Here is a 117,714-nt window from a genome sequence, read left to right as displayed (position 1 = left end):
AACTGATAATCTCCTGCAGTTATCATTATAGTTGAAACCTGCATCTATTGCTCTGGGGCAAGTAGCTATTTGCAGAAGCTTATTAGGTTTATTACTAAACAGTAGCTCAGTGGAAAAAACACCATGGCTTTGAAAGAAGAACTGGCATGCAGATAACATTTATGACTGAGTAAATTCCACTAATACTTCCATAAGCAATGTTTTTGTTTTCTGCCATGTTTTTGTGACTTTTACTGTGCTTTTCACTTCACTTTAGGCATTCAAAATGTGCTGGTTAGCTTCTTGACTGATGATGAATTTTAATTTCCAGATGTTGCACATGCAGCTGGTATTCTCACCACTGCTTTATTTGCCACGGGAACCCAGCTATGGCTGAGGGTACAGCTGGAGTGCACAGAACTTCAGCCATTGCCCAGGAGACACAAACTGCTTCAGTCACTGAGTTACATTCCGAATATGCTGGATAAGAACTGACAAGATGTAAGGGTAAGCAGCAACAGCAGTTAAACTGTCTGCAATACCACACTGGCATAATCATAACATTTCGTGTTATGTGCTACCTTGTTCAGCGCCACCCGAAGACATTGCCTCTCACTGAACTGTGGCACACTGACCTCCTCAAAAACCCCAACAGATGATGAGAATGCCCTAAAACACAGCTGGATTGCTCGCAGGCAGAGTAATACATTCAGAAAGCATTGCAAGAACTCTAGCTTACACAGCTTTACTGTGGGAGGGCTTTAGTTGAAGCTTTTATATATTAGCTAAGGAAAAGGGCTGTTTATATCATTTCAGCACAGCTCCCCATTCATTCCATTTGGATTTTTAACAGTTCCTTTGCTCTTGTTCAGTTAGAGGATCATCAGAAATTTGCAGTATTCTGGACGTTTTCAAACATTTCACATATTTTTGTGTCAGAACTGCAGTGGATCACATGACATGCAGCTGTGTTAACATATTTAGGGTTTGGATACTTACAAGCTCCTCCACTCTGAAGTATTATTTTTCTACTTGTTTACATTTGAGAATTACTGGATTTTGTTGGGTTTTCTAACCACAAGGTTGGAATTTATGGGGAAAAATTAAGCAGTAAATAGATACAGTGTCTTACCTTAGTTTTTAATGTCCTCCCTGCCAGCAGAAGGATTAGAGAGATAAAGCTGGTTTTCTTCTGTGAAACTGCAACTAGTCCAGTCACAGGCTCACAAACACTCCTTTCCGTTTCAGCTATACTTTGGCCACACAAGTGTGGTTTACAGATTATGGAAGTTACAAAAACACATGGCAAAGAGCTCTCAACAGCCCGACTTATGTATCAGCGGGAAGAGCTTCCCAGGGACCTCTCCATCCCTGCAGTGCTGAAAAACTTCCAGGGAAAATCTTCCTGGATACTGATGATCTCGTTTAACTCAGGCAAAACTGTACTCTCAGCCAGCTGCTTCATTATGGGAAAGTACCAGTTCACAGAAAAAGGACTCAGAAACACAAAACTTTATCTTTGAAACACAGATCTTTACCTGCAAAAATTCTGATAACAACAGCAAGTTTCTACCAACAGATCACAGACACACTTCACCATTTAATTTCATAGACAGAAGAACAGACCCCATAATTCTTTCTAAAGATGCATGATGCCACCATTAATAAACTAAACGTGCAGTACCTTAATTGAGATCATTTTTTTCTTTCTTAACTCTGCAACTTTTTTTAAATACCAACAGCCGCAATTGTGGAATCCAAGGCATGCCTGATACTGATACTGGATGCAAGTAACATGACTTTTTTTACAGATAAATTTGCAATTAGGCATATAAAGAAGAAAGTAATTACACTACTTTTGAGGGAAATATCTGAAATTACATAGACAACACTTCCTAAATGGAAAGTTTACAATGGAATTTGTCAGTAAGGATTTTTGAAAGTGATCTGATTAAAACAAGATGAGTCAGTCAACTGACTGCACAATGTTTAATGGACAGTTCTTCAAAATCTGTGCTGTGAAATTTGGAGAAACAATAGCAAATTCTATGTTTGTAGAACTCAGAAAAGTATGTTACCTGCAGTCTTAAAGCAAAAGTGCACAGACTCAGTAAAGGAGTATATTCCACTTGTCCTTTAGCTGCTGCTGCAGGTGGCTCATAAGTGTTAGCTTATACCTAGCAGTCTCGACCTCAAACATGCTTCAGCATACAAAGTTTGCATTTGATTGCAATCCTCAATACAATTTCAAAGAATACAAATATAAGAGGTTTTTAGTGCCCAAACCATCCAGATTACTACCTCAAACCTTCTCTGAGCTTAAGGGAATGATACAGATGATTGTTCTTAAAATTGTCGTAATTGAGAATAAGAAGCAAACTTCTATTATAGAATGAAGGGCTCAAATTAGTTAATCTATTACTCAACACTTAGAACTAAATTAGAGGAGATCAACACAATATTAGGGTGTAATTCTGACTTCACCTACTTGCAGATATTTCAGCCATCTTTTTTCACCTTGAGATACCATGGCAAGATAATTACTGTATGCTCATTAACTTGCTTTAGGAAAGGAAAAAATACAATCATTTGTCAAGGAAGAACAAGCCTACAGGAGAAACTGTCAGATGGTCTGCTTAAGGGACTTGATGCCATCTCTCTCTTGCCCTTGAGATATTGATCTGGCATATGGTCTCCATTGCCAAAGACTGCCATGGTTCTGCAGCAACATTCTACTCTGTGGGAAGGAACCTACCATGTTTCCAAACAAGTCTTCATCTGAAACAGGAGTCAAAACATGGCATCTCTAAGTTTCCTGCAAGAAGGAAATTTCAACACATATAGTCTTAGAAAAAAAGTTCATTTTGTTGTTTAGCAACAAGCTGCTCCAATTCTGAGGTTGCCCCAACACCTAGAATTGCTTGAGGAACACCCCTTGGGAGGAGGCTGTGCTCAGTCAGGGCAGATTTTCAACATCCTGAGAAGTAGAACTGTTTCAGATACAAACCCATCTGGTTTCACACACAGCCAGCTTTTATGCACTACACATTCTCTATATTGGTTGAGGTTTGCTCGTATATATGAAACGGAATCTACATCTAGGCTCTATTCTTACCCAATCACAAAATATGTTGAATGGGAAGGTACCCACAAGGATCATGGAGTCCAACTCCTGGCCCAGCACCCATTCCCAAGAGTCTCCCCATATGCCCGAGAGTATCTCCCAAACGCTTCCTGAACTCTGTCAGTCTTGGTGCTGTAATCACTTCCCTGGGGAGCCTCTTCCAGTGTCCAACCACCCTATGGGGTAAGAACCTTTTTCTCAAATCCAACCTAAACCTCCCCGTGTCACAACTTCAGGCCATTCCCTCAAGTCCTGTCACTGGTCACCACAGAGAAGAGGTCAGTGCTTGGCCCTCCTCTTTACCCTCACAAGGAAGTTGTAACTGTGATGAGATCTCAGTCTCCTCCAGGCTGAACAGATTAAGTGATCTCAGCCACTCCTAATATGGCTTCCCCTCAAGGCCATTCACCATCTTCATTGCCCCCCTTTGGACACTCTCTAACAGCTGAATATCTTTTCTGTATTGTGGTGAACAAAACTGCCACAATATTCAAGGTGAGGCCGCCCCAGTGCAGAGCAGAGCGGGACAATCCCCTCTCTCGACCAGCTGGCGATGCTTTGCCTGATGCCCTCAGGACACAGTTGGCCCTCCTGGCTGCCAGGGCACTGCTGCCTCATGTTCAACTTGTCATCAATCAGGACCCCTAGGTCCCTTTCTGCAACACTACTTTCCAGCATCTCATTCCAATATACAGCCTTGCTTGCCCTTTTGTTTCTCCTACACAGCACTGTCTATCTGCACAAAGAACTGCATGTTAGCAGACATAATCAATACAATTATTTTTTTCTGAGCCAATTCAGAGGTTAATCTAGTCTTCCCTTCAGTGTCAGTGACAACTGATGACTTTATTGAAAAAAAACCAGTCTGGTATGTTCTCGAGAACCTAGACAGAACTGGTTTCCTGCCAAATATGAAGTCACCATCAGGATCAAAGCTTTACCATCTGTCTCCTTCTACTCCTGGTTAAACCCCTATTTAAGTGTGAGGAAAAATTAAAAAAAAAAAAAATAAGAAGCCTATCCAGTCCAAGCTATAATGCCTCAAGACCATTTAGTTGAAACTTGTAGTGTTACATACACTGCACACACTTCAACCCAATCCAAGAAGATGGTAAGCAAGGCAACAACAAGACAAAACCCTTCATTTCCTATTTTCTGATCCTCTACCTAGTAGTATATCCTTATTATTACTACAACTATCACCCAAGGATCAGGTTCTAACAGAATTCCCATTATACCTCAGCTGTCCTGTTACATTGACTTTGCTTCTACTTTGCGCTTCTCCTTATCATGGCTAGGCTTTGCAAATGAAGATTTGGGAAGGACTCTATCTGCGTTTGTTACAGGCACACTGGTGGCTAAAAAGGCCAGTACGAGATAGACAAGTCCGGTTGCAAAAGGCACAGCAGAAAGACTCCTTAGGTGGTATATTCTGCAAGACACGATTCTTTCTGTGTTGTCTTTTCTCTTCAAGAGTGATCCTGCGTGCGTTCTCAAAGGAAGTGATCCTGCGTGCGTTCTCAAAGGAAGCAGCAGCGTTATAGATGGTGTGTCTCCAGGCCTCCCAATTGGAGGCCAGAGTAGACCAGTTATGTTAATCAATATGGCCAAGCCTGAGATGTTGTTTCAAGGAGTCCTTGTATCTCCTCTTCGGGGCTCCTCTCATGCAGCAGTCGGTGGCAAGTTCACAATAAAGTAAGATCTTAGGGAGGCGGTGGTCCTTCATCCTTGAGACGTGCCCTGCCCAGCGCAGCCGTGTTCTCAGCAACATGGCCTCAATACTCGTAACTGCTGCCTGTTCTAGAACAGACATGTTGGTCACATAATCTGACCAGTGGATGTTTAGGATTGTACGGAGACAGCGTTGATGGAACCGTTCTAAGAGTCGCAGGTGGTGGTGGTAGATGACCCATGATTTGGATCCATATAAAAGAGTAGACAGCACAATGGCTCTGTAAACACTGATCTTTGTACTTTTCTTCAAGTGTTTATTACGCCATACTCTTTTATGGAGTTTTTGGAAGGCACTGTATGCCTTTGTTAACCTGTTGTCTATCTCTCCGTCAATCTTACCATCCGAGGAGATGAGGCTGCCTAGGTAATTAAACTGCTGGAGTGATTTGAGCTCTGATTAGTTAATGGTGATATGGGGATGATGGAAGACTTCCTGAAGTGCAAGTTGATAGAGAACTGTCTTCTTTAAGCTGACTTCCAGCCCAAAAAGCTCAGTAGCCTCTGCGAAGCAGGATGTTAAACGCTGCAGAGCTACTTCTGTGTGGGCAACAAGGGCAGCGTCATCAGCATAAAGCAGCTCCCAGACAAGATGGTTTAAGGTCTTGGTGTGGGCCTTCAGTTGCCTTAGGTTGAAAAGGCTTCCATCAGTACGGTATCGAATGAAGATACCGTCCTGATCATCGAGGTCTGCCGTGACCCTTTGGAGCATCATGCTGAAAAAGATTGTGAATAGGGTTGGTGCAAGGACGCAGCCTTGTTTCACACCATTGGTAATTAGAAAGGGCTCAGAAAGTGCATTGCCATATCTGACTTGGCCGTGCTGATCCTCATTAAGTGAGATGATCATTTTAAGGAACTTGGGGGGACATCCTAGACATTCTAAAATCTGCCACAGACCTTTTCTGTTCACAGTATCAAAAGCCTTGGTGAGATCAACAAAGGTTACATAGAGATCTTTGTTCTGTTCCCTACACTTCTCTTGCAGTTGTCTGAGAACAAATACCATGTCTGTGGTACTCCTGTTGGCTCTGAAACCACATTGGCTTTCAGGTAGAATTCCTTCTGCTATAGTGGGTATTAGTGTGTTCAAGAGTATTCTTGCCAGGATTTTGCCAGCAATGGAGAGCAGAGTAATACCATGGTAATTTGAACAGTCTGATCTAACTCCTTTCTTCTTATACAAAATGATGATGACTGCATCACAAAGGACTGATGATAGTTCGCCTAGTTCCCAACAGACACTTCTCCTTAATTGCCTGATAAAGATCCAGATGCCTCTTCTGATTCTGGACAGACAAGAAAACAACACCTTATCCTAATAACAAGACCCGATATCCTAATAACAGGACCTGATATTCTAATAACAGGACCCTAATCAACAACTGAAAAAGAGACAAGATGCCATAGGTACTAGAATCACCAGCAGGAGCAAGGAGCCAAGATATACAGGAAGAAAGGAGCAGAAAAGCATGAGCAGATCATGAAGAAATTAGAAGGCAGCCAAATTAATTGTAGCATTGTCCATCATGACTAGCTTCTCTTCAGAAAGAACAAAACACTTGTGACAGTAAAGACTGTTGGAAGACACATTAAATATTTTTGGTTCTCTAGTAGTCCTATCCTGCATTTCCCATTGAACAGGGAAACAATGTGACTGCAAATGGACAACAGGACCACAGATGGAAAGCAATGGTGTAAGCAGCTGTGAACAGAAGGGATGTGTCCAACAGGAAGCTTTTCTGTTCAGAAATGGGTCATTCTCTGAAAGCGTTTGAAAACCTTGCAACATACTGAAATAATTTAACCCATCTCAGAATTGTTTAATGGTCTGTACAAAACAGTGTCACATAATATCGGTCCCAATCCCTTTGAATGAGGCAAGTTACAAAAAAAAAAAAAAAAAAGACTGGACAATGCAAGTGCCAGAAATGTAGCCTCTGGATTCCAAGGGCCAAAATAAGGGACAGGTTGAGTATCCAAAGTCATCCTTTTCCATCCTATATTACATCCGTATTCCACATTATTTTCTATACTGCCCACTAACCAAATGGAAGTAACTCAGTGTCAATATAGGTGAAAAGGCTTTGAAGAACCATCTGTGTAGAGATTGCAAGAATAGCCATGGCTTGCATAGTCAGTGTCCAGCTCGCTTTGTTTTCAGGAGTACAGTCTATTGGAATCAGTTACAAGAAACAAATTAATCTGGGTTTTGCAATTAACTTGAATGAAAATTAAAAGTGTTTACAATGTAGTAAAGTCTGCCAATCAAAATGCTGCTCTGTGATTGATTCTCACAGAAGTGCATGCTTCTCACCTAGATTCACCATCTTCTGGAAAGCAAGGATTCCCTTTTTCACCTGGAAGGCATAGGTATTAGTGTAGCATCCACAATAGGGGAATAAAGGAAAGCCAGAAACCATAAAGAGCTATCACACTTTAATACTACAGTGGTTCAGAGGCCAAGTACTGAACATTTCTATTGCATTAAATGAATCAAATATTCGCAAGTCACAACAGCTGTGGAGGAAATCAGCCAACATGCTGGTAAATACACAATTGGCATTGTGTGCTGTCTCAACATATCAGCTATAGTGCAGCTCCCTGCGTTCCTGACTATAGTCAGTGCCTCTAGGAGGCACTATGGAACTGCAGTCCAGGGCACTGAAGGCATTTAGAAAAGCAGCCACAACCATAAATCCTCTTTTCACATGTTGTTGTTCATCTGCTCTCTATGAGGAGATGATTTATTTCTGTGGTAGGGAGCTACTCAAAGGAAAGCCTCAAAACATCCTAACAAGGATAAGTGTGACATATGTGTTATGTCAGCCACTACCCATTAGAAGGCCTGTTTCCTAGAACTGACATAGATGCAAGTATTTTCTGTAAAACAGTCAGAGTGCTGACACCTTCTCTGATATTATGGAGGTCATTGTGAACTAGGAAATGCAACTTCCACTGATCTTTTTGTTTAGTCTAATTTTTCAGAACATTCTTAATGAAACATGTCATGTCATGTCAGGATACATCATGTTGTGTACATGATATACATATCACATGATGTAGATCCTCCATCCCAGTATTCTGGGACAAGCTTTTCTTCATACTCTTGATCCACAAGGATAATAATTCTTTCTCCACAATTAATGACCAGTGGTCATTCTCTGCAAACCAGCATTCTGACCAGGGGCAGAACGGGACCCCTTCCCCTCAGATAGCATGAGTAGTAAAGCTCCATCTTTGTTCAGTTGAGATGATCTTGTGCAGAACTGGAGTAACATAGTGGTGAGTCAAGCTCACTATGCTTGCCCATGGAGTATTTTATTGTGTTCTTTTGTCTGTGGTTCATGTACATAATCGAAAAGGTCATTTTACACTGAAAGCAGTTGTTTTGCCTTTGCTAATGGAAAAACAATTCCTCATCTCACAATCCATAACAATAAAAATAAGAACAACAAAACTCCACCCACATGAAAGAACCAGCCAGCAAGAACATCGCATTGCACAACATCTCCCCAACTCATAGAGGCCAACGCATCCCAGTTCTCCCTAGATATCTGTTCAAGAAGCTGGGCTATAAAGTGTGCCCTGAAGGTGAACAGCTCCAAGAGTTTTTGGTCCTCTGCTTGGTCCAAGCCATTACTGTGACTCATTTTTCTTATTTCATGAGTGATTTTAATTTAAGGTCAATATGACAATGAGGTTGTCATGCTTGGGCAGAAAATTATGCATAGAGAACAGATTTTAACAGGTGTTCACATATTACTACCAGTTGGCACTGTACTTATATGTTTGCTGCACATTACATGTTTGCTATACAGACAAAATTTGGATTCTGAGCTAGTTAACTTGTCTTTAATGTTCTTCAGAATTGTTTTTCTGGAACTCCACTTTTATTGCAACTCGTGGCAGACAATAAAGTGCTATGGGTTTTTTTGTAAAAAGGTCAAATGTGCATAAAGCATATAATTTAATTGAAAAATAGAAATCTCTCAACTGAAAAATACCCAACAATGTTTCTCAGTAGCTTTTAAAAGACATTTGTTTTTGATCTCTTCTGATTTTATTTCTGTTTTACTTTGGATTTTAAACAGAAGTTAGTTCACAATCTTTCAAAAGGGAAAAGACATTATCTGTAGAGAAGATGGTAAGTAAAAAAAGTCCAATTTTTTATCAACTTGGGAAGAAAAAATTTCAGTATGTTTTCACTTTCTTCCCCCAAACCCTTCCATTTATGACACTAAGAGAGTTGACAGACATCACTAGCAGTAGATCTTCAGTCTCTTTGGCGAAACTCTTCAGGTCTTTACGAAAACACTGTCTAAGTCAGCACTACCTCCTGTGAGCAAGAGTCCAGGGTGAAGTCCAAACACAGCATGTACCAGAGGTCTAATTTACTCGTTGTTCACACAGAATTCTACAGCTCTTTCATGGCATGTCTCTCCCTTTCCTCCATCAGAAAATGTTTTGCCAGGCACAAATCAAGCTCCTGAACTTTCATTGCAAATCAAAAATTAGGACAGCTTAAGGCATATAATTTGGGTTATGATTTGCAATATTCATTAAAAGAGCAGCCAATTCTGGCAAAGAAAAAAATGTCCTGAGCTACAATAGTGAATACAGAGTTTGTTACAACACCAAGACTGATGGTCTCATCTGTAATGATCTAACAGTGGCTGCCTTTATATGGTACCTTGTTTTGATTCTCATATCAATAATTACATTATATGTCTCAAAACATCTAGGTGTTTGGGTTCATGTTAAAACCTGTCTGTGGATATGCACTGGGATAGGAGCTATTATAGAATCACAGAACAGATTTCAAGAGGACTAATGATTCTTCAAAACGTTGATGAACATGACCAGGGACCACTCACTATGATCCCTTCTGTCCTTAGAACTTACAATTTGAATGCGTGAACTGAGCTTCCTGATGCCAAATGAACTCACCAGCACAAAACTTCATCTTTGTGCTCTTCTCCAACAGCTTCCCCAAGGCACAAATTCAACACCTGAGTTAGCATTCATTGCATGGTGCCACCTTGTCACCTAACAGAAAGTAGTACAAGAATTTCTGCTGCACATTTTCCTGACAATTCCTGGTTAGCATGGCCATGCTAAGTTATAACTTTCAAATAAATTGTACTTTTCTTTTGGCTATAAGGGTGCACATTGCTGCCCATTGACAGGAATGTTGCATTTACTACTTCATGTGTGACCTCAAGTATGTATCAGGTAGTCTTCAACTAGGTTAGCCAGTCTAAAACACCGGCACAGATTTGTGTGGCTTTTACACTTCTCGGTATTAAATGGATTCAAACAGCTTGAGAGACTAATGGATATTTCTCTAATTTAATTTGAAATTATGATATACTCTTTCTTCATATGCAGAGCTACAGAATCTCACTGTGAGCTAACACCCAAAGTAACTTTAAAGCAATCATTATGAAAAGTCTGTCCTTCCATCTCCCCTTTCCTGACTTCCTAGAGTCCAACCTATACTCTCAGAACAGCTTCTTCTGCTAGTTCTAGGACCAAAGCGTGGGTTTTTGCAGCACCAGCTTTTAAATATTTCCTGACCCAAGTGCAAAATATAAATTTTCAAAATAGGGACAAGTAAATGATTACGTCATTTACTCCTCTCTTGCAAGAATTATTTTTTCTTAAAACAGTCAAATTTGCCAGAGCAACAATTCTAATTCTCTTCACACTTCTTAAGGGAGCTATAAAGTGAATGGGGAAGAAGAAAAAATTATCTCTACCTACTTTATAAGTTGTCTTTTAAGATGTTTTCAAAATTGTCTTCCATATTTGCAACAGAAGTACTTTGGAGCCACATGCTGCCTATTTTGGCATCTCCATTAAAATAAGTAATTACAAAGCTCAGCATAGTGTATAGAGTCACTTGTATCTGCCCAAGGTTGTCATAAAGAAGACTTACAGGTGTTTGGCATTCTACAGCATCTGAGTTTCCTTGTGCAAGTCAATACCTCGGAGCAGGTAATGGTTGACAGGCTTCCAAGGGATGCTCTTTGTGCATGGGCCACTTCACAAGACATGGCCCAGGGACCACACTTTAGGATCACAGGGGTAGCTTATAGTCAGTTGAGCAACTGCAGCACTGAGTTGATATGTTGGGAGAAGAGATCATTTGACTGGAATTTGCTTCGTTCCTCTCTAAAGCAACAGGAGAACCAGGGAGGAAACCACAATTTTCAGGATCACCTCTAGATCTCTGTTCTGGCACCAGTGGCATCAAGTACTTGGGGCACAGTGCAAAGACACACATTAGCCCTAAAGGGAAGCATTTTATTTTTTGCTGGACTTGTCTGGATACATAATTCATCCAGTGAACCAACAATCAGGTATCTTTTAATATAAACTCATTGCTAGTTCCAAAGTTAACTCTTTCCCTGAGTTCTGATTTCCAAGAGCAACTTTACAATGTGAGGTTCAAAGAGTTTGGATTTTCTTAAAGGACAGATTGTAAGTCTAAGATTAAGAAATGGTTCTTTTTGTTTTAAAAAGACATACAGCTTATTGCAAATTCAGAAGCTTCTGACGTAGTCTCTCTGATCCAAACCTCTACTATTCCTCCAGTATATTTTCCACTGCCTATCCCCCACTCCTCCCTGCACCCTAAGGCCAAATTATAAAAATGAATGTCTTGGTTTTTATGACAAGGACACTGTTGAGAAATGTTAACCCAAAGTCACATTAAGTTTTTCTTGCTTCAACTTTCCTTACAAACTTGACACACAGAGTAAGTTTTTCAAAAGCCTCACTAAGATGCAAGTATCTTCCAAATAAACTCCGATGCCTAATAAGGCAAAACAATTGTATGATTTTGTACAGAGAATTGTGCAAGTCATGTTTTTTTAATGATTTTTTTTCATTATCTTTAATTTTGGAAGGTTCTGGTTGAACATGTAGACACAATAAAACTTTTCATTTAAAATCCGTAACATATGAAAATTGTCAATTATCATGGATGAAGTCTTGGGAACCTGATTCACTAGACCTTAATGTTCAAAGGAAAAGGAAGGTCCTAAGTCCAGATAGATTAAAAGCAAAGAAAATCCTAAGCCAGCACCCTCCTGTGAAACTACAGAAGACCAAGGGACATATCATCTTGTCAATATTTGCAGGGCTATATGTACCTACCTGACTTTGTTGTGCAAATCACTGATTTAAATTCACAACCCCTATCAGACATATGCATGAAAATATGTGCTTGCACACAAACTATATATACAGTTGCTCAGAAAAAAAATCAGGCTAACAGAGCTAACAGAGATTTATGCAGTTAGAAAGAAACTAGGACAAAAGTTATAATTTAGCTTTAACTTGTTCAGAGATACAATGATTCTGAATCGAGCACTTTTGCTGCCTTATGTAGTCCTCATATTACCATGTTTTTAAATATGATTTTCTTTAAAAAGTAGTTTAATTTCCTGGGAGGACTTCCCATTTCAACCCTTATTCAGTGAGTATCCCCACTGAGATCAACTTCATCTGTATTTGCAAAACTATATTTCAGTATTGAAATTAAGAAATACCTGCACAAGGAATCTGATCTGTCTTGCCTCCTGCATGTAAACAGCTTAGTTGGGGACAATGAAACTACTAACACAGCAGAGGCAAAAAGTTCTCACCTGAGAAGGATTAGTAGGAAATCAGAGGAAAAAAGTTTTGAAAATCCATTCCTAATGCTCAAGGTATGCCACTATTGTATAATGTAATCAAGACCTTTAAAAGTATCAACCAAAGACACTTGATATACTCTGATTCAATTGCAGATTACTGATTGCAATTGGCAGTCTGTTATATAAGTCAGGACAGAATGCCATAAAAGTTACCTCTGACTTTAAGTATAGCTAATCCTAATGAATTATTGTGGGCCACTGATTTTCTCTCAATATCTATTAGTAATGGAAAATACATTTCAGGTTATTTCTATTTCTCTTGAGTAATTTGTTTCAATTCCTTCTCCTTCCATTCATCAGACTTCAGAAGATATCTTCCAGGATGCAGAAGGACTGCCACAGGGCTGCAGTGGAAGATAATACTGAAATAAATTCAAGTTGCATGTTTCATTCTTGATGGTCATTGTTACTTTAATAGTGCATTCCGGACTTAATCAGTTAATATTCTGTTTGGCCACAGTCAGCTGGAGATGAATATCTACTATAACAATAAGGATCTTATGATAAAAAGATTTATCGTTCTTCCAGGATGAAGGTCATGAGGTTTTGGGTTGGGGGATTTTGTTGGGTTTTTTGAATTTTTTGAGAAAAACCAATTTGTCCCACCATATAAACAAAATAAGTCAATAATAAGTAATAACAATTCTTTGTCCTCATTAGTTCTTCACTAACAACATCATCGTGATGTTTTCCGGGATACTCCACTTACATTAAGGCAATTTTGTTGTTTTTCCAGTTCCAAAGCAGAATGATAATGACAGTAGCATCCAAAACAGTTTCTTGTAATTGCCTAAATTGTACAACACCTTACCAGGATGTCAGTAAAACAGCCAAAGAATTTCACATTATAAAACTGGGCATATCATCTGATATAGCAATTTTGAGCATATTTTCAGACTAGTCAGAGTTTATAAGCTTTCCCAACTCTAGTTTAGCCAAAAGTCTTTCATAGACCATCTGGTTCTAATGATACAAAACTAGAATTTTTGGTGTCTTTTTCACTATGCTACATTAAATTAAATCTTAAAACATCAGTAAAGTAAAATCCATTCTTTTTATATTATGTCTTTTAAATTAAACGTTAAGTATTCTGGCTAAGTAAATGTGTTTATTTTAGTAAAACTATACAGCATATACTATATGATACAGTCAGCAGAATCCTTAGTTCAGTTACTCTTGCATATTCCTGGTCCACAGCCCACTGAGGAAAAGGGAAGTGTTTCCATTGACAACAGTGGTCTCTAAATGAGGCTCCTACTGTGTGTGACACCACATCCTTACTCATCCTAAAACGTGTATGAGATTTCAATACTTTTCCCGAGAGAAAAGGTTCAAATTATGCTTACAGCAGCTCTTCCTAAGTCAAGTGATAAAAGGACCCAACCGTGTATCTCATACACACTTGGTAACCCAACTGAAATTCAGTGAAATCAAAATATTAAGGATGTGATAAGAGGTTTTATAGTGGAAAGGCATTGTGAATTATATAATCTTTGTATTCACTGTAGCTAGCTATAAATTGGCTCTTCAAGTTCAACTGTCACAAGTGCCTGCAAGACATTTTCTTACAGCAGCTGTTGAACAGCAAGGGAGTTTTGAAAACCCCACCCCAAATGTAGCCCATCATTTCTGAGCTCAGCTACAACAGGTTACAATTTCCTGCAATTCACCACCAGTCTTAGAAGCTTGTTCTGCAGGTGAAAACAAAGATCAAGATTTCTAAAGATGTGTAGGAGAAAAGTCCATTTTTAATAACAAAAGTGCCTAGCTACTGTAGTTTCAGAGAGGCCAAACCAATCTGGAGGTCTAATCAACCATGAAGATCAACTAGCCACTGCCTCAAGAAGCTGGTACCTTCCATGCATCAGCTAAGGTCAACCAACAGCAAATATGATTTCTTACTTATGAAACCAGTTTATGTTTTATTGTAGCAAGTGGCCATCATCTTTTTCTGTATGTTTTATATTTCTTTGCAGTTCCTTTCACTATAACTCTCATTACAAAGTATCATCCCTCTTGTAGCAAACCCAAAAGCAAATATCCCACATATTTCGCTGAGGTAAACAAAGACACAGGTACTATCCAAAGGGGACATCACAAACTGTTCTATTGTATTCACTTCCCTAAATCCAAATATGTTAGGAGCGCAGACCTCATTTTGTTTCTTTCTGCTTTTTTCTCCTCTCTCCATGGTAGTTTCTGTGTTATTATTACAAAATAGTTAGAAGAGAGAGTTCCAGCCCTAAATTCCTTACAAAGTCCCCTGAACGGGAGGTTTTCTGCAGTAAGAAAGGACTGAGAGAGAACTGCATGAATTGGCCCATACGGAGTTACATGCTAAGTGTTGTTATTGTTCTCAGAGAGTGCATTTAAGGTTTTGGGAACAAACAATAAAACGAACAGCTGAACAATTTTAATCATGGCCCAGTTCCTAGTTACAATTATTTTTAAGCTGTCTCACCATTAGCTAGACTCTGATTTTTTTTTCCCAATGAAAAAATACATTATGTAAAACTTAAAGAAATACTGTATTTAAATGACAGAAAAAGTAAAAAATAGATTCTGAAATGTAGCCTGCTATGACTTCTGCTCTTAGCCCAGCATTTGTATATGTGTTACACATAATTTTCAAAATGTTCCATTCTCTATATACTTTATGTATAAGCCAGTTCTCTAGGAAAATATTCTTTCCTAGATAAGTTGAAAGAGTGGTCTCTGAACTCTGTGACTAGACAGAGAATATCAGATTTTGACCACAGACATGTCTGAAAAAAACTAGAACTCATGCATGTATGAAAAGCATATTTCATGCATTCTGTGTTTCAAAATGCTACAGCAGGGACACATCAAATCAAAGTAAGATGACAGCTCACACAAGCAAATGAGAACAAGAGAATAAGATGACACAAGGACGTGAAGACATTTGGAGAGACTACTGACCAAGAATATTCTTTTAAGATCCCTTCTTCATTCATTCAAGGCCTGATTCAATTACTTCCACTGGAGTCAACAGGAAGACTTGTGGTCTTCAGTGTCTGTTATTGTGGCTCATTACTTGTGTTACAGTAGCACACTGAATATTCAATTAAGCCCAAGCACTATAATACCAGGTGCTATACAAACACTCACAGTGGCATAATCCCTTCTTACCAAAGCTTGCATCAAGCAAGACCCTGAATCACGTACAGCAAAAAAAAAATACAGCAACAAAACATGGGAAAGAGTCCAAGGGATTTAGTCTGGCTTACAAAAACAATCAGTGGCAACACAAGGAAGACTGGTTGCCTGACTGTATATAGTGCCCTTTCTATTAACCCATTCTGCCTGTTGGTGAACTTCAGGTCAAACCCACACCACAGAGCATCAATGATAATTGAGTGAATGAAGTAAAAATTTACCTGCTAAATACGGTAAACAACTGCCACAGTGCTTCTACACATGGAGATTCCATGCACTGCAGTAAAAATACATTATGTGCAGAAGGCAGGAATCACAAGTACTCTGCTTGCAACTCTGTTTTTTAATAAGAGTTCTGCAGGAAAATGTCATAAACAGAAATACAGAATCACTCCAGAGGTTACCCATTTCCACACCTCCCACATTACAGCATCTCAGTTATAACCATGTCATTCCTAACAGATGTTTGTCTCATCTGTTGATGGATGCCCCAAGGCAATCCCTTCCAGCACTTCACCTCCCTTGCCATCAGAACTGTGTTCCTTGCTTCTAATCAGAACCTTTCTTGTTATAGTCTGTGCTATCAGTTCTTCTCCCACTGTATCACCTTTTCTGTCTTCTCTTTTTTAGGTTAATCAACCCAAACACATTAAAATCTCTCCTTTTAAATCTTCTTGTGGACTAATATTCAGCTTGAGATCCACTGTTACCTTAGTGTTTTTTCAACAGTTTCTACTGTTAGAAACTGTTAGGTTATCCATCCTGCATTTACACAGTTGATTATTCCTGTCTAAGTGCAATAACTTCCACTTGTCTGTCAAAAAATTCTTGAACTTCATTTCTAAAGGTAATTTTGAATTCCAGTTATTTTCTTTAGTGTATACAGAGTCAGTGTCAACTGCAAATTTTACAAACCTGTTCAATATAATCATACAGGGCACTACTAAAAATCTTGAAAGCCTCAACAGATCAATACATTAAAGAACTACTGAAGAGTACTATTTAGACACAGTAAGTCCATTTTGCACCGACCCCATGGTAGTTTAATTGGGAATATTTGCCTTGATTTCTCATTAGAATGCCATATAAAAAAGAAATCAAGGTCTTATTAAATTGACATAGGCTTTTTAATTCTTTTGTATCCAGAGTCTGCTGCTCTGTTGTAGATTGCCTTGACACAGTTTGAACAAGTGATACAATTTGTTTCTGACTTATTCATACATAGGTTGTTGTTCAACTCTTTATTTTCTACATGCTTAAAATTAGGCTGCTTGTAATTTGTTCCAGAATTTTGGGTGGAATTGCATTTATATTGATCAGTCTATTCTTTCCAACAGTTCTTTTCCCTCCCTTCTAAAGGTCATCACCAACTTTTTCCCTTTTCTCACCTATCTTCAGTGAGTTATCAATTAGGAATTATTCTGAACCTCATTTTCTTTAAATATGTCTAAATGAGTTATGTAAAATCCAGACAATCTGAAATCATTATCTTAGTTAAATACCATGAAGTTAAAACCTGTAACTTAATGAAAGTACACAGAAAAGCATGAATGTTCATTTTGCAGTCTCCTGAGTTCTTTAAGTGTTTTATTTTGCAATTTTAATTGCCCCTTCAATAAAACCTTTCTCCCCTTTTTAAACAATTTGGGGAATTGGCTGGTTATTTTTAGCAGCATGTGTTATTGCCTAGGAACAAAGCTGGATCATTCACATACAGATTTGGTCTTATGGTTATGAGGAATAAATGTCCTGTTTGGATTCTCCAGTTCAAAAAGAGGGATGAGTTCACATCTTCACTTTCTGAACAGTATAGCACTGTGCAGAAATAGCATCCGAATTTTGGAAGCAGTGTAGATGCATCGGTGAAATGCTGCATCTAAACTAAGTAAACCTATTCTGCAGAACTAGTTATCCCAGACACAAAACAATATCATGAGCATCAGTTCTTTCAGATGGTGAATAAAGATCTTCCAAGGCAGTTCAAGGGAGTTTTTTGCCACATCATTGACTTCAACCAGAGTCAGGTCAGATTCAAAAATGGCAATGTCTTCCCTCTGCTGCCTTTCCTCACCAAGATAAGAAAATACAAAGCCAAGGTTCATATAAGTATATTCTTAAACAAATGGAAACGTTGCTTACACCATTGTATGTGGCATTGACACCAGATTAATACTAAATTCCATGACTGTGTAATTATAATAGTCAAAAAATTCCTACCTACCCTGTTAAAAAAACCCATACATAGAAAGTGGAAAAAGAATCAGCAGAAATAGTTATAGTCATCTTCATCTGGTACTCAGCTAGTCACTTTTCCATTTAATGTGGAGAGAGTAATTTACTTACTTCACTTACTTCTCAGCAAATTTATGTTTCCAAGAATTTTAAGAAACTAAAGAGAGTTTGTTGTGAAAACTTAAATTACTGTCATACTGCATAATAAGAATGGTACATGGGAATATTTAGGTGGAATTACCCCATTTATTTTATTCTTTTTTAACTGTTGATAAACATGTGTCTTATGATTCTAAGTTCTGTGAATCTTCTGACCACTAACCACAACCTTTCAATGCAAGGCACAAACTACTTAATAGCATCCCTGTAAGTACAGTTGTTTTCAAAATAAGTGATCATGGGATAAACTCTGGGCAGTAGGACAAACCTATAAACAACTCAAACATTTTTTTATGCAAAGATTGGTTGGAATATCAAACAAACTGCCAGAAGTTATGCAGCCAGAAGTTAAAGTGACTTGTGCACATTAATTCAAGAAAAAGTTGGATTATGCTTTGGAAAAGAAGGAAATACTACAGTGCAGTGCAGTAGACACTAACTTTCTTTTTCCCCTTTTTTTTTTTTTTAAGAAGTTGGGATTAAGGTTAGACTGTTTCACACAATTAACAAATATACTACAATTAGCAAACTTTCTTCCTTCATTTTTTGTAATCTGAAAGATAGTTTCCCATGGTTTTATAGGACTGACCAGTTGGTTCCCTTTGCAAGACTACTTTTATATCTGTAACTGCTGAAGTAAACATGTCTCTTTTTTTTTTGGGCTTGAGAATGCATAGCAGCACTTTAAAAAGAAATTTAAGCCTGAAAAAACAGATGAGAAAGACAAGATAAAGTAAGACATCTTAACGATTAGATAATTCAGTAGATACCTGAAGAACAGAAAAACTGAAACAAAGAGCATCTTCATCTGTTACATGTTTCTGTCATGTTCCACCCTTTTGTGGTCGTCAGGACTTATAACACAGCAGGAAAAACAATCAGATACAGGATAAATAGCTCAGGGAACAGGATAAATAGCTCAGGGAAAAGGAAAACAAAATGAAAAGTCAAATGCAAATTCATTTTTCACCAAACTTTTGTGTCATAATAAAACTGATAAAGATTGTTTTCGTTGGAGAAGTGATTGCTAAGTTTGCCAGAAAGCTAAACCACTAAGATAATCAGGAAAGAAGAAAAAGAGGAAAAAAAAAAAAGGTTTCATGAAGCTTCAAACTTTTCATTGGAAAAGACAAAAATATAAAGGCTCAAAGGTTGCTGGTAAGAGTAAAGTCCCTTCATTCACTTAAGCTGTCATCCAAGCCTGGTGCCACAAACAGAAGCAATAACAATGATAAGCACAGTTGCTCCAACTGGATAAAAAAAAAAAAGGATACCATCCAGTCCCTTTCCTTTACAATATATGCTTGTTTCCTGTGGCACATCTCCTAATAGTTCATACAGCATATTTTTAAAATTCTCAAAGGGTCAAGTTTCTACTGTCCTCCTTCAAAGACACCCTTGTGACTTAGGAACAACTAGAAATTATATAGCTGTGACTTAACATGTAAAGTAACAGGGCTTATCAACACAGGCAACAGAAGCAACTTCTGCTGACGACCTGATCGGGAAGAAGCAGACGAGACCTTCTTCAGATAACTTGGCCTTTGTCCTCACTGGAGACTTTAACCACCTCCAATATCTACTGGGGCAAAAGTCAGCATGGCAGAGTGATTCAGGAGGTTTCTGGAATGCACTGATTGTAAATTCCTGACCTAGGAGTTTAAGAAGCCAGTGAGGGTAGATACTCAGCTGGGTCTCACACTTGTAAATACAGAAGAACTTGTCAGAGACATGAAGGTTGAGTGGAGTCTTGATTGTAGTAACCATGAGATGGTGGAATTCAGGATCCTGAGGGAAGAGAATCAGACAAAATGCAGGATCATAACACTGGACTTCAGGAGAGCAGATTTTGGCCTGTTAAGGAACCTGTTCAGGAAGACCCCTGTGGGATACAGTCCTAGAGAATAGGCGTCCAGGATAGAGGGTAACTTTCCAAAGATCATCTCATCTATGCTCAAGAACTGTCCATCCCCACATTGAGGAACTCAAGCAAAGGTGGCAAGAGGCCTGAATGGATGAACAGGGTGCTCCTGACAATACTCAAACATAAACAGAAATTATACAAGAGAAGGAAACAGAGATAGGTGGAATGAGGAAGAATACAGAGACACTGTTTAATGCTGCAGAGATGGGTTTAGGAAAACCAAAGCCCCCCAGCAGTTGGATCTGGAGAAGGATGGGAAGGGCAACAAGAACAGCCTCTACAAGTACAGCAGCAGCAAAAGGAAATCTATGGATAATGTGGGCCAGCTGCTGAAAGATACAGAGTACATCAGAAAGCCCAAGTCACTCCTCTTGATATAGGAAAGACATTTTTCACAGTAAGAACAATCAATTACAGGAAAAACCTCCTAAGGGATGTGGTGGAGTTCCCAGCACTGGCGGTTTTCAAAACACAAATGAACAGGGTGCTAGATAATCTCCTCTAGACTCCCTTTTCCACAAAAAGTTGGATCATATATGTTCTTTCAACATCCTTCTCAACATGTGCTGTTCTATGATTCTCTGATTCTGCGATTCTGTGATTTTATACTCAATATCCTCTTCACATCAGTCTTTACTAGTAAAGAGGTTTACCTTCAGGAATCCCAGATCCTGACACCAGTGGGAAAGTCTGGACCAAAGAATAATTACTCTTTGTAGAGGAGTAACATTAGAAAACATTAAACCAAATTGGACACCTCTGAGTCCACGAGGCCTCATAAGATGCACAGATGTGTGCTGACCAACGTCATTGTGATATAATTCTCAATTATCTTTGAAAGCTTATGGTTGTCAGGAGAGGCTTGTGAGTGGGAAAAAAATCCAACTTCTGTCTTCAAGAAGTGCAAGAATGAGGTTTTAGAGAACTACAGGCCAATTCACCTTCACCTTGGTCCATGAGAAAGTGATGAAGCAAATAATCCTGGAAGCTATCCAAACATATTAAGGGTGAGAAAGTGATAGGCAGTAGTCAGTATGGATACAGGAAGAAGAAATCATCCTTTCTATGATAAGATTACTCTGGTGGATGAGCAGTGAATATAATTTATTTTAACTGTAGAAGAGCTTTTGCCACTGTCTCCTATACCATTCTTATTGAAAAACGATGAATACAAGATAAATAAACAGAGAGGGGAGTGGACCAACAACTGGCTGAGTGTCTCAAAGGGTTGTAATCAATGGTATAGAAAGTCCAGATGGAGGAGATCAATCACCAAATACCCCAGGATCCAGTGCTGTTTAACATCTTCATACATGACCTGAATAATAGAACAGAGTGAACTCTTAGCATACAAAATTAGGAGGAGCTGCTTGTGCTGCCTTTGAAAGGATTTCAGTTGAGAAAATGACAGCAATCCCATGAGGTACAACAAAAGGGAATGTGAAGTCCTGTACCTGGGCAAGAATAAGCCCATGCACCAGTACAGACTGGGGGATGACTGGCTGGTAAGCAATTTTGCAGAGAAGGACCTGCAATTCATGGGGGAAAAGGAGTGGAACATGAGTCAGCATTGTGCCCCTGTGTCAAAAAAATAATAGCCTGCTAGTCTACATTAGGAACAGTGTTACCAGAAGGTCAAGGTAAGGGGTATTTCCCCTCTACTCAGCACTAGAGAGACACATCTGTAGTTCTGGTCTCAAGACAAGAAGCACAGGGACATACTGAAGCAACTCAGCAAAATGCCCCAAAAATGTTTAAGGGATCAGCTGGGACTGCTTAGTCCACATAGCCAAAAGCTAGGGAATCTTGCCCATATGCATAGATACCTGCTGGGAGGTTGTAAAGAAAACTTCCTACTGTGATAGGGGTAGACCACTGGAACAGGTTGCCCAGTGAGGATCAAGAGCCTTTGCAGATATTCAAAATGCAACTGGACACTACCCTAAAAACATGCTGTACTTGACTAAGCTTTGAACAAGGAGTTTGGACTGCATGATGTCCAGTAGTTCCTTTTATCCTCAACCATTCCATGATTATGTGCTCCAGGTAAAACTCTCATGAAAATTAAAATATCTTGTATCTTTAAAAAATGTTTTGCATTCCTCAAAATCCAGTAAAAAGAAAAAATAAGGTGAAGAAAGCAGAACCATTGTTACTACACCCACACTAATTAGTGAATAAGCCAGAATCAGAGTATGACAAAGTCTGTCAGGTAGTAGTAGTGCTATATCATCAGATGACATTCCACATGATGGAGGTAAAATCTATATGGTTTAAATTAAGACACAGAGTAGATTTACTAGCAAGCTTTTGTTTTCTTGATTCAAGCATTTATCATAATTTTAGACTAACAGCTAGAGTTCTTCTTTGGTAATGATAAAATATGGGTGGATGAAACTTGTTGGGGCCTGCCCTTTATTTCCTTCTTAGTTGCATTCCCTTGGTCTTTGAGGAACAGATAGTCAAATTAGGAAGTCCTCTTACAAAATGGTTTACAAGAAAGCAGGATTATTTCTGTAAACAATGGAAAAGTCCAGTTGTTGAATGTCTATTCATGAGAGATGAAAATAATATGAGGTTATTTGACTCAAGAAAAAATCAAAAATCATAGCAAAAGGTGTTCACAGTGATGGACATGCCACAGTGACAGTTGTGATCTACCTCAGCACGAGGTGGAAAATTATACATCAAAGTTTCAGAAAGTAAAAGATTCACAGTTGCTTGTTCAGGATCCTACTTGAAACAAATTTTTAGAAGAAAGTAAAGATCAAATACGAAACTGTGGACAAAGGTCATGGAGAAAGGCAGCATTTCTAAAAGAGAAAGCCTGAGATAATATCTGTAAGCAATGTTAGTGACAAGGGAGAAAGGAAGGAGAATTGTGCCTGTACATACTTATTATTGCCAAATAGGCTGAAAAAACCTCAACATCACTGCTGTGGTATTTTTTTCCAATAGACCTAAAGGACAGCAGCAGCGGAATCTGCTGTTTGTGTTAAAGTGTCAGGAGGGGAAAGATCAAAGACACGGAAACATCTGCTTTTAGAAGCCACTTGAAAAATAATTATGCAATAGCCTGTGAAAAACATCTGTTAAAAATGCTGCTGTCCACCCATCACATAGAAGGAAGACACTTAAGGAAAATATAAAGCAAGACCAGGAGAAGATCAGCGCTCATTTTCCTCTTGAAACACTCATTATGTCAAATCCAAACTGAAACCCAAGGGTAAGTTTAGCAAGAGAAATATGATAGAAGCAAGCAGCATGATACACCACTGCCAAACAGATGGTACAACCTGTTGTTACATAATCAATACAAATTGAACCAGAAACTATGCTTAGCGTGTGTACAATTTCTGAACACAAACAAATTGCTTCCTGGGAATTTTCAGCCCTCCCATTCACAGAATCTAAGGCCTTGCAGCTCTCTGTTTTACAACATCAAGGCTATTCCAGCGCAGAGCATCCCTCCCAATCACTCAAAGGAACTTGAGCTTTCTGTAAATCTGATCACACTGCATCTCCACTCATTATACGATTGATTTAACATCCAGATCTTTCAGGAGGACTAGTGAATCCAATGCACCGTTGTATTGATATGATGCTACCTGAATCATAGAGAATGCTTTCTCCTTATCACTTTGATGTGCTGTACACACTCAATAGCTCATTCAGTACTGGAATACATGTCCTGACATAGGTGATTTTATCCAAAACATTTTAATCCGCAATCAAGACAGTGTGTATGTGCTATTCCCATGGTCCTGCTGATTAGCAGAAACTGGTTGAATTACAATATTTAACACTGTTCTACACTGTGCCTACAACTTTAGCCAAATTAAAGGAAGAGTTCACGTTTTAGTTCTTAAAAAGGCAAAAGACAGCACCTGACACTTTCCAACTTCTGCATTGAATACTCAATATAGCTAACTTCATCTACATATCAAATGTCATATTATAGATAAGATTCTACATTGCATGTAACAGAAAGAGGTTGGATATGAGACACCTTCCTCTCCTGCATCCTCAAGTTCATGCTCAAATTCAGTTGCATGAGAAATTCTGCCCTTCCTACCAAAAGAAATTTTTCTTGGGCCTCAGAACAGACCCTCTAAAGTCATTGCCATATATTGCTGTGTTTGCCTCAGAAGTGGATATTTGTCAGTAGGAAGCAAACCACTTGCTAGAAATACAATATGGTATGTAAAATTCTTTGAGATCCTAGGGTAAGGAACACGATAAAGTAATATAAAAGAATATTAATTTTATATCAATAAAACAACGAATTCAGTATAAAGTCACCTTGATGCTTAGGCTATCACAAGAAAATAGAACAAAGGAGGGACAGTGTAGTTTTAAACATGCCCAAAATAACTGTAAACCAGGTTTTCAATTCATAGAAATTCACAGGAACTGTATTCTCAAAACAGCGGTTTGTAAGAAACACCATTGCAGTATTTCCTCTGCTTATTTTTGTAATTAAAGAATTTTTATTAAAAGTTTTAGGCTCTGTTAGTACCAGTTCTTTCCTGAACTTTCAACAGTGATTAATGCAGATGGTTTAATAATTTTTTTTCTTTTCTCTAAATTTTTTAAAGGAACATTAAATGAACCCAATATCTCATCCCCAGTCTTCACAGTTTGATAAAGGCCATCCATGTTTTGCTGCCTAAAAGCATTTACAGATGAGGAGTAAAACACACTGAGTATGACAGATTTAGGTATTTGTCAAGGAGTGGGAGTGCAGGTGGGAGAAATCTATGAGTATGTGCTGCTGTCCTCAAGTGTTTCCTTGAAATCCAGAGACTGCCAGTAGTGTTTCAAAACAAAATCAGTGTCAATCTTAAATATTCTCTTGCACATAGAGGATGTCTCTTCTAATTCTCATAGAATTAAAAATATATTATAAATATATTTTAAAAAATACATGTTTTGGAGATTCTGGGAAGGGAATTTCTGAAAATACAGCTACACAGCAAGAGCTTTGTTATATTCCCCGGGTTAAAATGACAAAGGAAGAGGTCTGCCTATCACTGCACTTCAAATTCACTGGCAAAGAGAGAAGATATTGAATTATATTGCTCTCTGAATATTTTGCCAATTAAACACTTTAAAATTTGGCTCAAGTAAACCATCTTCAAATTCCTCTCTCCTGTAGCTGGAATGCAGTAAAGCCACCAAATGAAGACCAAGCTAAATATTTTAACTGAGCAAGATACATTCTGGTTTTCTGCTCCAAACTACATGGAAGTCTCTATTATGGAATGGGATTACAGGATTAGAGCAGGTTTGCCTGTGGCATTTGGAGAGTGTGGCAATTGGCTTCATTGGAGAATTTCCACAGCTAACATAGTTCACATGTGTCAGACCAATTTCCATGTCCATGCAGGACCAGTATCAGCACGTAAATGCTATATGGTTGCTCCCTGACTGTAAACGATCTAGTAATAGTTCAATACAATGCTGCCACTGACTTCCAGTGCCAGTTAATTTAACCATCAGTGTTTAATCAAAACCTTGGGTACCATGTAATCTCTATTAAAAATAGAAATTGCCCTCTCTAGTGACTATTTCAAATTGCCTTGGATGGGGGGAGGGAATAACTATGTTTACTAATGCCTTTCTTTTTTTTAAGGGAAAATAAACTAGAAAAGGAAATTCAAGGGCTTGAAAGATATGCAGACTCACCTACACAGAGAAGCTAATTTGCATTATAGTGGAATATGAATTTAAATGTAAATCTTTCTGATTAACCCCTGATGAGATAGCAACTTCTGGTATCATTTTTTTTGCACAGCCTTTTTGCAGAAGAACTTGTGCGGAAAATTAATTTGAGGCAATCTATCAGGAGGAGCCACTCTGGAGTAATTTCCTATGGCAGAATCCCTGGGACTGCTTGTTCAAATGCTTTCAGTCTGTACATTGAAGTTCTCTTCTACGCCTGACTGGGCTGTCACCTGCATCAGTTGCTCAGTTCCACTGGACTCTGCTCCCCAAATCTACTAGTGAAGAATCAAAAGTGTGATGGATGTTAGTTACCCCGTGCAGAGGGTCACACTAAGGCTTTTGCCAAATAGTGTTGTCTTTACAGTTCACATGCACATGTGTTAACACAATTCCTAGAAGACACTCAAGTAAAAGAATAAATCACTCTCTCACATGTGAATGAGATGCAAACACATCAGTGAGACAAACTGTGCAATTCCTAACATACTGAGCAGGGATTGCTCCTGTCCAGCAAATGGACTTTGGCCCATGCCATAAATCAGTGCAAGCGGTAAAAACCCTGGAAAATCTTGGTCTCTCTGGAAGAAACCAATTTAATCTGGTCTTCAGACATTTGTGTGAGGAAAATACAACATATAAAGCTGTTCAGGGAAGGCAATAAATCACTTGTATTATGTCATGTACTTAAAGCAACACCTGATAGTCAGTTAAATGTACATAGAACAAGTGAAATCAGGCAGGTTTGATTCCTGTCAGCTGCCTTATAAGTCCTCAAGTCCTACCACTTGCTCATCTTACGGGTCTCAAAAAATAATTTTAAGTTAATCAGTTTTCAATTAATATTATGCCCATTTCCACTCAGAAATCTTGTAGGATTTTCCAACTTGTTCAGGTATGCTCCAAACCATACACTATACAGCACAAGAAAATAGCTCATCTGCTAAAGAAAAATGACATAACCAATTTTTTATATTACATTTTCGCTGCTACCAAAGATATAGATTAATTTAGATTTTTTTACTATAAATCTATCTACAATAAACAAAAATATGTAGTTCTGTGTCAGGGACACTAAAAACGTGAACATAAATGTTCCATAACACATGGAATTTTGTGGAAACTATTACAGGAATAAAAATCTATGCATAAGTGGAGCCTTTCCAAGGCACTTTAGCTCCCAGGTAGACAGGTAAAATTTAAACTAACAGCATTTAGAATTCAAAGACAAAACTTAAATCTCATTTAAAAAGCACAAGCCTCTGTAAATTGAAATAAAGCTGTAACTGCATTCAGGTGTAGCACTACCAAATTCTTGTCCTCTGTGGACTGTGCATGTTTTCTGTGCACAAGGTGGACCAGCCACAATACATTTCTGTGCCACACAGCAGCTCTTCTTGCTTCTTCGTGGTTAAAGACAATTGTCATAGCCAATCTGATTATCAAGTATGTGCCTGGGCTGCAGTGGACTCTGTTAGTGGATTAAGTTTGTGCTCTTTGCTGACATAGAATCACAGAATGGGTCAGGTTGGAAGGGTCTACAATGGGTCATGTAGGCCAACCTCCCTGCTCAGGCAAGGTCGCCCTAGAACACATGGCACAGGATTGTATCCAGATGGTTCTTGAACATCTCCAGTGAGGGAGATTCCACACCCTCTCTGGTCAATCTGTTACAATGCCTGGTCACCCACGCAATAAAGAAGTTGTTCCTCCTGTTCAGGTGCAACTTCCTGTGCACCACTTTCTGCCCGCTGCCTCTTGTCCTATTGCTCAGCACCACCGAGCAGAGCCTGGCTGCAACTCTCTTTGACACCCCCTCTTTAGCTATTTTTACATATTAATGGGGTCCCCTATCAGTTGCCTCTTCTCAAGGCTGAACAGGCCCAGCTCTCTCAGCCTTTTTTCATAAGGGAGATTCTCCAGACCCTTGACCAATTTAGTATCTCTCCATTGGACCTGCTCCAGGAGCTCCATGCCTCTCTTGTACTGTGGAGCCAAGAACTGGACACAGTACTCCACACTGTGGCTGTATCCACAGTGCTGGACACAGTCTCATCAGGAATGACTAGAGGGGCAGGATCACTTCCCTCGACCTGCTGGCAATGCTCTTCCTAATGTATTCCAGGATTCTTTTGCCACTCTTGGCCACCATGGCACACTGTTGGCTCATGGAGAGCTTGTTGTCTACCAGCAGATCAGTCCCCAGCCTGTTGTTCCTTTCCAGGTACAGGACCCTGCATTTGCCTTTGCTGAATTTCAGAAGGTAAGGACATGGCCACTTTTAGGTCTCTGTGCCTGGTGAGCACTGTGTACTAGGAGGAGAGGCAACCTGCCTCATGGTATTACATTTTTCTAATAAGCTGAAGAAAGGTTCCATTATATCTTCAGGATATGTTGAAAAAAATTTCCTATTAATTTACTAAATACAAGCACTGTTGTTACCTTCCTAGTACTACTCATTAAATCTTAGCTTTACCAGTGCTATCTCAGTATTATCCTGCCTCTGCCCTGACTGCCTTGGTTTTGGATTTGTACTGACTAAAACCTCAGTAAACTCATGAATTGCATAATAATGCTTGCTAATGATTATTTCCAACATACATAAAAATACATATATAGGCTTGAAACCCCATGGTGTTACCTTTTAAGCTTTGTAGTATCTCTCCACCTTCCTGTCTACTGTCTATGAGAGAAAGGCAGGCACAGGAGCAGATATTTTTATGAAGAATTAATTTCCCAGACATACTTTTGCCAGCTTCCCTCCTAAACATCTGAAAATGTATTCAGTTTCTATAAAATACCAGCTTTCCCAACAGTGAAAATACATTAGGCTGATGCTGCCCACAACACTGCAGAGCAGACTCAGCAGGCACTTCATCACATGAGACACATTAGTAAAGCTCTGATTTTAAAAATCAGTTAAAGCCTGATGGCAATCTGCATCTCCCAATTTGTGCTAAAAAGACGTCTTATACTACAGAACTACTTGATCCATCCCTGCAAAATTATGCATGCTGAGCAGTACAGATTGCATTTAAACCCTTTTTTTAAAGGGCAGGAGCTGGGAACACTGCATATTCAATGATGTGGACACAGCAATTGTTTCATACCATTACCCCTCCAAGAATGGATTGGAAGAGTCAAGGATCATTTTATTTCTTTTCAAAAGATCAGAAGATATGGCCAAAGAGAAGGGATTCTTTTCCTTTTTTTTAATCTGTTGAATACCCCAAGGTAAATATAATCCTTAATGTAAGTGTATTAATAGGAGATCCCCTAGCTTTGATCAGGGAATAAATTTGTTGCTTCATCCACCTGGTGAAGCAAAATATTTCACCAAAACTACATTTATCCTCAAGCATCTCACATCTACACCAGAAAGAAGCCATAAAAAGAAGAGGCCTCTTTGCAGAGACTTGTAAGTTAAATCAGAATAACAGAAGATGGAAATGGAAGTAAGAGGTAATGGGTTTGTAAGGTTTTTGCCAATACCAAAAGCAGCAAATCTGGTGGGATCTTTCATCGAGACAGACAAGTTCCAGTTTGATATTATTGTTAAGTTAGCATTAATAAAAAGTAATGTAACCACTTCCAATAAAAACACATGAATATAATCAACAGGATCAAGACCAATTCAGAGACAGACAGCACGCTAAAAAATCTCTTACAACTGCTTTTAATTGGTTAAATTAATCAACTCTGATATAGAAAGACAATGTGTTTATTATCAGTACAAAGATACAACACGTATCTCTAATCAGTAATAAATCAAGTTGGAAAACCTATTATGTTATAGCAACAAATGAGAGGACGCCGTTTTGAATGAAAATTGAGATGGTTTTATGAATTCCCTACTACTAGTACATAGGTTACAAGTTGATGTGTAGCAACTAGATTTAAATTCCAAAAAGGGAAGTGTAGGTAGCAGGACAATTGGTTTGCGAATACATTAACTTAGAAAGGGAAAAGGTAGCTCAGTGTTCAGCTCCACAGGGACAACACTGTCGAGCACATGCATTAGCAGAATGTTGGGTTCTCAGCAGCATAAGAAGCCTCAGCAGTCCAGAGTCTCTTGGTCTCTGCACAGAGCATTTGAATCACTCCCTTGGATTTGGGTATCTAGATTCTGCCTAAGTTTTACTTTAGGCATCTAAGTGCTTTTTTGGATCTCACTCTAAATTCTTACATATCATAGAACCTTTTCCAAAAACCCCATTAATTTCCCCAGCAATTACCAGAAAACTATGAGATTATTTCACTAAACAACAAAGAAAGAATTAAATTGTTTTTCTGGTTTTAAATGAACTATGAAAAAAAGCACATCTGCAAAGTAAACTTAAAATACTGGTTCAAGCGCTTAAACCACTTTATAATAAAATATACATGTAGTGACTTCTGAGATCCTACTGCTGCAGGTCATAGAATCTATTGCTTAACTACTATCAACAAATGTATAAATACACCTAATTAACTAGTTATTATGCACATAGCTTGCTTGTCCACCCCAAGAAACTGCACAAAACTCTTTGCAATGTCCTCCACACTACTGGGAGATTACTCAGCATCCGCATGAAAACACACTCCTTCTAGAAGAGAACACAGGATTAAATAAATACTGCATGATCTAGAAACAGCAGGACATCTAATCCAGGCAAGTATAACAACTTTGCTGTGTTTTCTTGGGAAAGACAAATACTCTCTTACTTCCTTCCAGAACCCTAAGGTGGAGATACCCAGTATCATTTCACAGGGCTGGTGTCATAAAATGAACTGAAAATAGTGAGGACAGCTTGTTAATTTTAAATAAACTTGCATGTTGGAATGAGAAAGAATACATACCCATAGGGTTTAGTCAGGCCATTTTCCCCTTCTCTTTACCATGTAAAATAAAAAAACTCTAAAGGTTTTCAACTCATCACCCTTACAGGAAGTATCTTTTATTCCTCCTGGCAGACTTTTAGTATTCAAGCTGAAAGATGTGGGTTCTACTTTCATCTTCTTTTGATTTATATAATGATCCTATTTATTTTTATGAGCTCAGTATACTGTCAACAACAACAGGACTCTCAGCTGGGCTTTGTGGATGCTGATGCTGAGTTGCAGTTGAATTTATACGACTCTGAAGTTTGTCTGAACCACAACCTTCAGATTCATGACCAAACTTAGGATGGAATGAGGCCCATGTTCTGTCCCAGGGCAATTCTTCTTCTACATGGTTGTTTAACTCCCTTGACACTCCAAGGATACTGTCCCATGGGAGGGATGGAGATTTCACTTCTCTCAACAGCAAAAAACATGTACTTCTATGAGAGATATGCCCCTTGGAGCTGAAAAAGGATGGCTATATAGACAATATAGCCTATGTTTCTGATCTTTCCAAGAAAACAACAGAGGTAGCTGAGCATGTCAGATCTTAACCACAAAATTAAATTTCAATGTTAGTATCTTGCATAAGTATTTTAACTAAAAGGATATATATAAAAGGTAAACTCGGAAGAGAAAAAAAAATTTAAAGAAACGTACAAGATCTGTAAGAAGTGTCCTGTAGGGTAAAATATCCATTCAGTGTTTATCTGAGAAAACATCTGGGAAAAAAATAAACAAAAAAAAACAAATCAGGGAAGTGCATGAAGCAAGTCTTGAAAACATACAGTATTCAGGTACAGACTTCCAGCAATATAGCCAGAACTAATGGCTAACATAGCTAAACTGCTGCTTGTATTAATATAATAAAAGACTTTCAAAGACCCCCTCAGAACACCTATGGTCCCATGAGGAGACTATCAGCATTTTAAATAAAATTAGCATTGTAATTTACCTATCGATAAAATCATTGCAAACTTCACTTTGATGATACTAATTGCTGTGGCTACATTTGTTAAAGGAGGAACCCAAAATACTTTTCAAGACTAGAGGCAATATCAACAAAGGGCATTCTATGCACTTCCAGATTGAGACACCTGAATACAAAAAAGTTATTGTTTTGCTCTTTTGCTGAAGAATGCTGAAGAATGTTTCAAGTACAAGTTCAACCTTGTATGTTGAACTATATATGTCTTTCTCTAAGTTAGGGGTTATCTCCCTCTGATTTAAATAGCCCCAAGAGATGCACCTTCAAAAAGCTTCAATTATTGTAGGATGTTCATGTCCATATGAAACCAAAGGTTTTGTCTCCATTCCACATCCTGCTTTGGCATACCTCTAACATGCTGTGCTTACTCATAGCTTCGAAAATGTATTACTTTTTAAGATGAAGGGTGTGAGGGAAGCAGAGAAACAGGGAAGGCCATGCTAAATTCAGACCATAAAACCACACCACATTTTCAGCAAGTAGCTGACCTCCCATGCTCCTATGATTTCTTTGGATTCCCTAATAAACAAATTCCCAAGACCGTTATGTGTATGGTGATAACAAATTTTCCTTTTTTTTTTAAAGGATTATTCAGAAAGGGCACAAACTGATCCTTAGGAGAGATAGTGCTTTTATCTACAGGAACTTTGTAAACAAATTGATCCAGATGTTTTGCTTTAGAACTCTCTAGACATAGTAAATTATTCCTTACTACATCAACACTTCATTTCCTCTATTTGCAACTAACATCTCAAAACAGAACCCTTTTCAAAAGACAAATAATTGAAATGTTGTATTAGCATTAACAAGATCATTTGGACACTTTTTAAAATAAAATCTGTCTTCTATACATGGATGCATTTGGTTACATATAATAGTTTCCAGAAAGGATCAAGATCAAATATATTAAGAATGTATTTGGATCCTTTTCCTATGCCACTGAAAATTTATCAAAGAAATCCTAAGAATTTAATTTTTCCTTTCCATTGTTACATGCTTTGTTGCATTTATCTTTAATAAACCCCAAGACATGTGGGATGGTAATGGATTCCAAAGTCTGAGTAAAAACTAAGACAACAACTAGTCTATCCCATTAAAATGAAACTAAAGTGAGACAAAGTAAGAAAGAGAGGGAATAGGTATATGGACTAGGTAAGAGATATTTAAGAATATTTGACAATATAGGCACATATACACTCAAAAATTAATGGAGAAGAAAGAAACCTGCTCCTTGTGTTTCTCAGTGGCATGCCCAATAGACTATTCTTCAGAAATGCATATTTATTTTAATTTAAATTTTTTTAAACCAGTAGTAAAAAGTGTTAATTTACTTTAAAGATCTAAGGGGCTTTCAGAAATAAGAACAAGACAAATATATCACCTGTAAAAAGAGCACCATTAAATATATCCCAGATGAATACACTTTATCAAAACACATTTTAGCTGACTTCTCTAACTATCTTTAGATGTTTTTCTTGCATTTTAAAATGTGACCAGTTTCTCCATAGCATTGAAATAATCTTTCCTATTCACACGCTTTCTGAAGAGCTCATGCTGTCAAATACAGTAACCAGATTTCCATCCTATGCTTCCTGAATCAGAATATTTTCTTTAAAATGAAATCTTTGGTAGTTTTCCAGTTACTGTAAGGACAGAGGGATCAACTGAGTGCACAGCAACAGATTACAAAGCAGGTGGCTTGAGGCTAAATCTAAACAGTTTCCTCACATAGCTTTGTAAAGTGGGGTGCAGATAACTCCTAATGAGTGTTAAGGGCTGTCTAGTCACTTAGTTGTATACAAGGTCTAGACAGGTCAAGGTCTAAGGATCAGAGCTTCTAATTACATTCTATTAAATACTTGTTAGTTGTAAAAGATGTCACCAGAACACCATCAGAGCTATAGTATCTAATTATTAAATAATAGTGCCCTCATAAGACCCTCAAGACTTGAAAAAGTATGATAAGATACTGAAAAAGAAAAAGAGACAGCCAAAAAAGAGGTGAATCTGAGGACACAGCTGAAAATTGAGGTCATTGTTCTATATCACATTCCCCATGTAAAAGAGGAATTTGAAACTCATCGTCTATTGAATCAGTCGGTATTTGGCAGCATCATTTCTAATGTTGAGTTAAACCATTTAGGAGGCAGATTCAGAGAGCCTTTCATTGCACAATGAGCGAATAATGAAATACATTTATTTCATAACCTGTATTTGTTACAAACACAACTCATGGAGCTGTTGCTCATTCCCTAAAAGCTAATAAAAGGGAGAAATTAATATGCCTAAAACCAGCATGGTTTTTTATTTCCTTTAAATAAAAGCCTCATATAAAATCTCTTGTGGTTTGGTGATACTGTGCTGTTGCTGACTGGCAGGGCAGGATTGGGCGATGTAACCCCCCAAAGACAGTTGTTATGCTGTTTTTCTCCCAGTGTTCATACTGGGAAGACACAGCCAGTCAGACAGCTAAAAGGAGAGAGCACCTGTTAGGCATGAATTCTGCAATGACATGTTTTCAAACAGCAACAACCTAAGTGGGTAGTAAATAAATAACAGGCTCAAGCTTTGGCTAGTGAAGAGCCACCCACAGACACGCAGCCAAGAACACCAGCACTCATAAGTAAAGGTAACACTTGCATCTCAGGACAAGGAATGCTAGTAGGCAGTGCCAAGGACTGATCTTGCCCATCTGGGAGGATGATCTCAGGAGACAGAAATATGGTCTCCAGGGTCAGGAAACAAATTCCTGAGGATCCCTTTAAAGGCAGCACAGCAGTGCTGGAATAACTCCAAAGTACTCTTTTTTTCTTTTTCTTTCTTTCTTTCTATTTGAGCACCCAAAACCATGACATTGTTCAGACCTCCTGGACCTATGAAAGATTTTGGAAAATGAAAGACTCCAGGTTTTGTCATGACCCCTGGTGCTTCTCAGCCTTCTGACAGCCCTTGAATTACCTGGACTGCAGCCTTTCTTGCAATATCTTGGCTCTGCTGTTCCCTGTCTGCCTGGAACCAATTAATGCATTAGCACAAAAAAAAAAAAAAAAAGGCAATTAATCATCCTTCTCTGAACCTCAAAAGATTCAAGTTTTGGAAAGACCTTTATGGAGATGGGGTAAGATCTGAACTGAGTTACCTTCCTAGCTGACAAAAAGCCTTGCTATTTATTTCCCTTCTTACCAGCTGATATCTAAGTTGTGGAATTGCATTTATCAGGCTTGCTTCCCTTATAGAGAACCTCTGTCCTCTATAGCACCCTAGTAGAGGCTAAAAAGGGTACCACCTTCTACTCACAGTCTCCTTTTATCCCTCCCAGGACTCAAACTCCCCAGTACAAGGTGGCAAGAACCTGCACTTTGTCATCTCATCTTTTGGTGAATCTTTTTTAGCCTCAAGCCACAACATATCAATGGCAACAGGAACACACAAATTTTTTTTTGTCTCACTCATAAATGGAATACCTTCCTTCTGTCACCCAGGAGAACCTCAGAACCTCACAAACCTCTTCAGTTCCCTATAATCCTATCTATCCAGAAAAGCCCCTTTTTGTACAATTCTCCTCTCCTGACACAGTTAACCTGCTCACTCACATCTCTCAGATGCGACAGAGCGCTTCGTTCTCCCTGGGACTCACAACCACTTCTCCTGCCCTAACAACCCTCCACCAACCCCTCCCACAGACTCAGGGCATCGCTAAGCACATACTAAGTTTGAAAGAGTCCTTAGATTCAAAATCTGAGGATACCCTCACTGCTGACAAGCCTCTGTCTCCTCCTCCTCCTCCTCCCTTCTATTTCTGGTCCTTGATAAGGAGAAACGAAGGCTGCGAGGAAAGCCTGTAAGAGCAACCCACATCAGCAGTGCACCAAACACTGCCTTTGCTCTACAGAATCAATTTGTAGATGTTCCTCAGGGCCAGCATAATTTAATAAACTCACTCCATACCTATGGCAAGCAGAAAGGAACATGGGCATGGCAGGACAGGGTTCAGTCACAACTGGTAACAGGAAAATGCAGCTGAGTCTCGAGCGGCTTAGCCACTCTCCAGGCCTCCATGCCCTGCAATCCCAGAAACTAGCAGACAGCACTGATCCCAACTACACCTTCTTTTAATTTTTTGTCCCTTTACCAGATTTTCATTTCTGTCCCAAAATACTCCCGTATTTCTTTTTTTACCCTTAAAAACAAGGGTAAAACAAGAGCTGGCTTTTAAAACTGTCAATTAACCAAGAAAAGAGGGGAAATGACACATCAGGAGTAAAATGGAGCACTCAATTCTCTGGCTTGCTAATTAGGATTTATGTACTGGAAAAATCTAATTCCTGGCACCGGTGAGTTAATAAAGAAATGAAAAAATGTCTGGAAAATTGGAAAAACTGGTATAATTGTCTAAAAAAACTAGCACATCTGGTCATTCCCCCACACATTGTTATTAGCACCACAATTATTTCAGCAGGAGGCAAGCTGGGAAGAAGTAATACATGACCAGTGAAGAAAAGCAGTAGCAGGAAAACCTACCATTCAGGCACTGAATCCTGAGAGAAAGCAGACTTGCCACTAAACAGAAAAGTCTACTTTAACATGCATTTCTTTAAACTGTGATTTATAGTGTTTAAACTGGAGATAATTATTTCCACTAGGATTATCACAACTGCAAAATTATCCAGTTCTTTCTGTGTAGTCATTTACACTGGTACATGAATTGCTAACATTCTGATATTTACCTGCTTATTCTAGTGGTAGGAAGGGAAATCTGAGGTGCAAAGCAAGAGAAAACAAATCTCAAGATAGCAATTCATACAGCATGTATGTGTACATGAAGAGGATTCATTTGCATGCTCTTGAGACTCAAACGCTCACCATAAAGATTTCCCAGACCATACCAGTGAACCTGATAAGTTACTTGTCCTTCTTTCGTAATTGTTTTTATGAGGAAGGCAAGAAAAAAAAATCCCAGGAATAATGCCAATAACCATTGCATTTTGTTGATTCTCCTTTGAGTTTTTTGCTTTTATATTTTTGCACGGTGATATTTCATGATATGTCCATTTTGACAGTTTAATGGGGTTCTCTTGCTTATTCTGAAGGTTAATCCTTCAGGAGTCATACAGAATGAGCCTATTGCTACCATATTGACTACTAAGACCTTTTTAAAATATGCATAAAAGTTATCAGCCATCTTTCAGAAGTAAAGTATGTTAATTTACATTCTACCTAAATTGGGCAAGATCCAGTAAGTGATTGAGCCATTTCAGTGCTAGGCAATATAACACGCACGTATCTTTCAGTACCTCAGATCCCACAGAAAATTTCAAAAAGGAAATGGAATCTCAGTCAATTCACAAGATAAGTTCATGCCTCAGAATTTAATCCAAAGCTGACAACACCACACAACACCTGACGGCAACATATTCAGGAGCTAATCACCTAGAAGTGGCCTAGAAGGTGGCTATGCCTTAAATCCTGATCATTCAGGACAGCAGTTTCACTTAAAGAGTATCTGGAGCCCAGAAGCCTCTACTTATATTACATATCTATCTCTGTAAAAAAAAAAAAACCAACAAAACAAAACACAAAACAAAACAAAACAAAAAAAAAAAAAAAAAAAAAAAAAAAAAAACACAAAAACATGATTCATGCTTTTCTATTAAAAACAGGTTGGGAAAGCAGATGGATTCCTGTCTTCGTATAATCACCCAGTAATTGCCCAGGCAGTAAAGGATCTCATTTCTTCCCTTAGCTCAAGGGAGCTCAAAGTCACATCTCCAAAGAAAGCTTCCTACTCACAAGTATGCTCAACCCCTCAGGCACAGTCAAGAAGCTCTGGGCTCAAAACAGACACCAAAAACTGAAACACAGCAAGATCAGTAGGTTTACTTGTAAGTAAAGAGGCATCCCTTTTGCTCCTTTACCAGGATTTTACTTTACTTTATCAAGCAGCAATTTCACACAAAATACACAATATGTCCTGCAAGCAGGGAGAAGAAACACATGTCTCTGTGTAATGTGAGCACTTCTTCTTCACTCACATGCTCAAGTGAACAGTGAAGCATGACAAAGTGAATAGTTGACTACTGCCTACCCAGTGGCAAAGCTTCATGGAGTAAGATGACGAATGCTCTACTACACAAACCAAGACTAATTCACAGCCTAGAGGCTAGATATAACTCAGTCAGTGGAAGATGTAGGATTTCACCCCATTAGTTAAAGGGCACTGAAGCATTCTCACTCATCCTGCTCAAGTATCTCATCCAGCAGGCTGGATTAAGCCCCTTGAGGTGAGCTTTAGAAATAAGTCAGCAGCTGCCACTCTTTTTTTTTTAAATGATCGAATATCTCAGCATGTAAATATTCCTCACAGATTAAACCCATCCCAAAATTCACAAACCTGCCATCTTTGCCCTTTCCCACACTGATGTATCATCTACCTCTTTAATTTAAACTTCTTACATATCTTCTGACATTACTCAAACACCAACTAATTTATTTCAAAATATGTTGCTTCGACGGGTTTGTTTTTCTCTCTTGAAATTATAAAACATTCTTCCCTATCCCAAAGAAGTGGTCAAAAAACCCCAATCTTATTCATCTCAAACATGCCAAAATTTCACTGTTAAGCATACAAAGAGACATGGGGAAAGGGGAGAAAGGTATTAACTTGGACTAATGGAACTGCTGTGCTTCACCTTGGAGTGCAAAAGAGTATCTAAGCAAGTCCATCCAAAACACATTTATTTGCTTTTCACAGTTACCAGATATTATGTTCCCATACGCATACAGAACTGATCTATTTTTTTATATTCTGTACTGGTAGCAAAAAAATAGTCATAGGAATACTCTGTTCCCTTTCAGGTCAGTATGTGATTTAGATATTGAGATGCTTTGCCTTGTCCATGCTAAGGTGTGTATACAAAAGACAACACTCAGGCTCCTGGAGAATATGTAGACAAGACAGACAGTGACTGTTGATCCCTGGATGATGGTGAGTCATAGCTAGATGGCAGAAATGCTGTGTTACTACTGCTCCTTTCTACTCATCTTGTTTTTAAATCAATGAGTGCCCATAGCGGCAGAGATGATCAAATTGTCCACGAAGCAGCTCCATGACTGTAGTTATCTACAGACTGGCATGTTTGGGTACCTGGAAATTTCTGACCCCTTGCTTTGCCAATGACCTTTGGCTCCTCAGCAGAAGCTACCCGTGCACTTTAGCTATTTCTGATGTCCAGTTGGACAGCAATTTCCACGAGAAAAATAGAGCACAGGGTTCAGCTGGAAATGTCTATCTTTTCACTATTCAGTTTAATCCATCCATGTTCATAAATCAATGCCCATGAAATGTAGGACTCTCCAGTTTCAGATAGGGGCAGAGGGAAAGAAAGAGTTCAAGATCTCTTTTGACATTTTAAATTACAATGGATTTGATTTTTTTCAGCCTTAATAAGGATCATGAAACCATATAGCAGCAGTCACCTTAATGTCTGCAGTGCTTACAATTACCCTTTGGTTTCAGACTTAACACAGAGAGTTTGGGATTCCTGAAGCATTAGTTACATGGTAGTTATGCTGCAATTAGTTTGAAATCAGTCTCTTTGAGACACTTATACTGAAGATCCATGTCATTAGAGAGTATCCATACAGTTGAATCACCACATTTTATGAGGGATCATTTTGTTGTTTGGCCTCCAATGGTGACTGCTGCCCCATTCAACATTTAAAGATTCTTATCAGCTCTCACTGAAAAAGCAGTATCATCAATAGTCAAAAATGCATTTTTCCCTGCATAACTCCTCCTACCATGCCCACTCTCATCCACAACTGATTATTGGCCAAGATTGTCAAAACTGATCTTTCTGTCCTCTACCCAAAGGTACCACTAAAAATATCTTTTTTTTTCCACCCCTTTGGTAACCTGTGAAAAGAAGATGCCTCGAAGGGACAAGATACTGAAATCTAAACTTTTTTTTATTTGTATCACTACAATCAAACTAGATTACCTAATAAACATCATATAAAATCATCAGATTTGCTTTTCCCCATTCATATAACTTGTTTACTATATGTGCTTCAGGTGCCAACAAAGGCTAATAAGTTGTGTCACCCTCACACAAAACCAGAATCAAATATCATTTCTCCAACCTATAGGAAGAATAACTTGTGAAGAATTTTACTGCCTTGTATCTCAGTGCACTTTGACAAAAAATAGCATAAGTGTTCTCATCCATACTTCACCTAAACATAACAACGAACTGAAGCACAAAAGAGTCACCAGATGTGTTACATGCAGAGCTGGAAGCACAAAGAACAGCTTCTCTCTGTATGTTTTTCTTTCCCCTTACTTTTCTCCTTTTGTATTAGAAAGTTTGCTGTCAATGACTCTCATGATTGACCACATGATATTACAAAAGTCAAGAGAGTGAAAACTAAAAAACCAGAGAAAAGAAGCTGTGAAGTGAGACTATTCTAAAGTCTTTGATTCTTCCTTTTGTTTTAAATTACTTTTTATTTTTCTGCAACGGACACAGGTTTTGATTAAGATTTTCTTTGTTAAAGAATCAGCATTTTCACTTCTACTGTTCTTTTGAGAAAGAAATCAATACCTATCCTCTGAGATATCCATGAATTCACCAGGAAAACCATAACATAGCAGACTTGGCAATTCTGAAATTTCTAAGTAAAAATCAAACAGAAAAAAAAACAACATTCTTTATAGAACATAAAGCATAAAAAAAGACTTAGGTCAAAGTTTAAACTATATTCTTTCAATTCTTCCTAAAAAAGGGTTAGGCAGGGGAAGCTGCCCTCATTAATATGGATTCCATGGAAAGAGAGTTGTTGTGCTTTAGGGTTTTTTTGGTTTGGACTATTTTTTTAAAGAGCTAAAAGAAATTTCAAGGCTTACACTTGCCTTGGAGCCTCATTGCCAATTTTTGTGGGTTTACAACCACGGTTTCTTATTTTTCTTTTTTTCTTTCTTGTGTTTTTGGGTTTTGGTTTGTTGTTTTGTTGCTGGGGTTTTTTCCGTGTTTTTTTTTTTTTTTTGAGAGGGAGGAGTCGTTTGTTTGTTTTTCTAAAGTATTTCTTTCTTTCCCATTGTCATGTATGATACCCACACACTAAACAAGGGAAACTAATGCCAAAGGGCATACAGAGAAATTGCCTGTTCAAACCCAATTACATTTTCCCTTCTTCATCACCAAAGTCTAAATGCAGGACTGCTAAAGTGAGAAGGAGATTTCACCTCTCTTCCCAACCTTGATAATCAAGTCCTGCAGGACCTTAACTCTACCACCAATTTCTTTTCTAGCCTGCTACAGAGGCTATGCCCAGTATGGAGCTAAAGCCAGTAGTCAAATTTAGCTTTTGGCAGGGCACTCTGGGCCCAGTAGCAAAAGATTGAGCAGTCATATTTCCAGTGCAGTTTTGCCTGGGACAAGCAGATCTCAAGTGTTTAGCCCTCTCTATCTCATAGAAACACAAAGAGTAGAGAAGACAAAAGCAACAGTCTTCTTAGGAGGACTCCAGCACCTATGGGCTGCCACATTGAAGCCACTTGAAATACTTTGCCCACTATTGGCTGGCACCAAATAAAACCAAAGAATTTTTTGCATGCACAAGTCTTCTCTACATCCAACTTGAAAAGATTTACTATGAGAGTAGTCAAGGGAAATCCAGGTTCTGATAGTGACACTGCAAACTCATTCATCTGCTGTCCTTTGTAGTTTTAATATTTATGAGTTTTATTCTTAAACACCTCTGTGAAGAAAGAGCAAATTTTGGGGTTTTCTGATTGCTGCAGGCCACTGTTGATTTGTCATACTGTGGTTTATGTTATGGTGGGAGAAAGAGAACATCCTCTGCTGATTTTTATGCTTATGATTTTGCAACCTTTTTTGAAGTTTTAAATAAATAACAGCTTCTTAACAGTAGCTTGAAGTAAACAGTGACTTTGTCCCTGGTCTGTGTATGATATTTCTTGGTTTTGGTGGTGGGTTTTGGCAAGGAGAGGAAGATGAGAGCAAGATGCTTCCCTCTGCCATTCTTGCATACTGTGAGAAAATCTAGTGTTACATGTCAATATCCCCAGGGTTACAGGGACTACTCCCTCTATTTCCTGATCATCTCAGTGAACCCAAAGCAAGTAAGAGGGGAGACTGACTTAGAAAACAAGAGTTTTGAGATACACCTGTTTCAATCATGAGACCTACTTGGACTCATTCCCTGCAGTATCTTTGGACCAAGGACCATCAAGACATGCATCCTTCCCAAAAGCCAGTATAGAGACAATGCAATTCCATATCATGTTGTGTGAATTGCCTGTGATTCAGACTTGCATGATGCAATCTGCACTGTTCTCACAAGCAACATACCACAAGGGAAAAACTGAGCTGTTGCTGGTTTTTAGTGACTAAGTTTTGACAAAAACTTTTAAAATTTCTTAGGGTTTCAAAATATTTGACTATTTTTAGTTTAGGTTATAACACCTTCCACCACACAAGACATTCAGGCCAATTGAACTGATGTTCACTACATCACAAACTGATAACCAGAAGGGCTGTTAGTTTCCCTCTGTATTCTAGGGACTGCTCATGCTTTTTGTAACTAAGTCAAGGTGGGAATCTCAGAAGAGCGGTCTAGAAAGAGTTAGTTGGTTTAAGACCTGTTTTGTTCTTAAGCCCATGAAAAATTTATTGCTCTAATAAAAACTGAGTGAATATAAATAAAAGGAGCATTAAAGTAAAAGAACTTAAACTGACAAGCTCGACTAACCTGATCTTCTATGACAAGGTAACCCACTTGTGGATGAGGGAAAGGCTGTTGGATGTTGTCTACCCTGACTTTGATAAAGCCTTTGACACCGTTTCCCACAGATTGTACTGGAGAAACTGGCTGCTCAGGGCTTGGATAGGCATATTCTTCATTGGGTAATAAACTGGCTGGATGGATAAGCCTAAAGATTTGTGGTGAATGGTGTCAAATCCAGCTGTCAGCTGTTCAATAGTGGTGTTCCCCAAGGATCAGTGCTGGGGCCAGTCCTGTTTTATATTGTTATCAAAGATCTAGATAACAAGATTGAGGGCACCCTCAGTCTGCAGATGACACCAAGTTGGGTAGGAGTGTCAATCTGCTGGAGAGTAGGAAGGCTCTGCAGATGGATCTGGACAGGCTGGATAGATGGGCCAAGGCCAGTTGTATGAGGGGTCCTGCACTTGGGTCACAACCCAAGGCAACACTACAGACTGGGGACAGAGTGGCTGAAAGGCTGCTCAGCAGAAAAGGACCTGGGGGTGCTGGTTGGCAGTAGCTGAACATGAGCCAGCAGCATGCCCAGATGGCCAAGAAGGCCAATGACATCCTGGCTTGTATCAGGAATAGTGTGGCCAGCAGGACCAGGGCAGTGGTCATCCCTGTGCACTGGTGAGGCCACAGCAGAGTATTGAGTTTTGGGCCCCTCTGCAATAAAGACATTCAAGTGCTGAGCATATCCAGAGAAGGGCAACAAAGCTGGGGAAGGGTTTGGAGCACAAGTCTTATGAGGAGTGGCTGACAGAGGTGGGGGTGTTTAGCCTGGAAAAAAGGAGGCTCGGGGAGACCTTATCACTCTCTACAACTACCTGAAAGGAGGTTGAAGCAAGGTGGGGGTCAGTCTCTTCTAAAACGTAACAAGTGATAGGACAAGAGGAAATGGCCTCAAGTTGCACCAGGGGAGGTTTAGATAGGATATTAGAAAAAATTTCCTCACAGAAAGGGTTGTCAAGCATTGAAACAGGCTGCTTGGGAAAGTGGTGGAGTCATCATCCCTGGGAGTATTTAAAAGACGTGTAGATGTGGTACTTAGGGACAACCAGCTTGGCAGTGCTGGCTTAATGGTTGAGCCTAATGATCTTAAAGTCCTTTTCCAACCTAAACAATTTTATGATTCTATTATAAAGCAGAAGAGATGCAAAGACGCTACAAGTCCTAAGGAAAGAGTGGTTTTATTTTGTATTTTGCAGCATTTTTAAAGTTTCTTGAATATAAACAATGCGTTTTACTCTCCAACATCATACACTTTGTTCCACAGTTTGAAAAAATAAATTCTCCTTGTAGCTGTTGCTTTTCCAGACCACAGGAAAATACTAACAGTGAATTTAAGATTCATGTTCCTGAAGAGGTATACATATTGTTACAGTCTGAAGTGTGCTACTGCTTGAGAGCTTGATTACAAACTTTATGACTGTTTATGGAAACAGTGACATTCTTATGAATTTTCTTCTAAAGAGGAGGATTTACTACAAGTTAAAGGGGTTGTCTTGCAGCAGTTTACCCAAAGTTCATTATGATAGCACTGAAAGGCTAGAAATAGATATTTTAGAAGAGAAAAATAAGAACCATACTCTTCCCATTTCTATCTCCTATTATCACTCATCCCCATCTTCTGTAATATCTTGCCATCTGTATTAAAGTTCCTATTTTGCTCCCACACTTCAGAAAACCAACCTCTTAATTTATCAGCCTTTCTAGCTTCTGTCTTCTGTCTTTTCTTTCTTTTGCCCATTGCTTCTCAGTATCTCTCCTCAACTTTTCCTGTGGAACTGACTTTGCATTTCAGGCTCCTGAGTCAGTTTGCTCTTAACAATAGAGAGGTTTTATGCCCAGGTGAGCATTTGTCTGGGTACTGAAAAACCACTAAACCTGGGCATAAAAGCATCTATTATTTATAAAAACACAAATTTCATCTGCAGCTAACATTCCTATTATAAAGACCTAGAGTTTGATTCTGCAGCAAGGACTGACAAAATATGGAGCAAAATTGTTATGTCATATCTTTAAAATGGGGACATTTTTCTTGGTCCACTGAAGCATAGCTTAATCCTGAGCTTAGCTTTGTTCTTTTTACAGCACACGTTGTTCATCAGCTAATTACTAGTGCTCCCGTATGCTAAGGATTATCTAATCCTAATTGCACTCTATTTTTCTTATATTTTGAATATTTATCTACATTTTTTTGCAGAATTTCTCCAACAGCTCCTTCTGAAGTTGTGAGTAATCCCACTACAGTTCTATCCCAGATGTTCAGATGACTGTGTCTCAGAGAACCCACAACGCTATTGTCAGAGATTTTGTCAGTGTGCTTCCATAGACCTTTTAAACTTCTTTTTATATATGACCTAAAACCTTAGCACTGAAGATAGTCTACATAATACAAGTGTTCCATGACATACATATCTACTGCCCCTCTAACAGAAGCTGAGGTAGCAGATGTTCACTGAATTTTTCTCTGGGCTAATGTCTTCTGCAGAATACATGCTCAGAATCAGTGAGGACTGGTACTTTGAAAGTTCCTAACATGCTGTGGCTTATCTAACCTTGCTTCATGATTAGTGACACTATTTAGGGATGAAGATTCCTTCATGCTGAGTGCTGTGGTAAGATATACACTTTGTCAAAATGAAATTACATTATAGGCATAGAAAGTGTGAGAAACACATACCAGAGGCAACAACATAGCATCAGGTAGTCCCACCTGATAGGGATCAATCACCAGTGACCTAGTTTTTGTAAATGTTTCTTTTAGCTATCTCCCCACACACCAAAAAAAAAGAGAGATTTTTAGGGTCAAGAGTAAGACTACACATTTGTTTAGTGGCTAGTTACAGGAAAATCTTTCCAAACATTAGGAGCAGCAGAAAGGAAAGCAAAAAGGTAATTGCTTGAAATCAAAAACAAGAAATGAAGCATCATTAGCAAACTATAAGGCCAGCTTGGAGATAGCATCTGAAGGTGAGGCTGAAGATACAAAAAGCCACAAAACAAAAGTAAAGTAGTTCACATTTGGTAGGACAGATTTGGATGAATGTGGATAGAGGAGAATGATAGATAATTCTATAAAAAAGGCATCACGGTCTGAAAATGATGACTTAGAAGAAAGTTTCTGTTGAATATGACATTCCAGGTCAAAGACAGGAACAGTAGGAAAGAAGGTGATCTAGTAGGAAGATATTGGAAAAGCTCAATTTTGGCCATAGTGAACTTGTGCTGGTGGCTAATACCACTCAGGAATTGCTAGATGCAGGCTGACATGTTTGTTATTGGCTCTGGTAGAGGAAAATGGGGTGTTAATTGTCTGGGGAAAAAAAATCAGAAGTTAAAATCAACACTGCATAAAAAATAGGTCCTTATAATTTTGGTCTGTTAGTTTATAGATTCTTTTGCCTTCATAGTAAAGTATATAACTTCTATTTCTATGATTCTCACCATTGCTACATTTATTTCATGACAATACCAAAACGAAATCAAAAGGATGAAGTCTGCTAAAAAGAAGTCAGTGGACTCAGTAAGAGGGATTTTGCAAATGAGAAGCATGGCAAATGTTGGAAGTGCTCCGTTAATTCTAAGGGAAACCTGCCAATCTGTGTCCAAGCATCAACAGTTTTACATGTTTCCAAATAAATGAAGTGTTTCTGACCCATAGGTTAACATTATTCTTTGCAGTATTCATAAAATACCCTGGCTTTCTCTATGTCTAGACATGTATGATGAGTCATAGAAATATCTTACAGATGATAAGCGGACACACAGATAGTATCGGGAAAAACTGGACAGCTCCAGAGGCTTTCGGCTGCTTCTGTTCTTCAAAATACCTGCCAGGTTGAATGGTAGAGGACAGAAGAATACTTACAGTAATGGGAAAGGTGGTGAATCCTCTGGGAAAACTCTGGGAGTTTTTTTCCTCTTTAACAAGTACAGCTTCAGAGATCAAAAATTGCTCCATGTAAACAGAAGAGGAGTAATTATAGTATACACAGTTCTGGTGTTGATATCTCTCCAAACATCTGTAAAACTAGATTTATTTGCAGTATTGGCATTTGGAAGCTATTGCCTTATGAGTGATCAATGGAACAATGGGAAGTAAAATTGAGATATTCTTTTTTACCCACTGTATATTGAACAGAGAATATGTTTCCCTTCAACTTACTTAAATAATAAGGTTCTCCAACCAAGATAATCCAACCAACCAATGAGTTAACTGAAGAAGTTTCATTCACCTTTCAAAATTAATGGCCTAGTCCTGAGTATAGCCCAACAGGCTTGTAAAAAACACAGTTGAACCATACATTACTAGCCAAACATGAAAAGTTGTCAAAAGAATCTACCAAACAACAAGCATTATGACAGGGTGCTTTGCAAGCCTTTATGAACAACATGAATCTGCTACTCCACAATCCTGCATATTCTGCAGTTGTCTACTTCTGTGTAAAAAGATTGCAATATGTACAGATAAGATCACTTTGCACTGGTGCCAATTACTATACAATACGTAAAGCAGCAAAAAATCAAGCCTTCTCTCTCCCAGTCACCCAATGTGGATAACCAATGGTGTTTACTCATTGACTGGTGTCCCTAAAACTTTAATATATTTTTAAGACTGGTATATGAAAAACACATTCCCTGGTGGCATTATACTTTAAAAGACTCAAAAAACAAATAAATTAATTTAGCATGTTATGAAAGAATTAAACAATACCAACATATTTTTACTGTTCCCATGAGAACTACTATTTTCTTATGGGCCTGCTCTTTGCCTTTTGCCAAAATTCAAGATGGCCCCAGAGAAAGGCAGGATAAACCTGCTAGTCATTTACGTGAATAGCAATTGCCATTTCTGAGCCTACATCTGGTAGAGGCCACCTTCCTAAAAAGGACAATACATTTCTTCTGACACCAAGTCCTCTGGGAGTTAACTACAAACACATTTCCCTTGTTTTAATACTGTTTTAACAAGCAGAAGCAAAGTATTAGTCTTTTTAAAAATATATTTCCTTAATAAGATTAAAATTCTTTTGTGATTGTTCTGGCATTTAAAATAATACTAGCAAATAAAAAAGTGGTATTTAGATCATCCTACAAGATTTTAAAGGGTTTTGTTCCATGGAATCATGCAAGATAATAAAATGTGACTGTACTACTCCTAAACCAATGTGGTGACATGTCACTTAGTTAAAAGAATTGACATATTTAGGGATAAATTCTTAAATACTTAATCAGAAATTATAAGATACACAAGACAACATGATTCATCTTCTTATTGGTATTTTCAGAAATGACTGTCCCTTTCTATGGTCCAGAGAGTTTTCAATGAGCTTCTCTTGGCCCCTTATGAACTCCCTGATCCCAAAGTCCAAAGGGCCAGAGTGCTGCTGAAGAAGAAACCCGTTTGCAAATCCTGCTCTGAGAAAACAGATCTTAAGACATACTGAAGTAGTTCTTACAAATTCTGAAGCCATCAGAGTCAACAGCAAAACCATCATTGACTTTAACAGGGTCTGGATTTGTCTCTGAAGTCTCTCACTACAAAGCAACTTTGCCAACTTACCAGAGGTGGCTTCTGTGAGATGGCCAGCTTGACTACCATGGTCAAAATGCCAACACACTAGGCAGTTCACTCACAGGTAAGTGGAATTCTAACATTTTTAGTTGTATGCACTGTTTGAAAACAGGGATTATTAGTCTTAAAACAGGCAGAAATTAGATGGGTATGGATTTGGTAACATGTGAGGAAGGGGCCATGAGTCCACGAGGGAAGTGTGCTACAACCTACTTATCTACTCAGCATGTGTACATCAACCAAGTGTCACAATGGTATTCCATAAGTACATAGTGAAATGTGAATTATCTTATGGAAATGGTGGTTGCAAACACATTTGTACTTTGTTCTCTAATTCGCTCCAGTTTGCCTGTTGTGTTGTTGAGAAGATAGCCTTGACACAATAGTTAAACTTTTACTCAGTGTGATTCTGGCAAATAAAGGGCTTGATAGAGTTTTTTTTCTTTAACTGGAGACAATGTTAGAGCTACATCTGTAATATACTTTATTACAAACTAATCACAGAACAACAGGAAATGTACTGTTCATTACTCATGCCATACTGAAACTATGAATACTGCATTTTCTTACTTTGATTGTAAGCAACAGTTGTTTTTTTAGCCCAAAACAAGTCAAAATGGTAGGAGGGAGGTAGGAAATGGAACCATACTGAAAAAAATATTACTGATATAGTGTAATTTGATACATATGTCCTGTAACTGTTATGAACAGCATCGGTAAAAAAATTTTAATGTGATTAATGTGTTTTTAAAAGGATTTTGGTCTTCCATTGACTGAATGATATTCCATCGACAATAATTATCAGAACTAACTGCATGAGTAGGAAGATTATCATCATCACAAAGACCTGGAATTCTACAATTTCAGTTTGAAATATCACTACAAGGCAATGTCAATAATAGCACTAAGTGTATTTCCTATGCAGGAAGATGTACATGCACTTCGAAGTAAAACAAGAATATTTACATTTAGAACAAAATTAAGTACTTTGAGCTACACAGTCACTGAAGGACTTTTATTTTCAACAGTAACTCCTACCTTCATTAAAAAAACCCGCAATAAATCTGTCTTATTATCAGCTAAGCTTCTCTGAGCTTGCAGGTTTGACTTTTTAGATCTTGTCTTTTGAGATTGCATAGATATAAAGCCTTAGGTATTATTTATAGCACTCATGGAAAAAATCAATAACCCCTATATATATATTTGCAAATATAAAAGAACATAGAAATGCAGAATACTTACACCACATGGGCACAGGAAAAAAAACTGAATGTATTAAGTATATCTGAGTGCCAATCCCTCTCCCAAACATTCCTTCTCTACAGGAACAATGCAGAAGAATAGAGAAAGTGCTCTGACTGCAGTTGGAGAAAAGGCAGAAAATTGGTTATATTTCAAAAATGAACATTTTTCACTGGACACAATATAGTTATTGTATGCCATGTTTTGGAACACATAATTCTCAGGCACTGCAGGTTATGGCTTGCCCAGAGGAAACAGAAATCATAATCAATGCCATAGTATGGTAATACATAAATTAATAAAATCTAAGCACAAACAACTTGATAAACACAGCACCAAGCTGTTTCATGGAGCCAGGAAAAACTCCGCACTTGAAAAAAACATGCAAGACATGGACACTGCCCTTTAAAAAAAACTTGGAAAACCTTTTCTAAACTATGTGATTCACCAAAGTTCTAATTTCTTAGAAACGAACCTTCTGAGTATTTTGTACTCGGAAGCACCAGTAGCTATAAATCTGGCTAGATACATACATGCCTACCTTATGGGTCAGTTCTCTATTGTTGCAAAAGATAGTACGAAGCATAGCACAAATGTCTGTGAAATAATTTTTAATAAATTTTAACAATATGAGCAACTATTTATATCTGAATATTTTGGAAATCAGGATAGCTGTGGAATTTCTGAACCATGAAAAATAATTTCTTTTGCACCAGTCTAATCAGATAGCCTTACAGCAGGCAAAATCTAAACAGATGAAATCATAAAATAGAAGAACAAGAACATTATGGTGTTGAATCTAGTGACCTGAGCAGGTAAAGCCCCATTAAAAAAAAAGTTTGTCACCAGATTTGACAAAATGGTGGTTCCTAGGCACAGAATTAAATATTTTTAGACATTCACTGGAAGACTGTTCTTTTCAACAGTGGCTACATTTTTGTTATTAATTCAACAATTCAACCACAGAAAAAGTAAACAATCTAAAGTATTCTTTTGAAAAAAGCCATCAGAGAAGAAAGAGGTACTAATTATTGAAGATATCTGCCTCATCCATGGATTTGGCTCCATGATTGAATCCAGCTCGGCATAAGGAAAAATAAAGAGTGCAAATTAAATACACACAGGAGAGCTGGGCTTGGCTTCATGCCCACTGTCATCAGAGTTAAAATCCGTTTCCAAGATCCACTATAACACTTTCCTCTTAAGCTTCCTCTGGGTCACAATGACCTTTGTTAAACACTGTAACAAGTGAAAAAAAATGAAGACTGGGAGTACATTTGTTGCAGAGTTAAAATTGAAAGGAACCAGGAGATCTGAAACAGATTGCAGATAAATGTAATATACTGCTCAGCTACATTCCTCTTTGTTCCAGATGTGTGATTTGTTACTAGTTATAACAGAATGCAAATTGTATTTTGTAGAGACTAAAACCAACACATTACAGAATGCAGAAGCACTGTCTATCTATTTCTAAAAGGAAATTGCACCTGCCTGCAATCTTGTCCTCATTTGACTGAGCCCTCCGAGTATTACAATGATTTAATGCAACAGCTTTTCACATTTGAAGGGTGTGGTTCAGCTCCGGCTTCACAGAAATGAATCTAAGAGTCTAAATTTAGCAGGTAGTAAAAGTTTATCCATGAAAACAAACAAAAAAAAAGGACAAAAACCTCTCTTCACATAACTGTGTACATCAGTGTAATTCACAGATTGTGCCCTGCTGTTTCCGTGGGACTGACCGACATCAGTCGTATTTTCAGTCTTGCAGTTCTCACAGGCAAGGTGGGCAGCATACCCACTTATTTGCATCAATGCCATCCTTCTCACACTTTCAGAAACATTGACCCCTGAATGGTTATAAAGGAGCATGGGAGTTTACCCATGCAGCTGTAGTCCTGAGTACTGGCCCTGAGTACTGGCCCTGATCACTGCAAAAGTAAACAGTCATTTAAAGTTACTCTGTTAAAATGTTCCAATTTATCTTCAAGCAAAAATGTGAAGCAAAGCTTTGTTTTTATTTGCTCTTTCCAAGAGACAAAGATAAGGGATGCAGTAAAAATAATCATACTGCAAAAGGAAACAAGGCCTGCCATTTACAACAATCCAATGTGAGGAAAAGGGAGACAGGTGACATGCAAAAACCGGTTTCAATTGTTAATGCTGAGGACACTGCTACAATTTTCATTCTTATCTGGTCTCAGCTCCTGACATTTTTTCATGATTTACTACAGTCCTCACCCAAGCAAAATTTCTGCAGAGTTCAATAACATTTTTGTGGGAGCAAAATTAAGTAAAACAAGGAAGGGATGAAAATGCAGAGCCGTCTGCTGCAATGAATGGGGCTATTTGTGCAGCAAGGAACTGTTCAAAAGCCTGTGTTGGCATATTACCCTTCATCCCCAAGTAAACTTCAAACACACACATGCTGTCTCCAAACCCAGCAGGAACTACCCGAAACACCAATACAGCTCAGTTCCTATCCATCACAAGTGCCCTCCCGTTCTGTGCAGTGCTCACACCAGGACAGGGCCTTCTATTTTGTGTCCCAGCGTGTTGCCACTTTGCAAGGAGAAGTGCTGCACGCAAAATACTCACAGGAACTCAGCAGGAGTCGCTGCCTCATGCAGAGTCAAGAGACTGGCTAACAGTGGGGCTCACTGAGGAGGGGTTTGCAGACTACTTTGCAGCAACCCACCTGTCCCCTTCTACAGGTGCAGAGCAGCAGATTGGTTCATGAGGAAATTTGGAGCCAGATTTTAAATGCCCAATATTCTTCAGGCTGTGACATTTTCCAAAGGTTTTGCTGTGGAAAGAAACACACAGGTGATCACATGTTAGGACAAGCATTGTGCAGGAAGACTTGCACAGAGCTACTTATTTGGGAGCCCTGCTGACAGGCCCCAAAGAGAGCTGCCAGAGGAAACAACATGGGGTTGCTTACATCCTACATGAGGCAGATGCCCAAGCAGGAACTACAGAAAGAGACAGTAACTCTGAGAGAATGTGGAAGTCTGCCTCAACCACAAGAGATCAGCTGACTGGTGGCATCATGTATTGGTATGAGGCAAAGTCAGTCAACTCTCACCAAGCAAATATCTCAGCAGGAACCCACAGGCAGGAACCCTTACATTGAAGAATAAGACATCATGTCCCATTAAGATGCCACATGGGCCGAAGTTGCTGCATTATATAATGGTAAGCTTGGCTCCTACCTCTCTGCATGGTGGGGATTCTCAGCTCCCAAGGAGTTCACAACTTGGAGGAGCTGTGAGATGTTGCCCCTGGCCATGGGTGTGGCTTTAGCACCACCATAATTTCCTGGCTCTTCTGTCTCTGTTGTCTGTGTCAAGCATTTTGAAGTGGCAATGTTACTTATTTCTAAGTGCAGTTGCCACTGATGCTGAACAGTGATCCATTGTTCCTATTGTTGCTTCTGAACTCAGTGGTTCACAAAAACAATGCTTAAGATGCAACTTCAGCACAGGGAGTCTCAAAACTGCTGACTGTCAGAAGCTGGAAGAATCACTGTCCTTGCCCTTTTTCCTATGCTTCTCCATGAGCACCTTCTGCTGGCTGCTGTCAAGAAAAAGTTGCTGAAATGTTTGGTACACGCATATATTGGTCCCCTTATGCTCTTCCTCTGGCATTTCCCTGATCAACACTAATAGCTAAGGTTCAGTTGTTTCAACTGACAATGCTGATGTCCTTCCTAATGTTGTTTAAAAACTCCTTTCAAAGTGTGTGATACTTTGATTTTCCATGTCAATGTCCTTTCCAGATTGTACTGCATTGACTGAAGTAACCACACCATGGGAGTGAAGTAATCTTTGCTTAACAACAAAGAAAAGCCTGAAATAAATATTGGAACATATTGATATACTCTGGTTTGGACATAACTACCTAAAAAAAAAATAAACACATCTCCCCCGCAGAAAAAAAAAATAATTATCTGATCTGCATTCTGTCACCTGGTTCTCATGAAGATTTACAAATTCGAGAATAACAATGGGAATTTTTGAAGAAGGGGAAAATTAGTGAAGATAAACTTCACTAGCATTTTCCAGCTTTTGATAAAATGTCAAATGGGTGTTTATTTTTTTTCCATTTTGAAATCCTAATTTCACCAGCTGTTTTCTCTTTCCTCAAGGGAAAATGAGATAAATGTCTCAAAAACATAAGAAAGTGGCATTATTTTCTGCAGAAATCCTCATTTCATTAAGAAATTCTGAATCAAAGGATTTCTGTGTTTTAAAAATAAAAACTAAAAAATCAGAAACTATATATTCAAGGAACGAGTAAACAAGCATTTTTTCAAGCTCATAAAAGGTAAGAGTATGATGTACTATATGTGGAATAGAATAAATAATGATCAGAACTGCACAGCAACTCTGAATTTTAAACATATGGCAGAAGGGTATGGGGATTCCAGAGAGAAATGAAACTTATTAAAATGACCAGATAATTTTAAAGGCAGAGACTTAAGATGAGAGAAATCAATGCCCACAGGAGACAGAGGTGCACATTAGACAGTGTGAGGGCTATGGGGGAAGCCTGTATGGTTTCCAAACAGAACTTTTCTTTAAGCTATTTAGTAAAACAATTGTTCAAGATATGCTTGCCTTTTTCTTGAGTAAGAGTTACTCTCAAAGGAAACCAAGTTCAATAGCATTCAAAATATTTTTAAATTTATATATTTGGACAGACAGAGGTATTAGTTTACTAAAGAATGGGCAACATCCATAAGGAACAACTAATGAAATTTGCTGTATCATTGGTTACCACAATAAATGGCAATATTTTAATATAGAGTATATTCAAATGCTATGTCACAGTAGTTTCAACAATGTAACTGTAAACTGCAAGTGCCACACCAAATTGACTGAAAAAGAAAGATACCTGTACTATTCCTGAACCAAAAAAGAAAATTCATTTTAAAAAATACGTGAAATTAATGACAAACTAAATCTTAAATCTTAAAAAAGGAATTCATAAATATCCCACATCCATTTAAGACTTTTTTAAACAATAAACTTTGTGAGAAAGATACTTACAAACAGATATTACATTCAAGATTATATTACTGAAATTGTCTCTACATCTTTAAACACTTGCAGAGGTTCATTTCTGGCTAAGAATTCAAATCATACGTCATACCACAGTTTTGGATAAACAATGATCAAAACAGACTAGAAGAGCAATCATGAAAGCACTAAACAACAGAGAGAAACGATAACGATGAAATGTTGATTTGCCCCTGTGTGGCAGATTAAGGAACCTGTACAGAGCGGATGTCACATTTTTTTAGCAATGCATGTACCCAAATTTGCTTTTGGCAAACATTGCTTAACTGCTGCTGTTTTTCATGAAGTCAATGAAGACTTGAGTTAGATAATGAGCTGGCATGCACTTTTGAAATGTTTACTGTGTTCCTTAAAGTAAGGGGAACATGCTGGTTCTTAAACTAATTTGTTTTTTGTTGTTGGCTTCCCCCATCTCTCCCCTACTATTCTGTTCTCCCTGTCTTTGGAATAAACAGAAAACGACTGAGTCTTTTTATACTTTTTTATTTTAACAATTATACAACTGAAGAATCAGTACTTTCCAAATGGCAAACAACTGAGCCATGTCAAGAGCCATGTTAATCTCATGTGTTCACTCCATTGTTAACAATGAAGGAAGGGGGATGGGGAGGACAAAATAAAATCCATCTATTCTGGCCTAGATGCAGGATATGAACAAGGAGACATTCCACAAACAATGTAGTCTTTTTCTTCTGGTAGGGGGAGGTGAAGGGGAAGATGATGGTAGGAGGACTTTTGTGGAAGAGGAAGCTGCACCCATCTTGCCAGTCAATACAGCATTCAGAAAGCTTGCATGGTGGGAAGAATTTCCCACCCGTTGTTAACTAGGAACTTGATTTGAAGATGCAGTTTTTAATTAAAATTGGCACTTCCAAGCTTCATGCTGGCGTCCACCATCTTGCTAAACACTGAGCTCATTTGTGGTTCCAGCAGTTTGCAAACGCAGACTTAGAGGTGACAAACCATTTCCCATCCTGCCACCCTTACTCAGTGCTTAGTCCTCATCTCATCCTGAGTAAATGGGAAATTTACTCCAGTAAGACAAAGTAAGGACTGTAGGATGTGACCTCATTTAGCTAGAATCCACAGATCCCAGCCTTTATTACTTTTAAGGCATTATTAACGGACCTGAATTCTTCTGAAATGTTTGGAGGAAAACAGGGTCAGTTGTTTTCAAGGCTTCTATATGCTTCACTTCACTCAGACATCCACAGCCGTCATTATGGATTACAGATCCTACTGCTTAGTTTACATTTCATTCTCCTCTTACTTCCAGACAATAGAATTCAAAGATAGAAATTCTAAAATACTACCACCAACCACAAAAATTTCTGGGTAGATAAGTTCTAGAATTTATGTTTCACATGGATGGACAAAATGGCTAATTTGTTTTGTTGATTTAATGAATCAAGTATGAATGAATATAACCTATTTAATGAATATATTTGCATATGTAATGCATTCTGACTTGAGGGATCTCGGATGAAAAACCTAGTTACAGCTTTGCTGAAAAAAATAACAAAGTATCTTCATAATACCCTCATTAACAGATCACATCTCATTATTTAGGACCTTTTTTATAAATAGTCCTCTGGGGGAAAAAAAAAGAGGCAAAAAAAAGTCTATTTTTTCTAGCTTTGCATATTCTGAGATGTTGAAGGACAAGCTGGGAGGGTGATTTTTCTGGTTTTTAAATTTTATTTGGATTGATGTCTTTACAATGTCTAACATTGTTAGGTTCACTACAAAGGATTTCATTTCATCTTACAGTAGAATAATATTATGCAAATTGCATAAGGGACTTCACAAGACTATCCAGTTCATGTGAATACTAGCTAGCAAAGCAAGCTGTTGTTGGCTTTTGAAAAATCTGTCAACAATTAAGCTCATCAAAAGGAAATTCATAAGCCGATTTAGCAGAAATGTCTCACAAAGCCTGAGCACTGTAAGGTACATTCATGTATTTAGTTCAATTAAATTTCTATTCATGAATTAAAGTAATTGCCAAAGATTCATATATTTGCATTAAAAGCTTGCCGAATGTACAAATCCAAATATAGACAGAACCTCAAAATTTCTAAATTACTGCAATTTGGAGTCATTTGCAGAATGATCTTACAACAGGAATAAATCAGTGTTCCAAGCCTTCTCACACTATTCTGAGAAATACCGTCTTTCAAAAAGTAGTGCAAAAAATGGAAGATATCTACACCTACACTCAGTGTCCATTTACTTCTGAAAAAAAACCCCAATATTTATTACTGCATTTACAACATTCTATAGCCTTTATTTAAGACAGAGGACAAGGTCTTAAGAGGGTTCTACAGAGTATGAGAGTTCTTCAGTAATGACACCAAAGCACGTAATACAACAAAATAATATGTCTGCGCTGCAAACTGTCTGTCCATCTCCCAAAAAAAAGGAGTTCTTTTGTCTCATGACTTGTCCAAACCATACTTAGCAATCTAGAGAAGTCTCTCCAGGAAATTACAGGCTTCATTATGGAAATTCTCTCTTCACTGCATGTTAATTTGATTATTTTTATTCAGAATCTTGCATATATACGCCACTTGACCAGATCTGACTCATCACACTTGCTCTGTATTTAAGACTTTATTCTAGCTTCTTCCAGTAATGAATTTATGTTGATTTTGTAAGATCCTGTTCATGACCTTAAAGCTAGTTCACAGGGTCAGACCTTTCATTTTTCTGTGTTCAGCTATTACTTTCTGCCACCGCACTTTCATTATTCAACCTCCAGTCTTACAGGAATAGGACTTGGCTGATACTTATTTTTGCGAAACTCTTTGCTTTCTGATCTCAGGAATTTTGAAACTCTGTGCTTCAGAGTGTCTGATTAAATCTGGATTAAGACTCTGTCCTTAATCTAGAGTTCAACAAATGTTTCAGCTTTGGTATAAGACAATTTATAAGAATAACACTAAATACATCTTCATTGTATTGGAAGAAATCTATGGGGGAACAACTGCTACACTCTCTCTCCACATTTTAGCTGACAGTTAGTTATTGGCGACTGTTTGTTTCTTTTTACATATAAACACAGCGTAGATATTGCCAGGAAAAAAAAACAATGTTGGAATGAATTTATGGTTGCAAGACTGTACTAGAACTTCTAAAACACCGTAGTAATTATACCTTTACTCTTCAAATAAATAACCTGTACTTAACTTTGTGTGGCTGAATTCAAATATTAAGATAGAAGTCATACAGGTGTGAAACAAGCAATTTCCACCCTATCCTGTAAAAATACTACACATTAGCTGTAAAGCTATGATTAATCATAATACTGTTCATCATTCCAAATCAGACTCAGTGACTTTTATAGACATCTGTTTTCTTTCACATTTACCACATACATGGATGTACGGTCACTATTACAGAGATTTGACTCATCGAAAAACATCACAAGCCAACCACTAAATCAGTGAGGAATATGCAGTTCATCAGAAGCCATGAATAACATAAGATCCATATGGACTTGGGCAAAATTACTGAATTTGTCAGACCATTAGGCTCCTTGCACACTACCTTCCTGGAGATGAGGTGGTGCTCAGCAAGCAAGCCGTCTATCAGCGGGCAGCCACAAAGCTTGGGGAAGCTGGTGAACATAACTATCTTCTACTCATTCGAAATGAGGGAGCAAAAAAACACTCCTTTTGTTTAGCAATAAATACAATAGAAGCTACAGGCTAAAGCACGAATCAGCATGACAAGGTTGGAGGAGGAGCTGGGCGGTGCAGCCTGAGGGATCTTCCCCAGAGTCAAATGCAGAAGCAGGAACTGGACTTGCTTGTTATAAGAACTACTTCTTTTCAGAAGAAAAAACCATGCAGTAACACAAGAAGACAGTGCAGAGATGGGTCTGCAGAGACTAGTGAAGACAGCAGTTTGACACTCAAAGAAAAGCAGAAAGCTTTTTGGGCAAAGTGATGGCTGCTGGAGGACTTGGAACTGAATGAAGAAGGCTGTTCAAAGAACTTAAAACTAATGGAATATTATTTTAATTAAACAAGAATGTGTAAAGGACATATCTGACAGTTATCACAATCTCCTCCCTGCAGTAGCAACCTGTGAGGCTCATGCACAGGGTGTCTACTAGGGCGAAGAAGGAATAATTCGGAGAGTAAGACCCCATAGGTCTTTGCAAAGTTAATGTCAGTGGGGCAGAGAAGCTTCCCTGACACACTTTCCTCTAAATGACCTCTTAGCGTGTTCAGTAAGGTACTCTCCAAGGAGTAGAGCTACATGACTGTACCTGCTGTGGCTGAAAACACTCAGTGGAGAGGGTATTTCGAACCCGTGCAGGAGAAGAGAAAGCACACTCACTGCCAGCTAGGCACTGAAGAAGGCCCCAGCCATCAAAAAAATCCTGCTTGCACTCAGGATTTGCCTGCAAGAGAACAAGCCCATGGCAAGCCTGAGGGAATAGGGGCCACCCTGGCAAACAGAATAGTGCTAATCCCAGTTGTGATCAGGGATACTACAGCTACCTTGCCTGCCACAATAGGGATGTGCTCTGTTAGAGCCAGCAGGATAGTCAGTGGAGCTGCTGCTCCAGCCTCCACAGTGCCAGTGGTTCTTTCTGCCATGAGAGAGGGACTGGGCTGCAAAACTGGGACGCCAAAGACACAGGTAATTCATACCTGACCATTCCTGCCACAATTCTCCTGCCATTACACGTCTCCATACTGTATAAGAGAATGGAGCCAGGCTCTTCTCAGTGGTGTTGATCAATAAGACAAGAGGCAACAGGCAGAAACTGACACACAGCAAGTTCCCCCCAACATGAGGAAGAACTTCTTTACTGTGAGGGTGACTGAGCACTGGAGCAGGTTGCCCGCAGAAGTTGTGGAGTCTCCTTCTCTGGAGATATTCAAAAGCTGTCTTGACACAATCCTGAGTAATGGGCTGCAGGGGACCCTGCCTGAGTAAGAAGGTTGGATAAGATGACCTCTAGTGGTCCTTTCCAACCTAACCTATTCTGTGTTATACTTCTTGACCCAAAAATGTTCTCACAGCAGAAGGAGAACTTGACACTGAGCATACGCTTCAATTGGATCTGCTTATCAGGGTTCAAATCTGAATTTGAAGTGGGAACTCCACCCTTGGAGTACTCTTCTCTCCAGAGAGTGAACATAGTTATTATCGGCTCTGAGGCAACCAGCTGGTGCACAGCAGCAGAGGGTACCTGTGTACATCCCCTTTGGGGCATCATATCTCTCATGTCTTTCCATGGGTCTAGCCGTTATTTTGTGCAGTTTGTGCTTGATGCGGTTGAAAGACTCTCACTGACTTCACTAGGTTTAGATCAGATATTTGATGGAAAATCGTAATGGAGAATGATGGACTAAAGGCAGCAGGATTTAACAAGCATTTTCATGAGGGAATGCACAAGTGCTACCTGCTGCATACCAAAATGACCACATGAGGTGCATAAAGTAGAAAACAAACTTCTACCTCCAAATCTCTATTTTATCTCTGAATTTAGGTATTTTAATCCAAGAGACAGAAAACAAGCTTGAATTTCTTTTCTCTAGCTTCTCCTACTGACATTTCCCTGAATTTCTCTCCTATGCATCCCACGCTATGTTATCTCTCTTTGACCCCAGTCAGAGTAGAGTGCTGGATACCTAATTTTAAGTTGTTACCTTTGTGATGATTTAGTGCCATAAGTTTCTTTCCGAACAAGTTAGGTTAATGTACTTATACCAGAACAATGCTATACAATTTTTTTAGAAAACACCTATTTGACATTTAAGCTGTGTGCAATTGTTGGCAGCCTACTGACATAGCAGAGACCAGATTTGCAGAAAACTGCCTCCTCCTGCGGATCTTCCAAAAGTATCCCATATTGAGCATATTCAAAAGAAGCTCTGAACATCTTCTGAAAGTGGAGCAGTTATGAAGGAAAGGAAAAACAGATTGGAGTAACTAAAGAACATAGAGAGGGCAAATAATTTGTACTAAGGCAGTCAGGAAATCAGAAGCCTAGAAAGACCATGCAGAAAACTGGCTGTATTCTGCCAGTGCTACTGAACAATACCCCACTGCATGGCTTTTTAAATAGTTTTTAACATTTAGCTCTTTTTAAACGTGTAATTGTGTTGTGGATACTAATTTCTTCAGATCCAAGTATAATTATTCTTCTAAGTATTTTGTCCATCTCTATTGTAAGCTTTTCTTAAGACAGCTACAAAATATTGCTAATATTTTTTAGTTAATAGTGTGTTTAGAAGGTCATGTCAGGTTATTGCTGGGAGGATTAAAAGATTTACTTTCCTCCAGAGCCCTTTATTGTAAGAAAGCAAGGAAATTTAAAACAGGATTTATTCCTTCGAACCAGGACAAACCAACAGAGTACCGTGGCAAGAGCATGAAGCAAGAGCAGTCTGGGCCAGGAAATTTACAAAGAAAGCTTTCTTCAAACTCAAAAGTTAAGCTGAAATTTTAAAACTCTTAATGGTTCTACATTAAGGGCAGCAAAAGACAACTGATTTCACAGTCATTCCCACTTGCAAGTCCTTTTTCAAAAGATCCCTGTACAATAACTGGTAAGCTAGTGGCTGTCACTAACATGGGTACACATTCCTGGCACATATAAACTTCATTTGGTACTTGTCAAGCCAAGCCCTGCTGGCTGCTCCCACTGCCACCAGCAGGAAGAAAGGATAGTGATGAGCATCAGTTCAGTGGAAAAACAGGAAAGATTGGCAGGAAAGAAGAAAAGAAAAAGGAGAACTTGGAAAAGTTTGGTCTCAGATGTCAAAACAAATCCACTGGCAGATATGATGGATTTTCCCAACAGATGTTACTTAGAACTAAACAAGACTCTCAGGCCTTAGGATCGTGTCTGTAGGAAGTTTTAAGTAGATGTGCATCTTTATGTAAGTGCTGTCATTATATTAGTCAACTGCTAATATAGAGTAATGATGAGATCCAGGGTGAAAGGAAGATCAATTAAAGTGGATGTACCTTCTGACTTAGTTTAAATTTGGAATGCATCAGCCCTATGAAGTGATTGTGGATGTCTCAAAATTTATTGCTCAGAATGTAATGTATTTGGAATACTTCAAAACCCAGCAAATCCTACCCTTAACAAGACATCAGGTATCGTGGTGTTTTCTGTCCTTAATCCTTTCCAGTGATCTCCCAGATACACACAGCTTAGACCTTGCTTTCTACAAACACCTTGTCCTGAAAAAAGTCTACTTAGATTTTTTTTCTCTCAGTCATTAACTTAGCATGACATTCACTTCTAAATGTTGCATCAAACTGGTTTTTTGAGCAACTGAAAGCAAGATCATGGTCTGCTGGAACTGGGCCTATAAATATCCTGACCATTTCCAAATAAAAGTGTCATGCCATAATAGATATCCTGAAAAAGAACTGATGCAACAGCACCAACAGAAATATTTATATATTGTTTTTAAAGACTGCATCAACAGGTGGCTTTCATCTACCACACAGTGTTGCTAGCTTAGCTACTGCAACATTTTGAACAGATGTTTTTAAACATCATCAATAGTATTACTCTAGAATTTTCTCATCAGCATACTGCAATGTCCTTTCTGGTGGGCAGTTAATATATCCTGCTTCCATTGGTTCATCTAAATGATAGTTCACGGGAGGATGAATGAGCTGACTTCTATTTGAGATGACAGCTTGATGCAGCATTTCAAGGCTTAACCTAACATGCCCTTACTTGAGGTCAGCCAGCAACCAGTCCCAGAAAACATGTTTGTTAGATGTGACTGAAAACAGTTTAGCACTTGCATTAAAGTAATAATTAAACATGAACAGTGTGCCTTGATGTTGTTTAAATGAATGACACATTCCATGCCCAGAGCAGTTTTCAACCCAGTTCTGTGACAGACAAAACACAATAACTGATCCAAGGAAAAATTAATGAAAAGTGTACCAAGAGGTTAAGTAGCTATCATTCTGACTGAACCATATATTATGGTGTCACTTGTATAATATACCTCGACAAAGAAGGTGGAGCTCAGTTGCATCCAGCATGCCTCCACTAAAACAGCTGGCACGAACCATCAGATGGGCTTGTTAGTAGTTTCCTCTTGAGTGCTGTTATATAAGCATGGGGACTGCAAACAAAAAAAAAAAAAGAGAAACAAATGGAAAATAACTAGACAAAAAAATTCAAGGAAAAAAGTATTTGTATGCATCTACCTTTGTAATTCTAGCCTGGACAGAAAACGGAAACTTCAGTTTTCCCTCAACTGGGTAAATTCTCTAATTTAAAACAGCTTTTCACAGAGATTTGTTTTCACAGTTTATATCAGCTAGACATCTCCCAGAAACCCAGAACAAGTGATACTGTTGACATGTCTACCAAAAGTTTCTTTTCTCTCTCTGAATCATAATGCTGAGCTGAGAACCCTAAGCCAAGTGACTCTACATACACACCACGAAAAACCACTGAGGAGTAGGTGAGCTTTTGGAGAAATAAACTTTTATTTGGGTGTCTAAGAGGAACTGTGCCTTTTTCTGTATGAGCTGGAGGCAGCTGCAAAAATGGGCCATGAACAAACAGGTTAGGATTCCCAGTCAGACCAGAGTGCACTTCATATTGAACAGTACTTAAAATGTGGAGGGGAAAAGGAAATCCAGGGAGCAGTGCAGTGGCCATGTCCTAATGCCCCTAATATCTGATTGTGTGCGTCAAAGCAAAGGGAGACAGAAGAGGCTCAGCAGGTGCAAACGCTCAGGACAGACCCTACACCTCTCCCGTGCCACAGAGCAGGAAAGCTGCCCTCCTCCACCTCCCCTGATGCACTTCAGAAAGGCAAACCCATGCTGCTGCAAGTAATCCCAGCACTCAGAAACATTATGTCTTTCTCAAAGGTGCAAGCTGTGAAGCCCTGGATAGACAAAGAAACTGTGCCTGGATAGAAAGGACTATCCAAACAGACATTTCGACCCACTGAATCTCCAGATAAGCTTCTGCCAAGCTCAGTTCCAGTTCTCGTAGCAGAGATCCATCTCATCTCACTTTGGGGGTCTGCACCTGAGGCTCATAACAGGCAAATGGGTCTCTTCCAGACACACTTCACTTGGCCTACTTAGTCATTTTCCAGAGATGCTGCTTATTCTAAAAGAGTGTCCATTTCTCCAGTTAGAGTTATAAGAGTCTAAAAAACTGGTCCAGAAGCAGAGGCATAATTACCTAACTGAATCCCAGTCTCTGATGTCTTCCTTTACAAGTGACATTCCTAAGGTAACCACTTCCAGGTATAGTCAGAAAGGGCTTCCCTAGCCTTCAAAGTGCTTCCCAATTTAGCATTTGTCAAATGAGGCTCCTCATTATGCACAGAGTTTAGGCATTTAGTTGAGAAGACTGTACTAGAAAGGCTACATTCAGCACTATAAAATACATTTCTTGTGCATCTAAGCTAAATTCAAAAGGGGACCGGGCCACAGAAACTCTACTTTATACCTGGTCTGTGCCATGCAAGGGGAACTAGCTTGAATGGACAAGAAGAAATGGCTCAGCCCCAGACAGATGATGAGGTTACTGTGCCCAAGTGTCCCCCTCACCTCCCCCTGCACTGATATTTGAGCTGTTCATAAACCAGCTGCTGAACCACTGGAGTTACTTAACACTTTAGGGTGGGGTAAACAGCTAGAGGTGATAACCACATTAGCTGTCTCAAGCTCACAGCAACACATAAATCAGTCAGAGGCCTCTAGGCACACTGAAATGGGATACACAGACACCAGCAAACTAAGCAGGAAGCTGCTTAAGCTAGCCAGTGGGAAACACAAAGGCAAGTGCAGTATAAGATTGCACACACACACACACACACACACACACACATACACACACACACACACACACATGCAAACACGCAAACACACAAACACAGATACAAACTTACAAACTATTTTGGAAACTGTACTCTGTAACTCAAACACCAGGACATTCATCAGTCTCAGCCTTGGTTTTCTGTTTTTCCTGTGGTGACAGACGTTTAACCTACATCTTCCAGAAGAATGTCAGTCACCGAGATGCCACAGCAAGTTCCCACTGTCCTGCCCATCATCCATACATACACACCTTTTTATTTTCTTCCTTTTTAAAAAATACCCTTCCACTTTCTAGATGTCTATTAGTCTCAAGGGACAGAAGCCTACCTCTCCTTCCTCTGTAGTAAGTGTCCTAAAACAGATTTTCTAGAAATCATTCTTTTTTTTACCCTCTGCATACTGCATAGGGAAAATACAGCGGGAATATCAGTAGGAGGGCACCAAGTACAAAAACCCTAACACTGAATAGTGTTACAGCATTCTCATGGGTAAAAGGTCCTTTCGTCCACCGAAACAGGTGAAAAAATCTCAACATCTCCTGACTGAAAGGTAAGAACTCTAAGGAATGTTTGATTCAACATCACAAAACAGACCTTTTTCTGATGAAATTGTACATATTCTTTATACGCTTTTTTTTCTGTAACCACAAGTGAGACAGAAAAGAAAGGGGATGAGAACACATTTGTCTCAGTTTCAAGCTGTGGGCTGCAGAGCCAGGGATTGATGTGGTCAGGACACAGGCAGGTGGCACAGACTCAGAAACAAGAGTGATAAGTTCTGTAGATGTTTTACTAGCAGAAACTAGCCCAGAAAGAATTGGCATAGGGGGAGAGAAGGTAGATGGGAAAGCAGTGAATGTCAGTGACACCTAGTGACATCCTAAGTGTTAAAGAGGCATTCAGATAAAATTCAGATAAAATTAATCTAGACCATTATTTATGGGGGTTTAGTTGCCTGCAAAACTAATTGTGCTATTCTGCCAGAAAGCTGCCTATGTATGGGAAGAGATGGAGAATTTCAGCCATCACCTTGTCTGCAATGATCACTTATTTTCTTGGAACAAAAGCAGCAGCCATAATGGACAGGAAAGTAAAAATATTACGCCTGTTGATACATTCTCTTCATATAGTTTGGAGAGCACTTCCCCTCTTCTTTATGCTCAGCACTGGCAGATAATGTGACTTCCCTCTAGAACCACGTGCACTGTGTGTACGGGTTGAGTACAACATTAACCTACAGAGCCATTCTAAGCAAAAACACATAAAAGAGAAGTGTACTTAAAAATAAAGTCACAATCATGTACAGTACTCAGCGTGCTTAAACAGTGCACGTAATACAGTTCAGAGTAATAACCACTCACTACTTGGGTTTCTAATATTAAGGAAGATATAGAATGGAATTAAAATTCAGTCTGGAGCTAATTCTGGAGTACAGCCAGCCTCATACAATCCATAATGCTTCCTGTGTCAAAATTATGTGTCCCATTGTCTTGATGCCTTGATCAAGGTTTCAGAGTTTCTCATTTTTCTGACATGCTCAACATTAACAAACTTACAGTCAACATGTGTTTATCTAACTGCACCGTCACTGAAGTTCTGCTCAGGAATCTACTCCTTTGCAATTTTTTTCATCAGCATACGTAGTAATGAATGCTGTCCCTGTATAGCTAGTTCTCTTCAGCACAAATTAAAGAGTCTCTTGAAAAGGTAGTGGAAATGGAAACACGATTGCAAAAGTTCCCTTCACTTGCAACCACCCTACCATGTTACACTCTTTACTTATAAGCCTTATTCATCAGTTATTGATGAACTGACTACAAAAAAGTACCAGTAATACTTAGCCCTCTTGTAAATAATCCTAAATCACAGAGTTCCCAGTAATCATAAAGGTCTTCAGAAAATCAATAAGCATCCCCTTGTCATATACTTAAGCTTCCAGGTTCAGGTTTTCCATTTGAACTGAAATGACATATTTAATTTCAGTTGCTATTAAAGGACTTTTTTTAAATTATTTTTCCATTTCCTTTGGTTATTTGCATGGGAGAATCAGAATGACAGTATGCCAGAGTGTATGTAATACAGGTAGAGTGCACAAGTGTCCTGCATTTTCATAAAGTCTCCCCTAATCTTCTGAAAAGCCACTGAAATAACGGGAAAAACTAATCCACATTATAACATAGTAAACCTTCTTAAGATTATTAAGTAACCTCTGCACTCCTGGTGGGGCATGGGTTCCTCCTTCCTTCAGCTATAAGCTCCAGCCAGCAGATGGTAGGTTCTCTCGACCAGAAAAACAGCAATGTGCACCTGACAAGTGAGGAGTCTTGCAGAGGATGTGTGCAATGACATACCTGCCTCCCCTGGTGTGTGTACCAGAAAGTGGGGGATTGGATCCAACAAGATAGGAATGCATAGTTAGAGACCTCCAGTTCTTAGACACTGAATACATATGAGAGCTATGATTTTTGAAGCCAAATTCCTATTAAAAACAATAGAAATTTGGGTGTACAGATCCCTTAGTCTCTGTCCAGCCAAAGCAATTCCTCTCCCCTCAGCCTCTAGCTGCTACCCATTGGTTAGCGCTGCTGGTACAATTTTTTAGAAGGATTTGTTGCACAAAGAGAAAGACTTATTAAAAACAGAAAAAGAATGTGTAGTGCCTCTGTAGCCAGAATCATAGTTTAAAAATCTGTGGGCTGGATTTTCCTGAGTGCTCAAAAGATCCAAAACAGTTATAAACCCATATGAACAACCTAAGCTCAAATATACGCCCGTTTTTCATTTCCAGTGATTCAAAGGAGATATGTTTACTACTGCACCTGGCACAGCACTCTTCCAGAAGAGACAAAAATAAAATCATGTTTTCATTAATATTTTTTTCCTTTTTAAACACTTCTCTCCATTATTTATTGGTTCAGAGATGGTGATTCACTTTAGGATAACAGTATAAAACCAAAATATTTTTATCTTATTTTATGATTATTCTCTTTGGCTATAAATAACTCTCTAGCTATCAGGCCAACACTCTTGAGATTCCTCTTCTGCCTTTCCACTTCACTCTACAGCTGGATTGACTAAAATACAAGAAGAATAGTTACCTTTTCTGAGCTAAGAAGGTGCAATTCTTGCCTCTGTTCTAGGTGAATTTCACCCCAGGAGAACCAGCAGCTTAGTGCATATTTGTGATCAGGTCCTGAACTGCTTGTACAGTCATCTCTTCTATTAGTTTCTATTTAAGTAATGTGAGTTCAGTTAGATATTTGTGCATTTGCCAGGATTGAAGGGGGGGGGAAATAAAGCAGCCCTTTAAAAACTTTCTAAAAGCCGCTGGAGAACAAGTCAGCTGATGAGTATATTTATTGCTCTTAAATAATTTGGGAAGCAAAGAGTGACCATTTCAGTGTTGGGAAACCTGTTATTAAACACACCAGACACTAGGCAAATTGTTATGTTTTCTTTTTATTTTTTTTTCTGCTTTGTTGATGACTATCACAGCAAGATTATTTTTTTTCTGTTACAATTATTTCTGAGATGAACAGAGGCATCCATTGTCATACCAGTGCCCTAGGGTGTCAGCTGCCTGCCTGCCAGAAGCCCAAATCCATGATATTACAGACATAGTGCCAAGCTTCAGCTAGCGATCCAGTCGTTGCCCAGTGCTGTTCATGAGCACTAATAAAACTGTCAGGTGTGACTCAGACCAGACCAACCAGAGTGGCTATTGGCTCTAGGGAAGGGCTGAGGAAACAGGAACACAGGTAGTATTCTGGCCAACCTTCCTAATGGAGATGAAAAATACATCATGTCAGACCTTTCTATTTTGTTCCATGTTTATAGTCCACAGCTTAAGGGAGAAACAGAAAATAGGATATTAAGTTTAGAAAGACTGTGGCACAAGCTGCACAATATGCCTTCAGTGCTTTCATTAGTAAACCAGTAGAAGAAAGTTCTTCAAAACACATTACTATATGATTCTTGGATGAATACTAATATTGTTGGTTTTTTTTGAAAGGATTGACTGAAGTCCAGCTAGAAGCAGAATGTTGGAATACTAAGGTACACTAAATTTGCAGGGCATCTGACTGCGAAGAATAGAAAAACATCCACAGGACAGGTCAAAAGGGTTGTCAGTTAATCATTGGCTGTGAAATTGGTGGAATGAAATAAAAAGACAAGTTCTGCACTTCTGCAAGAAAATCAAATGCACAATTACAAAGTAGAGAAAAGCAAGTTAGCTACAGAAATGTAGAAAAATCTTTGATAAACTAGGTGCAAACTAAGTTAGGAGTATGATTCTCTTGCAAATACCGTGTTTTATGAGAGGTAACTAGTTCACACCTTTTGACATTAATGATACCTAAAATCAAAAATACAGTCCAGTTTTGAACTATATGCTTAAAGATTCATGCAGACAATCTGAAGAGTCCAGAGAAGAGCAACCAAAAAAACCCACACACACTGGGTTGGAATATATGATCTAGGAAGAAAAGCTGAAAGATTTGAGTTTGTTTAGTCTAGAAAAGAGGCTGAGGAAAGACATAAGTCTTCAAATATGCAAGATGCTGTTATAAATATGACAGTGATCAACTGTTCTTCAGGTTCAGCAAGGTTAGAAGAATAGTTCCGCTTACCATGTGGTAAAAGAAGATTTGTTAGCTATTGGGACAAAATAACTAACAAAAGCAGCCATACACTGGAACAGCTCGCCGAGGCTTGTCATGGAATCCTCATCACAAGAGTCCATTATGGAAAAGTTAGACAAATCACTGTCAAAAACAGTCCTTGGCTCAGCCACAAAACAGAGAGATGGACTGGTCGCCTGAGCTCCCTCCCATTCCTACATTTCTATGATTTACTAGGGAATATGCAGTTTCTTGCACAAGCCACTCTTTTTAGGGGTTTAGTAAGTCACACTGACCAATATATGCAAAAACCTCTATCCTGATGCCAAGTATTTCAAACTCTATTTCTCTATTTAAAACTTTACCACTGTAAAAACTGTTATGTTCTAGCAGGAAAATCCAGGAAGTAGTATCCTGCAATATTATCGTACCAAGGGAGAAGCCAATTAATTCCAAAAGACCTTTCAAAATCTCATGAGTGACCACAAGGCAAGGTCAGAAAAGGCCAATGACATTTCTGTCAGAAGGTAAGAAAATCCCAACACAGTTGGGGTTGTCACAGGCTGACAAAAACCAACACACAGCAGTGGCTGAAGGCTAGCTACACAGTAATTGATTCGACACACTGGTACAGCAGGAAGTCTTGGGTGTCCAGTACATCTTGAGTATAAAAACTAACATCTAGCTAGCTGATATGTTTCAGAAGCTGTCATCCTAACGTTACCAGGGGATACTTATAACTGATAAACATGGTGAATTTATTAAGCATGTCAGACACTTAATAAGGAATCCCCAAATACGTTACAGACATCCATACTACTGGCTTTGGTAGGAAATACCCTTGGAAGAAACAAGTGTGGTGACTCCATTCCACTTAAATAATGAATGAAAACATCAAGCCCAGCAAAGGCCTGCATAGGCACAATAGCACACTGTTCAATTCTAGGACAAAAATCAAGTAAAGTTAAAATCTTCAACACTTGAGAGATGTTATCATCTCCACGGGATCCACTGGAATATCTGTGATGATCTGACAAGGCATAATTCAGGAAAGTACTTAAGCTTCTGAAGTCTTGCAAACTTCGGTGGTATCCAGGCAATTAGTGTACACTGGTCAGAAATATTTTCCTGAATTATTTGCCCTCAGAAGCATTTCACGAAAGTGTCTAAAGACAGCTTGGAAGAATGTGAGCTACTTGCAAGGATAATTCATAAAAGCAATAGCAAAGAGCCTGAAGGAGCTCAGCTTTCTTGCTAAAATTCTTAAGGCAAGTTTCTGCAAAACATCTTTCTGGTTTAGAACATTTCTACATACAGATTCTGTTTTTCAGAGATCCCATTCCTGCATTCCTTGCAAACCCAAAAACACCCGCTGACATCATTAAGCAATGCACTGGCATCAGAAATACAGGACTAAGCCAACAGAGGTTGTGGGTAGCCAAAACTGTGCTGGAAACAGTTCATCCCGGTTCGGTCAAACCAACCTCTGAAATCACAGCTGGTTCACCAGTTGTGAGCTTCTGAGGGTCTTAGCAGATCCCACTCACTGCTACTGCTGCCAGCTCTTTAAGAAGCTGATGTACCCATGCTCAGCACAGATGACTGCGCTCCTCACCTCCTCAACCCTCACAAGCTAGGACCCAGACATCCCTTTTCCTACGCTTAGGGATGCAGTTATTCCTGCTTCCTGGCCCAGCCCCATTCCCTTGCTCCCTGGCCCCACTCCCGGAACCAATTCATATGCAATGGGTTACATATCCTGCTGGTGGAGAAGAGCTAGGAGGGACTGTCTTGAAAAGATTTAAAATCTTATTAATGAATACAATATGAACTTCAAAGTCCTACTGGGGAGCACTATTTGTGTAATGGCAAGAAAGAAAAACAAATGTATCTTGAATCCTGACACTACTAAAGGCAGTAGAGAGAAACACCCGGGGAACCAGGATTTCAATCAACAATTGATTTGAGTACCCATTCTTGTAGTGGATGGAAGGAATCTGCTTGAGAAAAGCATAGAAAAGGAAACTCTGGATGGAAGGAAAACAGATCATAAAGGCAAAGAGCAACGGCTGAGAGAAAGTCAGACTGAATTACAACAAAAGCAGCTAAAAAAAACTTGAACGCATGGCAGTTAAAATGGGAAAAAAAGCTTTGTTAGTATTAGCTAAATAGGCCTCCTGTAAAGAGTCAATGGGCCCTTAATTTTCTGTTATTTATATTCTGTTTAAAAATCCTTAATCATCCTTCTACAACCCACACATATGACCACCATATAACCCATTGTATATAAAGTGCAGGGAAGCTGCAGATTCAGGACTAACTCTGCTCTCAACTTGGCAAAATAATTTTGGCCATTAGCTTGCAGTGGAGGGAGCAAATGCAGCCCTTGAAGTGCAAATCTCTTCTTCATATAATGAGAGTCAGTTGCTCCCATGCAGCTGTCAAAATCTTGGGGAGGTTAACCACCTCTCTCGTCCCGAGCATAATATGAACTTCTATATTTCTGACAAAACCCAATTCTTGGATTTAACAGGTCTCATCCAGCTATTTACTGCTGCAGGTTGTGGATGTGTTGTAGACTCCTTGAACACACCTGAAGAAAATGCAGAAACTCAAACACAAAACTCTGCTCAGAGTTCATATCGGAGGATAAATCTAAAGCAAAAAATTCTTTTCCTTTTCTATATTAGAAAAGAGCTAGTAGATCAAGATTAGATTGTAAACTTGGTTCCTCTGTACTCTGTACTGCACTGCAGCAGTCTTTGGACTATAGCACACTCCTACTCAGTGAAGCAGGAAGATAGAGCCATGATTATTATTTTCTTTACTTTTCAGAAAATGATATTATACAGGGAGAAAAGAGAAGACGGGGCAATATCAGTATGATTAATACCTTTAAATATGTCAGTTACAGGTCTGAGCATTCTTTCTGCATAACCACCACTGAAATACAAGGACCAGTTCTTGGTAATATTTGTTTTCCCAGACAGCATATCACTGGTACAAACCCTTCATCAGACTTCCTGTCAGTGTCCTCAGATATTGGATGAGATTCAGAGATTGAACCTTCTGGACTACAAATATCCACAGGAAGAAATCCCATCTTGTAGTTTTCCTCCTATCTGACTGCTCTGCAATTCAGTGTCTTCTGCTACTCAGTCTCCATTCTATCACCCAAAGAACATTAGTTTTCCTGCTTCAGTAGAGCCAGTGTTCGGATATTCCAAAGAAAGAAGCCAAGAGCTCTAAACACTCTCCAAATTTCTCCATCATACTGACACACAAAAAAGTAACTTTTGACACCATGAGAACTTTTCATTATCTTGAGGAGAAAAGACCTAAAACTACATTTCTCAGGAGGTATCACAAATTGATTTTGATGGTGCAGAAGACTGTCATTAGCTAGCCACTATATTACTGTACTCATGTCATAATAATCATTATTACAAGTAGATCAAAAATAAATCACCTCAAAACTAACTAAATAAAAAATCTCCACACCTCAAAAACCAAACCTAAATCAGCAGTAGTATTATCATACTTCAGCAGTCTTGCTTTCAATGAATACACTTTATGCTTAATATTCCATTTCCAGAATTATTTTTATTTCATTGTAATATTCACTTGCAACTGAAGAATGTGAAATAGTTCTTCAATCCTCCTTAAAGTCTACAATGAATTTTGCAGCCAGACCAAATTGTTTCAAGTTTAGCTTTTAACCCTACATTTGGCTTTGGGGAAAAAAAAAATCAAAATACCAAATACTTCAATCTTTTCAATTTTACAGAATTTCCAGAAACATATAAGTCACATATCACAACTTTAAATTGCAAAATCCCATTTTGGGATCTGGAAGTGTCTGCAGTTAATATTCACTGCAATTAGAATTCTTTATCTTGAAGTGGAATCTGCATTCAAAGTGGTTCAGTTAGAAAGCACTTTTACATAGATTAAGGCAAAATGTTCATGGAGTCTTTGACAGTCAGAGCAAAATACTTTTTTAATTGAGCAATACATATAAAATTTCACAACCTTCTTCGACAGCAGATGGAATTCACCTTGTACATCCTTGACCAATTCTGTAGTAATTTGGTTGATACCAATGCAATCAAACTGCTGTCAAAACACTTGGGGCAGTCCTACCTCTTTTGAAATTAGTTACAAAACTCCCACTGACCTCAGACCCCATACATGCAGCTCACAGGCACAGTGCTGCTCTTGGTTGGCCTACTAACCTTTGTGACTTTACATATGCTACGCTTCCCGTTCACAATCTCTGAGGAAAACCCTCTGCGCTGTTGAAGGTTCCTGGCCTAAGGTATCATTTCCTTTGTTTACTGTCTGGCTGCATAGATGTCTGGCACAGGTTTCAAAGTACAGTAGCTAAAAAATATGCTCTGTGCATAAGTGCATAAACCCTGTAGTGGATTGCATCACACTTCTTGCATCTGAAACTAAAAACACTTAACTGATTCTCTCTGCCATTCATGGTTTACATGAAGCAGGTAATAAAATGCAGCCATATCAGTAGCACACCTTAGTAGTTTAACATTATTTATTAAAGTGGATTTATTCCAGAATGATATCAAGCAAAGAAGTTCATGAGATTTTTCTTCATGTGTGCAAGAAAAAACACCCCAAATACTCTGAGATCAGCAGTGTTCACCTAATCCAGTATCCATCTGTGCCAACATTCACAGCACAGACAAGAAATTCTATACTGTACAGATACTGAATTACATTTCCTCCAATTTTGCAGAGCTTGGCACAGTCAAATGCTCCAAATAAATTCAGAAGCACATTAAAAAGTACCAACTTAGTATCAATAAAACAAGTGCCTCAGATCAATAAGAGAACTGTTTTATAAGCTTGCAGGGAAGTTTCTTACTGTTTTGAATGGAATGGATTGTATTGAACTTTCTGAAGTCAAGCATTTAAGTAATATTTGGTTTATGTAACCCAGTGATACAGAATCACAATTAAACTGCAAAAATGAATGACGGCAGAGATGGGAAAACACAGTGAGCTAGATTCCAGCCCACCTTTTTTATACTCTTCTCTGTCCAGCTTCAGTAGAACATTATAATTACTGTTCTGGTTTCAGCTGGCATGAATTTAATTTTCTTCCTGGTAGCTGGTACAGAGCTGTGTTTTGGATTCAGTATGAGAATAATGCTGATAACACAAATGTTTTTGCTGCTTCTGAGCGGTGCTTACCAGAAGCCAAGGACTTTTCAGTTTTCCATGCCCTGCCAGTGAGGAGCTGCACAAGAAGCTGGGAGGGAGCATGGCTGGGACAGATGAAGCAAACTGGGCAAAGGGATATTCCATACCATAGAACACTATGCCCATTATACAAACTGGGGGAGCTGGCCAGGAGAAGCCGATTGCTGCTGCAGGATGGGCTGGGTGTTGGTCAGTGGGTGGTGAGCAACTGTATTGTACATCACTTTTTTCTCTCAGATTTTACAGAATCACAGAATATTCTGAGTTGGAAGGGACCTATGAGGATCATTTTATTCCCCTCTCTCTTCTTTTCATTACTATTATTATATTTTGCTTATTTTTCAATTGTTATAGTGTTCTTATCAAAACCTACAGGTTTTACCTTTTACCAATTTCCCCACCTTGCCAGGGAGAGGGGGAAGTTAGCAAGCAGCTCCATGATACTTAGTTGCCAGCTAGGATTAAACCACAACTGCCACAAAAAAGGCTTTGTCCCTCTTTCATATTTTATTGCTGATTTTGTACTCCAGTCTACCATTGCTTACCTACCAGCCCTGGTAAAAGGACTGATGCAGCCATGGCATAGTAGCAGTACCGGATTCCCAGTGAACCCCAAATTGTCCCACCCTTGGGACTGGTGTCCCTTCTCAGGCCTTGAATTTCTCACACATCATGGATCTCGTCAATTTAGACACAGTGAGAGGAGAGTTCTACCATTTGTTCCAGGCAAAACAGGACAAAGAGAAACAACAAGGTCCTGGGAGGAATAAGCAACTCCTCCTTTACTCTGGACAGTGTGTGCTGCTCTAACGGGAAAAATCTGACCGAACAAAGCTGAAATCTGGCTTTTATCCACTCCTAGTGAAAATCGGGCTTTTATCTGCTCCTAAGTGAAATCAAAACCACTATACAGTCTAAATAGCTGAATAAATTCCTTCCAGGTCAATTAATACCAACATCCTTGATCTTAAAGCATTACCTCATCATAGGTTATTATTACTGTGAAAGAAAGGCAAAAAACACAGAATCACAGAACAGTTGGTGTTGGGAGGGACCTCTGGAGATCATCTAGTCCAACTCTCCTGCTAGAGCAGGTTCACCTACAGGAAGTTGCACAGGATCATGTCCAGACAAATTTTGAATACCTGCAGAGAAGGAAACTCCACAACCTCTCTGGGTAGCCTTTTCCAGAGCTCTGTCACCCACACAGTAAAGAAGTTTTCCTCATATTTGGATAGAACTTCCTGTGTTTCAGTTATTGCCCATTGCCCCTTGTCCTGTCACTGGATACCACTGAAAAGTCTGGCCCCATCCTCTTGACAGCTGCCCTTATGATATTTGTGTACATTGACAAGATCCCCTCATCTCTTCTCCAAGCTAAAGAGGCTCCCTCAGTCTTTCCTCCTAAGATTGACATTCCAGTTTCCTGATCATCTTTGTAGCCCTCCACTGGACCTGCTCCAGTATTTCCTTGTCTTTCTTGACCAGAGGAGCCCAGATGTGGACACAGAACTCCACATGCAGCCTCACTGGAACTGAGTAGAAGGGCAGGATCACCTCCCTTGACCTGGCTCCTCCTTCTTGCCATTTTTGAAGAGTGGAGTGACATTGGCTTTCCTCCAGTCCTTGAGCATCTCTCCTGTTCTCCATGGCCTTGGAGAGTGGCCCAGTCTCAGGCACCTCCCCTATTCTCCATGACTGTGGAGAGGAGTTAGCAATAACATCTGCCACCTTCCTCAGCACTCATGAGTGCATCCCATCGGGGTCCATGGATTTGTGGATGTCAAGTTTGCCTAAATGATCTCTAATCCAATCCCACTCAACCAAGGGAAAGTTTTTCTTTCTCCAGACTTTCTCTCTTGCCTCCAGAGTCTGGGATTCCTGAGGGCTGGCCTCAGCAGTAAAGACTGAAGCAAAGAAGGAGTTCAGTAACTCCACTTTGACTGAATCCTTCGTCACCACAGCACCCACCCCATTCAGCAGCGGGCCCACATTTTCCCTAGTCTTCCTTTTGCTACTGATGTACTTGAAGGAGCCCTTCATGTTGTCCCTGGTATCCCTTGCCAGATTTGATTCCAAATGGACCTTTCCATAACCTCTGCTACCGTCTCTGAAGTCAGACAGAAACATAGGTACATGTTTCTGAGTGGGCAAGTATGGATTTCTGCAGGTAGAAGGGTTAGTCATGTTTAGTTTCCCATATTTCTTGCTTGGTTGATCCTAGAGAGGAGCTCTAAAGCCTGCAGTCCAATTCTGGCTTCAAAACATTGCCAGCTTGCCCTCGCTGTTTGGCAAGAAGTAGCAAAATTGTGTTAACAGTTTCTTTCAAGAATACATGTTAGTAAGTGCCAAATGACAGTTGTAATGACCCTTATGCATTTCTCCCCTTAGGGCTTTTTTGTTTAGAAGCCGGTTGCCGCCCAAGAAGAAAAAATCATTCTTTGTCATGAACTCTCCCATCACCCTGAGCTTTCTCCGCTGATACCAGCACTAAGTGAGAGTAAGAGTATCTCCTGCCTAACAAGGAGCTACTCCTGTCAGGGATTATACACACCAGAATATGCATTAAGGGTTTGAAGCAGAGCTTGCTAAAATCCAAAGAGTCTTTCCATCAATTTTAACAGGCTCTTGGTCATGTCTTGAGAGTCTATTTTTATGAAATCACTCATTTTTTCCCTTGTTTATATAAAGAACCTTTTTTTCTGAAATCCATGCAGAAAGAGTCTATTTGGTGTTGTATCAGGGCAATGGTTTAATCATAAGTTAAATTGAGAAGTGCCACTATCTGCAGCCAAAAGAAAGAGGCTAACTGCACCTGTGCAGTGCTTCTCTGGCTCAGCATTGACCCTGGATGACAGGAACATGTGCCTGAAAAATGCACTCAAGAGGAAACTCATCACAACATGAACAATCACAGTAGAATGATAAACACCCACACTGCACAAGAAAGCTGCCAAGCCCTCACAGCAGCCAGGACTCCAACTGCATCTGGAAGGAAGTGTACCAAAAGAACGCATGTGCGTATATGCAAGTATGTACATATGTGTTTACACGCACTCTCTTGCTTCACTTTGTGCCTAGAGCACTGTGTTTTATTTTGTAATAAAATGCATGCGTAAAAATATCTTTCTGCTCCTTTATGACAGAGATAACTAAGATTATCCGGTTCCCTATATGCCATCACAACAGAAGGTTATAATGTCTTGCAGGGATTTAATCCTACTGATCCATTCACATACATTTTCCTCCTTAACAAGATAACTTATGTGTTTAGCTTTGAGCAGCTTAAATTTCCTTTTAATAATTTATGATTACATGCTCCCACGAGATAATCAAAGCTGTGAGAAGGCCATAAAAACACATTCAGTAAGAAATTAGTCTGTGTTTCCTCTTAACTAATGGAGGAAACAATGGCTTTTAAATGTTGCACGGATGATTTTCTTGCACATGTGGTCTTACGCAAGATTCCTGCTGTAAAAGTCTGAGGCTGGCAGACATCTTCAAAGATGAACTGAAGAGCCATAACAGACTTTATGGGCTCAGATCTGTTCACCCACACAGGTACTCACACGAGAAGAACACAATGCATTCATGCAGAAATCATTTAAATTTTGAAAGATCAGATACATTCAGTGTTCACACTGCCAGAATAAGCCTTTCTGCAAAAGTGTTTGAAATGCAGAAACAGCATGGTGTGCCAACTAAGACTGAAGACAATTCTTGCTTTCTTCTATCATCTTTCATCTAAAATATTTGCTATCTCCTGCCATATCTAGCTATCCACAGACCAAGAGTACTGAGGCCAATAGAAGAGTTGAAGGTGCTCAGTTCTTTAGCATGAGAGGTATATTTGTAGCAACACAGGCAAGACTACAAGAAAGCCAATTTTTTCTGTACCTACATTTCAGTCACAGAAGATCCATATCATTCTTGTAGGAAGGAGATTCAGAAAAGAGTTGCATCTCTGGTGAAATGTATGGATATTTGGGGTTTAAGGATAAGTGCACTTGCAATCTGTTAGAATGTCTGATAAACTTTATTTTTGAAGGCCAAATATGACACCTTTTAGGTAGTTTTCACATTGCAAGCACCGACTCTGCTTGAGATGTGTGAAACCCTTGATGTGGCTAGAAAAAGCTGTGGATCAGCTCAAGCAGCAGATCTTGCAGGGTGCTAAGCCGCTACAGTTCCTTCACAATCACTGGTGGAGCGCATTCTTCCTGCTCTTGCCCACATGTGTGCATTGCAGCATTTAGTCATGTAAATATGGGAATAAACAGTGGTGAGGATGCATGGTTTTGTTTTTGTTTCAAAGACTGTCTGTGCCTGCAGACTTGCCAAAGCCAGATGCTGTAACTCTGCACAGTGCTATTCTGCAAGATGGGCCAGAATCTTCCAGTCGCTGGGTGTGGTGGGTGCGAGGTCGCCTCATTAGCTGTTTGAAGCTGCGTGGGTAGTTTCCATTGTGGTCTAGCAGCCCATGCAGGACACACCCAAAGAAGCTGGGTAAACTGCATGCAGGAATTAGCCCACGCTAAATTCCGTGCTTCCACAGCTGGCTTACTACCCATACTACAGCAAGCTAGTTGAAAGCAGGGTAGATACATCTCCAGCCAGAAGAGATGGATGAAACTTTCAGACAGGAGCCCCTTCTTTTGGCATCCTACAACACAGAACACCACCCTGATGCTGGATAACAAGGCGTGAAATGGCTCACTTGAAATAAGGGTGTTTAGTGAGGAATCAGGAGGCAGATCTGCTCAATGGACTGTCCCAAAGAGGGAAAACACCAAGCTTCCACGATTTCAGCCACCTAAGCTGGAAGTCTTGAAAACCCTGACCTTAAAAGGAATAACTTCCCGCTAAGGGTAGAGAAAACGTGGAAATCCCAGTATTTTCCAAAGTTTCTATTTGCCTAACAGTATATGCCAACTGAAAGCTGGAAGTCCTGCAACAGACTTCCAGTCAGTCCACAGAGCAGGGCTGCCAAAACATCACTGATAGCATATAGCTCCACAACCACTCTACAGAGCTGATAGTCAAAGTCACCTGTCAAATGCCATTTTAACTGAGAAGCTGCAGGAACCAGGGAGCACATGAATTCCAGAAATAAAATGTTAGTTGAACGTGTAAAATGTTTCCAGAAGCAAATTATCAAAAAATTTCTGGTTGGCAGAAAAATTTCATTTTAATTTCCCAGATCAATTTGGACCAAAACCCCTCCCACCAAAAAAAGGAAAAAATCAGTAAAAATTAAAGAAAAGAAGATTTCCTATGAACCAGAATTTCTGTTCCTTGGCCAATTTAAATCAGTAAAAAGTGGAAAGGAGAAAATGAGGAAGGAGTACTGTTAACCTGTATAAATCTTCTTGAGACCTTTATATTGCCAGACTTGTTTTCCTGTAGTCAAAGATGCTGATACCAGAAGGAACAACAGCAATTTCTTATCTCAACCTTTATATGAGCTCAGATCAAATTACCAGGGCTTAACAAGTTGCCACATGTCAGCTGAGCCAAGCAGTTTTGTACATCCTCAGTCCTGAAGTAGCACAAGACAATGTGGTTTGACATAACCATTTTTGTCACAGGCTAAACCAAGTTTCATTGCCTTAAGTATGCCACAGCCCAAATGTATAAACACTTACCACATTTCACCTATAGACTCATAGAATATCTCAAGTTGAAGGGGTCTGACACCTCATTAATCTGCAGCAATTTGAATATATACAAGAAAAGAGGCAATAATTGACTTGCAGCACCATGACTTTGCTGTGATACTGCAGTGCCATTAGGAGCACCACATGAGACCAAGGCTCACAAGTCCCTTATTTAATGTCCTTTCCCAAGCCATGCTATGACTCTATGATTCCCTTACACAAAAAGCAGGAGCAACAGCTGTTACTCTACCAGCTACTAATTAACTAACATAATTAACTAATAACTAATGAACTACTAGTACTATTTACCCAACTGTTTCAGATCAAACTTATGCCTGAGTCTTATGAGAAATCTCTCTCAATCATAAAATGCACCACAGATACATCTGGTACTGCTACCCCTCTGAGCACATCACTCCTTTTAATGCAAGGATGTGCTGCTGTGCCCGGTTTAGAGATTCAAAGGGGAACACTGTTAACTAGCCTAAAAGTCATACAGGAAATCTGTGATGTAACAAAGTCTCAAATCCAACAGATCCCTACATCTCTTTTACACACTGATACCTTCTCAATGATCTCTCCTTTGAGACTACAGTCTGTCTCTGTTTCCCAAGTTAGTTATCAGGAGTGTTAGTTTATGATCATCCAAAGTAATGAGATTGCTCCTCCTGCTAAATAGGAGCTTTGCAAATAATTTTAACGGGGACAGGCTCATTAACTTCAGAAATTTAAAGATACCACAATGCTTCCCTCATATTGCAAATAGAGCAGTAGATTAGTTAGTAATTAGAGGGAATATGTATATATGTAATAACAGAAACGTATATTTACAATATGTATGCTGTTGTAACAATCGACTTAAGTTTTACTTCTGTAGTCATGGAACAACCTTTGGACCCATAAAATGTCCAGCATCTGACTTCTGCCTTGTTTACTTTCTCGAGGTCTCCATTAACTTATCTCTTGATCCATAAGATTGCAAGTCTGATACAGATTTCAAACTGCTACCATTTAAAATGAACAAATAGCCTACATCTATAGAAATTATGCTGTAATTTTACCTTAAAATAGAGATGGGGGAAAAGGTACGTATTTCAACATCGGGGTCAATATACAAGAGCACTAGCTAACCCTCCAACAGGACTGTCAAATGTAAGCATCAAATATCCCATGATTTGCTGTGATTAAGGACATGCTCACTTCCCAGCATTTGCTGCAGTTCTGGCAAGTCGTGAGACAGCAGACTTTAAATCTGTAACATGACTGATAGAAGTGTTGTTTTTAAAGGTTGAAAATGTTTTAGCACTAAATATTAAGTCACTCAGAGATTAGAATATGTATGGGATCAATTTTTCACCACATTCCATCCAACTTTTATACTGTGAAAAACAGTGGGGTTGCTCTGGCATGAAACTGATGCAATGGAATGGAGACTCATACCTGTGGTCACTAACATGACCTAATTGTACATACAAAGGCATATGGGGGAAAAAATATTAAGAAAGGGTGTCAAAGCCCAAACGTGTTTTAAAATTACTTTCCAGTGTGACACTAAGTAAAATCAACATGGTTTTTTGATAAACACTTTGGTAGGATTTGTTGGAGATGGTCTATGAGTCTCACTTTTCACTCATCATTGGGCTGCAGAATTTATGTTCATATCAATTACAGAAATTTGCACCCCCTTGCCACCAAACTGCAGCTGTGCCTGCAGTAGAACAAACTGTGTGACACAGAGGCCACATACCATGCAAAGTTACAGATAGAAGCAGATTCCAGCAAAAAGTCTGACATCATTCTAGCTGTTAGGCTATGCTGTCTCCCTTTCAATTCTCTCTCAGACAGTTTCTTACTGAATCCAAGACTATCTTTTGAGTTTTGCCCTTGGTTTATGTTGTCATAATAATTACACCCATTAAATGTCAGAGAAGATTCATGAAGGCCATGAGAAGATAGGCCAAGCAGCACAGAAGAAATTTCTGTGTTAGACAAAGCTATGACACACAAATCATGTAGGGTGGTAGTCTGGAGAAAAAGGGTTTGGCGAGCCAAAATGAAGGCCATAAAGTCATAGAATCATTTGAGTTGGAAGGATCTTAAAGATCACAGCCTTCAGTGAGAAAATTCATTTAAATCAACCAAACATGAGAAGGTCCACACTGCTCTGCGCTCCTTAGGTTTTGTTTTTCTCAGTTTAGATCAGATCTGTCTTTGAGCTCTTTCTGCCAAACTCTTGACAAGTTTAATTTTGAAAACTGAAAACAAAAAGGAAGCTTTTAACTGTTTTTATATTAATCTACTTCGAACTCATTTTTGTCTAACTAGAGGCAGGGTTTAATCAATCACAGGTTCTTTCTCCAAAGAAGGTCTCAGCTCAACTTAACCACAGTTTACACTGTGGCCTACATTACTAAATTCCAATGGCATTTAACTTTTCAAGGTCTTTCTTTAGAGTGGTAACACTAAGTTTTACATGATACACAGACAAGGGTTTAGGAAATGCCAGATGATTACTACTGAAAGGATTCACTGACAGACTACGCCACCACTAATGGAAAACTGAAGAGCACACTTAGCCAGAACGTTTTCAGGCACTAGGATTTCTCCCTACCCATCACACACACACACACACAGAAAAAAAAAAAAAAAAAAAAAAAAAAAAAAAAAAAAAAAAAACTCTTTCATGCTTACTGGGAAGCTCCTGGAAGAGCCCAATTTTGCATTCCCTGCAAACCCCCAAATTCCCTTGGATTTCACTAAAAATTTTGAGTTGCTCAAGCATAATTCCCTCTCCAACTAGTAACTTCTGCCAGAGCCACAAAAGACATGACTCTCCTACAACTGTTAGCCAGAAGATTTAGCCTTTTTGAGCTCAAATTGTCAAGCTATTCTCTAGCTCTGGTAATTCCAGGTTCAATTCCTGGTAATGATTAGGACAACAGTTACTTCATGGAGAACACAGAATCCATCTCCAAGTACTTCAGAAATTCTTAATACAGAAGAACACCTTTAGTTTTATTTTAGTAGGCATAAATGTATACCCACATACTCTCTCAGTATATGATCGGGGGAAAAAAAACATCGAAAACTGATTTGTAAGAGGAGAGGTAGATTAATAATAAATGGTTACATAACACAAAATGGCACATAATATTAGGAATCATTAACTGCAATAAAAACCAGATGTCACTGTGTCTATAACAACCCTGCAAAATTCTACTTGTCTGTTACCTCTGGGGTTTTTCTTTTATATATACACTTACATGTCTAAACTTGCAATTTCCATGGTAAAGACCAGTCAAGGAGCTTCCATGTCTGAGCTTTTCTAAATTTTCCTAGCATAAAACACATAACAACTACAAGCACCTGACTCAAAAAATCACATAATATTATCTGTGTATATACTTACAGCTTGTGTTTAGGAGGAAAAACACATTCAGTGAGAGAATGACATCTTTTCAAGGATTTAAACAAAAACACACCAAAAAAAAAAATCAGAGCAGAATTTAGGCTTAAAAGCAGAAAGATATACAGCAATAATTGCAAAATAACCTCCCTGATTTTCTGCATTGGTTCAGGGAAGCTTACTGTATGAGCACATACTCTTTGCTACACTGTAGCTTAACACAGAAACTGCTTAAAATCCCAACTCTGGAAAAACTTCTGAAAGAGCTTAATTTGAAATTCTGCTGCAGTCAGTGGGACATGCTTATCCATATTTATATGCTTGGCAGCTCAGGACCCAAAAGATCTACAGCAGGTTCCTCTTTCCCCATGCACATTGAGGTCTTTTCAAATCCCAACAACCAGTTATGGAACTCCAGCTCTCAGCTGAATAAAATGCTTACGATAATCTGGAGTGCACAGTCTAGACAACCCTCATCCTGAGAACATATTTGCTACCACAGGGCACCAAAAGTCTGCAAAACATTGTAAAGAAGTAGAGAATTTCCTTCCCTTTGGAAACAGTGAAGGCTACTGCGTGTGTTAGCTTGGACTCTCTCTATCAATTGCTTTTTCCTACTGCCACAAAGTGTATTAAGGGTCTAATATCATACTCCATTCCTATAGTGATCGACTTATGCAGACAGTAAATTAAAGAATTTCAGCATGTAAACTAGTTACAATCTTTGTTGTCAGGAGCAGTAAAAGTCTACGTGTTTACATCTTTCATGAAGCTGAAAATGATAACCAAAGCAATAGGACGACTTGACTTCTGTCTTCATAGAGAAGAAAGTGCAAGCTGTTGCAGAAAAAATAACATTTACTGATGATACACAAATTTTAAGACAGAAAAGTGTGAACAAACAAAAGCTGTTTCATCAAATTCTGTAACAGATACTCAAAGCAAATGCCAGTATGCCTTACATTAATAGGATGCAGTTTCTGGCAGGTAGTTAACCCTTACAAAATTATAGAATCAAGGAATGGTTTGGGTTGGAAAGAACCTTCAAGAACATCTTGTTCCAGTCCCTGCTGTGGGCAGGGACACCTTCCACTAGACCAGGTTTCTCAGAGCCCCATCCAACCTGGCCTTGAACACTTCCTGGGATGGAGTATCTACAACTTCCTTGAGCAACCTGTTCCAGTGTCTCACTACTCTCATAGCAAAGAATTTCTTCCTAATATCTAATTTAAACCTGCCCTCTGTCAGTTTAAAGCCATTGCCTGTTGTCCTATCCCTACAGGTCCTTGTAAAAAGTCCTTTTCCAGTTCTCTTGTAGCCACTTTAGGTACTGAAAGGGTGCTATAGGGTCCCCAGAACCTTCTCTTTTCAAAGCATCAGTGATGCTGAAAATCATGAGACTGAATTACCCCATTTCCCTGCATAGTACATTCTATTTGTTCTATCATGGGAAAATCTCCTTTTTTTTTAGTCTACTTCAAAGTTTATTTTGGTGCAATATTCCACTCAGATACAGCAATGTGACCACCTGACCTAAGCCATAGTGTGGTAATACACATACATATTACCCTTCCTCCTGCAGCATCTTTTGCAATATATGGTGTTCACACGCCAAACACCCTTTCACCGTTAGACCCTTTATTGGGAAATCAGGTAAACTGGCCAACTATGTGTACCAATTAAAGGTAAAACACTGATAAAAGCTGGCTAGATGAACAGAGAAGCAGGGGTTTGTAACAAGAGAGAGGAAGCTTGATGGGTGAAGAGCGGGAAAAAAGATAAAAATAGTCTCTGAAAATTAGAAAAAATTTAATTTAATTAGTGGCTGTATGCAACATGTATTTACATGTCACCATGATAATAATAGGATCCATCAAGAAATATCCCTGCATGAGCAGAGACCCAAACAGTCCAACAGTTTTGTACAGGACTCTGTTGGGAAGACTTGTCCAGGAAAGGTCTTACCCAAGACCCCTACCAGAACCTGCAGTCAGTTTGTAACATGCTCCCTGGCAGAGCCAAGGCACTCAGAAAATGAGATGACAGCTGGGCATGATTTTATGGAGCCTAGCAAGGCCCACACAGTGCAGTTGCGTGCAGTTGCAGACCTATCTGCTAGAATTTTACTCAAGTTTACACGGGCCATCTGTGCAACAGCCCAAGTGACGGTGCCAATGCACCGCCGCCCACTGCACCAGTGACTGAGCAGCAATGCCGTCTCGCTCTTTTCAACCACCTCCTGCCACAGATCTCTCCACGGTGAGCCCCTGATTTGGAAACAAAAATCCATGCAGGGACATTTCTCATGGAAAGCAGAATTAAACAGCCTGGGCACCAATCTGAAAGGCAGTGGGGGTCTGAGAGGGAGATGCCCTAGTAGGAGCAGATCTGGTACTGGTTAGAGAGACTCTGCCTTGAGTACATTTTGAAATGCTTACATATTGCACAGTTCCTTAGCTACTCCACACTGTGCTTCTGTACACTGCACTATAAAATCTCCCAGTGCAGTAGGTGGGCTGGCTATTTTTAAAGTGCTTTGGATGAGTTTAGGCTGATTATTATGCCTCTTCAATTTTCCTCCTTTTTGCAAAAGAATCTGAGTTTTGACTCAGAAATAAATACGTCTGGCAAAAGAAAACAAAGTCAGGCTTTATATAAAATTTACACCATACATAAACCGAAGTCTAAGTACAAGACAAATCATTTTGATAAGTGGTTAATAAGTTAATAAAGATACTATTCATCAACCCACTGGAGTTGAACATTATAGTGATTTATAATTCTCTGGAATGTTTTTTACTGGTGTATTTATAACTGCTTACACCACATGGTCCTCACATGGCTAACCAGCTTTGCAGGATCTGTTTGTTATTTAAGAAAAGCATATTAATGAAATCTTAACAAAAAAGTTAGTGACCAGACAATATAATGAAATATATTTTATAATCCATACATGAACTGAAGTATTTACCAGATCATTCTTTCAATAACTGTTAACATATTAAGCCCGCAGGAGTGATTTGTATATAGTAAATAAACAAGAAAATAAAAGTTACAATGGACAACTCTTCTATTGCTGTCAAAAGTGGAACCTGGTGAGCTGCAAAGCTCACTAGATGCTGCTGAATCCATTCTTAGGTTAAAGAGTTTGAAGCTCAGCCTCAGGAAGTGCTTGAATAATGAAGTGTCTTATTAATTCTTCCTGGCAGAGGTGAGAAAAGGATGTTGTATGCACTATCTCTGTCCTTTGACATGTAGCTGGCAACACTGCTGCACTCTCCCAGGGCTCTGCCAGAGTAGCTAAGACCTCACCACTTCCTACTGCAGGCACTCGGTGTTCAGATTGCACTGACGGTTGCTGCAACAGAAGGGTTATGAACTCTTGCACTTCCACAACTCAATTTCAAACAGACTTTCAGTGCCAATAGTCTTGCACAAAAGCTTGTTTACAGATTAGGAAAATGAATAGAAAAATAATGCAGTTGCTCCTGTGTCAAAATTTAACTGGGCTGTACATATTGTAGGACATTGGGTCCTACAATTCACATCCAAATATAGCTTAGACACATAGGAAGAAGGCAATTTTAATACAAAGATAATTTCTAGAAGAACACTGTTTGAGTTTTATTGACTAGTTAGAAAGATAAACTAAACAGCCAGCTTATCCTGGAAAGCATCAGATGCTTTTTCACAAATGACTGATCTGCTTAGTGAGACACAAGGCTGGACTCAGAACATCTATACTGCATGCACCCTCTGGGTCTGAACTTGGGGCTTGACCCAAGAGATTTACCACTGCTGTGTACTCATTTGGATGATTTACTTCCTCCTTGTCTCTGTTCTTTTAAGACCTAACACTAGCTGTATTAACACTTCTTCCTAATTTCGTCTAGATGGCTCAACTTTGAACTGGAACAGAGCAGAGGAGACTTGCTTGCATAGCAACCCCCAACCTTTACCCATACGGCAACAATTAACAGCAACTTCTGTCACCGCCTCTTTGCACTGAATAGAGATCTCTGAGCAAACAGACCCTTGCACACTAGCCCCAGGAACCCTGGGAGGCTGCAGAATCATCAGTAGGAAAACCCACAGTCCAGAGTCTGACATAAACTGTGTGTCCTGATGGTAAGTTACATCACAAGCCCAACTGAAGTTTGAACAAAGTGCAGCTACAGGCAACCCCTCAGTTCTCTTTCCAGATCAGATAATGACTTGTTTGTGATTTTGAACACTTCTGTTTGTTTGGTTTGCATTCCTTCTGAGACCCTCTTTGTCTGACCTGCAGGTACTCCCAAAAGATCTATCTGGACCAGGATATTTCTCACTGCAAGTCCTACATCAGCAATTTAGTGCATCAGAGAGCTTCTTATTAAATTCAAAGTTGCCCCTCTATTGGAGTCCTATGGCATGTACTTGAGAACATCACTGGCATATCAAAACCATTTTTTCTCCCAGTGGATTCAAGATGATGTTGCAGGGTGCTGTTTAAAACATCCCGCTTGCAATATGAATGGTCCAGCACTACTTCTTGTCTATGCCCACATCTCTAAGACCTGCAGTCACTGCAATCCTTGCTGCTGATAAAAGTGCAATGATGACTCACAGTCCTAGAACTATATGGGATCATGCCCAGTCAAACCCTGGTCTTTCTGCTGTACAAATGCACTCTGTATGTTTACACCATGCTTGGAGCATTTTTATATAGTTCTGTGTCATATTGCAAAGTTTTAAAGTCGTCCGGGACCACAGAAAACCTCTGGAGAAACAAAACAAAAAGCAGAGGTGGGAGGTAGAAAAGTAAGAAAAATTACTAACAGTAGTCTGTGAACTTCATGAACCCATTACAGAAACCTCAGATTCAAAATGCAGAACAGAGTTAAGTTCCAGCACCCATTACTCACCCTGCTTTTGCAACATGAGTAAGTCATAAGCAAAATAAGATACTGCTCTGCATGAGACATTCACGGTTCAGTATAACCTGGACCACACTGCGCGAGGGATTTTCTGTCCCTAAAGCAAAGAAGAAAATTGAGTGAAAAAGAAAGCAGAAAAAGATGACAATGTGAAAGATCTAGGTCAGAAGGACAAGATATGAGTTGCAGTTACATATATATACTCTGAACTCTGCTTTCAGAGTAGATACACGTCTTCTTGTTGTCAGGCATTTACCATGGGGCAGATGATTTTGCTGGACATTAAGTACCTTCAATTTTTTTTAGGGGGGGACAAGAGGTATCAGATATTTTTTATCATCTTTAAAATTACTGGAATTTCTTTCCAAATTTTCTCTAGTTCCAGCTTAGTTTTGTCCAAGATTTTAAGTGTACCCTACCCGATGTGTGGGCTAGGCAGGCTTTAGAAATGGAAAAGAAACAAATTAAGAAATTGCCTCTTGCTTTTTCATTCTCTCCTTACTTTCTCAATCTTTCAGTGTTGCACATAGATTCCAAGTTGCATCCCCACTGAGAAATGCAGGGCATGGTAAATAAGGGGTAGTCTGGTCAAATGACAAACTCTGAATGCTGTCTGCACAGGCTCCTCCTGTCCCATCCCACCACCAGCCATTCCATTGCAAGTCCCACATTTCCTATCTTCGTTCTGTGCTCTCCAAGCACCCTCTCCTTTCCCTTTTCCTCTTTCACTCACTTCTTTTCTCCTGTATACACAAAGACTTACCTCTGCACTATCATACTCAATCTCTCAATAAAAAAGTGACCTTTTGAATAAAAAATAAAAAGTTAAGTAACTGCGAGTAATGACAAAGAAGGAGGCTGGACTTCAAGAACAATGCACCAAGAAAGCAAAAATGTCTATACTGGGCTAATGTAATCTCTCTGTGGTGGCCAAAAGTGAATAATTATGAAAAAAAATAAAGAAGTGAAAATACATAGGAGACTAACCTGTTAAGTTCTTAAAATTTCCTTCAATTAGTAGTTTGGGGATTTCCCGTGTGGCAGCTGGCATCCAGACTACCATACTGCATTATCCATACATAAATTTCCTCGATTAATTTTTCATTGCCCTCTCATTTTGTATTTGTGAGAAACAGTAATTAGTGACTCCTGTTACGGAACTAATACGCGATGCTTCCACCAGCACCCTGTATGACTGCTGATGTGCCACATCCAATCCATACAGCCGTAAAGTTTGTTTCACATCCAATCAGCAGTCGCAAGCTGGTATTTTCTTCCACAATAAAACCAAAACAACTACCATTATATCACATCTGTTTTCTAGCTTCCAGCAGATGTATAAGGGCAGCTCTGGAACCATCCACATTTCTCAAAATACCTCTTCCAGTTCATTACTCTGTAGTGTCGATGGCCATGTAGTGCAAATTAACTCATATGTTTTTGGATGTAAGCCTGACGGTGAATGCCAGCTCCTGATTTTCCACAGCCCAGACTACACACATTCACAAATGGTTGTAATGCTTATGATAATGCTTTTTAAATTACAAGTCTTAAAAGAATGTTAATGTTGCCTTAAGAATATCAGATGAACAAGGTAATCACTGTAGTAATTTCAGTCTGCTTTTCAAGAGTTACTGGACAACATGTGATACATTGATATGCAGAACAGAGCTTTTATGATACTCAGGAAACACAATTTTCAAGAAATTTCAACAAATCTGAATAAAAACCCGTCAGGGTTATCTCAGATTTTGTTGGCAGTTTTTCCAGAATTTGTGTCATTTCTGCAGCTGCATATCATAGGGTTTTCAGAATGGGTTGATTCAGACACACCCAAGTATTCTTGTAAGGCTCTGTTATTTACAAGCCACTCTGTTAAAATGGGCAGTTATGATTTGGCTATACTCATTACTTTGCTTTCATTGTTTTCACATACTTTCCCATATCTTTGTCTTGATACTGCTGGGCTTCCTAGCAACATGAAGAAACCTAAGACTTGCTCCTTCAAAGAATTCATAGTCCCAACCCAAAGAGTCCCACTGACCAAAGTGAATTTTGGTTTAGGTTAAACACGCAGAACATCATCAAGAGCAACAGCAAAATCTAAACCTGAATATAGCTGAATTTCTCTATCCTTGCAATTTTCTGCAGCAAGGCTTCCTTTATAGTGGCTGAAATTCTGACTTCACTAAGATCGCTGACCAACTTTCTGTAGAAGATTTCACAGATACGATTTCACTGGCACATGCACCTTACAAGTTAGATCACCTATGCTGTTATTTCTAATTTGAGAACCAGCTGCCAAGACAATTATCAGAATGTTTATTCCTTAAAAATAACTATCAAAAGAAAGATATGAGGGGTCGAGAATACTGAATATATAAACTCAAAAGCTTAAGCAGTCATTTCCAATTTTCTTATATCTGATGCAATTTTCCTAATGGTTGTGGCATAGTTCTAAATTACTAACAGGGCATTTGTCTTTTTCATTTATTTTCTTTCCCTCTTTTTCCTTTAAATTTGCAGCTGCAAATCAATGCAAACTCATTCAGCAATTACCCAGGAGAAAACTCCTATTTTATAAAATGAACATGGTGCTTTCGGGACCTCTCTGAAAACTTTTAACAATGTTACACCCTTGGGCCTTTCTGTCCTTCAATCCCTAGCTTGAAAGCTTGCATTCTCACTAGCTGTCCCTTTTTAAGTATGCTTTTGTAAAACTGCACTGAAGTGAAAAATGTTCATTAAGAACTTTGGTTTGTTATTTTAAATAGCAAAGGTAGCTCTCCTGCCTCAATCCTGGCATCTTATGGATTTTTATTTTTTTTAAAATTTTGCCAAAAAATAGCAATAAAATAGACCAATTACCAGTTACAGCCAACAAACTGATTACATTATTACTAGATAACATCATCTCTTTGGAATTAGGCTGCTAGCTGAGGTCTTATTATAGTAGTGAATTCACACTGCCACAGTTAGCAATGTCAGCATTTCAATTATAGTAGTCTCTTCCTCCTCCTCCTCCTTTCGTTTCTCAAGGACTGAAATTTGGACTTAAAAATGAACTTAAGGTTGAAGCACTGACAACATAATCCATGTCCCTAAATCCATGGCTTATCATTCTAGCACATTTTTGACAAGTAGATTTAGAGTACTTTTAAGTACAGGCCCAGTCAAGCCTTCATCCTATATCCAAAACTTGAGCCTGTATGCAGAGAACGTAGCACTCATTATCATTATCTTCGTGGCCTGAGTTTCTTAATAAATGAGCTTTTAATAATATCTTCATTTTAGGGAGCCTCTGCTTTTAAAACTGTGCATCCAGCCAACAGTGTGGACTGGGAGATGTGTATTGCCACAGCTTCACATCAAAATTCTGTTTCAGAACAGGGATGTCATGCTCTAAGCATGTTTCTCAAAAGCACTGCTGGTGTTGAGCTACGCAGTGTAATGGACCTGAAAAGGCTCCACCTGGGAGCTCTGAGCAGAAGCGGGAGACCTGTTGCAGGCTTGCCTGTGAAGGCATCTGCCATACGTTCTGGCTCGGACGTGCCAGGAGAACTCCATGGAAACCGCAGGCAGCTAAAACCCTGCAGCCTGTTTCCCGAGCGGAGCAGAGCATACCGGTGATGACACCGACGCTGCCCTGCACGTGGGACTCCGGGTCCCTGTCCTCGTCTGCGCCCCGCGTCCCCTCCCCGCCTCGCCGTTCAGCGGGCTCCGGGCTGTTGTTTGCCTTTGTCCGGGTGCAGGCGGGCGGCTCTTCCCGCAGGCACAGGCCGGGCACAGCTCCGGGGGCAGCGCGGGGCACAGCGCCGGGGCCGCGCTTGGGGCCACGGCCGGGGGTCGGCCCGGCCCGGCCCGCCCGCCCGCACCAGCCCCGGCCCCGGAGCGCAGCCCCGGGGCAGGGGCACGAGGCGCGGCCACCCCCTCCCGGGCCCGACGGTCACTTACGTTGGGGGCGGGCGCCGCCGGGAGCGCTGCCGGCCGCGGGCACCGACCCCGGCCCGCCTCCGACAGGGGTGCCGGCCCGGCCGGGAGGGGGGCGGCCTCCCGCTCGGTGTCTGAAGGGTGAATATTTGCCGGAAAACCGGGGCGTTTATTCCACTTGGCAGAAGCGGAGGGGGGCCCGGGGAGATGGGGAGCATGTGTGCGAGGGGTGGCCCGCGGTGCCTGGGGAAGGGGGCGAGGGGCGGCCGCGACGTGCCCAGTTCCCGCTCGACTGGCGGATCCGCTACCCGGCGGCTGCCGCGGGCCGCCGTGAGTCACCCCCGGCCGCGGCAGCGTCAGCCTCGCCGCGGCGTTGGCAGCCAGACGAGCCGCGGCGCGGAGCCTCTGCTGTCCTCGGATGAACCCGGCGGGGCTGCCAGCGCCAGCCGAGTGCGCGCAAGGCGAGAGCCGAGGCTGTGCCGGCGCGGCGGCGTGCGACACCCCTGCGGCGGGGATGGCAGAGACGGGGCGGGGGGCGGGAGCGGGGGGGGGCAGCCCCTCGGCGGCCGGGCCGGAAAGGTAAGAGTGGGACAACAAAGGTGCGGCGGGGGCACGGTCACTCAAAGGGCACGGCGCGGGGGCGAGGCTGCCCCACGGGCCGCCCGTTCCCGAGGATGGGGCTGCGGCGGCCCGGGGCGCGGGGAGGAGGCGGAGGGGGGCTGTGGGGGTCGAGAGTCCCTGGGCGCCAGGCAGGGTGCAGATCGTTCCCGACAGCAGGGATGCTCGTCGGTGAGAATGGCAAACCCCACCCGGGCCCTGCCCTGTTAAAAAAATAAAACAACAGCATCCTCTGCCCCGCGGTGCAAAGACCTGGCTCCTCTTGGGCGAAAGGTCCCTCGCTGCCCAAGAGCCCTGTCTCCCCGTTCCTGGCCGCGGGGAGCGGCAGGAAATCGGGGCAGCTGCCGGCAGCTGCTGGCAATGTCTCGAAAGCCGCGGACAGGGTCACGGCCTCTGCCGCGCTCCCACCGCCGTGTCCCCGAGGTGGCGTAACCCGGGGAGGGGGGTGCTCATGGGCTCATAGCCAGCCTCTTCCTTTGCTCCCACCTGTCATTTTTACTTTTTCTTTATTTCTTTGATGTCCGCCCTTCCCATCCCCTGTAGCTGGAGCAAGCGAGTCCCTAAGGACGGGGCAGGTTGCCCACGCGAAAGTACGGCAAGTTTGAACCCCAGGAGGACATCTTCTGCCCTCTGCCCCTGAGCCGGGCGTTCCCAGTGCCGCACTTCTCCTGGGGCTTTCGACGAGCTCTAGCTACCGAGCTGGCATCAGCCGGGGGCTGCGCTGCGCCCTCATTCCGCACCCTGCGGAGCGGGGGCGGTGGGGAGAGGGCTCCGCTCTCCCCCCGAGGAGCCACACTGGGAGGCGGAATGAGCCTGGGAAGGGCTCGACTTCAGGGAGAGGAGACCTGGGGAAAAGGCTTTTAAGGAAATTCTCCCTCGGGGATGTAAGGGGAGGAGAGGATGGAAGGAACGGAACCCCTCTTTGCCCCGGTAGGGAGAGCCCTATCCGCACACGCAGATCAGATCTTCGCGGTGCAGCAGGTGCCTCTGAACCCCTTCGCTTCTTCCCCACTCCGTCCCTGGGAGCAGCGCCTGAGGGAGCCCACAAATACCACCTTAATAGCCGTAATAATTAAAAACAACAACAAAAACCCCCTTCTGCCTGGCCTTAATGATCCTTTACACACATTCCCCACTCGCTCCCTCCCCCGTCCCCCCAGTGAAGGGCAATGATTATTCGCACTCCTCTGCTTGCCGAGAGCGGAGCCTGATGAAAGGACTTTATCCTCGAGTGACTCCATCGCTTGCTCCTCCTCCTCTCCCCAGCCCGCCGGCCGCCTCGCTTCGCTCTCAGCCCTAATTGGGCTCTTGCTAATATGATTAAAGCCCAGTTAAATGTTTCTTGATAAATCTTGTCAAGAGAGGATCCCCCCCCCCCGTCCCCTCCCTCTCTGTCGGTTGTCAGAAGCCCGGTTATAGACAGGACATGCCCGGCTCCTGCTGTTCATACTCTGGTGGGAAGTTGGCATTTCACAATTGTTCCTTTAACAGGGTTGTTTTGGAGCCGCTCCTGGGGATCGTTCTTCTTCAGGCCGGGCTTGCTGATAAGAACCGCCCGTGGCTTTTATGTAACACGTTAGGATTTGGTCCTGGTCCCAAAATCTCACTGTTTCTTTAGCCTTTTATTTCATACCGACCCTCCCCCCCTCCTCCTTCTGCTCTTGGTAGCCTGTTCCCGGAAAGGCTCTTGCTCGATGCGAGTCGGCCGGGCGCGATCGCCCATGTAAAAGCCCCGCAGGTCCCGGTGGAGCTGCGCGGGGGCCGAAGGTGCGCGCCGAGCGCTGGCTCCGCATCGACAGCCGCCACACCCGCCCCCCCTTCCCGGGAAAATTCCCGCTTCCTCGGCTCCTCTCTCCGCTCTAGGAGCCCTCGCGAGAGGCTCCCCCGTTGCCGCCCGTCGTTGTGCGAGGCGCCCCGGCCCCCCAGCACAAGTTTTGCCGCTGCGCTCGCGGCTGCGGGCGCACTCTCAGCCCTTCACCTGCGTCTGTTTTCTTGTGATTACACTGCAACTGGACTCGGGCATTAGACCACATCCCGCCCCCGTTATCATTTGGGGATTCTGGTTGAATTCGTAGGAATTAGGAACCCGCAGTTGGCGGTGGAGGGGAGGATGGTTCCCCGGGCTTCGGGCATCCCTGCGACCGGCCACGGTCTTGGCGGCGCTGCCTGGGCTGGCTCGCCTCGCCGTTTTGAGGGGCTCGTTTGGTGGGGCTGTTGGCTTACTCTCACTTTGGTTTTCAGTTTTCTTTGGGGGTGCAGATGTTCGGCAGAGGCTTTTCGAGGGCTTTTCGTGGCTGTTGCTTCAGCCTTAATGGCCTTGGAGGCTGCAGGGGGTGTAGTTGTTGGAGGGGGGGATGGGGACAGGCTGTTTGACCCTTTGTCGAGCCGTGAAGCCACGGTCTGGAAGCTCTTCGATCCAGGGCTGGAAGTGGTATTTCCCGATGGCACACCTGGCCCTGGTTACAGCCCGCGCCCCTCCACGGTAGCCCGTGCCCCGCATGCGAGCGGAGGGCTGCTGCCACACAGCTTTTCCACGGGAGACACGCACTGCCTTCACCCATTGGGAAACAGGGACATAGGTCGCCGAGGGACACGGACCGACTGCCCTGGCGAAGAGCCCCCGAATCCCTCCCGCTCGCCACCGTTTCAGCCCCTTCAGCCCCTTCGCTCCCGAGGCTCGCCCGGGGACAGGCGGCAGCGCGCTGTCCGTCCGCCCTCGGGGCCGCCGGTGCGGGGACGTGCTGGACCGCGGGAGGCAGCAGAGGAGGAAGGTCAAAACCAAACAAACGAAAAAATCACCCCCAGCCCTGGGGAGCGCAGCTCCAACAAAGGCGCTTGTTCCCTGGGCAGGGGGAAAACCGAGCCAAGGGGTAAAACGGAAATCTACCTCCCCGCCGAGCCCTGCTGCCTCTTCCCGGTGGCAGGAGCCCGGGGGCGCGGGGCTGAGCCCCGGTGGGGCGAGGGGGCGCGGGCAGAACTCCAGAGGGGCCGACAGGGAGGGGGCAGAGCCCGGCAGGGCAGGCGGGGGGTGCGGACCTGCGCCCCTCCAAGGGCGGGCAGGGAGCGTAATGCTGAACCCGTGCAGGGACCCTCGTCCCGAGGGGGGTTCTCTGCTCTCGTTCGCCCTAGTGGAGCGTCGGCCCTCCCCGGGCGAGGTTTCAACCGCGGTTTGAGGATGGTCCTCTCTCCCTACTCGTTCCTTCCTCCCTCCCTTGTGTGTTCCCCCACCGGGGTGGGTCTGGGTTTTTGCGAGACCACAAGAGCCTCGGCCCCTTTGGCCCGGGGCTGTTGATTTACCCGAGCAGAGTCCCAAATAAGCAGCTGTTTGTGCTCTAGCTGGAACGCTGGAGGCTTTCTAAGAATGGCGCTTTTCTTAGTCGAGGTTTTTTTTTTTTTAAATTTAATTTTATTTTTATTGGTACATCGAACCAGCCTACAGCATTGCTGGCGTCTTTCCACCAGGTGTCTGGGGCTCAGAGAAAAATTCAAATTAATCTGAAAATTATGAGACAGTTTCCCTCCCCTTCTCCCAAATAAAATAATTATGAGAGAAAGAATTGGTACAAACTGTCCAGTAAGGGATTCAAGATGGAAACAGAAAAGCACCTTCACCCCACCAGAGTGGTGAGGACCCAGAGGGGCCTTCCACAGGCAGGAAGGAATCAAAGCAGCTGGAAGATGAAATTTGACTGGTTTGAGAACCAGCTTCAGAGATGTGGTTACCACCCACAGCAAGGGACTTGACCTCGTGATCCAAAACATCCCTTCTAATCCTCTCCCTAAAACATAATAACTTGCCCTTCTATATACAAAAAAAAAAAAAAAAATCAAGTACGTTGCACACATTAAACTATTCACAGCTCTCTTGTAGGTATGAGTCTCTATTCCCATTCTGCAGAGGAGTTAACTGGTTTGCTCCAGGGGTCACACTTGTAGCTGGGGGCACTTGCTCAGTCCTGATACCCAGAGCCCACATCACCACCCAGCACTGCTCTACTCAGTGAGGTCCCCCATGAAACTATGCTGTTATGAACTGAGAGAAGGCTATCTGCAAATACAAGGGGCTGCTTTGCGAGATCCAGGAAATACCAATTCTGGATGTTGTTTTAAACCTAAGTATACGGTATGAGGAAACAGACCTGCAACTGGGGGGTTTAGGTGTTAAACTCTCAGTGTTTGACTATTATAATTATTTAACTAAGCTCCATTTAGTCTTGATAAGTAGCCCTTGTTACTTTTAGAGGAACCTTTCTGAACTTACTGAAAGATTTCCTGCTCACCTGACTTACAAAAGCAATCGTTCTCTTTCTGAATAAATAGAGAGGACTGAGTGATGCTCATGCTTTAGATATAGACAGCAAAACCTAGACTCAAATCTACTTGCTTTTCTTATGCAAATCTTCTCACACACAGGATTAGAAGGGAAAGTAAACAGCAGTCCAACCTTAAGATCTTTTTCTTTTTAGAGGCAGCCTGTTATAAATCTGAAACAGAAACTGTTTTCATTTGAAGATCAAATAGAAGTTATCTAGTGAAGCTGACAAACAGGGCAGAATAATCTTTTTGCATTTTTGAGAAATGGATAGCTCTGGTTTTGTTTCAAGGCAAGTAACTTTTAAATAATATTTAACGAAATAATTGACCTTGATGTTTAAACTACAACTTCCTTCACGTCATTAAGCTCACTGTTTTTGAAAAAAAAAGTTTAGTATCTGAACTCTGGCGTTCATTCTGCTAATCTCATAATAACATTTGTTTCTTGTGGAATTTTGTTTGATGAACTCATTGGTGAAAAAGAGAAAAAGTTCAGAACAACATGAGCTTTACAGCTCATTTATATTTTTTCTCCCTGAAAAACAGCAAAAGCACCCATATGCAGAATGACTTTTCAGGAATAATTTTTCAGATGGACGGATCAAGAAGAAGCTTCCTACAGCTGAACCATAAGCCTTGAGACAAACTGTGTTCTTTTAAGGTGTCTTCTGACTTCTAAAAAACATTGCAGTCCTAGACTACAAAAAATGAATTTGTAGAATTTTTTCCTCAGGATAATTAGGCTCTGAGTCTGCTTTTGAAATGTGAGAGAAATGGAACTAACTTCATAAAGTGTGTCTATCACATAAAGCTTTTAGGACAGCCTGATTCACACTATATCCTGCTCTTTGTTCAAGTGACAGATTTCCAACAGCAGAGAGAGGCACATATCTGGAGACTGCTATTATCTAAGCTAAATATGTACATTTTGGATCAGTTCTATTTTATTTGAATACTCACAATTTCTGTTTCAGGATCTTAAGCATGAAAGGACTGCAGAGATGTGCATTTTATTAACTATTTATCATTCTTTGTACATGCACAAAGGTGCATAAACATACACATTTACTAGTCTCTCTGCTCTTCAAGACTTCAGAAAATTACTTGCAAAATTATTTCAAATAAAAGCAAACAAACAACCAAACAACATACTCATTATCATACAAGAAAACAGGTAAACAAACAAGGTGGGGAGAAATAAAAGCAATAAATGAACAGAGTTTAACTTAATTTTTATTTATCTGTAAAGGAAAAATATCATGGCAGGAGTGGATAATTAATTTTTTTTTAAGATCCTTGAATTACAAAACACCGGTACCTACCGAAACACTGTTGTGTACCTTGCACATTGTGTACTCACACATAGATGAAAGCTCTTCCTTTGTCCCGCTGGCACACATTTTTTTCTCTCCGTTGAGTTCCTATTTTCAATACGAGGACGTATGAGAAATCAGGTTGCTTTACTGCCAACAAAGGACACATAGTTAACATTTCCACTGATAAACAACATTTGAATTCCCTCCACAGGTACAAACAGTCAGCTCAATAACATTTTAAGGCCCAGGATCTAGAGAGCATGGTGATGTTACACAACTGGAGATGTGACGTTATCTGGCAATCTGAGTGAGCAGAGTCACACTGGCCAAGGGACAATACAAATTCTGTGTCAGGCATTGCATTGATGCAGATGGTCTCAACTCCACAAAAGTATCATGCAGTGCAAGCAAGAATAAATTCTCAGAGTCATATCCCATCTCATCATTATCCTCTATCTCTTCCTCCCCTATGACAGAATTGGCATAAGACATCCCTCAGAGCATTCTGTTGCAGTCCCTCAAGCTCCTCTCCAGCTCCTCAGCCCCAGATACGAGGTGCCAACTGACTACCTGGTAACAAGCTGCGTCTGGCAGAGGGGAGCACCCACATCAGAGCGATGATGTGTGTTTGGAGGAGATGGGGCTGTTTCTGTTGCCCCCATAATACCCACACTGACTCAACACCAGCAAGTGAAGACAGGAGGCACCCCCAGCCTGTGGGGCTATTGTGCAGTTCCCTGTCTACATAGGTTGCCTCTGTGTCTGCCAAGCTATATTTTTACTTCTTATGCAGCTACTGCTCTTCAGTTTTACACAGAAGGAGAACATGGCACCTGGGGATGGCAGTCCTCAACTTGAAATACTACGGATGCTACAACAGAGTAGCAGTTGTTGTTCAGATGTAGTTACTTGCAAAAGTTGCTGGCTCTACTTTTTTGTTTTTGTTTTTTTTTTTTAGATTGTGAACTACAAAGAAAACAGAACAGTTACTCTTGCCAGTGAATTGAGTGCTGTGCCTTCTATAAGTCACATGAGACCTATCACCAGTATGCAGCTGACACCTAAGCTGATACCTCTTTTCCCAACAACCAAACATAGCTTGCAACATACTGCTAGTGACAGGAGATGGCATTTCTGTTACTCTGGGTATACATGTTCATACCATCTCCTGTTACTCTGATGGTGATTTGAGAGGAACCCACCTAGCATGTTACCTCAGCCCAGGGTGTTAAGAAGGGAGCTGTGCAAAACCAGGCTTCTCTGTGACGCTGAATACACTGCTATTCCCTATTCTCCTGAGGATGATTTACCTTGAGATTATGCTGGACCTTGGGAGATTCTCTCACCCCAGTTCTCATATCTACCGCCTTAATACTTGCTAAGGGAACTAGCAAGAGTGCTAAATGTCCTAAATTTCATCAGCCTCTGGTTGTCTTGCTTTAGAATCTTCTGTCCTAAAAAAGTCTTCTTATCATGCATGGCTATTTTTTATATCCTTTGCTGAACTGGTATAGAGCGTTTCTGCCCACTGCAAAAAAGCCCTGTACATCTGTGCCAAATTCAGTGGTTCTTATGGAGGTCATGTCAGTCAACTTGTAAAGAGCTTCAGGGTCTGTAAGTAACATGAGCTTAAACAATATATGCCTTATATATACATTATATATATATATATATATATATACATTTCCTTACCTTTTTCTCCAAACATACTGAGTCTGTCAGAGAACTTTGGGGAAGCTGTAACCATGATGAAGGCACTAATGTTGTGGATACACATAGGATTAAGACTGCTAGCCACTGCAGCATGTCACTGCTGCCTGCACCTTACTAAAGCACAAAACTCTTGTGACTGGCGTGTCCTCCACTTCACTGAGGTTACATGACAGATGCCAGAAAATGTGTCAACCCACTCCCCACCTCTTCAGCATTATTAGCCCAGGGAGGGAAATGCAGCCAAAGAACACGCACACAACTTTGACAGGTTCTGCCTAATCCACCCACATAATGACATTTCTTATGCTAAGTGCCAGAGCGGTGTAGGGAGGCCACTGCCTGTACCAGCTGCTGGCAAGTCAAAGTTAGTTTCATGGTTATGTTTAAGAGATAGCCTGATGTTACGTTAAGAAGTCTTTGTCTCCTGTGGTGCAGCGCTCAGAGAATGACATCAAAAGCCTTCCTAATTCACCCCCCGGGTCATCTGATTATAGGCATGGCACAGAGCCATGCTGCCCCAGGAGACTGTGAGTCACGACGACATCCATGACTATCCTCTTATTCCATGGAAGAAGTAATGTGCCTTGACCATGAAACAACCAGGAGTAGATTACATCTTTCCTCGTGTCAGCTTAGCCCTGCTGGCTATTGGGGCAGGCCCTGGGGAGGCAAGAGCAGCCTCTCATTTCCCAGCCTTGCTCCTTCCCACCCCTACCTCAGGGAAGCCATTTCTCCCCATGCTGGGACATGCCGTGTGGGCAAACCACATGAGAGGGTTTTGCTCAGCCAGGCAAGGAAGACGATGCTCTGGCCTCCTTCTCCAGTGTGGTGCAGTTACATCACATGGTGAAACATCCGTCTCTCCTCCAACAGGCCAGGCATATCTGATCATGAGGATGCTGTGTGTTCTCCATTCCTTGGCATTTGTCCTTGTAATTAGTCTATCTGTTTCTGATTTACTTATTTTCAGGCAGTCTTCTGCACCCTTGCTCCCTCGTTTGGGCACATGGGGCAAACCACAGACTTGCCCTTAAACTACACAGAAAAATAAAATCAGAAACAGACTAACCACAAGAATCAATAGCAAGGGGCAGAAAGCACACAATTGGATACTGGAGCTTCCTTCAGAGATCCATCTGCCTCTAAATGTGATGTAACTAGGCTCACATACCACATCTGCAAAAGGGGGTAACAGATTCCTCTGCGTAACCTGACTGGCAGGGTAAAACTCTGCTGGCTCAGAGAAGCCAAGGCATGTTTAAAAATCATTTCTAAGGAAGAAAAAGAAGTCCGTTTTGTGCTCACAGAGCTAAAGCAATCCCTTTCAAGTCTGACGTGATTCCTGTTAGTGTTATTGTTGCTTCCTAGAATTTAGGCTTGAATTTGGCAGAAGTCAAGAAGCCAAGGCATACACAGAACCATTTGTGAGAATCAGTGTGCCTGTGTGCATGGGCCAGTTCTTTCCTGAATAAACACCAGTCACTGGGCTGCTGGGTAAAGTGGCGATATATGATTGCAGTCAGACGTGTAGGCTCACACCCATGAGGAAAGGCTATTTAAGGCAAGTTACCTTTTTTCCTACAAATAAACACAACCAGATAATAAACCACACCTCTCAGTGCCAATAAAATATATGTGTTATATTCCATAGCTGTTCCTTGTTTGTCTCCCGAAAGTAACATCATTGCCTGGGAGGTAGTATCAAGCCATTAATCAAAAATAAATGAGCAGTACAGGAAATGAAGGATATTTATGAGTATAAATATCTTCCTGTGTATCCAGAATACAGGAGCTGCCTGAAAACATTGTGATTAGAGTCAATACACTCGATCCAGCCACACAGACAGTGTGCACAGCTGTCATTCCTATTCTGAACATCTCATTTGATACCCTGGGGTTCTGCAGCCCTTCATCAGGTGAGCGATGTGAGGTTGTTGTTCATGTGATAGATCAGACAGTAGAGAAACACTCCAGACAGAAACCTCTGCTTGTTTCTTACTAGGAAGAATAAATCTTTCCTTCTTTTGGAATCCACAGAAATACAGATGCAAAAGCAGGACATGGATAAATGAGAGAAGATAAGGTATTGGTCCTTCGAGCAGAACATCCTGTCTTCAAAATGGGTGAGTCCTTCCAAACTTCCCAGATATTTCATTGCCATTCAAATAGTTCAATAGATCTGCCTCCCTCTCCTTCTCAGATACTTTCCAGCATTCTAAGCCATAATAGAAGCAAGTAGAAAATAGAAGTTTGTTTTGAAAAAAGAGATGAGACAAATAAAAGGAAAGAAAAAAATAAACAAACAAACCAATAAAAAAAAAAAAAACTGAGAATGCCCTAAATTTCATAGTTAATCTCCTGGACACTGTCACAGAATTTTGCATATCTCCGTGAAGATGTGGCTGATTCTGGTTAATCATTAGCAGAACTTAGGGCAGCTGTATAAACAGCAGATTTCTACACCTACAGGTCTTCATTCATTTCCTCCAGTGAGGTTTTTAATTTGACTGGCAGCTAGCCTATCTATGCAGCTGATAAGAGAAGAAAAAATCACCCTCCAGTCCTTGCATCGCCACTGCCTTTCCTCTGGTTCTCATCACAGAAGTGTACAAAGAATTAAAGAGCTCCCAATACATTTGTAGCCAAATATTTACCCTAAGTGAGGTAGATTATATTTGCTTATTGTACCCATTGCCATCCTGGCATGTGTTCAAGACTGTGTAATTCCTTGGAGTGCTATTGAATAGTTTAAAAAAAAAAAAAAAAAAGAACTTTGTTTATAACAAACTGTTTGCCAATGAGTGCACATTCGATGTTGTCCAGGGTATAGTACCTCCTGAGCTCACACGCCTGGCGTTTGGGCACTTGGCGTTCTCTCACTTCACAAACAGAGCACTGGGGACAGTCCTGGAATGTGGCCAGCTTACCTTAGTCTGTTGCAGGGTTATTAAGAGTATTTTGAAATTGTCTCAGGCATTTCATGGAGAGAAAACATAATTAAACAATGTTCAGAGGAAACATTCTTTAAGGAAATAAAACTTCATCTTAATCAGTTTGCTTTTTTGAAAACATACTTATTTTGAAAACATTTTAAATGGAGACAAATTAAAATATTATTTACAATAAATTATATTTAAATTATTGTTTTCCATAAAGTGAAAACGTGGTTCCTTTTAATCCTGTTTTCAACTTTATATAGCATTCATACATTTAACATTTCTCCTACTAAATTGAATATTTTAATGTCATTATAAATTTGGGCTTTCTGGTGTGAGAATGATTTGACACTTAAGGAACACTTCCACCATGCCAAATATATTTTCTTCGAATTTTCAATCCCTGAAAAATTCAGCACCTTCACTTTTTTCCCAAGTGCTGGAATTTCCCATAGAATGGAAATTCTGTTTACTGACCAGATCTGCTAAAATTTCTTTCTCTATTACAAATAAAAAAGGGGGGGGAGGGTGTCACAAATACACAACTGTAAACTTGTCAGAATGTATTTCTTATTGTTGGCTCATATGTTGCCCTCTTTTGGTAGCTTTTGTATTGTACTACACATAAAATATTTAACTGCTGTAGCACTTCAACATCCAAAGGGGACTGTACTGAATGGTAGAACTAAGTAAATGTATGAGGAGAGCAATAGGTTGTGAGTTAGGCACTTAAATAGCTTATGGAGACATCCTGTCAGGAGAAGAAAAGCACTAGGGAATGAATGAGCAGTACAATATAAAACTGGGTTATAAAGGTTAATGAGAAAGAAGAAAAAGGAGAAGGATCTGTAGATACTCGCTCACGTGAATAATTTAATTCCATATCCTGGCTTTGATCTTCTGATGACAAACACGACTTTCAAGTATTTGTTCGATCAAGATTTGTAAAGGGAAGCTCCGCCCTAATCGTCACTCACTTGGTCTTTCTCTGTTACTTATTTCATAATCTACGCAGGGGTCTTATTAAATTCTTATGGATATTGAGTAGTCAATCCCAGAAAAGTGCCTGCTAATTTTCCAAGACTAAATTCCTACTGAAGTTAACACTTTTTTCACTAATAAATTTCTGAATGATAAAATTAAAGATTACGTGTTCTTTTATGCAGTGATTTGTTAATACTAGCTATAAAATCGTGTGATACGGACTGCATTATAAGCCTAGAATAATTATTTAAGCAAACACTGAGGTGTTAATTTTTTCCAGAAGACAGTTTTTTTCCTACTATTTCTGAGTAAAATTTACAAAAAGAAACCACTTCAGTCTGTGACAATGATGAAGAGTTTGAGGAGATGGGTATTCACCTCTACTGACTTTGAAAAAGAATTGAGTACAAACTCCCCCAAAATGCCATTCTTAGAGAACAAACTGCTTACTACTTCATACAATTCTCAGTTAAAAGCACAATAAATGGTTACATAGAAGAGATATTCCAACCATATCTGTGTTCCCAGTTCAGCATTTCACACCCCTGTTCTTTAAAGATTAATTTTTCTTGGTTTGAAAATCAGCATCAGGAATTCAGCCTCACAGGAACTCTTTTATGAACAGTCACAGAAATTATTTCAGAGCTCAGAAGGGAACCATTCCTCCCACCTTGAATTGTGGAGCTTTTGTGGCAACCATATATGATCAGGAAATCTTGGGATAGGAAAGAACTCCCAGCCTTCCAAAATAAAGACACAAATTCTCCAGTGCTTTGTTCAAATCTATCCTAAAACCCCCAGCAATATGAACTCCCCTTGAAAGACCATGCGACAGCCTTCCCATTTTCACCTTTAAAAGAAATATACTCAAAAGGCATGATTTCATTGCCTTCCTCTCTCTCAATTATATAATGTTTGCTGCTTTAGGATTTTGCAGACCTTTGTTCCATGTCTAAGAATATAGCAGCCCAGCCTTATGGAAATAAATGACTGCCTGCTGATTTCAATGCAGCCAATATGCACCTTTCAGTGGCCAAGGGCTCACAGATATGACTTTTTGTCACGTTTCCTTGCAGGTCTAACCAAATCCCTTCTGCTCCAGAGTAATGAAGTGCTTTAACATGTGCACTGTTTAGCTTGATATGTAGTTCCTTTGTTAAAGCCATCTAGCACGGTAGTAAAGGGAGTTGTAAATCTGCAGCACAGCTCATACACTTAAAGTTAAGTTTATGCTTAATGAGATGTTTGGTTTGAGCCTGACTCTCTCCCCCAAGTGTTTTTTCCAGCCTTTGAATCGTTGTGGGATTTCTTCCAGCTCCTTCCAGTCAGTCAGTGGCTGTCAATATTGAACACAGAGTTGAATGTAATTGTACAGAGTTTTACATGGCCACTATCACCGCCCTGCATTGTGATATGTCTTTATGTGCACAGCCTTTATCATTACATAAATGCATAACTCTCTCCCATCTTGTCTCCTCTCCCCTATACCTTGAAACTGTATCAGCAATAGTGATGGCCATTTCTTTCTTTCTTTCTTTCTTTCTTTCCTTCTTTCTTTTTTCTTTTTCTTTCTCTTTCTTTCTTTTTTTTTCCTTCTTTCTTTCTTTCCTTCTTTCCTTCTTGCTTTCTTTCTTGCATTCTTTCTTACACTCTTTATTACATTTTTTCTTTCTTCCTTTGAGTTGTTTGGGTGATTTTGTACTCAGCTTTCTAATATCTCCCAGTCCTTTGATATCATTTGTCTTCTGTCTTCTGTTTGCATTCCTATTACTGGTTTAGTATCATCAGCACATTTCACTATTGTGCTGTTTACCTCTACTTTGAGATTACCATAGAGATATTAAATAGAACAATGTCTGTCACAAGTTCCTGCCATGACCCACAATACATTTCTACAAGCTACAACAATTGACCATTGCTCTTTGTTTACATACTTTCTCCCATTTCAGTCTACACAGCAGTGTTCCCAGCCAAAACAATTGAAGTTCTTTCTCTCAACATGAATACCTGAAACAGTGTCAAGTGACATATTCAGTGCTCCGTAATACGCACTCACCCACATTCCCACCCAGTCTGTGTATCAGCTCACTCACTGAGCATACTACCTTGTTTGCTGAGTGCCAGCTTGGAGCATCCTGACCATAGCCCACATCCTTGGCCCCCAAATCTGTAATATACAGAATTCATAATGTTTCATATTAACATGAAAGGCACATTTAATATGTTTTATCTTTTACAAGACCATACTGCTTGCTGCTCCTGATATTATTTGCCTCAGTGTTTCCTTGGGATTAGTTGGATGACTTAACTATATGAAATAAACAGAATTTGGCCTAAAATATTTAAAACATTGACCTTGATTTATGACTTTTGAGGTCAGAAAGGACCATTAACTATCCTATCTAACCTCTTCTGTGTCACAGACATTACCCCATTTCCCATATACTGAGCCCAATAATTTCTGCTTGGCTGACACATGTTTTCCAGAAAGGGATTCAGTTTTGATATGTGCACAGTCACTTTCTTGGGCAGTTTGTTTCAGCAGTTCATCACACTTACTGCTACAGATCCAAGCCTCAATGCTTGCTTCAATTTACTTGGCTTACATTTCCAACCACTGATTCTTGTAATACATTAATCTGATGCAAGACGTTTTTTTCTTGTTGTGAAGGTAATTATACAGTGTAATCCAGTCGCCTCATTTTGGTAAGGGAAACAAAACATACTTTCCAATCTACAGGCAGTTCTTACACCTTTTCTCCCACCCTTTCTCAGATTTCTAGCGCCCATTGCGCTGCAACACACTGCAGCCATATAGTCAACTTGTATGTCCCTGCTAACTTATTCAAAGAGGACATTATTCCTCTTTCACACCATCAGACTGAGTCCTGTGTCCAATTGCTTTCCCACAATGATACCGAAGACTTTTCAAGCACTGCCCTTGGGATATGATTTCTATTGCATCAATACAGACGCCGCATGATTTAAAATTCGTGTTGTCTGCAGAGGTCCTTCTCACCAAATTCGGGCTGCTCCAACTTCGCAATTTATTTGTGATTCCACCAATTTTAATTTCCTCCCTAATTTACTAAGCATCGTTTTACTAGGGATGTACTTGTCTCCCAACCATTAAGGACAATTCTGTGGCCTGCCAAGCGTAACACCCAGTTCTGCAAACTGACTCCAGAGCTTTCATTTGGAGCTGACAGCTGCTTTTTGACATCTATCAGTCAGTTCTTAATCCACTCGGCAGTCACTCAATAACTATTGTACAGCACTCACTTTTCCCAAGTGCCTAAACAGAAAAGGCAAACAAGTGTATTTGAATGCTGAAAAAATGGATTTAGAACTTAAATCCTGGAAAGTGTTAAAAAGCCTAATCCCTACTGGAGCCTAAACGCTTATAAGCACGCAGACTTATGTGACTGGTTGTAGGTCCACAGTTATGAAACCTCATGCTTTGTATATTTTTCTGTTGATATTAATTTCTCTTATCTGTGAAAGACAAAACTTAGACTGTTGGATGGACCACATGTTGTCTTTTGTAGTCACATACGCATAGATTTCCTTTTGTTTCTCTGCATCTCCACAGGTAACTATTATTTTTCAAAAATAATTGGCAATGTCAGTGTAAATCTTTTAGATAATACTTGTCATATTATTGGGTGAGGATTATGCAGCTTTAGTGACTTTCATACATATATTCAAATATCCTAAGTATTCCCTCATCTGTTTCTATCAATAGGATTTATTTATTTGTGCCACAGTGTTTCTTTCTTGTTAATTGCTTCAAGTTATTTTATGTAATTAAAGACAGATGGTAAAGCAAAGTTCAGTATCTCATCCATTTGTTAATCGGTGGCTTATGCAGCTCTATAAATGTAGCAGGGATGTTATGATTTTGGTGTTTTGTGTGCTGTGCTTTAAATTAAATACTGGGACCAATTCCTAGTTATGCTGAAGCCAATGACAAAAGCTGCCATTGACCAGGATCTCGCAGTGGGAGACCATGGATGAGGAAAACTGTGAGCCAGCTCAGTGTGGTGTTTATACTTTACAGAGGCACACAGCTCACCCACTCCTACACCCAGGTCTTACCCTGGACCTTTGCATCAACAGCTTCCACAGATTGTCAGTAGGAAATGAGCATCCAGATCAGGGCATTGATGAAGAGGTTTATGGAAACCCATCACTGGTTTCAGCATTCTTTGGGCTTATGCTATTTTGGGTGATTTTTTATTTTTTTTTTCCATATGCAAGGGAGCAAAACATCTGTTTTCATTAAGGACATCTTGTTCTTCAGATTAGAGGAAATCACCAGAAAAGGAATAACAAACAAAAGTCTCCAGAGGAGAGAGAAGCCTGCCACGTGCTCCCTTGGGCAGCCATCTTGAACTGATCCAGAGCGTTGCCTGCAGCCTGCAAGCAGCACAGCCGGCCCAGCTTCCTCCCTCCCGCACAGTCCACGCACCCCTCACTCCACACCCAACCTGTTCATGGGCTTGTTTTACCCCGGCTGCTTTTCACCTCCAGATCAATCCGTAGAGTGCTCTCCTCACCCTGCAGGCTGGAGCACGCAGTACTCCCTGCCCTCATCCTTCCTCTTTCACAAAGAGGAGATTCATCGCATTCTTGCTGGTTTCCCTGTCCATCCGCTGTGCCCCCACACTGGGTGAGTGTATCATTCGCACAGCCACCAGCGGCAGCAATGGGTTTCTAACCAACTTGCTTGCTCCCATCTTTCAGTCCAACAAGCTATTTGGCTTTATCTGTTTTGACTCAGTATGAGCCTGCTCCTATTGTTTCTCGCATTCTTGCGTTTCCACCGCAGTATGCAACTGACAGAAAAGCAATTTCTCAATTAGACTACAAGGGGTGTGCTGGGAATCGCAAGTCAGCCTAAGGATTTATGTGCTACACCAAATTATCATAACTGACACAACACTTCCAGCAAGTGAGTTTGGAAATATCAGAATCTCCCCCATCCCCTTGCTGCCACCACCACTCCTCCCCCGCCTCCACCCCCCCTTCCTTCTTTGGGGAGGTCAAATTAGAGAGAATAAGGATTCCTCATCGCTACCATGAGTCATGCTCACATTGAGCACATGGCTGGTGAGGTCAGCGACAAGGGTTACTGGGCTTCAACTATAGAAAAAATAGATTTTTCTAAATGCATCACAGACAGAGCAACATGAAAGAAGAAGAGGAATGCAGAAGCCACCAAGGCCCCTAAACCAGAGGTGAAAGGGAAGCACAGACGGACTAATGCTTCTCAGAAGAATGACCAGAGGCCGGTGGCATGGGACGCTTTGCCCTTTTATTCACCTACGCTTTTGTCCCTTAACATAAGCCTTTATTTCCCTTCCCCCATGACTGTTCACAGAAACAACAAATTCACCTATTTTACTCAGCTCAGGATGGGATTTTTGAAAGCATTAGCACCACTTATTCTCGGGAACACGCAGTGAGGCATATTTGAAAATAACCGAGTAATTTTTGCCAAGCAGGTGTCATGCATAATCCCTATTTAAAATTCAGATATTGAACTTTAAACACATGCTTAAGTCCCAACAAAGACAATGCAATTTAAGCAAAGTGTAATTCAGCATGTGCTTGGTTGACTGCTTGAATCAGATCACATCTGAGGAAGGATTACCCACACCAGCAATTCAGCAGTGGATTGTTAGATGGCACTTAGATTGCTGCATCTACTACAGCAAGTAGTTTTTTTTCCTTTGTTTTTACTTTTTCTTTTTTTCATGTGTGTTCCTGGAAAACAAATTTCATCCTTCAGGAAACTGGCTGTATTTGGCACCTATTTGGCACATTTTTACCTATTGAAAAGAAAAGATAGTTGAAAATTCCAAAGTGCTTCAACCACAGAGGAAAAAATCTTCTAATGTTGATGCTGAAACACAACTTTAAGTTTTAATGATTGATACTTCTTTTTTTCTTTCTCTTTTAATTGTTAAATGCTAAACCAGCAAGCAAACACACTTTACAGTCTATTGCATCAGGCTCTATTTAGTAGGTTGGCTCCTGCCAACAGCAGGTTCAGAACTGCCAGTTCTAATTAAAAACTTTATTTTAAAGATACATTTCACAGTTTATTCATGGCACCCTGAGAAATTTAAATTGCTGGATTGAGCAAATGGATACAGTTTCTTTTCTACTGATTCCCAAGTAATGGCTTTAATTAATTGTTTCAACAATTCATGATTGATCTACTATTGCTGCTGAAATCAGTTTCTTCTTTTAAACAAATCACCTAGAGTGGACTCCCCAGGTCCTGTCTATTTCTTTGCCTAGGGTCCAGCTGTATTTTATTTTCGTTTGTAATTTTATGTTGCATCAGTCCAAAAATGGAGAAAGATTATTCTCGTCTCAAGAATTTCTGTGACAAATCCTTTTTTGTAGTCCCACTTGTAACAGACAGACAATTGCCATCGTAAACCCTGCATAAGTAGTGTTGTGAAATCTGTGATTTATAAGCATATTCCATAGCAAAAAATATTTTGATAACCCATGCTTCTCCCTGCTGTATCTAGCTCTCTGGCTCAGAAAAATACATGAGCGAAGCAGCTTTCTTCCTTCTAGATTTAGTGGGAAAATAGCGCCTTCAAGAGCAAAGTCTTTCCTGAACACCAGATCTGGAAATGCCACATGTATGGGTGGCTAAATTTTGCTTCAGCTTATTTCTCTGCCACCTAAGGCACACACTGAATGGAGTTTTAAAGTAGCAGCACGTAGCCTAACCTTTTGACTCATCTTGTTTTTACTATTATTGATCAAATGCAGAGTATGAATTACACTTCTACAAATAGCACTTGTTATCTTGTATCTTTTATAAGATTTTCGGATTAAATATCTAGACCATGTGTTCTATTAAGTGATGAAATAATATATCTTTATTTTATTATTTGGTCATCATTAGTTACCGTAGAGCATATTACCAGCAGCAAGTCCTCAAAAAAAATTGTATACTGACAGTATCAGATCAGAAAAAAAACTTACAATGCATTAGAGCTCTATCTGCACTCTTACAATGATATAAGCACATCTCAGTCACTTAGTGAAGTCAGATATTTGCATTTACCAGCAGGTTCTAAAGCATAATATATGCTAAAGATTCCTTGAAGAGTTCCAGACTACAGACACTATCTTCATAAATTTTGTCATTGAGACTCACCCTTGCTTTCTGATCACACAGAAACCTTCTGGTTTTGGTGGCTGAATAACAGCCCTGAGGCAAGTACAACTGTTAACATTTGAAAGTGCTAGCTGGGAAATATTTAATGCATTTTTAGCTACTTGTAACACCATTAAGCTGTTGGGGACAAAAAGAAAAAAACCAACCAAATAAACAAACAAAAATAACAAACAAACAAAAAGAAAAAGCGGTGGATCCTATCTGATGAGCCAGCTCTTCCACAGACTGCCAACAAACAATCCCCAGGTCTTTGATGATCTACAGACCACAGCTTGAAATCCACTGCAATGTCTGAAATCTCACTCTTAGAGCAGCTGAACATTCTTCACACCTGTATTTTTCTTTTTACAGTAAGAGCTGGATCTGGCTTCAACTGCATGATAAAGAAAGACATAATTTTGACTGAGAGACATTTAACTAAACCACCAATATACTCTCTTAATTCAAAGCAGGAATAGGGCAAACATCTCCAAATCCCAAGAATGTATTATATCATCAACTCCTTGTTTTTATGTGGTTCCAAATCATCAAAAAGATTGTGTAAGAGCAGCTGATTCCCAATATAGATATCCTTTTCTTGGGCACTAAGTCATGCCAAGACCCTGGCTGAAATTTTACAAGTGTCTAAGATTGTACTCTAAATAATAGTTATTAGTCATAAGGATTGGCTACCTTTCTTTTCTTTGAAAAGAAGCTATAAATGTATCGTCATTTATTCATTTCTGAAATCATCACATTGTTCTCCAAAAGAGTCGGGTTAAATTTACAAAATTTAGGAGCATATGTTGTGGGACATGTGTAGGATGCCCCTACCACTAAACTCTAGTTTAAGAGAATGTGTCCCATCCCAGCTGGGAATTCTGTGAAAAGTATTTTCAGTCAGAAGTAAGCACTCTTTTGCAAATTCGTGAAGGTAGGATTTCCTCCTCATTTATGTAAAGCAGTTTCTATCTTGAATAAAAATAATCTGATAATTACTTCTAGTCTTGCATTGGTGCACCAGTTCTAAGGTCCAGTCATTAAATAGCACTCCAAGTTAATGAGGGCTATATGAACAAGGAGGAAGAAAACTTTCCCTGCCCCAGAGGCTTTGCAATGTAAACTCCTAATTTAAAGTTCATTAATTTTACACATCACCTTACATAACAATCACAATGCCATAAAAGAATGAACACATGCTTGTAATTAAAGCCATGGCAGTCTCATCCCATTGTATGAAAAATAGCTCTATCATAATGGTACTGAGTTCATGCCAGAATAGCAGCTAATCATGGGAGAAAGATGATCTAACACTTACAGAACATGAAAATAGAAATGAAACGTTCTGGTTCCAGCCTATTTTCTCTAGACTTGTTGGGTGATCTCGTGCGTGCTACTTAAGCTTTCTGTCCTTCAATTTACCCATGTGCAGAACAGCAATAACAGTATTTATCTGACTCAGAAACGTTTTGTAAGAATAAATTCATAAATCATTAAGACTCTTACGTACTCTCAACACGCTTTCTACACAGCACCCATTTTAGACACTTTGAGAAGCACACATGGACTACTGATTTTAGCCCCATAGTTTCTCTAAAAAGTAGAGTTTGGGGAACACATGGCAGGAGCAAATAGATTTGTCATGCTCAAATCCTTTCTATTCCTGTGCTATTTGTATTTCACCTTTAATATGCAATAAGGATAAAGTTAATTAAATTAATTTTGTAATTTCTTGGTTTATAACAGTTTAGCAAATATGTGTTTAGAAACTCAGACCAAGATTTTCTATGTAAAACTTGTGGAGTAACTCCTTTGATTCCTAATTTGTATACCGTTTTCATAAGAGATGTCAAATCTTTGGAAATCAAAAAGGTCACAATAATACCTTACAAGGAGAGAAATTCTGGTAAATGCTATTGTGGATGACTTTTCATCTTAAAAGAATGCAGGAGTGTTGCTCATTAGTCACAGCATCACTGTGTGCTTGTACCTAGCAGGAAATGCCAATACTAGATCATCAAGGTCAGTAGTCCCATTCATTGACAAAACCATTCATGATATGAGAATGAATGAAGTGTCTTGAAAGTCAGCAGTCTCTGATTCTCTGAGCAAGCTTCACAGTTCAGGACAGAGCCAGTCTATCAGTGGCATACTTTCAGCATGTAATCGTCTGTAAAGTCACGTCCCAATAGAGATAATGAGGTCCCATTCATGATTTGCCAATGAAGTGCAGCAATTTAAGCTTGACTCTCTTCTGCTGGAAAATTAAGTGTTTGAAATTTGGACCTGATCCTACTTTCACTGAAGTCAATGATAAGACACCACCTGATTTCAAGGGCACAGCAGCAGACTTTTTGTAACATTAAATTCACTTATCCTTCTCTCACAGAGTGAAAAGCAGGTCATGGATCTGATGTTTGCAGCAACAATGAGGAGGCTTTAGAAACTAAATGGGATGTAGCTGATTATTTTAGAACAAATTGAACTGAAGTACTAATGGCTTACCAAGCGTTGCACAACCAGCACATGATGATGTCCAGAAATAATGTAACACCATACTGTGTTCAGTAAAAGGCTGAAGGGCTAAAGAGCTGATATTCCTTTCACTCTCACCAACATAAATCAGGACGCAACCTCACTAAAGTAATTGAATTATATAAGACTAAAAGTAGTGAGAGGAGAGTTAGACCTAAGAAGGACTGCTCCAAGCAGTGCAAGGGAAGAAGGTGTCACCTGTCCCCAGCGCTGTCCATCTGAGTCAAGGGCCACCTCAACCAGCACTGCTTGCGGAGACCCCAGCCCTGGTGGGACTGCAGCAGCCCTCCTGTCACACAGTCTGTGGTAGCTTTGCTCAGGGCAAAAAAAAAGCTGGGAGTTTTGAGATCAGAGACAAACCGAGCATATTGGACCACCCCAAAGGAAGCCACAGGAAAGATCAGGTACTTGAATTTTACTGTGACACCAACTCACCTCGGTCAGACTCAGGCCAAGGTACAGGGCTGTTCTGAGCCTGTTTGTCTGGCCATAGAGCTAACATGCGGATTGCAATGAATATCCTGGAGATATGGTCTCTTTTTGACACTTGTCCTATCTCCCTGGTAAACACAGCTGCCCTCAGCAGAGAGGCATTGACTGCTTCCGCCATCGGCTCCTAATTCCCAATATTTAGCGCAGGGTATTCAGACGAGTTTTTCTCCAATGCTTTAACACAGTTCACTCATATAAATTATTCAGCCTCTGGTGGAAATGCATGTTTCTCAGTCCAGTATTCAGCTCCACTCTTTCTTAGCAATGTCACATTCCCCACTATGACACAGCCAAATGCTCTGTGCACTGCCCTGTGTATCCCCCTTTTTTGCTCACCCAAGATCCTGACCCTAATTGCAGGGTGCTACCAGGAGTCCCCAGTTTGTCCAGGGGGGAACACACAGCCCCTCATGATGGCCTCCTGCTGTGAGTAGCAGAGGACATACAGTAAGGCTACAGGTGACCATACAAATCCCCTCCAGGACACCATCTGACAGTAAGTCAGGGAACATTGATTTAACACCAGGAACCGAAAACTGTCCTATGATCCAGACTCTACAGCTGACAGAGCCATGCCCTGGTCTATTCAATGATTGTTTCTACCTTCTGAACTCGGAGAGACACTGAAAGTATTACTATACAGCCCTCTTATATCTTTTTACACGAACCCGATATCATGTTCTAGCAAGACAGCCACAGTATTTCAAAAACAGTAGCATGTTCAGCAGAAGACCCTTAACTCATTCTTCTCTTTATGCACAGCAAACACTTGCACTTCTATAGCTGTGGGCATCCTCTTTTATGTACAAAAGAGCTAAAATTAAGATGAATGGTTCCTGCGCAGAAATTTAGCATTCATTATAATGAAAAACTCTGGCTTGTAAAGTTAAGGGGTCTTTTACATCATGGTTAAACTATTCACGATGGTATATCTTTAAGCAGTATTTTAGCTATTTTATAACTATCTGCAAGTCAGCATCTTACATGGCTCAGGAAAATTAACTAAATTGAAGACTTAAATTAAATCAATGCTCAGCAGAACCGTAGCCTTATTCTTGAATGCCAAGCCACACTACAGAAAACTTTGTTAGAAAGCAAATAGAATGTTATTTTTCAACTAGAACATGTGTGTGCGTACAAAGCAAAACATTATTCACAGCTGAAGTTATCCATGAAATATGAATACAGAAGATTATAAAAGCTGAAAATCTCATATGGTACTTTAGATTAGGAACAGTAAACTTTATATTTTTCTGTAATACCTTACACCTGAGCAGCTTTAATTACATTACAATAATTAAGACTGTCTGATAACATCACTGTGATATATGTCTTCATTTACAGATGGGTAAATTAAGACTGAAAGTGATTCTTTGTGCCAATTTGTGCCTCTCCCAATCAATCAAAGAACAAAATAGCCCAGAATTTATGATGTCCTGGCTTCCACTTCACTGGTCAAACTTTTACCAGATCACATCTCATGCCAGCGGGACCTCATGCTAACAACCTCATTGTATTTGAGGGTGAGACCCGGAGCTTTCAACTCCATTATTGCAGTAACACTTCATCACTTGTATTTCTGCCTATTAGTTTAGCATATACAACTATTTTTATAGTCAAAAAAAATAAGTTTAGGAATTCATATATTTTTAATTATTAATTAAATTGTTTTCCAAGCACCTTGTATAAAATACCATTGAAAGTCTTTCTCTCATTTGTCAAAAGTCCCAGTAAATTTATTCCTCTTTTATGTGGTACTGGATTATTTACTCTTCATTTTTCACATGGAACAAGCCCTGACTAGTAACTAGATGGCAGACATGACATGTCCATATCCCAGAAACCTGCTTATTTGACTTTGCAGATCTGTTGAGGGTTTGGCTTTTTTCCTGACCTTGCACATGTGAGCTCCATCTTTCTGCAAATGCATCAGCCAGCCTGCCTGAGCTAGTCACAGGCAGGATTAGTAAAATTAGGCATCTGCAGATGTTAGGCTACCAAAAATGAATACCAGTGCTGTGTTTCAGGGGCTTTCATTTGGTGAAGGACTGTGGGACTTGGCGAGGTGGGGGGAACTGGGATACTCCTGCACGATAGTTTATCTGCATGAAAAGGAATGGCAGGGTTTAGAGGAGTTAGCAGCAGCGAGACTAATGAGAACAGAGCAGCCTGACCCGTGGAAGTATTGAGCAACCACAACTCCCATTTACTTCAGCGCTTTTGTAGATCAGATCCTCAAGGTTGTTTGCTTTTTGGAATAAGCCAGTTGTGGTCTATATTAGCTTGTTCTCTTGGCAATAGTGGTCCATGCCATTTCTTGCTGGCTTTGGCCAGCCATGACCAGCACAGCTTTTGATCACAGACCACGTGACACAGTTATTTTTAGGATATCAAATTCACAGAGAGGCTAAATACCCAGTTTTTGCAAAGTGATTGAAATGCTTGTTTCCTCTTGCTCAAAGAATTTGTCTCTCCAGGTCCAGTAAACTGTTCCTTTTGACAAACTACAATTCATCATCTTGCTACTGGGCAGACTGTGCCTGGGAGAAAAGAATCAGATAATAAAAGTATTAGAGTATTTGTTTATTTTATCACTTCGTTTATCTTTTCAGTGTTACTGTTCTGTCAAGAAATCAAAAAGTGAAGGGCTACATCACAATTACTCTTCACTTTGACTCACACAAATCAAGGAAGGTGGGTCAATGATGGCTGTCATGAGCTGCACCCATCGCCACTGCTGTCCCTTGGAAGGAGTCTTGTTCATTTTTCCTCACTTCTGGCTACTCACCAGGAAAGACCAATAAAGTGAGAATCTTCTGCAGGGTGATCTGCATCAGTAGGAAAGAAAAGAAACTAAGCAACATAATACAGGGTTTTTCTCCTCTGACTTAAAGAATGCTAAGTATTTTTTTCCCCATAGACTACTGCTGCCCTACATCATTGCCACTGGTTTATCTGTTTCCCTGTGTGAAAAGCTCATCCTGTACTAGACTGAACAGCTGACACACCATGTACTGCACGATTCATATACCCTCCCAAAGAACTTCCTTGCAGGCTTTTGATAAGGTGAGAAAATAACCTGGCTAAAACAGTGTAACTGGATTGATTTTAAAAAAAAAAAAAAAGAAACCACAAACAAACAAACAAAAAACCTAGAATTTTCTAAAAGATTTTCTGAAACTCGTTGTGATGAGTTTAAACTTTTCTTTAAAAAATGAGACACAAAGGGATCTACTCAACCAAATCTAATTGCATTGCAACTTGGCTATCCACCTGGGTACAGATGTTTCCTTTGTCTGATTTAGAATATAGATGTAGGCGTGGGGCTGCCACACAACTACTTTATTGAAGAGCTTGTCCACCTCTTTCCATCCCTCTTTCCCCATTTTCTACCAATCTATACACTCTCCTCACTGTCAGCTCCTCCCCTGGCCTAGCTCTAAAAATGTAGCTCATAAAATATCCTGACTGTCTCCATGGACCTGTACAACAACAAGGAAAACTTGGCTATCATTTGTCACACACATCGAACATAGCTCAGAGCCTCACTAGACCCACATGGGAAGCTTCAAGGGTATTTGTTTGGGATGGGCTGTGAACCTATCTCAACCAAAGGTAACTCCTATTCACTGGCAGATGGAGGAGGTGGTGCCAGTAACATTACTGGGTTCAGAAATACAACACAGCTTGTCATAACAAGTTGCTCTGGCAAC

The 117,714-nt window shown here is 40.1% G+C and overlaps 1 long non-coding RNA gene across 1 annotated transcript; it reads right to left on the bottom strand.

Annotated features, from left to right (window-relative positions):
• Nucleotides 1-31,282: 31,282 nt before the first annotated feature.
• On the bottom strand, nucleotides 31,283-91,697 carry LOC108493725. The gene is made up of 4 exons (XR_001873570.1): nucleotides 91,599-91,697; nucleotides 62,306-62,425; nucleotides 51,817-52,024; nucleotides 31,283-31,341 (listed from the first exon to the last, which is right to left on the bottom strand). It is a non-coding gene; the product is annotated as an uncharacterized LOC108493725 (long non-coding RNA).
• Between the last annotated feature and the right edge of the window lie 26,017 nt (nucleotides 91,698-117,714).

Source organism: Lepidothrix coronata, unplaced genomic scaffold (assembly GCF_001604755.1).
Source record: "Lepidothrix coronata isolate B3197 unplaced genomic scaffold, Lepidothrix_coronata-1.0 Scaffold19, whole genome shotgun sequence".
Lineage (NCBI taxonomy): Eukaryota > Metazoa > Chordata > Aves > Passeriformes > Pipridae > Lepidothrix > Lepidothrix coronata.
The sequence above is the reverse complement of the archived record's forward strand: the minus strand, read 5'-3'. Positions and strand labels throughout refer to the sequence as shown.